General features: G+C 54.8%; 6 protein-coding genes across 22 annotated transcripts in view; 2 read left to right on the top strand and 4 right to left on the bottom strand.

Annotated features, from left to right (window-relative positions):
- The first annotated feature begins 50,897 nt into the window (after nt 1–50,897).
- Nucleotides 50,898–83,043, top strand: PDZD4 (PDZ domain containing 4). Of its 4 annotated transcripts, none has more exons than XM_058291242.2 (8): nt 50,898–51,231; nt 76,734–76,987; nt 77,939–78,029; nt 78,475–78,573; nt 79,391–79,453; nt 79,857–79,958; nt 80,224–80,319; nt 80,418–83,043. In XM_058291242.2, the coding sequence occupies exons 1-8, from the start codon at nt 51,172–51,174 to the stop codon at nt 81,957–81,959; spliced, it is 2,307 nt and encodes a 768-aa protein (XP_058147225.1). In that variant the 5' UTR covers nt 50,898–51,171; the 3' UTR covers nt 81,960–83,043. The 4 variants fall into 4 exon arrangements, with proteins under 4 accessions (XP_058147225.1, XP_058147226.1, XP_058147227.1 ...); XM_058291243.2 differs by having other exon boundaries at nt 76,734–76,969; XM_058291244.2 differs by lacking the exon at nt 79,391–79,453.
- A 2,787-nt stretch (nt 83,044–85,830) lies between these two features.
- On the bottom strand, nt 85,831–89,725 carry SSR4 (signal sequence receptor subunit 4). The gene is made up of 6 exons (XM_004457091.4): nt 89,533–89,725; nt 87,587–87,705; nt 86,626–86,700; nt 86,396–86,485; nt 86,176–86,241; nt 85,831–86,004 (listed from the first exon to the last, which is right to left on the bottom strand). The coding sequence occupies exons 1-6, from the start codon at nt 89,597–89,599 to the stop codon at nt 85,900–85,902; spliced, it is 522 nt and encodes a 173-aa protein (XP_004457148.1). The 5' UTR covers nt 89,600–89,725; the 3' UTR covers nt 85,831–85,899.
- Nucleotides 89,726–89,776: 51 nt separating this feature from the next.
- IDH3G (isocitrate dehydrogenase (NAD(+)) 3 non-catalytic subunit gamma) lies at nt 89,777–99,800 on the top strand. 2 transcript variants are annotated; one of them, XM_004457089.3, is made up of 13 exons: nt 89,777–90,040; nt 94,647–94,688; nt 94,928–94,939; nt 95,244–95,341; nt 95,762–95,874; nt 97,507–97,567; nt 97,669–97,801; nt 97,986–98,119; nt 98,426–98,528; nt 98,606–98,752; nt 99,120–99,214; nt 99,303–99,363; nt 99,598–99,800. In XM_004457089.3, the coding sequence occupies exons 1-13, from the start codon at nt 89,792–89,794 to the stop codon at nt 99,697–99,699; spliced, it is 1,350 nt and encodes a 449-aa protein (XP_004457146.3). In that variant the 5' UTR covers nt 89,777–89,791; the 3' UTR covers nt 99,700–99,800. The 2 variants fall into 2 exon arrangements, with proteins under 2 accessions (XP_004457146.3, XP_012380070.2); XM_012524616.3 differs by lacking the exon at nt 94,928–94,939.
- A 65-nt stretch (nt 99,801–99,865) lies between these two features.
- On the bottom strand, nt 99,866–104,192 carry SRPK3 (SRSF protein kinase 3). The gene is made up of 14 exons (XM_004457085.5): nt 104,079–104,192; nt 103,882–104,012; nt 103,628–103,736; nt 103,413–103,500; nt 103,030–103,117; nt 102,410–102,682; nt 102,297–102,322; nt 101,660–101,783; nt 101,325–101,564; nt 101,144–101,244; nt 100,689–100,796; nt 100,541–100,610; nt 100,377–100,469; nt 99,866–100,237 (listed from the first exon to the last, which is right to left on the bottom strand). Exons 1-14 carry the CDS (start codon nt 104,183–104,185, stop codon nt 100,053–100,055), a joined length of 1,743 nt encoding a protein of 580 aa, XP_004457142.2. The 5' UTR covers nt 104,186–104,192; the 3' UTR covers nt 99,866–100,052.
- Nucleotides 104,193–105,453: 1,261 nt separating this feature from the next.
- PLXNB3 (plexin B3) lies at nt 105,454–121,025 on the bottom strand. Of its 13 annotated transcripts, XM_058291752.2 has the most exons (37): nt 120,529–120,640; nt 119,059–119,134; nt 116,628–117,653; nt 116,028–116,207; nt 115,319–115,447; nt 115,142–115,242; nt 114,548–114,680; nt 114,243–114,399; nt 114,043–114,151; nt 113,835–113,949; nt 113,619–113,744; nt 113,435–113,551; nt 113,154–113,247; nt 112,900–113,069; nt 112,574–112,725; nt 112,258–112,363; nt 111,521–111,651; nt 111,132–111,308; nt 110,857–111,052; nt 110,529–110,768; nt 110,079–110,240; nt 109,844–109,995; nt 109,607–109,707; nt 109,301–109,524; nt 109,013–109,191; nt 108,865–108,931; nt 108,384–108,545; nt 108,218–108,296; nt 107,996–108,099; nt 107,807–107,900; nt 107,464–107,636; nt 107,064–107,224; nt 106,664–106,811; nt 106,442–106,506; nt 106,291–106,366; nt 106,105–106,166; nt 105,454–105,866 (listed from the first exon to the last, which is right to left on the bottom strand). In XM_058291752.2, exons 1-37 carry the CDS (start codon nt 120,621–120,623, stop codon nt 105,566–105,568), a joined length of 5,940 nt encoding a protein of 1,979 aa, XP_058147735.1. In that variant the 5' UTR covers nt 120,624–120,640; the 3' UTR covers nt 105,454–105,565. The 13 variants fall into 13 exon arrangements, with proteins under 13 accessions (XP_058147735.1, XP_058147739.1, XP_058147734.1 ...); XM_058291756.2 differs by lacking the exon at nt 120,529–120,640 and adding an exon at nt 120,942–121,025 and having other exon boundaries at nt 108,218–108,545; nt 119,059–119,180; XM_058291751.2 differs by having other exon boundaries at nt 107,064–107,188; nt 108,218–108,545.
- Nucleotides 121,026–131,879: 10,854 nt separating this feature from the next.
- Nucleotides 131,880–137,148, bottom strand: part of ABCD1 (ATP binding cassette subfamily D member 1) — a 19,667-nt gene continuing 14,398 nt past the window's right edge. The window contains 5 exon segments of the mRNA XM_004457094.4: nt 131,880–132,241; nt 132,385–132,510; nt 132,779–132,863; nt 135,398–135,543; nt 136,383–136,528. Coding sequence (XP_004457151.2) covers nt 132,022–132,241; nt 132,385–132,510; nt 132,779–132,863; nt 135,398–135,543; nt 136,383–136,528 — 723 coding nt within the window. The 3' untranslated portion in view covers nt 131,880–132,021.

The raw sequence follows: 137,148 nt of genomic DNA on the forward strand, positions 1-137,148 counted from the left end.
ATTTACCACTACCTTCTTCCACTACCCATTCTTTGTTCCCTTTACCCTCCAGCAAGCACCTCAGCTGGCCGTGGTTCTTTGCCTGGTGGGGTGACCCAAATCTTCATTCCTGAAGATTCTGGGCCATCGTTAGTCCTGCTTGGACTGGGTTGTTGAAGTTTTCCATTGACTCTAATCACAGGGCATGGCAGTACTAGGAGAGGCTGTAGATGAGCTCCTGTCTTCCAGGCAAACTCTTCTTTACCCTCATCATGTAGATGCAGTCCATAAATCTTTTTTTTTTAAAAAAAGAGGCCATTCTACCATTCTAACAGGCCAGCTGCTTCAGGATGATAGGGAACGTGGTAAGACCAGGGAATTCAGTGGGCGTGTTCTCATTCCTGCACATCATTTGCTCTGACGTGGACTGCTTGATCAGAAGCAATGCTGTGTGGAATGCCATGGCAGTGCATAAGGCATTCTATAAGCCCATGGATGGTAGTTTTGGCAGAAGCGTTGCATACAGGGAAAGCAAACTCATACCTGGAAGATGTGTCTGTTCAAGTGAGAACAAATCACTGCCCCTTCCATGATGGAAGTGGTCCACTGTAATCAACCTGCTACCCAGGTAACAGATCACCTCTGGGAATGGTGCCATATTGGGAGTTGAGTGTAGGGGTCTCTGCTGCAGGCAGATGGGGCACTCAGCAGAGGCTATAGCCAGGTCAGCGTTGGTGATGGGGAAGTGCGTGTTGCTGAGCCCATGCATAACCTCCGTCCCTATCTCCATGGCCACTTTGCTCATGAGCCCATTGGGCAATGACAGGAGTGGCTGGGGAAAGAGGCTGAGCATTAGCCACAGAGCAGGTCATCTTAGCCACTGGGATTATTAAAATCTTCCTCTGCTGAAGTCACCCTCTGGTGAGCATTCACATGGGACACAGATATTTTCATGGTTTTTTTGCCCACTCTGAAAGGTCTATCCACATGCCTTTTCCCCAAACCTCTTTGTCACCAGTTTTCCAAATTGCACTCTGTATTAGCTTGCCAAAGGGGTGCTGATGCAAAATACCAGAAATTGGTTGGTTCTTATAAAGGGTGTTCATTTGGGGTAGGAGCTTACAGATACCAGGCCATAAGCATAGTTCCTTCCCTCACCAAAGTCTATTTTCACGTGCTGGAGCAAGATGGCTGCCGATGTCTGTGAGGGTTCAGGCTTCCTGGGTTCCTCCCTTCCAGGGTCTTGCTTCTCTCGGGGTTCAGGGTTCCTCTCTTCCCAGGGCTTGCTTCTTCTTGGGATCAGGGTTCCTCTCTTCCTGGGGCTTGCTTCTCTTTTCTCTGTGAGCTAATATGCCCAGAGGAAAAGATCAGTTTACAAACATAATCCAATATTTTTTTTGGGAATTCATCAATAATATCAAACTGCTACGCACTCCTTCCAAGTCCCTGCCCATCCACCAAACCGTTAGTGACAAACCCATGAGTCAGTGTACAAACCCACTTCTGGTCATTTCTCCTTCCAAGCAAAACGAACAACCAGGTGCACTGCTCCAAGTTCTATCCACTGGGAGGACGTCTCCTCACCCCCACCCTTTAGGGATGTCCCATGGGCATGTGGGCCACTTCCACATGTAACATACTTGTGCCTTCAGGAACTGCTTGAGCCCTATCTCATATATGCCACTTCTACTTTGTTATGGAGTGCTTCTGTGCACACACAAATTTATGGTTTGGCAGGTCAGACAACACCCAGCTCATGACAGGCAACTCAGGTCTCATGGTAACCTGATGGCCCATGGTTAAGCATTCAGTCTCCACTAAGGCCTAGTGGCAGGTCAAAAGCTGTTTCTCAAAAGGAGAGTAGTTTTCTGCAGAGGATGGCAGGGCTTTGTTTCAAACTCCTAAGGGTCTGCGTTGTGGTTCTCCTATAGGAGCCTGCCAAAGACTCCAGACAACATCGCTATTTGCCACTAACACTTCCATCACCATTGAATCTGCTGGGTCATGTGGTCAAATTGGCAGTGTACCTTGCACAGCAGCCTGAACCTGTCGCAGCGCCTCCTCTTGGTCTCCTTGCAGGGTGCACTCCTCACGCGTGGGGCTCCCCTACGTGGGGACACCCCTGAGTGGCACAATACTCCTTGAATGTGGCAGCACTGCACATGGGCCAGCTCACCACACGGGCCAGGTGGCCCTGGGTACTGAACCCTGGACCTCCTATATGGTAGGCAGAGGTCTATCAGTTGAGCCACATCCGCTTCCTCAACTTGCAGAACGTTGATGTCAGTTGAATTCACAGCTTCATCAAATTTCTCATGTGAACATAGGGGCATTGATTGGGAAGGAATGGGATCGTGAAACATGGAATTTGGGACATCTGACTGGACTCAGAATCCCCCAGTGACTCTGCACCTCCCTTGCCAGTGGTAATGGCCTGTCTTCCCAGGTGAGGGGACTAGTGTTCTCTTGCTTGAAAACCCTCTAATAACTTCATCTTGGGGAGGTTCCTTGCAAAGGGACACTGGTTCTACTCAAGATCCACTACCACCATCCCTTATTGCCGAAAGATTCATTAGTAGGGTCAAATCTCAGTAGGCTCCAAGGGGACAGACACAAAGTCTGACCCAGGAGTAAATAGCTTATACACCAATATAATTGCAAGATTTTGCTAATATGTATTGGCAGAAACCTTCAAGAATATGTGTGGGAGTGATTTTAAGGGTATTATGGTAAGGAGGATGAATTGACCAACAGTTTTTGATCTGGATGCTATTTACCTGAGATTCTAGGTTTAATGTTAGCCCACGCAACTGGAAGTTACTCTAACAGTTTGCTTGATGAGTTGACTTAAACTTGAACTCAACCATAGCTTAAATTCATAGATATTGAGATGACAGCACAACCTTGGCATGATATGGAGGAAAGAACCTAAAAGTATAAGGAAATAAGACTTTGGTGGTGGACTGATTGGGTGAAACCTGCACCCCTGACCCCCACCCCAACTATATTCCATGAGAAGACCCATAAGACACTGCCTTCATCAAGACACTGAGAAATACTTCAGCGATGGGAGCTTTTCCTCTACAGGCCAGGTATGGAGATGCTGCCATTAACACAGACTCCCTGGTTTCAAGATAGGCACATTTACCATGAGGGGAACAGGGACAAGGTGGTCATCAGAACGTTTTGACCCGCAGGAACTTTGGCAGTGACTGACTAATCTCCAGTTCCCTAGGAATGAACCAGATGGGCAGCCTGGGAAAATGTCACTTGACCACTATAACAGGAAAAACCTCAGGTCTGGAGGCCAAACATCTGACTTAAGTTTCCACCCTGTCTTAGTCTGCCAAAGGGTGCCGATGCAAAGCACCAGAAATCTCTTGGCTTTTATAATGGGGATTTCTTTGGGGTTAAAGTTTAAAATCCCAAGGCCGTGCCAAGTCCAGCTCAAGGCACCGTAAGAGGGGCTTTCTCACCAACGCCAGCTGCCATGTGTTGAGGCAGGATGGTGGACAATCTCTGCCTGGTCTCTCCTTTCCCTCCAGGGCCCCTCTCTCAGACCCAGCTGCCCCGCTTTCTTCCTGATCTCTGCTGCAAGCTGGCCTAGGGCTGGTCTCTTAGGGCTTCCTGTGTCACTCTGGGCTGCTCCGCTCTCTTCCCAAGGTCAGCTGGAAGCTACCAGGCAAAAGGCGCCTCTCTCCTGTGGGGCCTCAGCTGTTTGCACCTTCTCCTTTCTGTCACATGGCAGGACCAAAATGACAGCGCTTCCTGTGTGTCTGAGTGAATGTCTGGTTTATGTCAGACCCAGCAAGAGGGTGGGGACTCAACCTGAATCACACCCACCAACGTAGTTGAATCAAAAAACCCTAAATCAGGGAAGCAGATGTGGCTCAAGGAGTTGGGTACCTGCCTACCACACGGGAGGTCCAGAGTTTGAGAAGATGAGCAAGTCAGTGAGCTGACACAACTGGTTAGCACGGCAAGCTGTCACAACAAGATGATGCAACGAGGAGACAAAAGGAAACACAAAGAGAGATACAGAAGCAGGGAGCAGAGGTGGCTCAAACGACTGGGTGCCTCCTTCTCATATGGGAGGTCCCAGGTTCGGTTCCAGATGCCTCCTAAAAAAAAAAAAAGACAAGCAGACAGAAAGCACACAATGAAAAGACACAGAGAGCAGACGGTAAGTGCAAACAACGAGGGGGAGATAAATTTTTCTAAAAGCCCTAAATGATGCTTAATAGGTAATCTAATCAAAGGTCCCTCAACTGAATTTAATGCAATCAAAGGGTATCACAGCCAGAGGAATAGATTAGTTTACAAACATAATCTTTCTCTTTTGGGGATTCATAAAACAATCTCAAACTGCCACACACTCTTAAGCTGGTTCACAGACCTAGAGCCCTTTGAGTAAAAGGGAAGCTGACTTTCCTTGAAGAGCCTTGCAACACTGCCACTAGAATATACTACAAATCTTCATCTGAGCCTTTCCCAAATGGGCGTGCAGCCATTTACTGGAATGACGGGCCTTGGGGGAAAGGAAAATCCCCAGATCTTTTGGGGATTACTACACTTGTTCTGAACTGACATTGCTTCCTAATAACCCAAAATGTCACTCTGGCCCACCAAAGTGGGAGCATATGGTGATCAGGTGATAGATGGGGTCCAGGTTTGAATTGCAGCAGGTCAGTAGCTTCCTGGGCCCACCTCTTGGCTGCTTAGCCGGTTCCTGAATGTGTAATTTGAATGGATATAGTTGATAACTCTCAAAATTCCCACATTGGCTCTGTGAGCCTGGAGTAAAAGCTTTTGTGGTAACAAGGGTCAAGTGGAAGCCTTTAGAATTTTCTCACCCTACAAAGCTAGTAAGCCAAAAGTAACACACTGTATTCCCAGGGGAGTTGCAATTGTGAGGATCTCTCTCACTTCCTCATTTAACTCATCTATTTGGCCCTGGGCAGAAGGTGGATGGATCTTGGAGAGTGACTGTGGGTTAAAATGATCTTAAAAAATAGTTAAAAATAAATAAATAAAAATCAGAATAATCTTAATCAGGTGGTGCCTACAACTGTAGCTGTTCTTCCGGATGTAGAATCTTCACGGGAGCAAATCATCCCAGCCCCTGGCACCTGGTGCACGCCTCTTGCCCTGTCAAATACTTTTACTCCAAAACAGTTGGCAAGGACGACCAGAATCGCTATTTTTTTTAACCTGGCAGAGCCAACAGTATGCCTTCATGGTCTTGCCTAAGGTCTATGTCATCTCTCCTCCTCTCTGACATAATATAGCACTTGGAGCTGTTGATTGTCTTGACATCCCACAAAACGGTCATACTGCTACCCTTACTGATGGCATCATCCGGGCTGGACAGCAGGAGCAGGAAGTGGAGAGCACTCTAGATGCCTTAGGAAGACACATGCCAAAGAGGGTGGGAGAAACACCCCATGAAAATTCAGGGGCCTGCAACCTCCCTGCAGTTTCTGGAAGTTCGGTGGTCTAAAGCATGAGAAGCTATCCTCTTCAAGGTGAAAGACAAAATGCTTGGGGCCCTTTGGGGATTTTGGAGTGCATATCCCCTACCGGTGTGGTACTGCCAGCCGTTTACTGCCTGGTTTTTAAAGCTGCCAGGGTCGAGTGGGGGGCCAGAGCTAGAGAAAGCCCTGCCCCGAGCCCAGGCTGCAGTGCAGGTCGCTCTTCCCACTGGGCCTTGCAACCCCAGCAGATTCAATAACACTCAAAGTGTCTATGGAAAGTGGTGGTGCTGGGTGGGGCCTTGGAAGCACCAACAGGAGACTCATTGTGCAGAGCACTAGAGCTTTGTAGAAAATCCATGCTCTTTTCTTCCAATAACTATTCTAATTTTGAGAAAACAAATCTAACACCGATGAACGAGGTTGTCGATGTGGGAGGAGTGGGGCAGAGTGAGTAGGGTATATGGAACCTCTTATATTTTTTTAATGTAACATTTTGTGTGATCTATGTATCTTTAAAAAAAGGATGAAAAAATGATTACTGTTAACCACAGGAAAAAAAAGAAAAAGAAAACAGATCTGAATAAAACATACCTTTCTCAAAATATATATATATATGTATAAATAATATAGCCTGTGCATAAATTCAAACTTATTTTATGCCTAGAAAGCCAATTGAGAAGTATAAACTCTATAGGCTTTGGATATTCAGGGAGGATGCCAGCCATATGTGTCAAGCCACCTGGAATGTGGGGGGTTCATGCTAAAAGCTTACCTGGAATGTGGGGGATATATGTTAAGTCAAGTTTACCTCGAGGAAATAACCCACCTAAACGCAGATAAAACACTTGAAGAAACTAACAAAAAGTCCTTTTGCTACAAGCACTGTTTGACTCCCCACTCTTATGTCCTCTGTATAAAAGGAACCCAAAAGTTCTATTTGGGGCTTGGTTTTTATTAGGACAGGAGTCCACCAAGTGTGGCCAGTCAAAACAAACCATCTTCCTTCTCAGAGTTCTTATGTCCTGGCCTTCGATACTGCATACATCCGACTTCTCTGCTACTACATAGCTACTTCCTTTTCTGCTGCCTTCTCCTTTCTCCTTATACTTCATATAATATTTGTTGTGTTTTTTAAAATTTTCAATTTTTTAAATTTCTCCCTACCCCCCCCCCAGTTGTCTGCTGTCTGTGTCCATTCGCTGTGTTCTTCTGTGACCACTTCTATCCTTATCAGCAGCACCGGGAATCTGTGTTTCTTTTTGTCTCGTTGTGTCAGCTCTCCGTGTGTGCGGCACCACTCCTGGGCAGGCTGCACTTTCTTTCGCACTGGGCGGCTCTCCTTACGGGGTGCACTCCTTGCGTGTGGGGCTCCCCTACACAGGGGACACCCTTGCGTGGCAGGGCACTCCTTGCGCACATCAGCACTGCGCATGGGCCAGCTCCACACGGGTCAGGAGGCCCTGGGTTTGAACCCTGGACCTCCCATGTGGTAGGCCGATGCCCTGTCCATTGGGCCAAGTCCACTTCCCATATAATATTTGTTTTGTTGGTTAACACCACAATTTAGTCTCCAGGTCACAGAAGAATCAAGTGGAACTGTGACTTATTTGGAGGAGAAAGTAGCGTCGTCAACACTGGACCATTCTGAGAATGATCCCGAAGATCGTGGGAGCTCTGCGTCTCCCCTCTTTGGAAAGAGGTGTGAGCATGTTTGTAGGAAGGATATTTACACCTCCTTGGGGGGAAACATAAAGGATCATCTTCCTAATGGAAGTTCAAATGTATGTAGAAGGCTTTGTACTGGTGCTGAGAAGCCCAAGGTGGGAGAGGGGTGGCGGGGGCGTCTATGCTTTGAAACCCTGGGGCTCGGACAGAAGAGCGAGAGTAGAAGGCTGCAGGAGAGAAGAGCTGTGCTGCTTCCTGTTTGCTTCCTGTTCCGGTCGCGGTTACCCGGCAGTGACCCTTCGCCTAAAGAGGTTTTTTCCATCTCCAGCTAATTTCAACACTCTCAGAACCAACCAAGTAACACCTCCTCCTCCTCAGAAGTCTGAGTCCCATTTCTTTGTGTGCCCCCCCCTCCAAGTTTCTGTAGTATGGGCAGCAGTCACTGACGTCCTCTCTGAGGAGGTCTCGTTTCCAACTCTGCAGGGCCCCTCCCCAGAGATTCTAAGTGCTGATAACAGAACCATTTCCTTCTTCTGCCCTAGCTTTCAAGGCCGTAGCTGCTTCCTCTCTGCTATCTCGGTTTCCCTTGCTTCTTTCCCTCGCCCAATGCTTGTCTGGCCAATTCTCTCTGTTAAATTCACACTGTTGAAATACTTTGTGTAGTTTCTATATTCCTGGCTGGACCCCAATTTACAGCATACTGTAACAGAAAAATGGGCAAAGCATATGAACATGGAAATTACTGGAGAAAAACTCCAAATGTTAAGAAGCAGAAAAAGAAGCTGCTCAAACCCATTGTTTATCAGAGAAATGCAAGTTGAAACAACAGTGAGGTATCACTTCATACCCATTCTACTGGCAAAACAAGATAAATCAAAACACACACCTAGAAATGCAGGGAAGAAATGCAGGCAGGGATTGAAGATATAGGACATAGGGACACGGGGAGATAGACTGACACAGCCATTCTGGAGAATAATATGTCAATCTAGCCTATGACTCTAAATTCTTTTCCTGCATTATACATCACCAGGACATTTTTCTTTACATGGGTTAATAGGTGCCACATGTAGAAGTTAGAGGCAATCTAGATATCCAGCATGGAGAAAGTAGATAGGACATCATGAAGTTTTATTCAGTATTTGCAAGCAACAAACTAAAAGTAGACACAGCAATAGAGACAGAACCTAAAAACAGTGCTTTATGACTTCTGTATCCAGTAATGGCAAAAGAAATCATTTGAAACAAAACTCCCACTGAGAACAACTTGACAAGCTCACCAAAATAAAGAAGACATCTCTTTTAAAGCATCCAAGTGATAATAGGCAGTAAGAATTATGGGGCCAAGATATGGAAGAAGGAAGAAAATGAGAGAGAAGCTTAGCATTTAAGATGGCTTATCCCCTAGGATAAGGCAGGGGTTCTTAACAAGGGGTCTGTGAGCTTGTATTGAAATTCAAAAAAACATTATTGTTGTGGGGACGTGTTGGTGCAGGTGTGATATATTTATTAAATAATTCACAGTATAGTGTGGACTTATAAGGGGTCCGTGGTTTTTACCTGACTGGCAAAAGGGTCTGGGGAACAAAAAAGGTTAAGAACCCCTGCCCTAGAGCTACTTGCTAATTCCAGAAGAGGCAGCTGAGAAGCTGAGCAGCTGAGCAGAGCTATTGACTAACTCATGAGGCAAAGGGTCAAATTATTGGAGTTCAGACCTCACCAAAAGCTGAGGAGTAAGTGTAAATGGGAAATAGACTGCCCTCTAAAGGACTGTAGCCCAGATTCAAACCATTTCAATCCCTGTAAATTGGATTAAGGTGATCCAGGACTTCTAGTGCCCCAGTTGCTGGCCAGAAGCAAACTGCAATTTTCTCTGGAGGAAGAGAACATCATCCTAGGCCTCAAATTATTTCAACAGTTTTCCAAATACCATGTCCAGCACTCAGTCCAAAATAACCAGGCCATAGGGAAGGGAAACAATGCAATTTTTAAAACTAGAAAAACAACATACCTGATGGAAACAGAACCAAAGGGATTCCAAATAAGGGACTTATCAGGCAGAGACTTTAAAATGATTATTATTAATTTTTTTTAACACAGTCAAGGAAATAAAAAAACAAGATTGAGAAATTCAGCTAACAATTTGAAACTACAAAAAGAATCAAATGGAAATTCCAGGCATAGAAAATACAATAATCAAATTAAGACTCCATTGGGTGGGTTTAGCAGGAGCTGAAATGAACTGGAAGACAGGTCATTATAGCCAGAAGGAACTTTGGAGAGGTAAAAGGATAGCAACAGACAAAGTAAAATGTAAAATGAGCTAAGAGACATAAGGGATACAGAGAGAAAGTCTAACATACATTTAATTGATGTCCCAAAAGGAAAAGAGAGAACAAATTGGGAACAAGTTTCTAGAAGTCATGTAAATCCAAAGCAGAATAAAAGAAAAGAAAACCACACCTAGGGGAGTGGATGTAGCTCAAGGAGTTAACCACCTGCTTCCCATGTACAATGTCCCCGTACCTCCTAAAAAAAACAAAACAAACAAAAAACACACCTAGGCACATGATAGTAAAACTGATGAAAAACAAAGACAAAAAGTAAATCTTCAAAGCAGCTGGCGGTAAGGACAAATCACGTTTAAGGTAACAATTGGACTGATCACCAACTGTTCTATTTCTCAATAGAAACAGTGGATACCAGAAAACAAGGTCTGGTGGTTTGAAGCTGTGTATACCCCAGAAAAACATATTCTTAAATCCAACCCATTCCTGTGGTGTGAACCCACTGTAAGTAGGACTTTTTGATGAGGTTACTTCAATTAAGGTGTGTGTGTGTGTGTGTGTGTGTGTGTGTGTGTGTGTGTGGCCCAGCCCAATCAGGATGGGTCCTAACCCTATTACTAGAGTCCTTTATTAATGGAATGAATTCAGACATGATAGAGAAAGTCACAGGAGCAAGAAGCCGAAATATAACCCGGAAGAGAAGAAAGAGACCAAGAGAGGCTGCCATGTGCCTTTCATATGGAATATGAGGAGTCAAGAATTGCCAACAGGCAGCCCCAGAACACCACAGCATTTGGTGAGAAAGCATCACCTTGATGATGCTTTGATTTGGATATTTGCCTGAAAACCATGAATGAATAAATCCCCAATGTTTAACACAGCCTGTTTCATGGTGTAGCCGTTTGATATGGTTATGAATTCCAAAAATAGATATTGGATTATATTTGCAATTTGGTCTGCGCCTGGGTGTGATTAAGTTATGATTAGGACTTTGATTGGGCCACGTCATTAGAGCGTTGAGCCCCCGCCCCTTGGTAGGTGGAGATTCACAGATAAAAGGCATGGCAAAGGACAGAGTTGGGGGGTTTTGATGTTGGAGTTTGATGCTGAAGCTTTACGCAAGAGCCCCTGGAAATAAGTCACAGAGGAAAAAGAAGCCAGCCCCAGGAAGAAAGGAACCCTGAGCCCAGGAAGAAGCAAGCCCTGGGAAGAAAGGAACCCTGAATGCAGAGAGAAGCAAGCCCTGGAAGGGAGGAACCCAGGAAGTCTGAATCCTTGCGGACGTTGACAGCCATCTTGTTCCAACACGTGAAAATAGACTTTGGGGAGGGAAGTAACTTATACTTTCTGGCCTGGTATTTGTAAGTTCCTACCCCAAATAAATACCCTTTATAAAAACCAACCAATTTCTGGTATTTTGCATACTAGAATTTTGGTATGCAAAAGGGGTATTTTGTACCTTTTCACTGACTAATACACATAGTATTTGCTTAAGCAGCCTAGGAAACTAAAGCACAAGGCAACGATCTATTCACTATGCTGACAATAACTGCTAGCCTCGAATTTTGTACCCAATGAAAATGCCTGTTAGAAATGACAAAAATGGCCATAAATCCTTCCCATCCCTGTACGTACACCATTTTGCCATGTGACTCTGCAGCTCTTCCAACAAAAGGTGGAGTCCATTTGTCACCTCTCAGATGTGGGCTTGGCCAATGTAACATGAAGAAACATTATGCAGAGGCTCAGAAATGTTTGTGCATGGCTGCTTTCTCTCTCGTTGTTCTTTGGAATCCTGTGACTACCAGCACACATGAATATACCTAGGTTGGTCTGCTGGGGTCACCCGCCCCAGTCACCCTTACCATTCCCACCAACCTACCAGTTGACTGCAATCACGTGAGTGAGCCGAGGCAAGACCAAGAGAAGAAGCACCCAGCTAAGCCCAGCCCAACTTGCTGGTCTACATCATTGCATGCTAATAACAATCAATGGGGATGATTAGTGTTTTCTGTGCAACTTTTCTGTAAACCTAAAGCCATTTTACAAGAAAATTTATTATTTAAAAAAAGCTAATTTAAAAAAAAGCTGATGGATAAAATATCCTTCAAGAATGAAGTGAAATAAAGACATTCTCAGGAAGTGGATGTGGCTCAAGTGACTGAGCTCCCATCTACCATATAGGAGGTCCAGGGTTCGATTTCCGGGGCCTCCTGGTGAAGGCAAGCTGGCCTCAGTAGAGAGCTGACCCACACGGAGTGCTGACCCCTGCAGGAGAGCTGACCCGCATGGAGACCTAGTGCAGCAAGATGATACAATAAAAAGAGACACAGAGGAGAGATAATAAGAGATGCAGCAGACCAGGGAGCTGAGGTGGCACAAGACTTTGAGCATTTCTCTCCTACTCTGGAAGGTCCCAGGATTGGTTCCCAGTGCCGCCTAAAGAGAAGACAATCAGACACAGAAGAACACACAGTGAATGGACACAGACCGTAGACAACGAGGGGTGTGTGTGTAAATAAATAAATAAATAAATCCTGAAAAATAAAAATAAAAAAATAAATAAAAACATTTTTGAAAGGGAAGTACTGGTTCAAACCTAGGACCTCATATATGGGAAGCAGGACCTCAACCAGCTGAGCTACTTCTGCTCCCTTCTAAAACATATTTTTTTAAAGATATATTTTTATTTATTTCTCTCCCCTCCCCCCCCCCCAGTTGTCTGCTTTCTTGTGTCCATTCGCTGTGTGTTCTTCTGTATCCACTTGCATTCTTGGCAGAACCAGGAATCTGTGCCTCTTTTTGTTGCGTCATCTTGCTGCATCAGCTCTGTGTGTACTGCGCCACTCCTGGGCAGGCTGTGCTTTTTTTGCATGGAGTGGTTCTCCTTGTGGGGCGCATTCCTTGCATGTGGTGCTCTCCTACACGAGGGACACCCCTGCGTGGCAGGGCACTCCTTGCGCACGGTACCATTGCGCATGCGCCAGCTCCACATGGGTCAGGAGCCCCTGGGTTTGAACGCTGGACCTCCTATATGGTTGGTGGATGCTCCATCAATTGAGCCACATCCACTTCCCTTCTAAAACATTTTGAACAGACCAATAATGATGGTATTACATATAAAAATTTAAGGGATGTAGCTAAAACCATGCTTAGAGAAATTTACAGGCTTAAATACATATATTAGGAAAGAAGAAAATCTATAATGATTTAAGCATCTATCTCAAGAAGTTAGAAAAAGAAATTGTAAATTAAAAAAGAAAGTGGAAAGCGGATATGGCTCAAGCAACTGGGCCCCCATCTACCATATCGGAGGTCCAGGGTTCGATACCAGGGCCTCTTGGTGAGGGCAAGTTGGCCCATGTGGTGAGCTGGCCCATGCAGGAATGCTACCCCCTGCAGGAGTGCTGGCCCGTGCGGAGAGCTGGAGCAGCAAGATGACTCAACAAAAAGAGACAGAGGAGAGATAATAAGAGATGCAGCAGAACATGGACCTGAGGTGTGCAACAGAATGATCGCCTCTGTCCCATTCTGGAAGGTCCCTGGATCAGTTCCCAGAGCCACCTAATGAGAAGACAAGCAGACACAGAAGAACACACAACAAATGGACACAGAGAACAGACAATGGAGGGAGGGGGAAATAAATAAAGTCTTAAAAAAAAAGAAAGAAAAAGGGAAGAAATGGTGACAAAAGCAGAAACTTATGAAATAGAAAATGAACATTCAGTAGAGGATTGGCAGAACCCCCCATTTTTTTAAGAGCAAATGCAATGAATGGTAGGACTACTCAATCCCTAGTACCTCCTATTTTTAAAATGTGTTTCTATATATGAGCACCAAACAGAAAATATAATTTTTAAAAAATTAAGCATATAATAGCATGAAAAATGAAAGAAAAATATTATAAAAATAACCCTAATCTAAATACCTAGACACAAATTTTTCAAAAGATGAATAGTTCCCCTTCAAAATCTGTATTCTTCAGAGAAATTAAAGATTTAAGTAAATGGAAGGGGGAAGCGGATGTGGCTCAAATGATAGAGCGTCCGCCTACCATATAGGAGGTCCAAGGTTCAAACCCTGGGCCTCCTTGACCCGTGTGGAGCTGGTCCATGCGCAGTGCTGATGTGCGCAAGGAGTGCCCTGCCACGCAGGGGTGTCCCTCGCGTAGGGGAGCCCCATGCGCAAGGAGTGTGCCCCATAAGGAGAGCTGCCCAGTGCAAAAGAAAGTGCAACGTGCCCAGGAATGGCGCCACACACACGGAGAGCTGACACACAAGATGACACAACAAAAAGAAACACAGATCCCCGTGCCACTGACAACAGAAGTGGACAAGAAAGAAGAACACGCAGCAAATGGACACAGAGAACAGACAACTGGGATGGGGTTGGTAGGGGAGAGAAATAAAATAAAATAAATCTAAAAATAAAATAAAATAAAGCATATGACTTGGGAAGCGGATATGGCCTATTGGATAGGGCATCTGCCTACCACATGAGAGCTCCAAGGTTCAAACCCTGGGCCTCCTGACCCATGTGATGAGCTGGCCCATGCGCAGTGCTGATGCGCACAAGGACTGCCGTGCCACGCAGGGGTGACCTCTGTGTAAGGGAGCCCCACGCGCAAGGAGTGCTCCCTGTAAGGAGAGCCGCCCAGCACGAAAGCAAGTTCAGCCTGCCCAGGAATGGCGCCGCACAAACAGAGAGCTGACACAACAAGGTGACACAACAAAAAGAGACACAGATTCCCGGTGCCGCTGACAAGAATGCAAGCAGACAGAGAAGAACACACAGAGAATGGACAGAGAGAGCAGACAACTGGTGGGGGGGGAGAAGGGGAGAGAAATAAATAAAACATAAATCTTTAAAGCACATGACTTAATGATTTTTAGTCATTTACAGAGTAGTGCAGTCATCACCACATTCAATTTTAGAATATTTTATGACTTTCAAATTATCCCTTCCACCCATTACAGAAGCTCTGTGTCCCGAATCCTAGCCTGGAGTAACCATTAATCTACTTTCCTATTTCTGAAGATTTGTCTTTTCAGGACATTTCATATGAATAGAACCATGCCATATGTGTTCTTTTTTTTAATTTAAGATTTTATTTATTTTCCCCCTTTCCCCTCCTCCTGCCCTGCTGTTTTTGCTGTCTGTCTTGTCTTCTCTTTTCATTTTCCCTCCTCAAGGATTCACTGGGACTCGATCCTGGAAGCCTCTGATGGGGACAGAGGTTCTCTTTCAATTGCACCACCTCAGTTCTTGGTTTCTGGTGAGCTTCACCTTGACTCTTCCCTTGTCTCTCTTTTGAGGTGTCATCATCTTGCTGCGTGACTCACTTGCATGGGTCACTAGCTCACCACGCAGATACTCGCGTGGTCACTTGCTCTGCACATGGCACTCGCAGGGGCACTGGCTTGCCACGTGAGCACGCTTTCCCTTCTCCTTTTTCCCCAGGAGGCCCCAGGGATCCAACCCAGGTCCTCCCATATGGTACGTGGAAACTCTATCACTTGAGCCCCATCAACTTCCCAATATGTGTTCTTTGCATCTGGCTTCTTTCCCTTAGAAAAGGGAGATTCATCCATGTTGACGAATGTATCAGTACTCCCACTATTCCATTTTTTAAAAAAGATTTATTTTTGATTATTTCTCTCCCCTTCCCTGCCCGCCCCACCAGTTGTCTGCTCTCTGTGTCCATTTGCTGTGTGTTCTTCTGTGTCCACTTGTATTCTTGTTAGTGGCACCCAGAATCTGTGTCTCTTTTTGTTGCGTCATCTTGCTGCATCAGCTCTCCATGTGTGGAGCGCCACTCCTGGGTGGGCTGCACATTTTTCACGCTGGGCGGCTCTCCTTATGGGGCACTCTCCTTGTGCTTGGGGCTCCCCTACACGGGGGACACCCCTGCGTGGCACAGCACTCCTCGCGCACATCAGCACTGCACATGGGCCAGCTCATCACATGAGTCAGGAGGCCCTGGGTATGAACCTTGGAGCTCCCATGTGGTAGGCAGTCGCCCTATCTGTTGGGCCAAATCTGCTTCCCTATTCCATTTCTTTTCATAGCTGGATCACGTTCCATCTCCATTTTGCTTATCCTTTCACCAGTGGATGGACATTTGGGTTGCTTCCAGTTTGGGGCTAAGATGAACGTTCACATAAAAGTCTTCTGTGGATATAAGTTTTTGTTTCTCCTCGGGATACACCTAGAAGTGGAATTGCTAGATCATATGGTGTGTTTGGTTTTTTTTTTAATATGGTAAATTTATGCTTAACCTTTTAAAGAAACTGCCAAACCGTTTTTCAAAGTGACTACATCACCAACAATGTATGAGGGTTCCAGTTTCTCCACATCCTCTCCAACACTTTTTTTATTGTTTTTGATTCCAGCCATCCTAATGGGTGTGAGGTGGCATCTCGTCAAGGTTTTTAATTGCGTTTCCCCAATGACTAATATGATGAACATCTGTTCACGTTCTTATCAGCCATACATGTATATTCTTTGGGGAGATGTCTATTGAAATCCTTTGTGTTTTTAAAAGTAAACTTTTAATTTTGAGATAAGTGTAGATTGACATGTAGTTGTAAGAAATATTACAGAGAGATGTCCCAAGCCAGCTTTCCCTTGTAGTTGTATCTTGCAAAACTGTAGGACAATACCACTCCCAGGATATTGATGCGGATACAACCAAGATCCAAAACTCAATCAAAATAAGCGACCCTCATGTTGCCCTTTCATGGCCCCACTGACCCCACTCTCTCAACGTCTGGCAGCCACTAATCCTTTCTCCGTTACTATAATTTTGTCATTGTAAGAATGTTACATTAATGGAATCATACAGTCAATAACCTCTTAGGACTGGCTTTTTTCAATCAGCACAATTCTCTGGAGATTTGTCTCTGCTATTGCGTGTATCGGTAGTTCATTCCTTTACATTCTTTTTTTAAAAAATTTATTAATTTATAAATACTGTCTTTTTAAAAAAGATATATAGATCACACAAAATGTTACATTAAACACCATAAGAGGTTCCCATATACCCCACTCCACCCTCTCACCGCCCCCACTCCTCCCACATCAACATCCCCTTTCATCAATAAGGCTCATTCATTGCATTTGGTGAATGTACCCTAGAGCACTGCCACATGGCATGGACCATAGTTTACATTGTAGTTCACATTCTCCCCCAGTCCATCCAGTGGGGTATGGCAGGATATACAATGTCCTGCATTTGTCCCTGAAATATCATTCAGGACAATTCCAAGTCCTGAAAATGCCCCATATCACACCTCTTCCTCCCTCTCCCTGTCCTCAGCAACTCCCGTGGCCACTGTCTCCACATCAATGATACAATCACTTCCATTGTTAGAGTCACAACAGTTCTATAGTAGAATACCAGCAAGTCCACTCCAATCCATATTATATTCCTCCATCTTGTGGACCCTGGGATGGTGATGTCCACTCCACCTCTACATCGAGAGGGTCTTAGATCCTACATGGCTGATGGATACAATTCTCCTGCTTTCAGTTGTGGACACTCTCAGTTTTCTGGTGTGGTGGCTGACAATTCTCACCTCCCTGTCAGCAGAACTGGGTATGTCCAATGAACCAGGGAGTAGGTGTTGCAACTCTGCTGAGGCTCAGGGCCCAGCTGGCCCATGGACAGTCCAGAGATTCAAGTCCCCTGAGCATACACCAACCCCAGCACCAACCACAGGTTCAGTAAAAGTGACAGAAGAAGCATGTGTAGAGAGGTCATAACTGAGTTCAACTCCATCACATTCAGGACACAAATTCAAAAGTAGGGCCCACTGACAAGGCACTGAACTGCAGAGCCATCTGTCATGACCATAAAACCTGTGTGTCTCCATAGATCTCAGAAGCAACACTACCTGGGGTTGTATCTACTTTGGTAGTCCCTGGGATCCTGCTGAGACATGCGAAAGCACGACCCCTCTGATGGTCATGCTTACACACAACTCATTTTGAAGTCTCTTAGCAATATAAACTAATTTGTCTTACCATTTCCCTCTTTTATTCAAGGTCTTTTTCTAGTTGCATTACCAGCTGGTGATGGTAGTAATCCCTTGGTGCCAAGGAGGCTTATCCCTGGGAGTCATGTCCCACACTGGGGGGAAGATAATGCATGTACATGCTGAGTTTGGCTTTGAGAATGGCCACATTTGAGCAACATGGAGGCTCTCAGGAGGTAACTCTTAGGCACCCTGCAGCTCTAGGCCTAGTTGAAATTTCAAGCACACAGGCTCATAAGCATAGTTATCAGTATCAAGGTCCCATCATTGGACCATCCTTCTTCACTGGTCTTTGTCCTTGCACTTGGGGGATTGTTGCTGTTCCATTGGGGAATATGACTGAGCTCCCCAGGATGGGAACTCAGCACTCCCTCAGTTGTCATGTGTAACTCTATCCAGTATGACAATACCCAATGAACATATGAACATACATATCTACATACCCTATATGAATGCCCTGGAGAACTCCCTCCCACCCATACATCCCCCCATCAAAGAAACCCCACACCAGTGTTCCTCCACTGCCATAGTTGAACCTCTCTGTGATCCAAAACTTCTTTAAAAATTAAGCCTAATATATTGCCAAATTCAATTAGTAGGCAAGTGAAATAGTATTGACAGGTTTAAAGATTAGAAATAGAATACATAATAACTTAGAAAAACTAAAATAAAGTAAAAAATAAATTGGGGTATTAAAAAATGAAAAAATATCATAAAACTTTGTTTTTGATGTTTTGTTTTTCATCACAGTAATAGGTGTTGCCCTGCATGTACAGAGGCAAGGCAATCTCCTCCATTCCTTCCTCAGTGTCTACATCCTTTTTTTTTAAATTTTGTTTTCTAAAAAGTTTTAGATCACAGTGAAGTCACATATACAAAATAGGGGACTCCCATATACCCGACATCAAACCCTTTTCCCACTTCCCCAGCAATGATCTTTTTACATGTGGATGTTATATTTGCTACAGCTGATGCAGAGATTTTGAAACATAGCTACCAACGCTGACTCCATTATGACTTACATTATGGTTTATATTTTAGACTGTACACTTTTCTAAATTTTTGGTGAAATTTAACATGGTTTATATCCATTGTTGCATGATCTTGTTGGACACTTCCATTGCCCTCCAGTTACTCCCACTTCAAGCTTCACTGCTTGAGGCACAAGATTCATAGATACTTACAATGCTGAGGGCTTGACACTCTAGTCTGTCCTTCCCCATTGGGAGCCACCCATGCTCTCAAGAGACACCCTCTCCTTTGAGAATATCAGTCCACCCTAGGATGGGGGTACAACATTTTCCCTCTCATTGTATGTGTCCCCGCTCACTGATATAATACAATATGACAAGATGAGCTATCATACACTCTCTAGAAACCTGCCCCAGGTGAATACTGTGCCAGATGTCCCTCATCAAACACCTTAAACAATTAATCCTTCCTTATTATATTTTCTAAAGAATTTTCTCAACATTATGGTTTCAACCACATACCTGACAATCTCCCATGTTCACCTGCTCACCTAAACCCTTCCCCCTATTCTATGGACCATCTGACCCATCCTCCCAACCCTAGCCCTCCTCAAGCCTGCAAAGCCCCACCCAATAGTATCCCTATGCCCACGTCTTATCCCTTCACCACACTACTACTTATCTCTACTTTATCATAGATTTCACCCGTATAGGCATCAGCTCACAACCTTACTCGTCCCCCTATTTCCTGTAAGCCTATCATCCAGTCTCTAGCTCTCTGAGACAGCTTGATTGGCTTAATTCATATCAGAGAGGTCACGTAGTATTTGTCCTTCAATGCCTGGCTTGCTTCACTCAACAAAAGGTCCTCAAGATTCATCCATGTTATCCCGTGTGTTAGAACTGTATTCCTTCTTACAGCTGAGTACTATTGTTTATCTACTCATCTGTTGATGGGCATTTGGGTTGATTCTAACTTTTGGCAATAGTGTATATGAACATTGATGTGCATGTATCAGTTCGTGTCCTTGTTTTCCAGCTCTTCTGGGTATATACCCAGTAACGGAATTGCTGGGTCATATGATAAATATACAGCTAGTATTTTTAGGAACTGCCAAACCGTCCTCCAGAATGACTGGATCCTTCTACCTTTCCACCAGCCATGGATGAAGATTCCCATTCCTCTGCATCCTCTCCAACACTTGTAGTCTTCTGGTTTTTAAATAGCTGCCAGTCTAATGGGTATAAGATGGTATCTCACTGTAGCTTTGATTTGCATTTCCCTAATAGCTAGTGATGTTGAGCATCTTTTCATGTGTTTTTTAACCATTTGTATTTCTTCTTTGGAGAAGCAGCTGTTCAAAAGTCCTGCCCATTTTTTGAATGGGTTGTTTGTCCTTTTATTTTCAAGATATAGGATTTCTTTATATATGTTGCATATTAGGTTCCTATCAGATACATGGTTACCAAATATTTTCTCCCATTGGGTAGGCTGTCTTTTCACTTTCTTGATAAACTCTTTTGAGGTGTAAAAGGCTTTAATTTTGAGGGGGTCCCATTTATCTATTTTTTCTTTCGCTGCTCATGCTTTGTGTGTGAAGTTCATGAAGCCATTTCCTATTACAAGTTCCTGTAGATGCTTTCCTACATTGTCTTTCCAAGGTCTTTATGGTCCTGGCTCTTATATTTAGATCTTTGATCCATCTTGAGTTGACTTTTATATAAGGTGTGAGATGGTAATCCTCTCTCATTTTTTTGGTTATGGGTATCCAGTTCTCCAAGCCCCATTTGTTGAAGAGGCCATTCTTTCCCAGTTGAGTGGGCTTTGTGGCCTTGTTGAGTATCAGATGACTGTATATGTGAGGATCTATATCCGAACTCTCATTTCGGTTCCATTGGTCCATGTGTCTATCCTTCTTCCAATATGATGCTGTTTTGACCACTATAGCTTTGTAGAATGTTTTAAAGCCAGGTTGTGTGATTCCTCTAATTTCATTTTTCTTTTTCAATATGTCTTTGGCTATCTGGGGCCTCTTATCATTCTAAATAAATTTCATAGTCAGTCTTTCCAGTTCAGTAAAAAATGCTGTGTTGATTTTTATTGGGATTGCATTAAAACTGCTGATCAGTTTCAGTAGGATAGACATCTTAATGATATTTAATCTTCTTATCCACGAACAGGGAGTATTCTTCCATTTATTTAAGTCTTCTTTGACTTCCTTGAACGGTGTGTAGTTTTCTGTGTATAAGTCTTTTACATCTTTAGTTAAAAATTTATTCCTAGGTATTTGATTTTTTTAAATTTACTATTGTGAATGGTATTTTTTCTTGATTTCCTCCTTAGATTGCTCATTATTGGTGTACAGAAATCCTACTGATCTTTGCACATTGATCTTATAACCTGAGACTTTACTGAACTCATTTGTAAGTTCTAGAAGCTTTGTTGTAGATTTCTCAGGTCTTTCTATGTACAGGATCATGTCATCTGCAAATAGTGAAATTTTGACTTCTTCCTTTCCAATTTGGATGCCTTTTATATCTGTTTCTAGCCTCAGTGCTTGATCAAGTACGTCTAACACAATGTTGAATAGGAGCAGTGATAGTGGGCACCCTTATTGATTGATTTTCTTATGTTGAACCATCCTTGCATACCAGGGATGGAACCCACTTGGTCATGGTCATTTAATGTGTTGTTGAATACAATTAGCAAGTATTTTGTTGAGGATTTTTAGCATCTAGGTTCATTAGAGAGATTGGTCTGTAATTTTCCTTTCTTGTGGTGTCTTTGTTTGGCTTTGGTATTAGGGTAATGTTGGCATCATAGAATGAGTGAGGCAATGTTTCATCTATTTTGAATTTTTGGAAGAGTTTAAGCAGGATTGATGTTAGCTCTTTCTGGAATGTTTTGAATTCACCTGTGAATCCGTCTGGCCTGGGGTTCTTCTTAATTGGGAGGGTTTTAATGACTGTTTCTATCTCTTAACTTGTGATTGGTTTGTTAAGATCCTCAATTTCTTCTTTCATCAAGGTAGGCTGCTTATGTGTTTCTAGGAATTTGTCCATTTCCTCTAAATTGTCCTTCTTGTTGGCATATAGTTTTTCAAAGTATGCTTTTATGATAGTCTTTATTTCTGTGGGGGCCAGTGGTGATATCCCTTTTCTCATTTCTTATTTTGTGTATTTGCATTGTCTCTCTTTTTCCTTTGTTAGTCTAGCTAAGGGTTTGTCAATTTTATTGATCTTTTCAAAGAACCAGCTCTTGGTTTTGTTTATTTTTTCTATTGCTTTCTTATTTTCTATTTCATTTAATTCTGCTCTGATCTTTGTTCTTTCTTCCTTTCTTCTTCCTTTGGGGTTAGTTTGTTCTTGTTTTTTTCACTAATTCCTCCAAGTGTGCAGTTAGGTCTTCAATTTTAGCTCTTTCTTCTTTTTTGATGTACAAATTTATGGCTACAAATTTCCCTCTCAGTACAGCTTTTGCTGCATCCCATAAGTTTTGATATGTTGTGTTGTAATTTCCATTAGTTTCAAGGTAATTACTGATTTCTTTTGAGATTTCCTCCTTGTCCCCATTTGTCTAAGAGTATGTTGCCTTTTTTAAAAGTTTTTTTTGTGCCTCCCTCCCCCCCCACTCCAGTTGTCTGTTCTCTGTGTCTATTTGCTGTGTGTTCTTCTTTGTCCGCTTCTGTTGTTGTCAGTGGCATGGGAATCTGCGTTTCTTTTTGTTACATCATCTTGTTATGTCAGCTCTCTGTGTGTGCAGCACCATTCCTGGGCAGGCTGAACTTTCTTTCGTGCTGGGCAGCTCTCCTTACAGGGCACACTCCTTGAGCGTGGGGCTCCCCTACGTGGGGACACCCCTGTGTGGCAGGGCACCCCTTGCGCACATCAGCACTGCGCATGGGCCAGCTCCACACGGGTCAAGTCGGCCCAGGGTTTGAACCGTGGACCTCCCATGTGGTAGACAGATGCTCTAAGCACTGGTCCAAGTCCGCTTCCTGAGTATGTTGCTTAACTTCCATATCTTGGTGTCTAATCTGGGTCTCTGGCCCATGCAGATTTCGAACTTCACTCCACTGTGGTCAGAGAAATTATTTTGTATGATCTCAATCCTTCTGAATTCATTGAGACTTTCTCTGTGGCCTAGCACGTCATCTATCTTGGACAATGATCCATGTGTACTTGAGAAAAATGTATATCCCGCTATATTTGGGTATAATGTTCTGTGTATGTCTATTAGGCCCAGATCCTCTAATATATTATTCAAAGTCTTTGTTTCTTTATTCATTCTCTGTTGAGATGTTTTAATGGTAATAATGGTGTATTAAAGTCCCCCACTGTAACTGTAGAGGCATCTATTCCTCCACTTAGTTTTTCCAGTGTTTGCCTCATGTATTTCGAGGCACCCTAAATAGGTGCATAAATGTTTATGATTGTTCTTTCTTCTTAGAAGATTACCCCTTTTACTAATATGTAGTGTCCATCTTTGTCTCTTAAAATGTTTTTGCATTTAAAGTCTATTTTGTCTGATATTAGTATAGCTACTCTGGCCCTTTTTTGGTTATTGTTTGCTTGCAAAATTGTTTTCCAGCTGTTCACTTTCATCGTCCTTGAATCCCTGGGTCTAAGGTGGGCTTCTTATAGACAGCATATATTTGCTGCATGTTTTTCTTTGTCCACTTCTGTTGTTGTCAGTGGCACGGGAATCTGTGTTTCTTTTTTTGTTGTGTCATCTTGTGTCAGCTCTGTGTGTGTGCGGCGCCATGCCTGGGCAGGCTGCACTTTCTTCTGTGCTGGGCGGCTCTTCTTACAGGGCGCACTCCTTGCGCGTGGGGCTTCCCTATGCGGGGGATGCCCCTGCATGGCACAGCAGTCCTTGCGCGCATCAGCACTGCTCATGGGCCAGCTGCACACGGGTCAAGGAGGCCCAGGGTTTGAACTGTGGACCTCCCATGTGGTAGACGGATGCCCTAACCACTGGGCCAAGTCTGCTTTCCTGTAGACAGCACATAGATGGGTCATATTTCCTTATCCATTCTGCCAATCTGCGTCTCTTGACAGGTGAGTTTAATCCATTGACATTCAGTGTTATTACTCTCAAGGAACTACTTACATTAGTCATTATATTTTCTTTGGATTTCTGTACGCTTATGTTGTTTTTATTTCTCTTTTTTCCTTTTTGGTTGTTCTCACACTCTCCTCTCCTCCAACTCTGTCTCTCCTGTTTTTTTCGTTCCTCCTACAGGACTCCCTTTAGTATTCCTTGAAGGGCAGGTTTCTTATTGGCATGGTCTCTTAGTTTCTGTTTATCTGTGAATATTTTGAACTCTCTGTCATTTTTGAATGCCAGCTTTGATGGATAGAGTATTCTTGGTTGGAAATTTTTTTCTTTTAGGACTGTGACTACGTCATACCACTGCCTTCTTGCCTCCATGGTTTCAGATGAGAAATCAGCACTTAACGTTATTGAGCTTCCCTTGTATGTGATGGTTCTCTTTTCCCTTGCAGCTTTCCATATTTTCTCTTTGTCTTGAGTGTTGGATAATTTGACAAGTATATGTCTTGTGGTAGGCCTGTTGGGATTTATACTGTTTGGGGTGTGCTGTGGTTCTTGGACATGTACATCTATCTCCTTCAATAGGTTTGGTAAGTTTTCAGCTATTATTTTCTCCAATACCCCTTCTGTCTCCTTTCCCTTCGCTTCTTCTGGGATGCCCATAATGCATATGTTTGTGCTTTTTGTGTTGTCATTCAAATCCCTAAGTCCCTACAGGATTTTTTCTATCTTTTTATCTATCAATTGTACAATCTGTTTGATTTCAGATGGACTGTCTTCCACATCACTAATTCTTTCCTCTGCTTCTTCACATCTGCTGTTATTTGCTGAGAGTGTATTTCTGATTTCTTGAATGGTGCCATTCATCACCATTATATCCATTATCTTTTTGTGTATGTTTATAATTTCCTCAGTATGCTCTCCAAGTGTTTTCTTAATATCCTTAATCTCTTCCTTCACTTCATTAAATTGGTCCATGATATTTGATTGGAGAGTTTTAACTAGTTGTTTGATGTTCTGTTCCTCTTCCTGGTTTTTAATTTGTTCCTTGGACTGGGCCATGTCTTCCTGATTATTGGTTTGGTTTGTGCCTTTTTGTTGTTGTCTGTTCATCATTTTATCTTGGTGGCTTCATTCAGTTGATTAGCCTCTCCCTCTAGTCTTGGAGGTTTTTTTAGGTGCTATTTTTGTGTGTGTGTTAATTTTTCTCTTTGACACTTTGTTCTTCTTATTCTATTACATTGTTGTTATCTAAGTTACTTTGAATGAAAAAGATTAGGGCCAGGGAAAGCAAAAGAGGTAAGAAAAGATAAAGCATAATAGTTGTAGTGGTGGTAAATGTTAGCAGAAGAACCATATAAGACTTAGAAGAATAAATACCGAATGCATGTAAGCAGTGTGGAGTACCTACGGTGAAATGGGAAACTGAATATGGAGAAGATATGGTATGAATTAAAAGGCTAGCATGATCAGGAGAAAGGAAAAGAGAAAAGAAAGGGCAATAAGATGAAGAGTTAATAAAAGATAGAAAACAGAATAGAAGTGTTAGAAATAAAAAGCCAGAAAAATTGAGGGCTAAACAAAGAGAGGGAATGTAAGAGCAACAACAGAAGGTGGAATATAAAAAGATGTAGGAAGGAGAAGAGATAGCATTGGTAGCCAAAATCAGTACACTCAGAAAAGGGAAGGTTGAGGATGAGGAAGCACAGCAAACAATAAACAAGCCGGCAGCACCTAACTGAAAAAAGGGAAAGAAAGAAAGAAAGAACAAAGATAACAAGAAAAACAAAACACACAAGCTATCAACCAAACAAAAAAAAACAGACTTCCTTCTTAAGCTGTTATTTAAGGAAAATAAAAGACCCAAGGGAAGGTAATACAAGAATATTATCTACGTTTTTCATGTCTCAAAGTAACAGCTAATATCCCCGTGGGTCACTACTCTAAGAGGAGCTGGGAACTAAAGCAGAGACCTTGCTCCACTGAGCCAAACCCTCTTTCTGGGTCAACCTGTTCTACAAAAAAAGTCCCCTTGGGGGCAGGACCGACTCTTTGCAATTGAATGAACTGATTAGGAATCTGCCCTTCCCCCTTTCTCCCTTTCTCCCTTTCTCCCTTCCCTCTCTCCCAGGGCAGCAGGAAGCCTGTGTGAGAGCTCCCCTCTGAACTTCAGACGGGACCCTGATGAACCAAATCACCATGGAGAATAATGACTCTCAGTCTCTTTGAGAGAGAGCACCCACACCTTGCCAGGAACCATAAATATGCTCTTGGAAGCCTACCCCAAGCCCCTCCTCCTGTCCCCCTCCCTAAGGTGTGTTGCACAGGACTAGTTAATTGCCTGGCTCCACCTTCTCCCAGATATAACCCACAGAGGTTAGGTAAATCAGGTTGCCTCTGCTGATTCACCTCTCCCCTCTTCCTGTTTCTCCTCAAGCCAGCTATGCTCCTCAAAGCTCAAAAAGGGGTGTCAGGACAATTGAACCTGTACTCTAGTAGGATCCCTCTCTACCTGTCACCAGATCCCTCCCACTCTTGTAGTTTTTCTCCTCCGGCTGTGTGATCTTCGAGGTTGGGGAACCAGCTTCTTGCCCTGGGGGAGGGCCAGAAACCCACGACTTTACCTTGAGCAATCACTCTTCTTGTCCTTCTCTCTCCAGATCGATGTCCAACAGCGTCCTGCTTTTTGGGTTCCCAAAACAGCTCACTCAGGCAGGATTTTGTCCCCACTCAGCCGCTTATTTTTGTAGAAGTGATGATTTGGGTGCTCTTACTCTAATGCCATCTTGCCCCGCCTTCCCCTTTACATTCTTGGGTTGGATTCCATGGTATGGATGGCCCACCAGTTTATTTAACCAGTTGCCCATTCGAGGACATCTGGACTGTTTCCAGTGTGGGGCTATTATGAATAGAGCTGCTATAAACATTTGTGTTGGGGATGGGATCACGTCCCCCACAAAAGGCATGTTCAGGTCCCCAGCCCTGGCCCTGTGGGTGTCAATAGGACCTTGCAAGATGTTAGGAGTGAAAGTGTGCCCAAACTGTTTCCAGTTTCTCTGCATCCACACCAGGGCTTGCTGTTGTCACTGTTTTTTTTTAAGATATTCTGTAGGTGTGTAGGGTTGTTTGTTTTTTTCAATTCCCCCCACCCTCGCCACCTGCGCTCTCGCTGTCTACTCTCTGTGTGCATTCACTGTGTGTTCTTCTGTGTCTGCTTGTCTACTCATCTTCTCTTTAGGAGGCACTGGGAACTGATCCTGGGACCTCTGACATGGAAGAGAGGCTCCCAATCACTTGAGCCATCTCAGCTCCCTGGTTTGTTGTGTCTCTCATTGTCTCTCCTCTTTTTTGTTGTTGTTGCATCATCTTGTTGCGTCAGTTCGTGGCATGGGCCAGCTCTCTGTGGCACAGGCCAGCTCTGCCTTCACCAGGATGCCCCGGGTAACTGAACCTGGGTCCCCGCATGTGGTGGATGGGAGCCTAATCGCTTGGGCTGCATCCACTTCCCATGTGTAGCGTTTTAATTTGCATTTCCCTCAAGGCTATTGATTTTGAACCTCTTCTTTGGTGAGATGTTTGTTCATCTTTTTTGCTTACTTTCTAATTGAATGGCTATTTTATTTATGATTGAGGTGTTTTGGGTTTTTTTTTGCAGTACCGGGGATTGAACCCAGGACCTCATACATGCAAAGCAGGATCTCAGCCACTGAGCTACACCTGCTCCCTATGATTGAATTTTTGAGAATTCTTTATGTATTGAAGATGCTAGTCCTTTGTAGGCTATGTGATTTGCAAATATTTTCTCAGTCTGTAGCTTGTCTTTCCATCCTCTTAACAAGGTCTTTTGGAGAGCAGAAGTTTTATATTTTTTTGGAGTCTGATTTATCAGTGTTTCCTTTTGTGAAGCAGGCTTTTAGTATCAAGTCTAAGAACTCTTTGCTTTGCCCTAAGGTCCCTAAAATTTTTTCCTATGATTGAAAAGAAAATGGTCTTATAATTTTACATTTTCTATTCAAGCCTATGATCCATTTTGAGTTAATTTTTGTATTTCCTTCCTTCTGCTTACTTTGGGCTTATTTAGCTCTATTTTTCCTAGGTTCTTGAATTGGGAGCTTAGATTATTGATCGTAGACTTTCTCCGTTTTCTGACGGATGCCTTTAGTCCTATAAATTTCTCTTTCAGCACAGTTTGGGCTGTGTCCCACGATTTTTGTTATGCTCCATTTTCATTTTCATCCAGTTCATTGTATTTTCTTTTTATTTCCCTTGAGACTTTCTATTTGACCCACAGCTTGTTTACAAGTGTGTTTGTTTCGTTTCCAAGTGTTTGGAGATTTTCCTGTTATCTTTCCATTATTGATTTCAGGTTGGAGTCCCTTGTGGTCGGAGAACACACTCGGTATGATTTCAATTATTTTAAATCTGTTGAGGTTTGTCTGCTGCCCTTATACCTCCGGGTGGTGGGGAAAGTCCTGAGTCCCCGTGAAGCTTCCTCTGACATCACCCTGGCGTGGAGGGGGAGGGGAGCCTTATTTTTGCAGGGGGCAGGTCCCAGCTTTCCCCGTGGCCTCCACCGTCACTGCAGGTAGGAGAGGTTTGTTACTGGTCAAAGGGGATGGAAGCGCCAGCTCCCTACTCAGCCTTCTCTGACACCACCCTGGTGGGGAAGTCGGGGTGCCTCGTTACAGCCTGCAGAAGGGTGAATCTAGGCCTTCATGGCTTGGGTGCGACTGGGGCCACAGTGTTTTCTGTGGCATTTGGTGGGCCTAGAACAGGTATTGTCTAGCCATGTTCTCTTGCCAGGCCGCCTCTTTCCTGGTCCTTTGTCCACAGAATGCCTAGAGGCTTTATTTTCAGCTGCCCGTGTGGCATTTCCAGGAAGCCTGCTTCTTGGGCTCCAAATCTCGGTGACCCAAGGCTAAAAGGAAACGAGGAGGGAGCTCAGCACAGCATTGTTTCCTGAATCTCTAGCCCGCCTGCCTTCTCTTCACCGGCTTGTTTTCTGTCTACTGTACAGAGTGCTGAGCTGTACTTAGCCGGAGGAATGTGAAGTTCAAATGCACTCCATCTCCCCGGAAGCCCTTCTGCCCACTTTCGGTTGGGTCATTTGTCTGCTCGTTATTCAAGTTTGGGGACCCTTCACCTATTCAGGATACAAGTCCTTGATCAGTATCCTCATGCCAGCCCTGCAGCCTGAATGGCTGTAACCTTGTAGGAAGTTTTGAAATTGAGAAGTGGGAGGCCTCCAACTTGCTTCTTTGGTTCTCGAGATGGTTTTGGCCAGTCTGGATCCCTTGCATTTCCAGCTGAATCTTAGGGTCCGCTTGTCGGTTTCTCCAAAGAAGCCAGCTAGGATTTTGAGAAGGATTATATTGGCTCTATAGGTCCATGTTGGGAGAATTGTCATCTTAATAATATTGAGTCTTCCAACCTATACATTCTTGAAAAGGAGAGACAAGGGGCAGCAGGTGTAGCTCAGTGGTTGAGCACTGGCTTTCCATGGACAAGATCCCGGGTTCAATTCCTGGCCCTATACCTCCAAAAAAAAAAACCCACAAAAAAACGAAACAGAAAGACAAGGTGGGGAGACTTATGCTAGTGGATATTGTCAAGACCCACTCTCAAGCCACTGTAAATCACACTGTGAATTATCAACACATGGGGAAGGGCAGATAAGCAGGCCAATGGATTAGAATAGGGAGTCCAGTAGAAGAAACATGCATATGGGGACACTTGATTTACAACTGAGGTAGCACTTCAGGGCCATGGAGAAAAGACATCTTGCCACTCAATGGAGCTGTGTTGATTGAATATGGATAGCCCTAGGGAGAAAACTCTTGACCACTACCTGACTCTAGAAAGAAAACGCCATTCGAGGTGTATCACAAATCTGAAAATGAAAGGCAGAACAATGAAAGCTTGCAGAAGACAAACCAGAGACTATCTTCCTGACTTGGAGTCGGGAAAGATTTCTTAAGCAGGACACAAAACACTAACCTTAAGGGGCAATATTGAGAAATTCGTGTTTTCTGAGCTTGGCCATCATGTGGCCAAGTGGCTCCTCTTCCCCTGTCCCCATCCCCTCCCCCACAACGTGGCTTCTGCTCAGTCTCCAGGTTCTCCCCAGCTCTCACAGTTCCTGGTGTGTACTTCGTTTCTGGGCTTTTCTGAGATCTGCTGCCCCCTGGCTATTTTGCTATTCTCCTTGCACTAATTGCACTTAATCCCAGGAAGCTTCTGTTCCAGCTCTTCCTGATCCTCCTTAGGATCAAAAAGATACTGGTTTAAGGAAGCGGATGTGGCTCAAACGCCTGGGCTCCCATCTACCATATGGAGGTCCAGGGTTCGATTCCCGGGGCCTCCTGGTGAAGGTGAGCTGGCCCACGCAGTGAGCTGGCCTGAGCAGAGAGCTGGCGCAGCAAGATGACGCAACAGAAAAAGACACAGGGGAGAGACAATAGGAGACGCAGCAGACCAGGGAGCTGAGGCGGCACAAGAGATTGAGCACCTCTCTCCCACTCCAGAAGGTCCCAGGATCAGTTCCCAGTGCCAGATTAAGAGAAGACAAGCAAACACAGAAAAATGCCCAGCGAATGGACACAGAGCAGACGATGGGTGGGGGGGGGGATAAATAAATAAACCTTTTTGAAAAAAGAGCATTGTCTTTGGTTTGGAAACACATTAAATTAAAAGACAAAAAAGATACTGGTTTATCACTTCAGAGTAAACCCTGTGCTTACAGGAAGTGGACTGGTGCTACCTGAGACTTGCCTACTTGGGAGCAGCTCCGCATCTGCCCCCCAGGCCCGTCCCCACTGCTGGGGATACCTCTGCACTCCGCTCGAGTGGCCACCAGGTGAACTGGAGCAGCCTTTGGGCAGCCCTTACACTTTGAGATGGAAGCTAGAGACATCTGTCTCCCCCTCCTGCTGAAAATGGCCTTGATGGGGGATTCCCGTGCCTTTGTGAGCTTTCCAGAAGAGAAAGTGCCATCTCCCAGCACCGTGTTGGCATTCCAAGCCTGCTTTTAGAAGAGGTGGGGTTTGGGTTTGTTTGTTTGTTTGTTTTTTAAGGACTGACTGTTGCACGGGAGGCAGTCAATTCTGCAGAGGTTTATCTCATACTGAACCACCCTTATGTTATTTCTGGAACAGACCCTACTTGTGGTCATGCATAAGTTATCGTTTTGGGGAGCTGGGGTCTATTTGTTTATCTTTTTTTTTTCATTAAAAATATCTTAATTAGAGAGGCTGTAGGTTTACAGAGAAGTCATGCAGAAAATACAGCATTCCGATACCCTCCCCCATTATTAACACTTTGGATTACTGTGGTACCTTTGTCAAAGCTGAGGAAAAAAATAAAAATTGTAGGTTGACTGAGTCCATAGTTCACAGTAGGGTGTATTTTTCCCCATATACCACCCTATTATTAAGACCTTGCATTTGTGCAGTGCATTTCTTATAATTCATGAAAGAACATTGTAATAATTGTACTATTAACTATAGTCCATTGTTTACAATAAGGTTGTACAATCCTATGTTTTATCTTTTAATTTATATTCTAGAAACATATATATGACCTAAAATTTCCTGTTTTGGCCACATTCACGTATATAATTCAGTGCTGTTAATTACACTCACAATGTTGTGCTACCATCACCACCACCCATTTTCCAAAAGTTTACAATCAACCCTAGAAATTCTGTACAATTTAAGCATTAATTTCTTATTCCTTACCCCTGCCCCATCCCCTGGTAACCTATATGCTAGCTCAGAACTCTGTGGGTTTGCTTATTGTAATTATTTCATGCCAGTGAAATCATATACTATTTGTCCTTCAGTGTCTGGCTTATTTCACTCAACATGATGTTCTCAAGTTTCATCCAAGTTTTGTTCCTTTTACATAGCTGAATAATATTCCATTGTATGTATAGACCACATTTGTTTCTCCATCCATTCGTTGATGGACGCTTGGGTTGCTTCCATCTTTTGCCAATTAGGAATAATGCTGCTATGAATATCGATGTGCAAATAACTGTTTGAGTCCCTGCTTTCAATTCTCTGGGGTTTATACTGAGTAGTGGGATTAGGGGGTCATATGGTAATTCTATACTTAGCTTCCTGAGGAACCATCAGTCTTCCACAGCGGCTGCCCCATTTGACATTCCTAGCAGCAATGAATAGGGCTTCCTATTTCTCCGCATCCTCTCCAGCAACTGTCATTTTCTGTTTATTTTTAATAAATTGCATTTATATTGAAAAGTGAGCGCCGTCTATAGTTTTCTTTCTGTACTCTCTTTAATAAAACTTAAGTATTATGTTTATTGTTGGCATTATGAAATGAATTGGGAAGCTTTCCACCTCTTCCTATAGATCAGAATAGGTTAAGATATTAGAATGATCTTTTGTTGAAACGTTACATGGAACTCAACTTTAGAACTAACTAGGGCTGGTATTTTTATGGAAAATCACCCTCAATTTTGAAAAATGGTATTCAAGTATTCTAGTTCCTTTTTGGAGTTTCAGAAAGTTATATTTTGATCGGCAATTACCAGTTTTCTTGGTTGTTAAAGAATCAGCTTTTGGATTTATTTACCATTTTTATTATTTTATTCCATTCATTCCAGTTTTTATTCTTTGTCTCCCTCCCTCCCATTTCCTTTGTTGTTCTTTTTCTAGTTTTTCTTGACTTTTACTCTTTCCTCTGTCCTCATGAAGGTATTTGCTTTTGTAAGAGTCTGCTGGGCAGAGCTGTAGTGGAGTTGAAGGGTTTGGTGTGAAGTACTCCTCTTGTCAGTGCTTTCTCAAAGCTTGCCATTTCCGTATGGTTTCCTCTGTGATCCAAGGATTGCTTAAGAGAGATTTCTCTTTTATATATATATATTTTAATTTCTCTCCCCTTCCCCACCACTCCCTATTGTCTGCTCTCTGTGCCCATTTGCTGTGTGTTCTTCTGTGCCCACTTGCATTCTTGTCAGCGGCACTGGGAATCTGTGTCTCTTTTTGTTGCATCACCTTGCTGTATCAGCTCTCCGTGTGTGCGGCGCCGCTTCTGGGCAGGCTGCTCTTTTGTCGTGCGGGGCAGCTCTCCTTGCGGGGCACACTCCTTGCACGTGGGGCTCCCCTACACAGGGGACACCCTGTGTGGCACGGCACTCCTTGCATGCATCAGCACTGCGTGTGGGCCAGCTCCACACAGGTCAGGAGGTCCTGGGTTTGAACCCTGGACCTCCCATATGGTAGGTGGATGCTCTATCAGTTGAGCCAAATCTGCTTCCCATCTCTTATATTTTTTCTTTTCAACTTTTTATCTTGAAAAATTAAAAAACTCACAGAAAAGTTGCAAGACTAGTACAATGATGTGGTGTATGCACACAATGGAATATTAGTCGTCCAGATAAAGGAGTGAAATTCAGATCCGTGTGACAACATGGGTGAACCTTGAAGACTTCACGCTGGGTAAAAGGAGCCAGACACAAAAGGACAACTATTTATGATTCCATTTATTTTTATTTTTATTTTTTATTTTTTTAAAGATTTATTTTATTTATTTCTCTCCCCTTCCCCACCCCACCCTACCCCAGCCCACCCCAGTTGTCTGTTTTCTATGTCCATTTGGTGCGTGTTCTTCTTTTTCTCCACTTCTGTTGTTGTCAGCAGCACGGGAATCTGCGTTTCTTTTTTGTTGAGTCATTTTGCTGCATTAGCTCTCCGTGCGTGCAGCACTATTCCTGGGCAGGCTGCACTTTCTTTCGCACTGGGCGGCTCTCCTTACGGGGTGCACTTCTTGCGCATGGGGCTCCCCAAGCGGGGGACACCCCTGCGTGGCAGGGCACTCCTTGCGCGCATCAGCACTGCGCATGAGCCAGCTCCACAAGGGTCAAGGAGGCCTAGGATTTGAACTGTGGACCTCCCATGCGGTAGACGGATGCCCTAACCACTGGGCCAAGTCCGCTTCCCTGTATGATTCCATTTATATGAAATATCCAGAACAGGCAAAACCATAGAGACAGCAGGTAGATTCATGGTTACCAGGGACTGGCAGGAGGGGGGATTGGGATTGAGTGTCAACAGGTTTCTTCTTGGGTTGATGAGAATGCTCTGGAATTAGATTGTGATGATGATTGCACAAGGTCGTGAATACATTAAAAAACCACTGAATTGTACAGCTTTAAAATGGTGAATGGTGAATTTTATGTTATGTGAATTTTCTCTCAATAAAAAAATAATTTACCGGAGTGGGTGGTGCGGGGCAGGGCTCTTAGGAACAAATGGTTTGTGCACAGACTGATGTCTGGGGACTGTGATTTGCCAGGTCCGCCACTGAGCCAGGTCAGATGCTGGAGGGACCAAGTAGGTTGCAGAAAATCTGCATTCTGAGTAGGGTCTCACAGACAATGTAGAGAGGATAGTAGAAAATGAGAAGATTAAAGTAATCAAAACAGAAGGTGGATGTCCAGTCTTTGCCAACTCATGCCTACTTGGGTCAGACATCCATGCCGATCTTATTACAGGGACCTGTAGCACTTGCCAGGGAGAGACCACCAAATCCCACTGAATTCATATCATCCTATCTTTTTTAAAAATAAGGCACAGTTTGAAAATTGAAACTGATTTATTGGGAAGAACAGAAAAATTAGGATGCTACTGTAGATTTACATGATTAAGAAGCAGCTTTAATTGCCATGATTCTCCCCCTTTTTTCTTTTTAAAAAAATTTATTGAAGTATATCCACTCATATGTAAACATACATAAGTAGTGAGTGCATTGTAATAGTTGTGAATTTACAAAACAAACATACATAACATGTTAGAGGTTCCCTCTCACTAGGTTTGCAATAATTAACGAGCTGTGACTCAGTTCCCCCTGACATGCCTTGAGGAAAGACAAGCCACCCCCCATAGCCTACCTGTCTGAAAGCACGGCACTTCCCCAAAGGTTGAACAAAGAAACCATGTGAAGATGAGAGTAAAGTGAGAGAGAGGGTTTCACCTCCTCCAGATCAAAGCACCTCCTGCGCCCCCAGCATTCCAAGAAAACATAACCCCCTAATCCACTACCCCCTAGCCATACAAGGGAAATTTTTCACTTCTAGGGCTTCCTATTGGCCCCTGCACCTCACTCAGACCTTCGGCTTCCTCCCATCAACTATCATTTCCCTGCCTAGGAAGGTACTGTGTAAACTCACATTCCCCCTTCCAGGGGCAGGCTGAGGTCTATTCTTCAGAACCCCACTGTTGGGAGAGCTTCCCAATAAACTTTCTGCCCGCAATCATCAGTCTCCACGTCCCAGTGAGCGCCTTTTCTCCAACATTTGGAGCCGAAAATGTTGGGACTACGTTGAGACTGATCGACTGGTGAGGACTCTCCCCTCTGCTGTGGCCAAATGCCCATCCAACACCGGACATCGAGTCTTGGCTGGGTGAGTTAAGGATTTCTCCACCGGAGGCTCCTGTTTGCTCTCTCTCTCTCCTTTTTCTGTTGTCCAGGGAAACCCGCCAAAAAAACCCGAGTGCTAGGTCAGTGATTCTCACTGTCCCTGAGGGCCATGGCGGACAGAAGGCCTGCAGCCTCATGGGAAGAAACCCCTTGGCTCTGGAGACGTCTGGCTCCAAGCACAGTTTCCTGTTTCTTTGGAGATTTCTGACTGAACAGGGACACCTATTTCACTCAGAATCTCCCCTATTCCCAGAGATCCTTAGTCTCACCCAAGCCACATAAAATGAGGAATTAAATTTTGGCCCCCCCTGCCAAAAAAACCATGCCCCTGGGCTGTCACCTTCATAATCTGAAAACTCTGTACCCAGAAGGAGACATCAGATCTAAAAAGCTCATTTTCTCTTCGACCTCTGTGTGGCCGCAATACGAATTGGACAAGGAAAGTCAATGGCCGATTTCCAAGTTCTCCGAGACTTAGAGAACTTTATCCAGGGCAACAGCAGATGGTCAGAGATCCCTTATGTTCAGGCGCTCCTTTTCTTTCCTCCCCTCCCTCTGCCAATCCTGTTCTTCCTACCAAATTCTTCTTTCACACCAGAAACGTCCTCAGAAACCTTCCTCCTCATCACTTCCACCCCCTAAAATTTCGGAACACCCTGATTTTGATCCCTCAGGTCACGCCCCCCCCCCGTACCTCCTCTTTATAATCCTCCAGTATTATCTCCAAACTCACCCTCCATCCCTTCTTCCTCCCCCCCTTCATCACCACTGCCTTCTACCCTTCCCTTCTCTCCTCATACTTGCTCACAGGGACCACCTCCCCCTCCTTCTGCGCCGCAGCCCTCCCCCTCCACCAGCACGCAGGCTCCTAACTCCACACAGACGCCGGCTCCTCTCTCAGCCCCCCCCCAGGAAGCAGCAGAGCTGAACGTCAAGTCCACGTTCCTTTCTCACTCTCAGATTTAAGCCAGAAATCTGCGACCTGTTAGGATGTTTCTCTGAAAACTCTGCTACGTACATCAAAGCATTGCAACACCTCACTCGGTCCTATGACCTCACCGATCAGGACACATATGTTCTCATCACCTCCTCCTCAACTCCGGAAGGAAAAAATCGCATTTGGGCTGCAGCTACTGCTTTCGCAGACTCCGTGCATACTCAGGATCCCAATAGGCATCCGGCGGGTCCCACTGCAGTTCCCACCACTAACCCCTCCTGGGATGACCAACCGGGCTCCACTGACCTTGCTCATATGGCCCATTTCTTAACATGCGTAATAGAAGGCTTGGAGACGGCTGCCCTTAAGGCAGTTAATTATGATGCAATTAAAGAGAGCTCACAGAAACCTGATGAAATCCAGCTGCCTTCATGAACAGATGGACAGAGTCTCTCCTTAAATATACTAATTTAAATCCTGGCTCGGATTCTGGTCAACTGTATTTACACACCCACTTCATTACCCAATCTTATCCCGATAGTAAAAAAACAACAACAAAAGTTACAAGACCGCCCTCCAACCCTTCAGAAAAGAACTAATTAAAGCCGCCTTCAAGGTCTTTAACAATGGAGAGGAGGAAGCCCAACTGGAAAAGCATAAGTGAGATCAGGTTAAAGCCTCCCTCCTTGCCACTGCCCTCAAGATCAGTTCTCGAAACCCCTTCCCTCTTCCTCCCCTCCGCCACCACCCCGACCCTGTTTCAAATGTGGAAAGGAAGGGCACTGGGCACGTTCCTGCCAGATCCAAGACCCTCGCCAGGGCTTTGCCCGATGTGTCTGTACTAAGGTCATTGGAAGTCAGACTGACCTGAAAACCCTGTTTCCAGGAAAGTTCCTCCAGTGTACCCTACAGATCCGGAGTTGAAATCTTCCTTTGCAGAACTTCTTGGACTGACAAATGAAGACTGACGGGTCCCGGGTTCAGAACGGCCCCACATCTCCAAAGTAAGTCAGAACCAAGTGTTACCATCAAGGTTAGAGGTAAGCCGATCTCCTTTTTAGTTGACACAGGGGCCACATATTCAGTCCTCCTAGAACATTCAGGACCTTTATCTACTTCTTCAATCTCTATTGTTGGTTTTATATTAACAGAACTGGATAGGTGAAAAAAAAAAACTGTCTGTCCATCCATCTGTCTATCATCTATTTTCTAAGCATTTGAGAGTAGTTTGTATACATCAGGCTCCTTGAACACACAAAACTTCCATGTACATTTTCCAAGAACAAGAATATTCATTTATGTAACCACCTTAAGTGCAGTTATCAAGTTCAAGAACTTTAATATTCCCAGAGACAGCCAAAGTAGATACAACCCCAGGTACTGGTGCTCCTGAAGGCTACGGAGACGCACAGGTCCTGTGGTCATGGCAGAGGGCTCTGGAGTTCATTGCCTTGTCACTGGGCCCTGCTTTGGAATTTGTGCTCCTGATTGTGATGTAACCTCTCTACACCTGCCTCTTCTGTCACTTTTACTGAACCTGTGGTTGGCACAGGCACAGGGGTTTGTGTATGCTCAGGAGACTTGAATCTCTGGACTGGCCATGTGCCAGCTGGGACCTGAGCCTCAGAAGAGTTGCAACTCCTACTCTCCAGTTCGTTGGATGTACTCAGTTTAGCTGATGGGGAGGTGAGAATGGTCAACCACCACACCAGGGAACCAAGAGTGCCTACAACTGCAAGCAGGAGAATCACATCCGTCAGCCATGTGGGATCTAAGCCCCTCTTGATTTAGAGGTGGAGTGGACATCACCATCCCAGGGTTCCCAGGATGGAGGAATATAATATGGATTGGAGCAGACTTGCTGGTATTCTACTATAGAACTCTTGTGACTCTAGCAATGGAAGAAATTGTATCACTGATGTGGAGACAGTGGCTACGGTAGTTGCTGAGGGCAGGGAAAGGGTGGAAGAGGTGTGATACGGGGCGTTTTCAGGACTTGGAGTTGTCCTGAATGATAATGCAGGGACAGATCAGGACATTGTTTATCCTGCCATAATCCGCTGGATGGACTGGGGGAGACTGAACTACAATGTAAGCTGTGGTCCATGCAGTGTGGCAGTGCTCCAGGCTGTATTTACCAAACGCAGTGAATGTGCCTCGCTGATGAAAGGGGATGTTGATGGAGGAGCAGCGTGGGGTAGGGAGTGGGGTATATGGGAACCTCTTATGTTTTTTTTTTTTTTTTTTTTGCCTCATGTATTTTTTTTTAATTGACTTTGTAATAATATTACATTAAAAATATATATGTGAGGTCCCATTCAACCCCACCCCCCCACCCCCCCTCTCCCCCCCCACCAACACTCGTTCCCATCATCATGACACATCCATTGGATTTGGTAAGTACATCTTTGGGCACCTCTGCACCTCATAGACAATGGTCCACATCATGGCCCCCACTCTCCCCCATTCCATCCAGTGGGCCCTGTGAGGATCCACGATGTCCGGTGATCACCCCCGAGGCGCCATCCAGGGCAGCTCCACGTCCCAAATACGCCCCCACCTCTCATCTCTTCCTGCCCTTCCCCATACCCATCGTCCACTTATGTTTTTTAATGTAACGCTTTGTGTGATCTATTTATCTTTAAAAAAAAAAAGACAATAAAATTTTTTTTAAAAAAGAACTTTAATATTGATAAAAAGGTTTCAGTCTATATTCCAATTTTTTCATAAGTTCCAGTAATGTCCTTTTGGGCCTTTTCTCCTCCATTACTAGATGCAGTACAGGATCATGAATTGCATTTAATTGCCATTTCCTCTTTAGTTGTGCTCTCCCTTGGCTCTCTTTTTAAATTGTGGAAACCTATCTACAACATCTCAACCCCTCCCATCTCTACCCCTCCCACACACACTATTCAATGGTGTTAATGACATTCACAATGTTATTCTCCCTCAAGGGCATCCATTACCAGAATTTTCCCATTACTCCAAACAGAAACCCTACACCCATTATGTTTTAACTCTTATCCCCTCCCAACCTGTACTCTACTTTTTGTCTCTGTACACTTGCATATTCTAGCTATTTCTTACATGTGGAATCATCCAATATGTGTCTCTTTGTGCCTGATTTATTTCACTCAACATGATGCTTTTAAAAAATATTTTTATTATTTTTCATTTTTTAATTGTATTTTTTGAAGATACATAGATCACAAAAAATATAAGAGATTTCCATATACCTATATACCCCCTACCCCTCCTCACCCCACTCCTCCCACATCAATAATCTCTTTCATCATTGTGACACATTCATTGCATTTATTGAATACGTTTTGAAGCACTGCTACACCGCATGGATAATAGTTTACATTGTACTTTACACTCTCCCACAGTCCATTTAGTGTGTTATGGCAGGATATATAATGTCCAGCATCTGTCCCTGCAATATCATTTAGGACAGCTCCAAGTCCCAAAAATGCCCCCACATCACATCCCTTCTTCCCTCTCCTTGCCCTCAGCAACTACCATGGCCACTTTCTCCACATCAATGCTACAGTTTCTTCTATTACTAGTCACAATAGTTCCATAGGAGAATATCAGTAAGTCTACTCTAATCCATATTTTTTCCTCCATCCTGTGGACCTTGGGATGGTGATGTCCACTCCACCTCTATATCAAGGGGGCTTAAATTCCACATGAATGATGGATGGAATTCTCTTGATTGCAGTTGTAGGCACTCTCGGTTCCCTGGTGTGGTGTTTGACCATCTTCGCCTCCCTCTTAGCTGACCTGGGTAAGTCCAATGAACCAGAGGGTAGGAATTGCAACTCTGCTGAGGCTCAGGGCTCAATCCAGATATTCAAGTCTCCTGAGTATATACCAACCCTAGTGCTAACCACAGGTTCAATAAAAGTGACAGAAAAGGCATGTGTAAAAGGTCACATCTGAGTCCAACTCCATTACACTCAGGAACACAAATTCCAAAGTAGGGCCCACTGACACAGCACTGAACTCCAGAGTCATCTGCCATGACCATCTGTGGGTCTCCATAGTCCTCAGGAGAACCAGTACCTGCGGTTGTATCCGCTTTGGCTGTCTCTGAGGTCCTGGTGAGGCATGCTTAAGCACGGCCCTTCTGGTGACCTCCCGACTCTTTTTGGAAGACTCTTAGCCATATAAACTCATTTTTCTTTGCCATTTCCCCCTTTTATTCAAGGTCAAAAAGCAGTTTTTAACACATGATACTACATGTAGGCTGAGATATTCTGCTGGTCTGAGTTGACCCTTTTATTCAAGGTCTTTTCTAGTTACATCATCAGCTGGTGCTTGGTAGTAATCCCTTGGCACTAGGGAGGCTCATTCCCGGGAGTCATGTCCCATGCTGTGGGAAAGGTAATGCATTTACATGCTGAGTTTGGCTTAGAGAGTGGCCACATTTGAGCAACATGGAGGCTCTCAGGAGGTAACTCTTAGGCACCCTGCAGCTCTAGGCCTAGTTCATATTTCAGGCACACAGGCTCATAAGCATAGTTATCAGTATCAAGGGCTCATTGTTGGACTATCCTTCTTCGTTGGTCTTTGCCGTTGCACTTGGGGGATTGTTTCAGTTCCCCTGGGGAATGTGACAGAGCTCCCCTGGGTAGGAACTCAGCACTCCCTCGGTTGTCATTTGTAACTGTAACTACTATGAAAATACCCAACATATGTCCAAACATTTTTATGTCCCCTATATACATGACCTGGGGAACTCCCTCCCAACCACGTACTCCCCATCAATAACACTCCATACCAGTATTCCTCCCCTGCCATAGTTGAACTTCTCTGTGGTCCAACACTTCTTCAAAAATGAAGCCTAATATAGTGCCAAATTCAAATAATAGGAAAATGAAATATATTGATGGGTTTATAGATTAGAAATAGAATACATACTAATTTAGAAAAACTAAAATAAAGTAAAAATAAACTGGGGTATTGAAACAATGAAAAATATTATAAACCTTTGTTTTTGACGTTTTGCCCTTCATCACTGCAACAGGTGTTGCCCTGTAACATGACGATCCTGTTGTAGCATTTATCAGAACTTCATTCCTTTTTAGGTAATACTCCATTGTATTATAGACTCCATTTTGGTTATCCATTTACTTTTTGATGGGCATTATTTTGTTTCCATCTCTGGGCTATTGTGAATATTGCTACTATGGCCATTGTGTACAAATATCTGTCAGATTCCTTGTTTTCCATTTTTTGGGGTATAAACCTAGAAGTGGAATTGGTCAGATGGTAGATCAATGTTTAAACTTTCGAGGGACCACCGAACTGTTTTCCAAATGCCAATCAAACCCATAATGAGGCACCACTTCACACCCACAAAAATGGTTATTAAGAAAAGGAAAGGAAAGTAACAAGTGTTGGAGAGGATGTGGAGAAACAGGAACCCTCGTGCATTGTTGGTGGGAATATAAAATGGGGCAAAGGAAAAGAGTTTGGTGGCTCCCTCCCTAGATGGATGGAGAGACAAAATGTGGTCCATACAAATAACGGCCCTTTCTGTCCCTTGAGCAGGACTCCCTGGCTTTTGTCGTTTGAGGGAGAAACTAGCGGATGGACATCATCTTCTTAGTGCTCTTTGTTGGGGACATTTGCTCCCTGACGCTGGTTGGAAATTCCTGGCTCGGCTGTGAAGCCTCGCTGAGATCCCCTTTGAAGGTCGCTCTTCTGGTTTGTGACCTGTGCCTTCCTTTACTCCGGGCCAGCTCCCACCGAGTCCCCGATGCTGCTAACCCCGTTATCTCTCTCCCTGGCACCCTTTCTCTAAAGATGCCCTGGAGCACCAGGGGCCACTCTGGGGCTCTGGGGATCTCCCCAAACTTGCCCGCCTTAAGTCAGCCTTAGAAAACAAGGCCTCTAAGCTTCCTGACTCTCAGTGGTCTGCGTCTTTTTCTTGGTATGAGGCTGCAAACGGAGAAAGGAAATCTAATTTAAACCTAACCATTGATGTTTTAACCACACAAGCCAAATCTCGCTCGCTCTGCCTCGAGGAGCCCGCATCAAATCTTGGGGCATATTTCCGTCCTTCTCTCCCATTTCTCAGCAAACTGTTCTTTTCCCCCGTTTTCCAATAAACGATTTTACTGGCCTAAAAGAAAACCACTACTCGGGAAATCTGCAGAACCTTCCCTTCTGCCACCTAAACTCCCTTCTTCATTCCCTTCGGACCCACCCCTCTACCACACTCTCCATATTCTGCACCTGCCCCCACCCCACCCCTCACGCTCTCCTCCCTGAGCCTCCCTCAGTTTGCCCATCTGGTCCGATTCTCTGGAGGGCCTCCATCCTGGACCTCCTTCACCCCCCACTGGATGAACCATTACAAATGAGGGAACGACTCAGTCACTCTGGACCCATTTTTCCCACGATTGCCTTTTTTTTTTTTTTTTTCAGGAGGTACCAGGTATGGGACCCAGGACCTTGTACATGGCAAACAGGTGTTTAACCACTGAGCTACATCCGCTCCGCCCATGATTTTCTTTTAAGAAGAGTGACTCTGCTCCGAAGAAGCCGCTCTCTCGCGTGTCGCCGGTTCCCTCTAAATCCTAGGGGAGAAGTGATTCTGCGCGTGGGAGGACAGCCAGCCACCGCTTCCACCTGACGTAGCAGCAACCCACTCCAAGATCAGCACCCACCTGCCTGCCTGCCTCGGAGTCAAAAGACCTTGCTCCTGTCATTTACACCTCGCAGAGCCCCTCGCCATTTCCCTAAAAGCCCTGGAGTAGAATTTTGTCCTCAGTTCTCCTACCCCCAGGAGACTTGTTAGAAGGTGATTTGCTTATGAATGGGATGACAGCCTGAAGCCTGGGAATTCCCACTTGCCAATTTCACTGACTAATCTGAAATTTTCTGTCCCCTCATTCTTGTCTAGGCCCAAGTCAACTTTCTTTGTGACCTATTCACAAGGATTCTAATTTCACTTTGGGAAGATTCCACCCAGGTAAGACTATTTGAAACCCCAATGGCCTCTGGGAAATTTGAGATCTCCCCAAACTGCCTCTTTGAAGAGCCTGTCCTTCCCATCACCCCTGGCTCCTCCTTCGTTTCTGTTTGGTTGTTTGTTTACCACCTAAGACCTTTCCTTCAGCGAACGGAATCTTTTGCTTTGCCGCCACCCCCCCATACCCCTGCCTCCTCCACCTCTCTGTCCACCCCTGCCAGACCTTTCCCTCCCCCCACCCCACCCCCCGCCAACTCCGGGCTCTTGACGAGCTCAGGGACACTGACAGCAAACTCCTGAGGCTGAAAAAGGTCCATCCAGATGTCACTTGGTCTCTTCTCAGTTCCTTGCCCAAAAGTTAGCCCACCACCTCCGCGAGATTACGCATCAGGGCAAAGCAACTCTCAAAAGCCTTCTCCACCAATGTGGGTGGGCAAGCTTTGAACCCTCGTTCTCGGGCCGGTCACCTCACCTTTCCCTATCTGACAAAAATACGGTCCTGGTCAAATGTCTGAGCAGGCGTGATGGTGAAGTTCATGAGTCAACGTGGCTGGGTTATGGAGTCCAGTTATTTGGGCAAGCAAGCGCTGGCCTGATTGTTACTGGGAGGAGATTTCGTAGATAAAAAGCCAACGCTTTTACATAAGCCAGTGCATTTTGTATTTCTGTCTTTATATCTGACTCACAGTTGAAAATTTTCAAATGAGAGCTAGAAGCCCTCTAGTTGTGCCTGCTGGTATGTTTACGTAGTTATATATATTATGTGTGTGCGATATTTTCCAACGTTGGATGGCATTACCAAAAAACCTTATACAACCCTTCCCCCCCAAAAAAGTTCTACTATATGTAATTAGCGTAGAGATAAATGGGCACTTATAAAAATTAAATATTCTTAATATTTCTGAAATGAAGGAAACTGAACTTCTAATCCTTCCAGTATATATCTTTTTAAAATTTGTTTGTCTTTTATTTAAAAGATAAATAGATCACATAAAATGTTACATTAAAAAGCATTAAAGAGGCTCCCACATACGCCACTCCCCACCCTGCCTTCTATCCCTGCTCCTCCCACATCAACATCCGCTTTCATCAGTAAGGCACAGTCAGTGCATTTGGCTTCCAATAGATTTTTAAAAATATTCTTATAGAAACCAACTTAAATGCTTTAAAATTCAAGTTCATGGAATTTAGGTAAATCTTTGGCAAACAGGATAAATTTAGTATCGTTGTTTAACGGAAACAGCTATGTCCTCTGAGTTACCAGTGCTAAGTACAATACAAGCAAATATTATTATTCCTACTTGAGTATGTTCTTCCTAAACGTATACAGTTTTACTGATCAAATAAGCTCACATTACAGCTACTAGGTGTTTAAGATGATGGAAAACGTAAATTTCTTTCACCATATTGAGTCATTATTCCGACAAACTTTATTTCAGTATTAATTACATTTTATATTATAAAATTTTTAAAAAATTTGTTATGCCAGCTTAAAGACACTTTCCAAGATCTTTTGGGTAACTTAAAACCTTAAACTTATGCTAAATTAAGCATGTAAGGTATGCAAGATTTTTTTTTTTTTTAAGGAAAAAGAGTGATCCGTCCTAAAGTACAATGACTGGTTGCTCCAGAATGAGAAAGAGGAAAATTTAGGACAAAATGTGAATGGCTATGGAAAGTTGTAGAAGATTCACAGAAAGGAATTTCATTTTTCATGGTCAAAGCTGACTAAGATTTGATGGGCCTATTTATAAGATTTTTTTAAAAGAGGAGCTTCAGTATCAAATAATAGATGGATGCCAAACTCAAATTTAGTTTTCTGTTAAAATGACAAAATTTTCTTCAATTATTGGTCTGCTCTTTTTTTAAAAATAAGATTTATTTTGTTTATTGAATTCTCCCCACCCTTGTTGTTTGAACTCGCTGTCTGCTGTGTCTGTTCGTTGTGTGCTCTCTGTGTCTGCTTGCCTTTTTTTTTTAGGAGGCACCAGGAACTGAACCCGGGACCTCATCTGCTCCCTGCTCATTGTGTTTCCTCGTTACTGCTTGAGCCATATCCACTTCCCTATTGGTCTGCTCTTAAGAAGAGGTTGAAAAAGATTTTTCTTTTTCCTCTAGAACGCAGAGATTTGGTGTCCTAAAATAATTTCCTGTGCTTTATGTTGTTTATCGTGTCTGTGATTATTTAAAAGAGCGAAGTCTTCTTAGTTTTAAAAGAACTAATTTTATATCTATAATAATGTTACCTCCTATACTTACTTGCAAAATCTTTTCTTGTTACTTCGGTTAAACAGGGAGCCAGGTATTTTTACAGTGACCCGTGATCCTATTTAACCAAGCACACAAACCTGTTGACAACTTTTGACCTCTTGCCTTCCCCAAATCAAATCCTAAATGATTTTTTCTTGATCTAAAACTTTGAGATTTCCCAGAGTGCCCCTGGAAAATGACAAAGGATCCTTCACCTTGTCAAAAGGGAGATGCTAGAAATTAGGTTTATTGGCTATGTTACGAGTCGCATGCGAAACATGGTCAAAGCAAGAGACGCTTAAACTTTCCTAACTAAAATTTGTATGGGCAAAATGATATTAATACAAATATTTCCGAAACTGTATCAAGTTCCTAGACGTTTGTCAATGTTCTCACTGTCCAGGAGACGTCGTGTTGGGGGGCTGCTCTGCCTGATGTTAGACAGCAACGTATTGTCATCGGTCATCATTTCAGTTATACTTTTAAAACGTTACAAGCTATAGAAATGATACAATTTTCTCATCAATCATGTCATTATTATTATTATTATTTTTTGCCACCAATTCCCATTGGCTCTTTCACTTTTGTGAGACGGTCATAAGTGAACCAGGGCCATGTTAGGTCTTTTGTCATCCATGGGTAGTTTTTCTGTTTCACTCTGATGCTGTCCTGAAAACACTTGCCATCAGCTGCAGGCCGGCATACTTGTCCCCAACACAAAGGGGACTGTCTCAGAGCCCCGTGGAAAGGACATTGCTTAAATAACCTTGAGACTATCCCATTGGCCTGAGTCTGGATTTCCAGAACTCTGCAGGAGAAGCTGATGGCTCATGAGAGCCAGAACCTAGCGGAACAAGGATTAATCACACAGGACGGAATGAACGGCTCCAGGTCGTTAGTGGGCCTTGTTTGGAATATTGCTGATGCTTTTATTTGCTGACCATAAGGACCCCCTTTCTCTTTTCACTTAAACAATGCACAACCCATAGAACAGTTGTTTTCTTCTCAGCCTGCCTGCTGACTCCAGAATTCGGAAACTCTTCTTGAGTATTCTGATTTTCAAACCAGTATCATTATTTGCTTGGTTCGTTAAGAATCTGTCCTCCTTGTTAACAGGACATAATCAGAGACATAGGTTATAGTACCAGGACTTTGACTGGTATGTCATACTTGAAATGATACTCATTTCATCAGACATGAGCGGGTACTTTTTTTTTTTCATGAAAAAATTAGCCCAGGTTTATTTTTTTAAAGATTTATTTTTTATTTACCCTCCTCCCCTCCCAGTTGTCTGCCCTCTGTGTCCATTCACTGTGTGTTCTTCTTTGTCTGCTTCTATCCTTATCAGCAGCACCCAGAATCTGTCTCTTTTTGTTGCGTCATGTTGTTGTGTCAGCTCTCTGTGTGTGCAGCACCATTCCTGAGCAGGCTGCACTTTCTTTCGCACTGGGCGGCTCTCCTTATGGGGTGCACTCCTTGCGCGTGGGGCTCCCCTACGCGGGGGACACCCCTGCGTGGCACGGCACTCCTTGCACGCATCAGCACTGCGCATGGGCCAGCTGCACACGGGTCAAGGAGGCCCGGGGTTTGAACTGCGGACCTCCCATGTGGTAGACGGACGCCCTAACCACTGGGCCAAGTCTGCTTCCCCCAGGTTTATTTTTAAACACACACACATACCCCAAATGACTAGAGTTATGGAACATAACGTTAACGGTGGTTCTCAGGGCATGCCGATTCGAGGGCCGACTGAAGCCCAGCCAACGCCTCTGCCTAGAAATCCCACTCAGTCAGGATAGAGCTTTTCCTGACCCCACCCCCACCCCCACTCAGAGCTAGAGACCTGTCCTCGGAGCTCCCAAAGCGCTTTGACTAGGCACTTTTAAGGAACCGAGGCTGACCTGATGGAGCCAAGGTTTACAAAGGCCTCTTGGAAAAACTGGCCTGGTACCTGGTTCCCAGCGGTCCTGGGAGGCTGGCAGCCTCTAAAACTTGTTGACTGCAAGGATTAGAGCAACGTGAACGTTTTTGAACTTGATAACTGCACTTAAGATGGTTACATGAGTGGATATCTTTGTTCTTAGGAAATGGACATGGAAGTATTAGGAGCTCAAAGGAGCCTGATGTATGCCAATGACACTCAAACTTTTAGAAAACAGAGAGACGGATGGGTGGATTATAGAGCGATAGGTGGATAGAGAGATAGAATGAGATGGCAAATGTGCCAAAATGTTAACATTGGTGGATCTGGGTATCTGGACAGGGTCGGGGGTGGGGGGGGGGGGGGTGGGAGGAGAGGAATACGTTGGCGTTCTCTGTTTGAGTTTTAGGTTATTTTTGAACTGATCTGTAAGTTTGAAATGATTTCAAAATAAAAAGATTTTTTAAAAAGAAAATTCAAAGAAAAAATACAAAAGAAAGGAAGAGAAAGGAAAGAAAGAAGAAAGAAAGAAAGAAGGAAAGAAGGAAAGAAAAGAAAAGAGACTCAAGGAGCAGTGTTGCATAATCAGAAGATTTTACCCTAAAACAACTGACATGTGGCCACCCCCTTTCCACAGATGGATCAACTGAATTTGCAGGAGCCACGCCAGTCAGTCTTTCAGCGACTTCTGAGCACCTGCTTCCCTTCCCTCTTGAGTAGAAGGGGGGGAACTGGCAACGTTCTGTTTGACCTGAACCCCGTGATCCCAGAAAGACAGCGGAGTCTAAGAAATTCTACCCCCCCCATCATGTTCCTGCCCACGGCAGATGGCCTGCACCGCCCTTGAGCTTGACAGCTTCCACAGGCTTCTCCCTGACTCTAGGCCCCTGCCCCTCAGCGTGCTGGCCCTGGTGGAATCTCGGAGGGAACATGTTCCTGGCGATCGACTCACCCATTGCTTGTCCTTCCCCTACCGTCCTCCAGAACTTTCCCACGAGCTCACCCCAGTCCTTCAGAACCCGCCTGGCCCCTGCTTAGGCGGGCGGTGGGCAGATTTGGTTCTGGTCTCTCGCATAGCCATCGTCTGGTCTCATTCGCCCTCTTCTCTCCCATAGAGCTTTAAATCAAGTCGCCCTGGCCTGTTTCACCTTGTCCAGTGCCTTTTTTCTTTGACAGTACCACCGAGAGTCTCCACTGACGAAGATTTTGAGGAAGGAGAAGGGCCATGACTTCAAGTTACGAGACGTAGAAAAGGCTTCATAGTTTTGAGTTGTATTCCTACCGAACACGCATTGCTTTATGTGTGTGGTTCCTACTTCCCTACCAGTTCTTAACATTACGTTAGAAAAAATAGGATCTTTTTCTATTTGTAGTCTATTTCGCCATGCAAGTCTAAATATATTTTTGTGTCTGATCGGTTTTAAATGTCAATTTCTTCCTAAGTTTTCTTCTGCCTTTGATTTTCAGAGGCCAATACCAAGAATCAGATCGACTACCAGAAAAGGCTTTACAAGAGAGTAAATCTTGGTAATCACCACATTTGAATAGCTATTTTCTTTGCCTCCTGAGGAAGTGTTTTTAGACAATAGAGAGAAAGCCTCAAGTTGCATCAGAATAAGAGAATTCAAGTTGGTGGTAAAAATCCATCTCAATACCCCAGGGAAGTGGGGGACAGGAGGGCCTGGAGGGCGAGTAAATCAGCATGTGAAAGGAAAGTCCATTTCCTCTCTTGCCCTAAACTTTCCTGGACTTGAGTACTTTTAAGTGGGGATCCTGCATTCTCACAACTTCCAGACTTGGAATCCTATTTGATTCCTACCGACAATCACGACCCCATACATGGAAGCGAGTTGGGTGCTTTCAAAAGTGCTCCCACTTCCACGTGCATTTCATTCCTTTCCTTCTCTCACCCAAGCCCTTTCCATGAGTCCCCGGCGAGGGGTCTTTTAGATTCGACGACTCCTTCCCATAGCTGCCGGCAGAAACAGCACAGCCTGGAGGGGCTGAAGGCCCTTCAGCGATCCTTTCATTCAAACCCCCTCATTTGTTAAATGCAAAATCTGGTGAGCTGAAATTATGGGTTCCCCCACCTCCCAAGGCCTTGAGGCAAGGACTGACTGTTCAGCTCCTGCGCAGCCCACCCTCCCGCTCCAATTCCAGGTCATTCCGCGGAAAACTGGGAGGGCAATCTTTTTCCAATCCCATTTTCTTCAAGTTGGGCTCCCTCCTCTAGACCTAATGGATTCGTTTTCAAGCAAAAGCGCTTCGGGCGGGTTTGTGATGTATCCCTTCTTCGTCCAACTTCCTTTTAAAAATCTGGAACACATATTTTCCTTATAGCGCATTAATTACATTTGAATGTATGTTGCTTATGTAAATAGCCCGATATTTCCGGTGTAACCTATGTTTCATTTACCGAATATGCTGGAAATATCTCGAGCTGTGCCATTTCTATGCCTCCCCGGAGTCTCTAATATTACACAGTGTTCTGAAGTGGTGCTCAATAAGTAAAAATAAAGCTCCCTTCCAAGTTGAGAGCAAAAATAAAGAGGCAGAGATTGGCGGAATAGATAAAAAAGCAGGATCCAACTAGCTGCTGTTTGCAAGACTCAGGTTAGATCCAAAGGCCCAAATAGGTGGCAAGGGAAAGGATGGAAAAAAGAGCCCAGGCGAACGGTAACCAAGACAGAAGGGGAGGCTATGCTCCTACCAGACCAGAGAGACTTGAAGTCAACAGCTGTTCTGAGAGAGGGACCACCGACTCGGGATTGCACCCCGCTGTCCCAGTCTCCCAGGCCTGTCCCTTGAGACCACTTCTCCACCTGCCCGGCCTGCCCACCAGGCCTCGTCTCAAGTGAATGAGTCCCGCACCCGCCAAAGCCTGGGAATGGAGCGCGCAGCTTTTTAACCCAGTGGTCTGCATCCCCGGCGCTCGGGCTCGGCGGCTCCCACGGGCACCCCCTGGGAACCCAGTCCTCAATCCGCAGCTGCTTTTAGGCCAAGGCCTTCTTTCTCCAGGCTTGTCCAAGGAGAGGGGACAGGAGCCGGGGGAGGCTGGAGGAGGTGGAGGGGACGCTCTGGAGGTGGGCCCGAGCGCGGGGCTGGGGCGGAGAGAAACGCGGGGAGGCCGCGCGTGCCGGCGTGCCGGCCCGAAGCCGCTCGGTGGGCTCTCCCCACGCCCCGCGCGGCCCCGCGCTTGGATTGACGGAGTTCATCTATTTATTTATTTGCTGGGTGGGAACAAAGGTGCCCGTTTCGGTGACAGGGAGGGGACGGCTGAGTGGCAGGAGGAAAGAAGTCCTGCCTGGGGAACCTCCGGGCCGCTCCCCGGAGGCCTGGGGCCGGGGCGGAAATCGCGGCCCCCTCCCGAGCCCGCGAGTTCTCTGGGGGCTCCGGGGGCGGCGACCCGCACCGCGCCGCGGGTCTGGCGCCAGGGGGTCGCCAGCGGGCCGGCGACTCCCTCCCCGCGCCCCGGCCGAGGCCCCGCCTCCGGCCCCCCGGCTCCCCGCGCGCGGCCCCCGCGCCCACCCGGCCCGCTCCCCGCCCCGCGCGCGTGCGCCCCGTGCCCGCGCCCCTCCCCCGTCCCCGCCGCGGGCGCGCGCGCGTGCCCGTCCTCCCGGGCGGGAGCTGGAGACGGCCGGGCGGCGACGGGCCAGCCAGCGGGCGCCGGGGCGCGTCCGGGCGGGCGGGCGAGGGCCGGAGCGCGGGCGGGGCCTGGCCGCGGGCGGGGGTCGCCGCCGCCCCCCACTCGGCGGGCCGGGCTCCGGGGCCGGCGGCCATGGGCGCGAGCCGGAGGCGGCAGCGGCGGGCCCCGCGGGCGGGGAGGCGCGCGGCCCCCGGCCCCTGACGGCCCTGACGGCCCCGCGCGCCCCCGCGCTCCTGGGGGGCCGTCGCCAGGCAACGCCCGGCGTGCCCGCCCCTCGCCCGCTGCCCTTTTCTCCTGGCCGGGTGCGAGGGAGCATGCCCGCGCCTGGCCTCGGGCAGCTAAGAGTTAACCCGAGGGGCCTGGCGCTGCCCCCTCCTGGGGGGCACGCCCCCCTCCCTCGCTAGGCCCCCGCCCCCCTGCCTAGGCTATGGCTCCCGGCCCCGGCCCGGGCCCCGAGGGTCCGCGCCGGGCCCACTGAAAGGCGTCTTCCCGTCCGCGCCCTCCTCCCCTCGCCCGCCAGCACCATGGGATGTAATATGTGCGTGGTCCAGAAACCGGAGGAGCAGTACAAAGTGATGCTGCAGGTAGGGAGCAGCGCCGCGTGCGGCGGGCCCTCCGCAGGGCCAGGGGCAGGTGGGGGCCGCCGGGCGGGGGCGCGAAAGGGGGCCGAGCGGGGAGAGGCCGGGGCCATCCTCGCCCGCAGTTCGGGGGGCCGCTGGGTGTTGGCGCTCCTGGAGGAGCGGCCGCGCACGGGGGGGGGGGGGGGGGGAAGCGGGGCGCGCTGCGGGGGACAGTGGCGGACGGTCCTGGGCGCTGTGCGCCGGCGGCGGCTGGCGCGCGCGCCCCGCGTCCGGATCGGCCCGGGTCGGGAAGTTGGGCTCGGTCCGGGGGCGGCGCGCGGAGCTGGAGGCGCGGAGATGCCGGTGCCGGGGCGGGATGGGAGGTTGCGTAGCAACAGCCTCCGTTCCCCGCACACGGTCGCCCCGCTGGGCGCTGGCGGCGTGGGGGGCTGCCCGGTACAGGTCCCCGCGGGCCTGGGGCACTGGCGCGCGCCGGCTGCCCGAGGCCCTGCGACGCCGGGCTGGGGGCGGGGCGCCCATCGCAGCACCTATTCCCGGTGCGGCCCGGTTCGGGGCCCCGTGGGCTCCTCGGGGCTCGGCGTGGAGGCGGCCTGCGGGCGGCAGTGCCCGGCCCCTCCCTCTGCTCCGCCGCGCCTCGGGCACCGGGCAGCCCGGAGCGTGGCCGGGGAGCTGCACCGCGGGGGCGCGGGGGCGCGGGGACGCCGGGCCCGCGCGCTGGGACCTGGACCCCAGACCGGTGACACAGAGCCGGTCTTCCTTACCTGTGCGTGGCGTGACTACGTGAGTGCGTGCCTGTGCCCCGTCTGTGTGTGCGCGGAGGCCCCTTTGGCCCCGCGTGTGTGTACTTTCTGTGTGGACACTGCGACCTGTCTGGAGAAATGTCGGGAATGGTGGGAGCGGAGGGTTCCCCCCCGCCAGGGCTAAATGGAGGGAGGTCAATGTCGGAGAGAGGGAGCCCAGGGGCAGACGGCACAGACAGGTAGGGCTCAGGTTTTAACCCCCGAGTTGGATTTATCGATCGGGATCAAGTGCGGGATGTCTGGCGCGGGAAAAGAAGAGGGCTCCTCAGACCAATAGAGGAAATCCCTGCAGGCGTCGCGGCTGGGGCTGGATAATTTATGTGAACTGGGGGTTGGAAGCCGAGGGAGCCCCGGCATTCCCCACTCTGAGCCCAGTGCCTCTGGCCACCAGCAGAGCCAACCCTTGGCGGGAAATAGCGGGCTTGTGGTCACCCGCCCCTGCCCCTGGCGGCTCCCGCCAGAGCTAGGGCGCTTCTCACCTGCCCTCCCTGTCCCTTGACTCGGGGCGCACGTCCTCTCTGCTTTTCCCGCCCGCCGCCCTCCCCCCTCCGGCACCCATTCTCTTCTCCCGCTGCTTTCTCTCGTTCCCGCTGTTGGAAAACCTTGCATTGACAATTGCCATTCCCCCCTGGCCACATAGGGCTTCTGGAATTGCCCAGCCTAGGTCAGAATCCCCGGGGCTGGGGCTGGGGTGCTGGCAGTAGGTGGGCCGGCCCTCTCTCATTGACGGGGACGCGGCTCCCCTCTTGGTGTTTCTGCTTCTGGAATCATCCTGTCACATGGCAAGCGGTTCCTCCAGACCTCCGCCGTGAGGCTTTTAATTTCTTGGAGAAGGATTTGGTGCATTGCTTCGTTTCACACCAGAGGGCAACGTGACGGAAGTGATACTGTGGCCCTGCTTGGGGCTCTCCACCCACGGCAGCCAGGAGGCTGCCCCAAGAGGGTACCGGCTGCCTTCAGGGAGGCTTGATTTGGGAGGAAGCCTTGAGGTGACCCTGGCCTGGACAGTGTTGCATGTGTTGGCAAGGGTAGGCTTCCCTGCTTACAAGAGAGCTCCAGTCCCTCCCCCACTGAATTGCCTTGCCCTGGGGCAAGAGGTCCCCACCAGAGGGGCTTTGCAGGGCAGCCACCCTCATTGCTCTTTCCTGATGGGTGGGGACCTGCTCCCAGGGTGACACTGCCCCCCTTTCCAAGCTCCTGTTGAAGTTTGGGCACAAATCTTCGCTTTCCTTGTTGCCCCTTGGCACAAGCCGAGGTGGGGTGGAGTTGTAAAAGAGGGATTAGGGGCGTGATGTGGCCAAGATGGCAGTGTAAGACATGCTGATGTATGTCCCCCTTAGAAACAGCAAAGAAAGAAAAGGGCAGTCAACTTTCTCAAAACTGTGGAAGACAACTGAGACTAGAGAACAACTCAATGGAATGCTGAGTCAGAAAAAAAACATCTAAAAACAGTGTGAGAGCAAAGTGACAAATTTACCCATACAGGTTCCTCCTCCTTGCCCAGTCCACAGGGCAGGTTGTGTGACTCCCAGCAGTGCCTCAGCAGACCAGGCACATTCAAGCGTGGGTCCCTGGTACCTGACTGCCTGTGGTAGTGGCTGGTGGCCTGACTGCGCTCAAGCGCAGGTCCCTGAGGCCTGAGCTACCCACGGTGGCAGTTTGGCAGCCAGGAGCATTTCCAGTGCAGATTTCCATTGGGTCTGATTATTGGTGCACTTAAAGTATCAGGTGTCTCTGTACGTTTACCCCAGCTGCTTCCGTGGAAGACAGACACAGGGCACAGGTCTGGGTCCCGTAACCCAGAAGTTACCAGAGGTAGGAATAGCAGCACGGGAAGGGGGGACTGAACCACAGGCCTGCAGTGCGGACCCAGTGCTGAAAGTGGGAGTGAAAAGGCAGCCCAGAGTGTGGGAGGGGAGCTGAGCTGATAGAGCTGCCAGGGAGAAAAAACTGCAATAAAAAAGCACACAGCTCAGGGCCCCACCCAGGAAGAGAAGCTGAGAGAGGAACTCCTTTCCTGGAAGGGAAATAGTCGCACATACCCAGGAGTTCTTGAAAGTTACTGTGTATATCCAGGACAAGCCACCCAGGACAAGCCACAAGTCAGAGAGAACTGAGAAAAACTCAAATGTTAATCATGGGAATCATGGGCTGTTCTATAGGTTCAGTATAAACTAGACTAAGTGTTGAAGAGAGCAAGCATGGCTACACTAATAGTGGACAAAATACACTTTAAGTCAAAAGCTGTTACAAGAGACAAAGGACACTATATATTAATAAAAGGACCAATTCACCAAGAAGATATAACAATTATGAACATATATGCACCTAATCACAGAGCCCAGAAATACATGACACAAACTTTGACAAAACTGAAGGAGGAGGGGAACGGATGTGACTCAAGCAGTTGTGTGCCTGCTTCCCACATGGGAGGTCCTGGGTTTGGTTCTGGGCTGTCTCCTAAAAACAAACAAACAAGCAAACAAACAAAAACCAACTCAGGGGAGCCAATGTGGCTCAGTGATTGAGCTCTAGCTTCCCATTTACTAGGTCCCAAGTAAAATCCCCAGCCCTGGTACCTTAAAAAAAAAAAAAAGCTGACGGGGGAATAACAGTTCTACAGTAAGAGTTCAGTCCACCACCACTTTCAATCCTGGGTAGAACATCTAGACAGAAGGTCCTTAAGGAAAGAGGACATGGACAATACTATAAATGAACTAGACTTACAGACATGCAGAGCACTACTACATCCGACAAGAGCAGGGTCTTCCTAAGTGCACATGGATCATTCTCTAGGGTGGACCATGTGTTAGGTCACAAAACAATTCTCAGTACATTTAAAGAGACTGAAATTATACAAAGCATCTTTGATCACAGTGGAATGAAGCTAGAAGGTAATAACAGAAGGAAGATTGGAAGATTCACAAATTTATGGAAGTTAAACAGTACACTCAAACAATGGGTCAAAAAAGTCAAAAGGGAAATCATGAAATGTCTTGAGATGATTGGAAACAAAAACACAACATGCAAAACTTAATGGGACGCAGCAAAGGCAGTGCTTAGAGGGAACTTTTTACCTCTGAATGCCTATATTTAAAAAGCTGAAAGATCGCAAACCAGTAACTTAATTCCGCTTCTGGAGGAACTAAAAACAAGTAACTTAAGTGTAAAGTTAGTAGAAGGAAAGAAATAATAAAGAACAGCATGAAGATAAATGAAACAGAAAATAGAAAAACAATTGAGAATGAACAAAACCAAAAGTGGGATTTTAAAAAGTTCAGTAAAATTCTCAATTCTTTTAGCTAGCCTGACCCCCAAAAAACTCAAAACAAACAAAAAAAACAGAAGACACAAATAACTGAAATCTATAAAGGGTGACATTACCACTGATCTTGTAGATTACAGGAGAATACTATGAATAATTGTATGCTAACAAATTAGATAATTGAGAGGAAATGGGCAAATTCCTAGAAACATGCAACTTAACTAAACTGACTCAAGTATAAATAGAAGATCACAACAGACCTACAACAAGTAAAGAAATTGAGTCAGAAATCAAAAACCTCCCAACCAAAAAGTGCAGGACCAGGCAGCTTCACTTGTGAATTCTACCAAACATTCAAAGAAGAAATAACACAAAGCCTTCCCAAACTCTTCAAAAGATTGAAGAGGAGGGAACGCTTCCTAACTCATTATATGACAACACCAGCATTACCCTGATAAAACTACAGACTAAGTACCCTTATGAATATAGACGCAAAAATCCTCAGTGAAATACTAGCAAGCCAAATCCAATAGCACATTAAAAGGATTATAAATCAAGACCAAGTGGGATTTATCTCAGGAATTCAAGGGTGCTTTGATACCTATCAAAATCTCAACAGCCTTTATTGCAGAAGTGGAAAAGCCAACCCTCAAATTCATATTGTATCACCCTAAATAGCTAAAGCACTATTGCAAAGAACAGCAAAGTTCGAGAGCTCATACTTCTGATTTCAGAAGTTACTATAAAGCCACAGATGACTGTGGTTAATGTTACAAATATAAGTATGTTCTTTGATGAATTATAACAAATGTATGTCACTATTACAAGGTGTTAATAATGTGGTGTATGGGAAAAATACAGCCAATGCAAAATATGGACTATAGTTAACGGTAATATTGTAATATTCTTTAACCAGTTAAAACAGAGGTACCATACCAATGCTAAGTGTCAATGATCGGGGCAGGGGTATATGGGAATGTTACATTTTTCACATGACTACTATGTAAACCCACAACTTCTCTCACCTAAAAAAATTACAATAATTAAAAAGAAACATTATACTTAATGAAAGAAACCAGACACAAAATACTACATCTGGTATGATTCCATTTGTATAAAATGTAAGGAGAAATACATCTTTAGAGATAGCTTTAGATTAGTGGTCATGGTAGGGCTGGGGAAGATTAGAGGAATTGAGAGGTGACTGCTACGGGGTATGAGGTTTTTCCTTTTGGAGTAATGAAAATGTTTTCAAATTGCTTGCAGTGATGAATGCACAACTCGGTGATTCTACTCAGAGCCATTGATTGTACGCTATGGATGGATTGTGAGCTGTGTGAATATATCTCTATAAAATTTTTAAAAACTGAAAACAAAACAGTATGGTACCTGCATAAAGATCAACTTAAAGACCAATGGGATCCAGCTGAGAGTGTGGAAATAAACTCATATATGACCAACTGGCTTTTGAAAAGGGTGCCTAGTACATTGATTGGGGAAAGAATGGTCTCTTCAACAAATGGTGCTGGGAGAACTGGATATCTGCTGCAACAGAATGAATTTGGACTCCTACCTCACACCATGTACAAAAATTACCTCTAAAAAGTCAAAGATCTAAACCTAATAGCTAAAATCATTGAAGTCCTCTAAGAAAACATAGGTAGGACCAGGTAGGACCTTCATAACCTTGGATTTGGTAGTGATTTCTTAGATATGACACCAAAGGCAGAGAGAACAAAAGAAAAAATAGATGAGTTAGACTTCATCAAATTTTAAAACTTTCGTACATCACAGGACACTATCAAGAAAGTGATGGCTGCAGAATGGGAGATAATAATTGCTAACCATTTATCTGGTAAGGGTTTAATATCCAGAATATATAAGGAATGGCTACAAAACAACAACAAAAGGCAAATAACCCAATTAAAAAATGGGCAAATGACTTGAATAGATATTTCTCTAATTGAGTTGTTGAGTTTGTAGGAGTTCTTTTTTTTTTTAATGTTACATTAAAAAAAAATGAGGTCCCCATATATCCCCCACCCCCTTCACCCCACTCCTCCCCCCATAACAACAACCTCCTCCATCATCATGAGACATTCATTGCATTTGGTGACTACATCTCTGAGCACCGCTGCACCTCATGGTCAATGGTCCACATCATAGCCCACACTCTCCCACAGTCCACCCAGTGGGCCATGGGAGGACATACAATGTCCGGTAACTGTCCCTGCAGCACCACCCAGGACAACTCCAAGTCCCGAAAACGCCCCCACATCACATCTCTTCCTCCCACTCCCTAGCCCCAGCAGCCGCCATGGCCACTTTCTCCACACCAATGCTACATTTTCTTCAATTACTAATCACAATAGTTCATGAATAGAATATCAGTAAGTCCACTCTAATCCACACTCTATTCCTCCATCCTGTGGACCTTAGAATGGTTGTGTCCACTTGTAGGAGTTCTTTATATATTCTGCATATATCTCCTTTTCACATAAATGGTTTCCAAATATTTTCTCCCATCCTACAGTTTGTTTTACTTTCTTGTTAATATCCTTAGCTGCACAAATGTTTTTAATTTTGAATCAGGTCCAATTCATCTATTTTTCCTTTTATTGCTTGTGCTTTTTTTTTTTTTTTAATAAATCTTTTTTTTTTTCCTTAAGATTTATTTATTTATTTAATTTCCCCCCCTCCCCTGGTTGTCTGTTCTTGGTGTCTATTTGCTGCGTCTTGTTTCTTTGTCCGCTTCTGTTGTCGTCAGCGGCACGGGAAGTGTGGGCGGCGCCATTCCTGGGCAGGCTGCTCTTTCTTTTCACGCTGGGCGGCTTTTCCTCACGGGCGCACTCCTTGCGCGTGGGGCTCCCCCACGCGGGGGACACCCTTGCGTGGCACGGCACTCCTTGCGCGCATCAGCACTGCGCATGGCCAGCTCCACACGGGTCAAGGAGGCCCCGGGTTTGAACCGCGGACCTCCCATATGGTAGACGGACGCCCTAACCACTGGGCCAAAGTCCGTTTCCCTATTGCTTGTGCTTTTGATATAAAGTCTAAGAATCAATTGTCTAATACAGGGTCCTCAAGATAGTCCCCTATGTTTTCTTCTAAGTACTTTATAATTTTAGCTCTTATATTTAAGTCATCGATCCAAACAAAGGAGAGAGGTGTAATTGTAAAGATAACCTTGCATCCATTGCAGTTCTTTTCAAGAAGCAAACATTTTTTTTTTGCAGACTTTGATGCTTTAACTATTCTTAGGAACCTCACAGATTAATAGTGACCTGTGGTGCTTTGCTCATTTAAGGGCCTGATGGGCTAACTTAATTGACTTGGTGACTGGATGGAGAAGGTCTGTAAGTGAGGGGACTGTTGGAATTTGGACTGGCATTGGGGTGTGATGTCATGTAGTGGAATGCCCAACTAAGGCATGGTGAGGACTTTTGTTTGGTAGCCAGTAGGGATTCTTCTGCAGTTGGGATGGCAAATAGATTTCACCTCTTAAGGATTAGCACTGCATGGAGAAGGCTTAAGAGACTACATCTAATCAGCTGCAAAGAGGGTAATGATTGATTAGTGATGTCTGCCCCAGCACAGGACCACTGAGTGGGAGAAGGTATGTCATGCATTTGCCATGCGTGTGCTGAAGGTTCCTGAATGGGGTAAGTTATGAGAGCCCAGGTAGGGAAGTTGGGAGAGGTGTCACTAACTTGGGACACAGGATACCTAGGTCCTGGTCCCAGTTGTGTCACCGTCCAGCTGTATGACGTCGGTCAAGCACTTTCCCTCCTTGAGCCTGAGGTTTTCTTTTTGTTGTTTTTTTTTTAATTAGAGTAATTAGAGGTTCACAAAATCATGGAGAAAGTACAGAGTTCACTTATACCCCACCTCTCACACACACCGTTTTCTCTTTTATTGGCAGTTTGCATTAGTGTGGTAGCTTTGTTACAATTCATGAAACACTATTATCACAATTACACTATTAACTATAGTACATAGTTTATGTTAGGGTTCACCCATTGTGTTGTACGGTTCTTTTTTTTTTTTTTTTAATTCTGGTAACTTATATGCAACCCCAAATTTCCCATTTTATTCACTTTCAAATACACTATTCAGTGGTGTTAATTTCATTCCCAAAGTTGTGCCTCCATCGACACCATCTGTTGCCAAAACTTCCATCATTCCAAACAGAAACTCCATACCAATTAAGCCCTAACTTGCCATTCTCCATCCTCACTGGGCCTTAGCAACCTGTATTCTAGTTTCTGACTTTGAATTTGCATGTTCTACTTATTTCATCTGAGTGAGATCAGATAATAATTGTCCTTTTGTGTCTAGTTTCTTTTGCTGAACGTGATGTCTTCAAGGTTCATCCATGTTGCTGCATGTATCAAAATGTCATTCCCTTTTATGTATAGACCACATTATGTTCAGCCATTCACCTGTTGAAGGGAACAGGTGGCTCAAGCCATTAGGCACCTCCCTCCCACCTGAGAGGCCCTGGGTTCGGTACCTAGTGCCTCCTAAAAGATGAGCAGACAGCGAGCACAAACGAGGGAGGAGAAATAAATAAAAATGAATCACCTGTTAATGGACTCTAGGGTTGCTTCCACCTTTTGGCAATTGTGAATAATGCTGCTGTGAACATCAGTTTGCTATTATCTGTTCCATAATAGCTTTCAATTTTTTTTGGTATATACCTAGAAATGGGATTGCTGAGTCAAATAGTAATTCTATACTTTCTGAGGAACTGCCAAACTGTCTTCTACAGTGGCTGCACCATTTTACAGTCCCACCTACAATGTACGAGGGTTCCTGTTTCTCCACATCCTCTGCAACTTATTTTCTGTTTTATTTTTTTTATACAGCAGCCATTCTAGTGGGTGTGAAATGGTATCTCATTGTGATTTTCATTTAGTTTTGTGATTTTAGCTCTTATGTTTGGTTTCTTGATCCATTTTTGAGTTAATTTTGTGGTTGAGGTACAGGTTCATCCTCGTTCTTTGGCATGTAGACAGCCAGTTTTCCCACCACCATTTGTTGAACAGGCTATTCTTTCCCTGTTGCGTGGACCTGGCACCCTTATCGAAATCAATTGGCCATAGATGAATGGGTTTCTTTCTGAGCTCTTGATTTTGTAGTAGGTTCCGAAATCGTAAAGTGTGAGTCCTTCAACTTTTTTTCAAGATTGTTTCTCTGTTTTGCAGCCCATGCAATTACATGTGCGTTTGAGGAGTGACTTTTCCTTTTCTGCAAAAAAGGCTGTTGGGATTTTGGTGGCCTCTGTAGATCACTTAGGGTAATATTGCCACCTTATCGATACTAAGTCTTCCAATCCATAAACATGGGATGTCTTTCTATTGATTTACATTTTCTTTAATTTCTTTCAGCAGAGTTTTGTAGTTTGTGTACATATTTTTCTCATCTTTGGAAAAATTTATCCCTAGATATAATTCTTCTTGATTCTGTTGTAAATGAAATTGTTTCCTTAATTTCCATTTTGGATTGTTCATTGTTGGTGTATAGAAACATGACTGATTTGTGCGTCTTGATCTTGTATTCTTCCTCTCTATGACTTTTCTTATGGATTCTTTGGGATTCTCTCTATATAGGTTGATGTCATGAGCAAATAGAGATATTTTTACTTCCTTTTCAGTTTCGATTTCCTTTTCTTGCCTGATTGCTCTAGCTAGCACTTCCAGTACAGTATTGAATAACAGCGGTGAAAGCAAACATCCTTGTCCTGATCTTAGGGGGAAAGCCTTCAGTCTTTCACTCTTGCGTATGAGGTTGGCTGTGGATTTTTCATATGCCCTTTATTATGTGGAGAAATTTCCCTTCTATTGTGCATCAATTGAGATGATCATGTGGTTCTTTTCCATCATTCTATGAAGGACAAGAACCTTTAGTATTACACTGATTGGCTTTCTTATGTTGCCCAACCCTTACATTCCTGGATAAAACCCCTTTGGTCTTGGTGTATAGCCCTTTTATTTATTTATTCTCTTTATTTTTTGTCTTTTGTGTATTCTTTTTCTTTGCGTAGTCCTTTTAAAGTGCCATAGCATTTGGTTTGCTAATATTTCATTGCGGATTTTTGCACCTATATTCATGAGGGGTATTGGTCTGTAATCTTTTCTTCTGCTGTCTTATCTGGCTTTGGTATCAGGGTCATGCTGGCCTCATAGAATGAGTTAGGAAGTGTTCCCTTCTCTTGAATTTTCTGGAAGGGTTAGAGAAAGTTTGTTGTTAATTCAATGAATGTTTGGTAGACTTCATGCATGAAGCCATCTGGTCCTCAGTAAATATTTGATCAATGAAACAGACTTCCAGCCCACTCAACCCATTCCTTCCAGGCCTGGCAGGGCCTGTGCTCCTCCTCCAACCTCAACGAGAGAGTCTGGCCATCCATCTCTTCCCCTCTCTCCACATTAAGAGAGGCCAAATGACATCTCTCCCCGCCCTGCTTGGAATCACCGAGGCAGTCATTCCTTCAGCACCTGTTGCTGAGCACACTGTGCCTGTCACCATCCTGGGAGGTCTACTGGCCAGACCTCTGCCCTCCCCCTGGGGCCTTTCTTAACAGGGGAGACCGACCACTGTGTGGTAGCGAAGGGTGGATGGGTGGCTGAGGGCAGGGCAGCAGGGTATGGGCAGAGGGTGCACTCCCTCCACTCTTGGTGGGTCCTCCACAGTGATTCTCCCCACCTGACATGCAGCAGCAACGAGTCAGTGCCTGGCACACAGTAGGCCCATGGGAAAGAGTTTTGGGATGCAGTGAGTGGAAGGGCCCTAAAAACTCTAGCAGCTGCTCATCTGGACAGGGTCACCGCATGCTGTGTACCATTGTCCCTGGAGTTTAAAATGCCCTTCCTGACGACTGTATGACCCATTGGTATAGAACCCTAGAAAGTGCTGGCTAATCTATAGTGCCAGAAAGCGGGCCAGTGGTTTACCGTGGAGGTGAGGGGCCGGGGCGGGGCAGAAAGCCTAGAAGAATGTCAAAAGGGTAGGAGGAAGCATCCGGGAGGGTGAAACTGGTAGGGATCTTGGTGGTGGTGTGTCACAGCGGATGACACAATATATCAACGTGATCAATCAGCACTCTTTATAAACAGGCGCCCATTGGTGTGATGCCTTAATAAAGCTTCAAAACCAAGAAATTCACATGCCCACACACCAAAAAAGGGGAGAAGCCAAGGCATGTGCAAGCACTAAGCCCAGCACTGGTCCCTAGGTGGGCTGGAGCCAGTGTTCTTTCCTGCCTTGTCTAGCTTCAGGGGCCCTTGCAGGGAGAGCAGTGTGGGGCTGCGATTAAGTGCAGGGGCAGCTGGGTTCCAGTTCCAGCTCTGTCACTGACCGTCCATGTGACCTGGGCCAGCTCGCTTGATGGTGCAGTTTCCCCATCTCTTAAATGGGGATAAATGGAGCATCTTCCTCCAAGGAAATTGGATGGTTTGTGCTCAGCAATGTTCACTGAGCCTAACAGGCACCTGGGCTTGCCCTGGGGGCCAGCAGGGCAATCGCTGTCCCCAAGCCATTCCATGGATTGTTAGAGGGGTGGAAATGGACATCCAGTGATGAAAAAAGGTTCAGTATTATTCTGAGGGTTTCTCTAATATTAAAGAGAAAGGGAGGAAAGCACAAGAAAAGGGTCCCTGTATTAGTCAGCCAACGGGGTACTGATGCAAACAAAGTACCAGACTCTACTGGCTTTTATGAAGGGTGTTTATTTGGGGTAGAAGCTTACAGTCACAAGGCCCTAAAGAGTCCTGCCCCAGGTGAGCAGCTCAAGGTTGCTTTCTCACCCAAGTCAGTGGCCACGTGTTGAGGCAAGATGGCGGGCGGTCTCTTGCCTGGTCTCTCCTTCCTTCTTCCTCCTCAGGCTCCGTGGGCCCAGCTTCTGATCTCAGCGGTAGGCTGGCGTAGGGCTTGTTTCTTCGCTTGCCTTGTCCACCGCTCTGTTCTCTTCAGCTGCAAAGTATCAGCTCATCTCTCCCCAGGCTTTAGCGGTTTGAGCCTCCTCTCCTCCGGCATCTCTGGAGCTCTCTCCCCGCGTGTCTTCTGGAGCGAGTGTCCCTTTATATCAGCCCACCAGGGGCCCTGAGTCAGGCCCTACTGACAGTGGTTGAATCTCGACAGGTAATTTCATCAAGACATGCCAGCAGACTCTAATGCGGTCAAACGGTATCACACCCAGAGGAATAGATTAGCTTACAAACATAATTTTTCTCTTTTTCGGGGATTCATAAATAATCTCACACTGCCACAACCCCCGAGTTGGGGGGGGGGGTTGCAACAGGTAGGATCCTTTGGGCGATGATGGGCAGGGACAAAAGTGAAGGTGTATTTGGTGCTTTGGCACACGCGCTGAGCCACAGGAGGGAGGGTGGGAGCAATCGGGCAGGTGCCGGCTTTGGGATGGAACGAGGCAGCCCCCCTCCCTTCGGGGTGCGCCCTGCCTTTCCCTGCTGCCTGCCTGGGTTTCTGGTTGGTGGGACACAGTGCCTGGGAAGTCGGCAGCACGGAGGGAAAATTGACCCCGATCATTCCAGGAACTGATTTGCTGGAGTGCGTGGGGGTGGGGGGCACGGCGCCCCTTGTTCCCGGCTACTCCAGGCACGCCCAAGAGGCCAGCTCTTGAAGTGTGGGCCTATGGGGTGGTGGAAGCCCTCCCTGGTCCCCCAAGGGGTGCCTTCCGGGACAGCGCTGGTTAAAATGCCGCCTTTGCTTGCGAGACGTGGTGTGGGGCCTGCGTGCGAGTCTGCGTTTCTGACAGCTCCCAGGTGATGTCGCAGCTGCTGGTCCCGGGAACTTGAGAGAAATGGACGCAAGCCCCAAGGCTCCCCCACGCCACTGGGGAGCTGCGTTTGTTCCAGACTGGGGTGAGGCCTCCCCTCCGGCCTGTGCAAGCACGAATATCCAGGAGTCTTTGTGCAAGTGGGGCTCCAGGGGACGGAATCCCTCCTTCTAGGCCACGTGCAGCGACCTCACCCTCCTTTGCCCACCCCCGGCCCCACGGAAGTAACCCAAAGCCCTGGGTGGTGAAGCGCTTCCGGGCACTGCCGCTGGCTCCTGCCCCTGGACTGAAAGGGGTGAGGCTCAGCGTTATGGGCATGCGCGATGTGGCTCCCCGAGCCTGAGTGGGCGTGTCATTCTCTGGGCCAATCAGAAGATGGTGGAGCTGGAATTCCTACTTCATTAAGGCCACCACCAACGCAGTAATTGATTCAGCCAAGGGTCATCAGTGGAGACTAAAACCATTTGACAAAAGATTGTTAGGTGCCAGGACAGTCACTCAGCCGGAAAGCATCACCCCCAAATGACTTGTTAATTTAGGAAGGGGAAAATGTTCCTCCACAATGGAGAGGTTTGGCCTGACACCGCCTTTACCACGGGGTCCAACCGAGCCTCCGCGACTGTGGGACAACCTGAGCTCACAAGCCTCCTGGTGCGATGATGGGGGGAAGCGGGCAGAACACAGCATCACCCCGGCACTGCTCTTGGCCAGAAACGCTTAGCCTGAATTGAACAACAAGGAAATAACCAGGCCAGGCCAGCCTCTGGGACTTTATACAAAACAGCTGCCCTGGACTCCTCCAAAAGGTTAATGTCACAAAAGGTGGGGGAAAAAAAGGTTGCTAGATTAAAGGAGACGAGAGACTTAATAACCAAACGTAATGTGTTGATTGGACCCTGGACCAAAAACCAGAACCAAAAGCTGTAAAGGGCATCATTGGTGCAATTGGAGAGATCCGAAGATGGGGGGATCCCAGGAAAGTGTAGTGCGTCAGTGCTAAGCCCCACGAATGCATTGGCTTGCGGGGTATGGCGCTGTGCTTTCCTGGAGAGCACGGGTGATGGTGTTGGCTTTTTGCTTTCAGCTGTCACTGCAAATGTGCTTGGGAGGAAAGCCAGGAGGCAGGTGTAAACACGTGCGCTAGGGGGGATAGCCCAGTGAAGGGAATGCAGATGTTGCAGCGCTTCTGGGGGTGGGGGGTGGCACTTTTCAAAATCCAGAGTGGGGACTCAGATTTCTGCTGGGCGACTGAAAAAGGGCAGCGCTGGAGGCTGCAGAGAGCCTGGAACGTGGGTCCCGCGGCTCAACCCTGCTTTCCTCCGAGGCTCTGCTGGGTCTGCAGGGCACCCTAGCACCCAGGACGAGGCTGGGGACACAGCTCCTTCCGAGGTTGCTGCTGGAGCGGGCACTCGGGAAACCTCCCAAGGCCTAGACGTTTCCAACCAAAGCCACCAGGAGAGGCCAGGAGCCAGGACAAACTAAGGCCCCGGTGTTCTGTGCATCGGTCCCTCCTGTCCCTGCCGCCTTGGCTCGCGCTGCCTGCTGTCCATCTTGTGCACGGTCTCCTCCCCGCCCTGGGGTGGAAGATGCTGGAGGCCCAGCTCGCCTCACTGGCCCTCGGCCGCTCCGACTGTCCTGGACGGCCCAGCCTGACAGCCAGCCGGGAGATCTGAACCCGGGGCCCTGGGACAAAGGGTAACTCCCGGCGTCTGTTCTCCCCAGCCTCAGTTACCTAATCTGTAGAGTGGGGGTAAGGAGAGTCCGAGGTGGCAGCCGTGGGGGCCCGGAGAGATTGTATAGTTTAAGCCCCTTCCTCTCTGGTTAACAAATGAGTGACGGGGACCCTCCCCAGGCCACAAGTCCCCAGGCCACACCAGGAGCGAAGGCCCCGCGGGACTGAGACCAGGGTCCCCCAGGCCCCCCAGGCCAGGGCGCCTTCTCAGCCTCCCTCACCCCTTCCTCGTCCCAGGGGTTCAGCGTCGGTACATTTGGGAAGTGTGACGAGGGCTCCCGGCCTCCCACCCTGCGCGTATTTCGGGAGGGTGGGCTGCCTCAGAACCTGGGGCGGCCGGGCACCCGCGCGCAGGCGCGGAGCCGTCCCGGCGGGCCCCGCCCCCGCCGCCTCTGCGCGCTCTTTGTCTGCGGCTCCCGGGCGGGGGCGGGGCGAGCACCGCTGGGGCCCCGCCCTTCGCGGCCATTCCCTCCGCCCTGCTGTCCCCGGGCCTCCCCTGTCTCCGGCGCTATCGCCACCCGGCGGCCAGCTGGGCCTGCCTCGCTCCCGCGTCCCAGCCCAGCCCTCGCCTGTCCTCAATGTCCCTTGGCGCGTGGCGTTGCCCCCCACCCTTTGGCCTTAGGCATTTTCTTCTTTGCATGGACCTTCCCCATCAGCATCCACACACACTCTGGGGTCTCCCATGGCAAAGCGCAAACGGAGCGCTCTCTCACGTGCCCCAGCCGCACCCCTGCCCCGCCTTCGCACCCCCTGTCCAGTCAACTGGCTGTCCACCATTGCCCTCCAGCCACCAGCGCTGCTCTGCAGGTCCCTGCCGCTTGCACCTTCAATCCAGGGGGCCATTTCCATCCTCCCGTGCCTTTGATGCCCTTAGGACGCACCTTTCAGGCTTGCTCCATCGCCGCTTCCTCCTCTCCTCCCCACCCTTCCTTTAATGTCGGGGCGCACATCAAGCTCTATCTCCACTCATTGTCGGGTCATCCCCAGCTTATGACTAAATCAATAACAATTCCTGGTTGAACTCAACAACCCCTGGTTATAAAAGATGTGCCAGTTGGGTAGCTTGGCTTTGGAAACCCGGAGGTCAAGTGGAGCCTTGGGAATGTCTGCAGGTGGGGCGTTCAAGTTGTAGCTAAAAATTTGTATTGAATAAAGCACTCCGATTTCCTGCGCTGCCCTCCCCCCCACCGTCCTCCCCCAGTTTCCTCCCCCTACTTCCTGTACACCTGGGAGTCATTTTCATTGTTGTCTTAAATTGTGGTAAAATACACATAACAAAGTATTTACCAGTAGTGACTTTTAGTGTATTCCGCAGCGTTCTGCAACCATTACAGCCATCTCATTCCACAACTTTTTCATCACCCCAAAAGGAAACCCTGTATGCGCTAGCAGTCACTCCCATTTTCCCCTGCCCCAGTCCTTGGCAACCGCGGATCTGTTGTGGATTTGCTTTTCTGTCCATTTCATGGAAAGAGAGTCAGACAGTACGTGGCCCTTTGTGCCTGCGCCTTTCGCTTCACACAGTGTCTTCAGGGTCCATCCGCGTTGTAGCGTGTGTCCACACTTCATTAGATGATGGGCACCGGAGTGGGACTGCCAGGCCTGTGAGTGTGAAGTGCTCTGGGTGCCAAATTCTTAGCTGCAGTCAAGAGAAGCCTGACTCCAATGTGACCCTGGACTTGTGCACTTGTGTCCCCCTCCCGCCTCGGTCGGCCAGGGCCTCCTGTCCTCTCCCTGCAGTCCCTGGACGGGGGGAGATCAGGGCCCACCCTTGGCCACCCACAGAAGCCCTCCTGCCACCTTAGAGGAGCCAGTGAAGGCCACACAGAAGGGCCTGCACTGGGGGCGGGGGCAGGTGGTGGGGAGGGGGCGTCTGCTCCATCCTGCTCAGTCCTGCCCCGGCCCCCAGCCGTGGCCCGGCCCTTCCTCAGCCTTCCAGAACCAGCTTCCAGGTGTTGCCCCGGGCGAGTGCTGGGCCAGCTCAGCTGTCCCTTCCAGGGCCCGGGGGCTGTGACTCGGCGCCTCCTTCCAGGTGGGCGGCTTGTGGCCAGATCCTGGGGGTGGAAGCCTTGCCCCCACCCCGCAGCCCACAGCCAGGCCCCCACAGCCCCTCCCGGCATCCTTCAGCACCTCTGCGACTCCAGACTCGCGGGGGCCACTCATTCCTCTTTTGAAAGCCAGTCCACTTGGGAAGTTGAAGGCTATGGAGGAAGAAAGAGTCTCCTCCAGGTTCTTCAGATCAGGTCTGATGTGACTTTGGTGCTGCTCCTTCACCAAGGGGCCCGAGCCTAGAGGCTGCCGAGCTGGCCACACACCCGGGCTGGGGAGGCCCAGGAGCACAAACCAACTGATTGCCACCAACTCTCGGGGCCCTGGAGAAACCGAGAAAACCTCCAAACATCTGGTGGGCTAGATGGTCTTCATATGTGTTCTTTCTCATTATAAAAGTCTTGTTCGTTGTAGAAAATTTCAGAAAATGCTGTAAAGAATAGAAAAGGACACATAACTCATATCTCCCAGAGAGAAGACTGCTAACATTTTTACATGCTCATGTATTTCCTTCCAGTCTTGAAAGAAACGACGGTGTCATAATTGATACTCACGTACCAATGACTACACATAATATGTTGTCAAGGAACAGTGATTTTAAAAATTGCTGAGCGGAGTGGGTGTAGCACAGTAGTTGAGCGTCTGCTTCCCGTGTAGGAGGTCCCAAGTTTAATCCCCAGTACCTCCTAAGGTAAATAAATCAAGAAGAAAAATAAACAACTGCCGAGCACCTGTCCACCCTGAGCTAGTGTGTTTCCGGAATCGTGAATCTCTGGCGTGCTTTGCCCCATCCTCCCCGGCTTCCACGTGCCCCAGGCTGCTCCACGGAAGGACGGGGCCAGCGGGTGCACAAAACTGGGATCGCATTGGACAAAAGCAAATATTTTGCCTTCTATTTGATCGTGAGACTTTTCCCGTGATGTTATTCTATTTTGAAGGTTGGTAATTATTTCTTTATTGTCCCCCACAAAACAATGAAACCATATTACCTAAAGTTTGGAATATAGGGGCAACAAATCTCCTGGGTTTCTACCCCCCTCATCCAATATTTTTATACTTTTTCCCAGCATTTTTCCACGTACACAGCTATTTATATAGTACAGGTGCCGTACATGTGTAGTTTTATATCCTTTTTGAGAAATAGGCTTGTTACTTAAGGAAGCTATGGTAAAGCAGTCGTATAGCTCATTTAGGCAATTACGGTTAAGATTATTGCAAGGTTTTTGGCATTAAAAATAATGCTGGTTTAGTTGAGAAATGTATGTTTTTATTCAGCCATGTTTTTCTGTTTTGTTTCCATCGTCAATTATTAAATGTACAAAGTAAAGTTAAAAAAAAATAATGCTGACTTCTCAAAAATGTAAACATCGAGTTACCACATGACCCAGCAAATCCCCTCCTAGGTATATGCCCAAGAGAATTGGACACAGGTGTTGAAATAGAAGCTTGTACACGCAGCATCCACTGCGGCACTTTTCCTAATAGCCAAAAGGTGGAAGCAGCCCACCTGTCCGTCAGCGGAGGAATGGACGAGCAAATTGTGGTCTAGCCCCACAATGGGGTCATCTTCACCCCACAAAAGGAAGTTCCGAGCCATACAACGTGCATGAACTTGGAAACGTTGTGCCGAGTGGCAGGAGCCAGACCCAGCTGGACAAACCCTTGTTCTGTGACGTGCCCAGACTAGGTTAACCCGTAGAGACAGAAAGCAGGTTAGTGGTTGTCTAGGGCTCTGGGGGAGTGGGAGGGAAAGTGGGAGTGACAGCTAAGGGGCACAGGGCTTCTTACTGGGGAGGCAAAAAGGTTCTAGAAGTGATAGTGGTGGTGGTTACACGCTGCCACTGAATTGTACAGTTTAAAATGTTTAAAAGGGGTCAGGTTTTTGTATTTTACCTGATTAAAAAAGAGTGCTGGGGGAAGCAGATGTGGCACTATGGGACCTCATTTTTTTAAATGTAATTAAAAAAAATAATAATAATAAATAATTTTTTAAAAAAAAGCACATAACCTAGCAAAAATACCTAACAAGTCACTCCTGCTCCCACTTCTGTGGATTGGCCTGTGAGGGCATGGCCTTGCAGGAGAATATCAAGTGAATAACTCCTACCCCCTGTTTCTGTAAATCAGCCTGTGAAAACATGGCCCTACCAGTAAGATATCAAACAAGTGACTCCCCCCGCCCCCACTTCTGTAAATCAGCCTGCAACCTTGCACCTGCATTCTGCTTCTGTAACCCTGCTCGGAAAATTTCACCTAGCAACACGTTAGCCAATGAGCAAAAGTCATGCTGATCCCACATAAAATCCTATAGAAACCTATGAAAACTGAAAAACGGGGCTCAGAATTTGAAGATTGACTCTCCTCTGGGCCCACACATAATAAATCTGAGAGCTGGCTTTGGGTTTTTCTGTGGTCCAGAACTCCTGACTTCGCTGCAATCAGCTCAAGCAGTTGGGCGCCAGCCTACCACATGGGAGGTCCTGGGTTTGGTTCCCCTTGCCTCCCAAAGAAGACAAGCAAGACAGCGAGCTGACACGATGGACTGGCATGGTGAGCTGGCACAACAAGATAATGCAATGAGAAAACATAATGAGAGACACAAGAAGCAGGGAACAGAGGTGGCTCAAGCAATTGTGCGCCTCCCTCCCACGTGGGAGGGCCCAAGTTTGGTTCCCAGTGCCTCCTGAAAAGAAGATGAGCGGACAGAGAGCACACAACAAACAGACATAGAGAACAGACAGGAGGCACAAAGAACAAAGGTGGGAGAAATAAATAAAATAAATCTTTAAAAAAAAAAAGTGCGGCTGTGACTATCCTGGTCATTTAAGGCATGTGCATATCTAAGATTATGTTTTAGGCTAAAGTAGAGCAAATTCACTGGATCAAAGAGTATGAACATTTTCAAGATTCTTTCTAATTATTGACAAATGTCCTCCAGAGAGGCCTTACCGGTTGACACTCCGGAGGTAAGGCTCAGACTGAATGGGTCTACAAAGGGTGATGGGGTCTGCCAGGGGGCCCGGGGGTGGCCACTGCTCTTGAGACTAGCAGGGCTGGGGGCACATCTTTCGGAAGCATCCAGTGGACGCAGCCTGTGCTTGGGGCCCAGGGCCGTGAAGGCTTCTGTAGTGCAAATGGGCACTTAGTCTTCCCCAGGTGCAGTGTGAGGGACGCTTGGGCCATCCCCCAGAGGGGCCCCACCAAGGCTTGCCTCCTCTCGGGGGGGCAGGGCGAGGGCTCTTTCTGTCAGCACCTACAGTGGACAGGGTGCTTGAGCCTTGCTTCAGGTGGAAGTCCACTCAGCTCCAAGAGGGGTTCGGGGTCAGCCGGCTTGGCCCCATCTCAGCTGTAAATCAGAAAGCGCTCCAGGCGCACACGGGACGCTTAGGGGAGACCGTAAAGTCACAGGCCAGAGGAAGGCGACGTGCTAGCTGGCTGTTGTGTTGTCCTCGGACACATTTGTTTTTGTCTCTGTGCCTTTCTGTTTTGTCACTGTGGTGCTTTGAGCATGTGTTGCTTTTCCGATTAGAAAGGCAGAGCGGGACGTTTTAACCAAGTCAGTTGTGCCGGGACTGGATGGAGTTGCAGGCTGCCCGAGCGAGCTTTGGGGGTCTCCCTTGATGGCGCACTCACTGGGGCTTGTCCAGGGCTGGCTGCAGAGAGGTAGTTTCGCCCTGGCGGTGAAGAGCGCCCTGCTCACCTTCAGCCCAGCACCGCCCCACCCGTGGAGTGCTGGAGAAGAAGAGGGGTGGACGTGGGACACAGCCAAGGGCCTTCAGCTGTGGGAAGCATGGGAGACCAAGTGGATTTCTTCTGGAATGTTCCAAAGGAGGCGGGCTGGCACTAGGGGAAGGAAAGATGGTTTAATCGAGTTTTCTAGCAGAGAGCTTGAGCAGCTCATTCCAGGGGAAGCTGCCGGCCACAGAGCCATGGGGAACCGCCGAAGTCACTTTGGAGTCCCCCTGGGTCCCAAGTAGCCCCTGGCTGCTGGGGGAGAGAGACGGGGAGGCAGAGCCTGGCGGTCCCGTGGGGCCCCTTGGGTGCTGATTTCCCTCCGTGGGCAATACCCTCTTTAGCCCTTTGACCTTTGGGGCCCTCACAGGTCAGAAAGCTTGGTGGCTGTGAATGCCCCGGAGCGGGGCTTGCAAGCAGCCTGCGGTAATGGGGCGGCCAGAACAGGAGGGCGTGGCGGAAGTCAAATTTCCGTGGCCTTTGAACCTTGTCAACGCGTGAAGTATGGGCCAGGTCCCCATTTGCACCACGCACACAACCTTCTCCTGGGACCTGGGCAGTGGCGTGGAAGGCGGCTCTGTTGGCGGGCACGGCGTGGGCAGGGCCTCGATCCGCCTGCGCTTGCGCGCTTGTAGGCGAGTGCGTGTCCCTCGGTACCTGGCCAGGAGTGGGTGTAGCTGCTGTTTGCAGAGACCTGACTTCCTTGGGGTAGCTTTGTCCCCGGAGGCCTCCTGCGTGCTGAGGCCTGGTGACTGTGTGAGCACAGAAGGGGCAGGAAGTGATGGGCAGGTGGCGATGAAGGCTGCCTCGAGAAAGGGCATGCGGAAGGTTTTCCCCATGGGAGAGTGTGCCAGGTGGGGAGAAGGAGAGAGAAGGCTGAGGCAGGGGACAAAGGAAGAGAGGTGAGGTGGCAGGGGAGGTGAGGCCCTGGGCAGGAAAGAGAAGCAGGCTCACCCCCTCCACCCACCCCCAACACACTTTTAGACCCCCGGATGCCACTCACACCCACGGCCCACTGACCCCCAGACCCCACCTGCACCCACCCCCCACTGATTCCACCCCCGAACTGTTCGCCTGGGTGACAGCAAGAGCTGCCCTGTCCCCACTGCCCCGCCTGCCCATGGGATTCCTTCTGAAACAGTTCCAGGATGCAGAAGAGTAGAGGGTCCAATTTTAGCATCACAGGTGGACCTGCCACCCAAGCGTGACTTGGGCCTCGTTGGTCCCGGCATTGCCACAAAGTGCGCGGATGAATGTACCACAACCGCTTTATTCCTTTTCCCGTTGGCAGACACTGGGCTGTCGCCAGGGTCTGTTCCAAACAGCAATGCTATGCGCAGCCGTATCTTCATTCTTCCGGGCCATTGCCTGGTGGCAGCTGTGGTCATTTGCTCGCATCCCAGGATCCTGAAGTGGTGGCTCGCGGCAGCTTCTGGTGCCCGCTCATTGCTCAGTTTGGCCTCCTTTTTCCACAAGGGCCTGCTGATACCCTTTGCCTGTTTTCCTATCGTTCGTGTCTTCTTAAGGCTCTGTAGGAGTTCTTTGTGAATTCTGGATAATTCTTTATCAGTTCTGGGCATGGTAGGGATCTTCTCTTTGCGTGGCTTATCTTTCCACAGTGTTTATGACGTCCCTTGTGGCATCCTGGAGGTTTTACTTGTTCACCTAGTCAGTTTTGTCTATCTTTTCCATTATGGTTTGCCCATTTTTTTTTCTTAACTTGTAAGAAATTCTTCTCTCTGCCAACATCATCGATATATTGTGCCCCCTTCTCTAAGTCAGGCGGGTTGGCTTTGTCCCTTTTGGAATTGCTTGCCAGGGCCTCAGAGCCCGGTGGCAGCAGGTGGCAGCATGGCATTGGCCGGCAGGGTAGCAGGCCTGGCCGGGAACACGTTGAGTTCCATGTGCCTTTTGGACATCAGAGTAGGCCCCTGACGATCGGGGACCTGCCGCTGGCAGGTTGGCAGTATGTCGTTCTCCTCGTGACAGCAGGGGGGGGGGGGGCGGGCAAGGCTGGAGGCGTTCAGAGGAGAGCTGCTACCTGGCGTAGCTGAAAGATCACAGTTGCAGTTCCTCACCGAGGGCCTTCCCGCCTGCTCGCCCATCTGCCTCCCAGAGGGCCCTGCGGCACCGCGGGGGTGAAGGGGCTGCTGGGCGGTGGCAGGCAATCGCTTGGGTGGCCCCTGGCTTGAGGAGCTGAGTCTGGGCCCTGTTCCCCCGCTCCATTCCCAGCCCTCCGCAGCCAGCCCTGTGCAGCCCTTCCCACTGCCTGGGGCCAGTTTCCATAGCAACGCTGCTGCTGGGTAACGAGTCCTGGGAGAAAAGACATTCCTACGCTTGCTTCTCAGTATCACCTGCGAGTCCCACTGGGTGCTTGTCCCCTGCCTCGGGGCGCTGCCTCCCCCACGGAAACCCTGAGGACAGCCCGGAGCCCTTTCCTTCCGGGCAGCGGTGGGCTGGTAACAGTTCCCAAACCCAGAGCCCTGGTTTTGCCGATTTCTGTGGCGTAAATAGTCCCACCGTGGCAGGCTGAAGGCAGAGCAGCCGCACCCCATTATATAGTATTTCCATCTCAAGGGCAAAAGAACCCCAAAATGTCAGCAAATCAGTACTTTGGGATTGCTTTTCTTTTCTTTTCAAAGACTTATTGTTTTTTAATTTATTTCTCTCCCCCTCCCCCCCCCCCCATTGTCTGCTCTCTGTCCATTCTCTGTGTGTTCTTCTGTGACTGCTTCTATCCTTATCAGCGGCACTGGAAATCTGTGTTTCTTTTTGTTGCATCATCTTGCTGCATCAGCTCTCCGTGTGTGCGGCGCCATTCCTGGGCAGGCTGCACTTTCTTTCGCGCTGGGCGGCTCTCCTTGTGGGGCATACTCCTTGTGCGTGGGGCTCCCCTATGTGGGGGACACCCCAGCGTGGCAGGGCACTCCTTGTGCACATCAGCACTGCACATGGGCCAGCTCCACACGGGTCAAGGAGGCCCAGAATTTGAACCTTGGACCTCCCATGTGGTAGGCGGACGCCCCATCCATTGGACCAAGTCCACTTCCCGCGATTGCTTTTCTTTCTCACCTTTGTGTCTGATGCGGTTCGTGGCACGGTTTTGGCAAAGCCGGCTGCAGTGCCCACCGCTCAGGCCCTGGGGCCCGTCCCTCCTGCCCCCTCGGTCAGCTCCAGAGCGATATTCTTACTCGTGTCCGACCAACACCTTCTTGACCGCAAAGCTCTGTCATCGTCATACTCTTTGATCTGCTCATTCCACTTCTAGAAGTTTTCTGAGACAACCGTTTGCTCTAGGGCCCAAAAGTTGTCTTTGCACCCTTCTTGATAAAAGCCAAGAATGGAAACCAACTTCAGCGACGTGCCAAGCATGCACTGGTGGCTTCAGGCCTTCCCGGACCTGCAGGTGCAAGATGATAGACATAGAAAAAAGACTGGAAGGAAGCAGGCCCATGCGCCCCCGGCGGTCACATCCCTGAGCTCTCCCGTGATTTTTGTTCTCTTCCCTACGGCTTTTTGTATTATCCTTATGGTTCTACAAGGAACCTTTTACAGTCAGACAAAATTGATGGCAAAATAATAACAAAGTTCCTTTCCTCTCACGAAAAGCATGGGGGACAGTGAGGTCCCAGCCAGGTCATGGTTCGCGTTACAGGGGCTGAGAGAAGTGGGGTGGCCAGGAGTCCCTAGCACTTTCTTTGCTCTTCCTTAGACAGTTTGTCTTCCCAGAAAAAGAAAAATTGGCAGGGCTCCCCTGTTACGTTGCAGCTGTGACAACACGACTTTGCCCGAGAAAGCAGGCCCCTGTCCCAGGAGCTGGCATCTCTGAGGCATCCCATTCCCCTGAGAAGGGGGACACGGAGCAGCGGCTGTGAGTGTGTGTGGCAAGGAACCTCAAAACTTGCCAGTGCTGGGACAGTTACCAGGTGCGGACCCAGCAACCTCAGCCGTGGCGTTGACATATAGCATATAGCCACAGCGGCTTGTGCCTGTGCCCGTGCCTAAGTGGGGCCTTCTCCCCTCTTGTCCCACAGAAGCTCCTACCTGCCAGGGCCTCTGCTTTCATCCTTGCACTCCCGGGCCCAGAAGAGGCCTTCTGGAAGCTGCTGGGCAGATATAGATACCGGCAAGCCCCCTCGAATGCCACCTCCTCCAGGCAGCGTTTCCTGATTAGCCTTGGCTGGTCCTCTCTTGGGGTTCCCACGACTTACCCCTGGAATTCTGGACGCGTTTGCTCCAGCCGCCTTATCTGGAGTTCATAGCTAGACCTGCCCTCCTCCATCCTCCCAGGAGCAACTGGAAGCTTCAGGCTGGCTTTGCTAGCCTGTCCCAGGGCCCAGCCTTCCACCCATGGTGGCCTTGGGCAGCCCTTGCTCCACTCTGGGGTCCCCACCCGACGCAGACTCTTCCCCTTCCCCACCCGGAATCTCCCAGCCTCTGCGCGGAAGGGCCGCACCCCCCTGCTTGTGTCATCCTGCCCTTCCCGCGCGGCTGCTCAGGCCCGCCTGCGCGGGGCTCCTCCAGCCGCTGGCTCCTGAGCCTCAGTTTCCTCACTTGTAAGCTGGAGGTCTTTGCGGTATCCTCTTCGCGGTATCTCCGTCGCGGCTGCTGGGGGTGAAGATCCAGGGGAGCCTCACGTCCAGGTGGCCCGCCCGGAGCCCGGGCCGCGGCAGGCACAGAAAGGGTGGTAGTTTTCATCCAGGCCGCTGCCTCGGCACGGCTCTTTGGCAATTCCAGGGCTCTTGGGTGTCTTGAGGGCAGAGACTGCGTGCTGTCTTCTCCCCACCCCTAGCGGGGTCCGGCGAATACCTGTTGGCCAAGACTGCCTATGGGGAGGGTGCTCCCGCCAGCCTCCCCCCTTGACGGTGGACGAGCGCGCCTCGCCGCGCACAGAGGGCTTGCTGGCCTCGGCCTTGCTAGAGGCAGAGTCCGCAGGTGGGCGCCCGCCAGCCCCCGGGTGGCATGTCTCAGGTGGGAACGAGGGCGCACGGGACGGCTGTGGCCGTGGCGAGAAGGCCTGGGGCCCTGGTCGGCAGGCTCGGGGGCCTACCGGGCCTCTGCCGTGGCCCCTCGAGGGGCGCAAAGCCGGCCCGCGGGGGTCCTCACGGGGCCGTGTCTCTGCCGCAGGTGAACGGGAAGGAGCTCTCCAAGCTGTCTCAGGAGCAAACCCTAGAGGCCCTGCGCTCCTCCAAGGAGCCCCTGGTGATCCAGGTGCTGAGGCGCAGCCCCCGCCTCCGGGGCGATGGCTCCTGCCACGACCTGCAGCTGGTGGACAGTGGCACTCAGACCGATATCACCTTCGAGCACATCATGGCGCTGGGCAAGCTGCGGCCGCCCACCCCGCCCATGGTCGTCCTGGAGCCGTACGTCCTTTCCGAGCTGTGAGTCGCCCTCAGGAGGGCCCCGGGCCCTGCCTTGGAGGGGCACCCAGGGGCCACCTGGACGCTGCACCGAAGCAGCGCCGGGCCTGGCAGGGAGACGCCGACCCAGCTTGCCCTGGGGCCTCCTGCCGCCGCCCCTCAGCACTCTTGCCATTGGCTTCCAGAACCTTCCAGGCCTCTAGCCTCGGGCCGGCCGAGGGGGCTGAGCAGAGCCTGCCACACAGGCTCCCCCTTCCATCTGCCCCATGGTCGAGGGAGGACCGTCCTGGGCTTTCGCTGCTGGCAACGCGGCTCCTCCTGCCGCCTGGCCGGCCAGGGTCAAGGCCACCAGCCCTTCTTCCATCCTTTCTCCTCCATTGTCTCCTGCATCTCAGGCATCCCTCCTTTGAATCTTCTCGCATCCTTTCTCTGTCCCATGCTTCCACCCCGCTCTGAATCTCCTCCATCTCTTGGGCTCCTTTCTTTGGCTCACTCAGAACAAGGGACTTTCTCCAGGACGGGGGGTCCTGGCCGTGAGTGCTGGGCCAGAGGGCAGCGGCCCCAGCCTCCCCCTTCCTCGGTGTGGAGATAGGTGGCAGGGCAGGGGGCAGCCAGCCTCAGCCTCGGGCCAAGGAGAGGGAGGCTCTGCTCAGGCGGAAGTCCTCTGGGGCCTGGATAACTCCTGGGGGCGTTGCATGGGGGTCTCTTCCGGGGTGGGAGGGGTGGCAGGAGCTGGCCGCCTGGGCCGGCTCTCGTGGCTTGCGAACCTTCCCACCTGAGAAGCGTTCCCGGCCTTCGCATGGATGGGCGGGTGTAGGTCAGGAGGACGCAGCTTCCCGGGGAGGCCGCCAGGCTGCCTCGCCCCCCAGGGGGGAGCCCCAGGCCGGAGGCCGGCGGCGGGCCAGTCCGGGAGCTGGGGCTAGCGTGCGACAGGAGGAGTTGGGCAGGCTGACCCCACCTTCTCCCGGGCAGCCCCCCGATCAGCCATGAGTATTATGACCCGGCGGAGTTCATGGAGGGCAGCCAGCAGGAGGCAGACCGTATGGACGAGCTGGAGTACGAGGTGAGCGGGGCCGCCCACGCGGGGCCGGCAGCAGCCCTGCTCCAGCCTGCGCCCCCGCTGCCCCCCTGGCAGCGGGGCCCCCGGGCCCTTGCCAGCACTCAGCTGGCTACTCGGGCGCGTAGCCCTGCGGGCGCCGGTGAGGTCCCCGCGTTGCGTTTGTCAGTGAGTCGCGTCCACGCATGTCTGTGTCTTGTACGTCTCGTGTGTGTCTTGGGCATTTCACGGTCGGGGAGACCATTGCACCCATGCGCCCACTGGGATGGTAAGACGATCGCTGAAAGCTGGGGGGCCGGAAACGCTGCTCGGGTGCTGTGCAGGGAAAGGGGAGGTGGAAAGGCAAGGTACTACGGCGGCAGAGGGGGACTGGTGAGGGGCTGGCCGCGGCCACCCTGCTGCAGGGCGGGGCTTCCTTGCTCACCTGCTTCTTACCATCCCCTCGCGGCAGGAGGTGGAACTGTACAAAACCAGCCACCGAGACAAGCTGGGCCTGATGGTTTGCTACCGCACGGATGACGAGGAGGACCTGGGCATCTACGTTGGAGAGGTACGGGGGCCGGGCAGCCCCGTGCTGCCTTCCTGCCGGCCAGGATGTCGAAGCTGGCCTTCGATGCCCACCTGTATAGTGCCAGGATGTGGCACGAGGCGAGCCCCACGCTGCCCGCCCGGGACTGCCAGGCCCCAAGGCCCGGGCCAACGGCTCCAGTCTGGGTGCAGCAAGACGATCCTCTACACAGAGAGACCCGTGCCCGGGGTGTGAAGCAGGCAGGGCCGAGGATGGGACAGGACGAGATGCCTGAGCCCTGCCTGCTGCCAGCTACCCTGGAATTTAATAGGGTGCCGCCTCCTCCCCCCACTGTCGTGGCAGACACCCGTGTGGCCAGGGGAGGAAGGACGGCTCCTCTCCACGCTCTAGCAGGAGCAGACCTTCCCAAGGTGGAGTCTGCTCCCACCACAAGTCCCCCAGCACCGGGCTTTAAGTGTCCAGCCCCCCCGTATGTCCCGCTGCCCCCTGCAGCCCCCTGAGGCCCCAGCACAGGAAAGAACAGGCTTCCGAGTGAATGGGTGTAGGGCTGATGGCTGCGGCATGGGCTAGAGGGTGGCGGGGAGGGACCAGGGAGCTTTGCACCAGTGCGTTGGGAGGCCGGCGCGCTTGTCTCCCAAGCTGGGGTGAGGGCACGGGCGCCCACGGCCTGCTTTCTGCCCCTGCTTCTTGCTGCTGTTCTGAGCTGAGCACGGAGCGAGAAAGAGCCTTCTGCTTGCTTCCGGAGCCCCCGAAGCTGGGCTGCGCCCCTCCCCCATTTAAAAGAGCTCCTCCGTGCTACAGCCGGAGGGCGCAGTCCCACGATGCACGTGTCCTGCAGGTAAATCCCAACAGCATCGCGGCCAAAGATGGCCGGATCCGTGAGGGAGACCGCATCATCCAGGTGAGTGAGCCCGTGGTGGCCCCTGCCACCGCTTCTTCGACCGCCAAGAGCCCAGCCTGCTGCTGGGTCTTGCCGTGCTGACGGCTCAGCTGTGGCTCACCTCTCTTGTTCAACCACCCTGAGTGGCTCCCATGTGCCCACAGGATAAAGCCCAGCTACTGCGGGCCCCTGCACGGCCTCCTCCCCCGCCGTCCCCCAGGCATGAGTGCGGCTGCTTCGGCTGCTTGGCCCTTCTCTCCTCTCGCACCTTAGGCTCACCTCCTTCCTGTTCAGAGCTCCAGATCCGGTCCTAGCCCCGTCTGCTTGGGACCCCGAGGCCCCTGAGCACGGGGGGTGGGGTGGAGCAGACTGCTGGGAAAGCGTCCCAGGCCGCCTCGCTCACTGTCCCCTTGGCCTGCCCCAGATCAACGGTGTGGACGTGCAGAACCGGGAGGAGGCGGTGGCCATCCTGAGCCAGGAGGAGAACACCAACATCTCCCTGCTGGTGGCCCGGCCCGAGAGCGAGGTGCGTCCCCCCCCTGCTGGGAGACTTTGTGACCGGGAAGCAGCTGATCTCAGACAAGGGGGCAGACACCCACAAAGCTAGGTGCCCCGGGGCCCAGCTCCCCTTCCGGGTTCCGAGGGCCCAGGGGGCTGTGACCACCCAACCCCTTGGGTGGTTTGGTGTCATGCTGAGGTCAGGCCGTGCTCGGGTCCCCAAGAGGACCAGATGGGGGGTGTCAGGGGAGGCCCTGGCAGCTATGGGGACGACACCGAGCCTGTCCCTGCAGCTGACGAAGCGGTGGAAGGACAGCGACCGGGATGACTTCTTAGATGACTTTGGCCCCGAGACTGAGGGGAAGCTGAAATCCCCTCCTGCCCAGCAGGTGAGTTTGGTGGGGTGGGCGGGGGGCAGCGGGGGGCACGCGCCGGGCTGGGAGGCTCCCGGGCTGCCCCGCTGACGCCGCTTGTCTCTCTGCCCCAGCTTGGCAATGAGGAGGAGAAGGGGGCCCCCGAGGGGGGCCCGGGGCTGAGCAACAGCCAGGAGCTGGACAGCGGGGTGGGCCGGACGGATGAGAGCACACGCAACGAGGAGAGCTCTGAGCACGACCTCCTGGGTGACGAGCCCCCGAGCACCATCAACACCCCCCGGAGCCTGCGCAAGTTTGGCCTCCCCGGGGACGCCCTGCAGAGCCGTGACTTCCACTTCAGCATGGACTCGCTGCTGGCCGAGGGCGCGGGGCTGGGCGGCGACGTCCCGGGCCTCACCGACGAGGAGTACGAGCGCTACCGGGAGCTGCTGGAGATCAAGTGCCACCTGGAGAACGGCAACCAGCCGGGCCTCCTGTTCCCCCGGGCCGCGGGCGGCAACGGCGCCCTGGACGTCAACCGCAACGAGAGCCTGGGCCACGAGATGGCCATGCTGGAGGAGGAGCTGCGGCACCTGGAGTTCAAGTGCCGCAACATCCTGCGGGCCCAGAAGATGCAGCAGCTGCGGGAGCGCTGCATGAAGGCCTGGCTGCTGGAGGAGGAGGGCCTCTACCACCTGGCCGCCGGCGAGCCCCAGAAGCGCGAGCTGTCCGACATCTCCGAGCTGCCCGAGAAGTCCGACAGGGACAGCACCAGTGCCTACAACACGGGCGAGAGCTGCCGCAGCACCCCTTTGCTGACCGAGCCCCTGCCCGAGAGCCCCCTGCGGCGCGCCGCTGCCGCCGGCAACTCCAACTTGAACCGGACCACCCCCGGGCCCCCGGGTCCCCAGGCGGCACCCCCGCCGGGCGGCCCAGCCAAGTTCCGATCCCTCTCCCGGGATCCCGAGGTGGCCCGGAGACAGCGTGCGGAGGACCGCGGCCGCCGCGGCCCCAAGCCGGGCACGGCCCTGGAGCGCGCAGGCCCCGAGGGCAGCCCTTACCTGGCGCGGCGCCCCCGCGGGCCGGGCCCCGAGGCGGAGCACTACCACAGCTGCGTGCAGCTGACCCCGCCGCACCCCCTGGACGAGCTGGGCCCCGGGCCCTTGGGCCTGGTGGGCGGCCCCCGGGCGGGAGGCGTGGTGGCGGCCCCGGGCGCCGAGGCGCCGCGCATGGAGTGGAAGGTGAAGGTGCGCAGCGACGGCACCCGCTATGTGGCCAAGCGGCCCGTGCGTGACCGGCTGCTGAAGGCCCGCGCCCTGAAGATCCGCGAGGAGCGCAGCGGCATGACCACGGATGACGACGCGGTGAGTGAGATGAAGATGGGCCGCTACTGGAGCAAGGAGGAGCGCAAGCAGCACCTGATCCGCGCGCGCGAGCAGCGGAAGCGGCGCGAGTTCATGATGCAGAGCCGGCTCGAGTGCCTGCGCGAGCAGCAGGGCGGCGACAGCAAGGCCGAGCTCAACATCATCGCCCTGAGCCACCGCAAGACCATGAAGAAGCGGAACAAGAAGATCCTGGACAACTGGATCACCATCCAGGAGATGCTGGCCCACGGCACGCGCTCCGCCGACGGCAAGCGGGTCTACAACCCGCTGCTGTCCGTCACCACCGTCTGAGCCGCCCCGGGGGGAGCGCCTCCCGGGACCCCACCCCCTGCCCTCCCTGCCCCTAGAGTCTAGTGAGTGTCTGTGTGCGCGTGCCCGCCCGCGAGTGCGCGCATCTTTGGTGACAGAGACGCCCCGGAAGCGGAGGGAGACTTCTCTCCCCTGGCTTCCTTCCCCCTTCTCCGAGGGAAGCAGTCAGGGTGCTGGGCCGCACCGGTGCAGAGCCGAAGCGGGTGCTCCCTTGGGCTCTGAGCGCGCGCGTGCGAGGGACTCACAGGCCGGGCTCGGCTCCCTTGGCCCCTGGGTGCCTGGGAGACAGGGAAGTCCCAGTGAAACGGAGAGGCGAGGAGGAGGAGGATGGCCCCGGGCTCCCAGATGCAGCCTCTCCAGCTCTGGCCTGAGGCTGCCGGGAGCGCCAGGTGGCCTGGGCTCTCTGTGGACAAAAGCACCCCCGATTTCTGTGGTTCTCCCTTTTTGTGCTTGCTGGTAGTTGTTTTGTTCCGTGGCCCTGCTCTGGGGGCTGGCAGCTCCTTCGGGCAGCCTGACAAAGGCCGAGCGCCCCCAAGTGATGGCTGCGAAGGAAGTGGGGAGGGGAGGGAAGGAAGAGTGGGAGGGCTGGGGGGTGGGAGGGAAGTGGGGGGAGAGGTGGGGAGAAGGGAAGCGGCTTTCCTGGCGGCCCCCATTGAGGGGAGGGGATAGAGGGCCCCCGAGGAGGGACGCAGCCTGCTGCAGTGGCCAAGGGAGAGCTGAGGCTGCAGGGATGACGGGGCGCCTGAGGACCTGGGTCCATGCCCGCTGCCGCCAGAGTGGGATGTCACTTCTGAGCGGCCGAGAAGGGTGCTTAGATAGCGAGGACATCGAGAGGCCAGGTCCTGGGAGCGAGAGGAGAGGGCGGTGGGGAGAGGCAGGCGGGCCAACGAGGAGGGAGGCTGCCCCGAGCCTCAGGCCTGGCTTGGCCCTCTGAACCCCTCTGCAGGCAGCCCGGTGACAGCTGGCAGAGCAGCCCTGGGGCCTGTCCAGCCACGAGGGTCTACACCCCACCCCTGCCCGCCCCCTGCATTGTGACAATAAAGCCCGCTGCCTTTTTACGCTTGGATTTTAGCCTTTGTGTTCATTCCCAGCCACGGGGTTGAGTGGGGTAAAGATGGGGCAGAGGGCATGCTCTGCCCTCCCTCGTTCTCACGAGAGCCTCCGAAGCCATTGTCTTATGGTCAGTGCTCAGGGGGAGATGTTACGCCAGTGTACAGTGGTGGGTCATGGGCACGTCCACAATGACTGGCCTCCACCGGGAACGAAGGCCCAGGAGCCGCCTGAGGTGGCTCTGGTGAGTCACCTGTATCAGTTCAGAGGTGTGACAGCCACAGGGGTCATGTAGTAGGAGAGTTGGACTCCATCTCCAGCCCCACCCAGGTAACCCGGAACAGGCCTACTGGGGGCATGGGGCTGGAGGCTGCTGGAAGCACCCGCCCCATCTGGGGAGCCTAGCAGTGCCTGGCAAGATGCTGAGTTTCAACTAGTGGCTGACTAGGTGACAGGGTACTCTCCAGGGGCTAGGCAAAGGCACCGGATTCCCTGCGGTGCAGCCAGCTAGCCACCCGGCCTGTCCTAGAACCGAGCTGTACCACATGCTGGGGGTGGGCGAGGGCCACAAAGGCAGACCCCAGGGCCTGCCACATAACAGCATCCTCTGGAGTGGGCAGTGCCACCACCCAGGCGCTCCCAGTCACCTGGGAAGGGGATGGAAGGGCTCGTGGACAGACATGCACCACCGTGGGCGCACAGCTGAGCCAGCCTGTGGGCAGGTCCAGCCCTCGTTGATTTGAAAGTAAGTGTGTACAGCGAAGGCTGAGCTGCTGGTGGGCGTGGGCAAAAGGTTGGAGCGCCAGCGGCCACAAGGGGAGGCCGGGCTGGAAAGGGCGTGGGCCGCTGGCTGGCAGCCTGAAGCACCGGCCGCTTGGGAAGGCTGGGACTGAGATCACGACCAGGCACGCGGGGCCCCCAGCAGGCCAGCCAATGTCCGTGAGCAAGGCAGGGGAAGAGGTGGCGCGATGCCAGCAGCAGGGCTGGGGTGCCTGATGGTCTTGAGGGGACACTCAGGCCCCCCATTGATCCCCATGGGGCAGGTCTCACCCTGGCCACAGAAACGGCTGGAGTTGAGTGGAGGCTTCTAGAGACAAGTGGGTCTTAGGGCATGCACCAGCTGCTGGGGGCTCCCTCTGCTGGCTCCAGAGGCACCCCACTATTCATGTAGTGGATGCCCAAGGCCCGGTGCTGGCAGGACAGGGGCCAGGGCAGGCCTGGAACCTGGAACCCCCAGGCCAGCTCCAGCAGCGCTGGGCCAGTGGTGCGTGGGTGGGCAGCTGCACCTGGGGACCACCGCCACTGGCCCCGACCCAGAGGGCTGTGCTGTAGCCTGAGGCCTGGCCTCCCCTCCCCCCAGGGCTTTCTCTGTACTCTAGGGGCCCACCGGCCTGGCCCTGGGGGCTCTCAGTCCCCAGGTCCCATAGTATCCCCCGACTCAGCTCTTCCTGAGCCTCTCCAAGGTCACCCCCAGCCCCACCCAGAGCCCCAGGATGTGGAGAGGCCACCAGCCACCCTCCATACCTCCCAGCCCTTCCAGAGGCCAAAGCTCCCTGGACAAGGCTGAACGAGCCCAGGTAAAGAGGAGCCTGCCCCCCCCCCCCGGCATGTCAGGGGCTCTCTGGAAGGGTGCTAGTGGGCCACTTGCCCAGCCCTGCACCTTTCCCAGTAACAGGAGTCACTGGGCACTGGGTGCTTGGCCAGCTGACCCCCGTGACCCCCTCGCTGCCACCATGTCCATCTGACAAACTTTGAGTCACACAGCTGAGAGGTTCTACTGGGCCTGGCAGCCAATGTCCTTGGCTCTCAAAGCCCTCATAGCCTCCCCAGCTGCCGGCTGGGTTAGGGTTAGGGTCTGCTGGCTAGGGACCCCGAGGCATGGCGAAGCCATGTGGGACACCCAGCTGGTGTCGTGAGGATGCTGGGTCTCAGGGGAGAGGGTCCCCGGGACAAAGCAGGTGTAGGCCAAATTGGGAAGGGTTAGCTATGGGCTCCTCAGAACCGTGGGATTCTGGGTAGCTCCTTCTTTCCTGGGGTTTCTAAGTGTCCCAGGTGAGACCCGACACCATGAAATGCAGATGTGCTAAGAAGCCCCAGGAGAGGCCAGGAAGGTGGAGTCTGGAGTGGGACAGACCGGGGGCCGAGCTTGAGCTGAGACCACAGCCTCAGAGAGCCCTGGACGGAATGGCCATACCGGCCCCAGGCGGCTGGGTGGAGTCATTGCCTTTACTACAGAGGACGACTGGGATGTGACCCAGGGCTCCGAACACAGGAGCCACCCCAAAGGCAGTGGGTAGTTCAGGGGAGCTGGAGAAGGGCTCCCCTCCTTCCCTAGCCAGGCCCCACCAGGGGCCATCCCAGATGGCAGGTGTGGTGCAAGCAGGCCTCCTCTCCACCTGCCTCCCCCTGCCGGGGGCCCCGGCTCGGCTCACCACAGGGAGCCACCCGGGTTCCTGTTCACCCCGGAGGAGGTCAGAGAGACACGGCAGAGAAGCTGGTGAGGGCAGGGGAGAGAACGAGGCCGGGGCCTCTGTCAGAAGTGGTCACACACACAGATGACAACAACCCCCAGGCCCGCCCCCAAAGCCATGCAGGCCATTTGGGAGAATGAAACAGAGGTGGGCGCTCGGGGGCAGAGGAAGGAAGGCACCACTGAAAGTAGAGGAAGGCGCCACTGACGGTGAGCTGAGTGCATGAAACTGAGGCCTGGCTCCTGTAAGGGTAGCCCGTCAGCCCTCTCCCCCTGTGGAGCCTCCCAGTGTGGGGGGTGGTCCGCCACGGCAAAGCAGACGAGGAGCCCGTGTCCCCACTGTGCTCGCAGCGGCCCACGGCTGTTTATTGAAAGCAGGAAGGAGGTGGGGGGGACACCGCCTCAGGCCTGGATGTGGCTCTTGGCGCTGAAGGCCAGGTAGTAGATGACCAGGCCGATGACGGCCGCCAGCACCTCGGTGGAGACCCAGGGTCCATTCCACGTGCCCTGCGAGGAAAGGGACCGGTGGTGGTTCAGGGCAGCAAGGGCAAGCCACGCTGGGCGCCCATGGCCCAGGGGCTGAGCAGGTCCCAGAGGAGGGCGGGAGCCTCTGCTCGGCCCCCACACCCCAAAAAGGACGAGGAGTGCTGTATCCCCCGCTCCCCGCAGCCCACTCACCCGATGGTCCACGCTGACTGTGAACAGGGGAGGGATGACGGAGACGTCCTCGTTATTTCTCTGAGCCTGGAAGGGACACACCGGGGTCAGGGGCGGCAGTGGGCTGCTGGGGTGGGGGGGCTAGCAGGGGCAGGAACAACAGGCCTGGGTCACGGGAGAGGGGAGAGACGGGCAGGGGCGGCAGGGCGGGGATGGGTGCAGGGCTCCAGGCGCCACTCGCCTTCCGCAGGAGGCTGTAGGATTCCTCGTCGAAGAAGCGCACCTCGTAGGTGCCCGCGTGGGCGCTCTTATGGTCCAGGCTCCAGGACACCTGGGGTGCGTGGGACAGGCATGGGCGTCAGAGCCGGCACATGGCAACAACCCGAACGGCCCGAGGCCCCTGGTCCGTGCCCGGGAGCTGTACGGCCACCTCCGCCTCCCCCAGCGACTGCCAGGGCAGCCACTCCGTACCTGATAGCGCCCGACATCCTGGCCCCGGGTGACAGGAAACTGTTTCCCACTGACGTCAGCATAAAGAGCCATATTCTGGGAGGAGACACAGGGAGTCACCTTCTTCCCCTCTGGGCGGGGCAGAGGCACCACTGGGCCACCTACCACGGTGCCAAGGTCCACGGCCAGGGGGCAGGGAGGCTGGCCTGAGGGAGGGCAGCAGTGTGCTCTGGAGGGGGCACACCCCGAGCCACGCTGGGAGATGGTCACCCACTGACGGTGTTGCTGTCCTGCCTCCGTCTCCTAGGTGGCCTGGCCTAACCTGACCCACTGCCAGCCTGGGCCTCTGGGAACACAGAGCTCCTTGATCTTGAGCTTCACTAACACCCATCACCGACATAGCATGGCAACTAACCAATCAGAGAGTGGAGGAAAGAGGCCTGGGGAACATCCTCCAGACCGGTCCTCGTTTTCTACCTGTCTTCACTCAAGAAATACCAGGATGTCTACGTGAGGTTATAACATGTAATCCAATCACACAAGGCAAGGCAGGAAAACGTCCTCTTTAAAAACTTGCTAAGGTGGGAGTGGACGTGGCTCAGGCTATTGAACGCCGGTCTCCCACATGGGAGGTCCCGGGTTTGGTTCCCGGTGCCTCCTGAAAAAAAAACGAGCAAAACAAACAAAAAAGCCAACTCAGGGAAGCTGACGTGGCTCAGCGGTTGAGCGCAAGCTTCCCACACGAGGTCCCGGGTTCAGTCCCTGGCCCTGGTACCCAAGCAAACCAACCAACCAACCAACCCGCAAAATCTGCTAAGCTTTCTGATTTCTCCTGCATCCGCTTTTCTTTGGACTCCTTCTCCCTCTCTCGGCACAAGTCTTCTGGTCTACCCCTGCCGGGTGCCAGGGAGGGATTGACGCCCATGGCCGCCCTCGCCCCACCTCCCGCCGGCACCCTCCTCCCTGGTTGCCGCTGCCTCACCTGGACCCTGTTCTTGCACGTCAGGGAGATCTCCACAATAAAGACAGTCTCGGTGGAGATGACGGCATCTGAGGTGGTGTAATAGGAAGGGGTGATCTGGGGCTCCATGCAGGCCTCAGCTGTGGGAGCAGGCAGAGGAGACCACGTTCCTGGGTGAGGCCTGGCTGGCCTGCACTGGGCCGCGGGGCAGGGCGAATGGCCCCGGCCCGGCCTCTCAGGCCCTGTCAGCCGAGGACACAAAGGGGCCTTCTGCCCCCACTAGGGGAATCTGGGAGCCAGATCCAAGTGCTCAGTCTTAAGTACAGCGGCGGGGGTGACGGGATGCCTGTGCAGGAAGGCTGGGGAGGGGCTGGGGGAGGCGGTGTGGAGGTGGAATTGTGAGGCCACTGGGCAGAAAGGGCGACCGGGTGCGTGTGGAGGGAGGAGTGACTGGTTCCACTTCAGCTCCCGTCAGTGCCGGGACCGATGGATGGGGAGGCCAAGCCTGGTGCAGGGCAGCAGCCTGCCCTGGCGTGGAGCACACCAGAAGCTGCGGGGGCCAGGCCTGCCTCCACGCAGGCATGCCCGTCCCCTCGTTTACTGAAGGTCTTCTCAGCAGACACCGAGTGTGGTGCTGGCCACACCTGGGGACTTCGAGATGAGGGGACATGTCTGCCCCGAGCTCCAGCATTTCTTGAGGGTAAGAAATAGGGCAGGTTCTGGATTAAGAAACATCACCTGTTCCTGGAGTGAAAGGACTCCCTGCCTTAGCTATGACCACCGTCCCCAAAGGCCACGGGAAAGGGTGCCACCCAAGTGAAGGGATGCTAAGCAAGTGCCACCACAGCGTAAAAGTTCTTAGCCAGTTCTACAAAAGTGATGTCCTGGCAAAGCAGTGCAGGTAAGCTGGGGTAGGAGGAGGAAGCCACCTGGGAATGCCAGTCGGTGGGGGATGGACCTGGCCAGGCAGGGCCTCCTGTGCCCTGCTCCTCAGCCTGGACTTTTCCCTGGGGGCACCGTGGAGCCCCTGCAGGGTGTAACACACAGGTCTGACCTTTAGAGACAGCACTAGCTACAGTGTGAGAATTACTGAGAGAGTGATTAGAGGGTGGGGTGGGCAGGGAAGCCAGTTAGGCTGCTGAAACATCCCAGGGAGCCAGGGGGCTGGCCTGAAGCAAGGCAGGGAAGTGAATGTGTGGCCAAACAGTCCCCAGACCTCTCGCCAGCTTCTGCAATGAACTCCTCACCACACTTTGGGATTTCAGTCCGAGCTCTACACTCAAACATTTCAACTGTAGCTCAGCTCAGCTCAAGCAGTTGAGGGTCCCTTGCCCCAGGGAAAAAAGGCAATAGGTAGCCTTTGGCCTGGTACTCAAGGCCCCTGCTTACCTCTCCGACCCTCAGCTGCGGCTCCACGTTTCTGCCCCCTCTAACTTGCCCCACGCACTTGCTCTCTTCCCTGCCTGTGGTACGACCCTTCCCCAGGGATCACTCGCCCCTATCCTGACTTTCGTCAAGGGCTGCACTGAGCTCCCACTTCCTGGGCCAGCCTGACCCAGCCCGCACGGGTGAGGGGGCGCCTCCCCGCCAGCCCTGTGGCTCCCCGATCGCTCGGCGCCGTGGCGGTTGGCTCCTCTCCGAGCCCCTTTGGGAGCTCGGGCGGGTCGGCCGGCCGCACGGCGGGGGCGCTCGGACTCGTCTTCACGAGCAAAGGGACGAAGGCTTGGGCGGGTTCTGCCAGCAGCCGGGCTCAATGCGTGTGCGCTGTGGGGGCTGTGGGGTTGTGGGGCTGTGGGGACGCCGGGACGCGGGGACGCGGGGCCCCTGGCCTCTCGGAGGGAAGCCATGGCCGCCGCTACGGGCCCCGAGGAGGGCCAGAAGCCCCTGAGCCCGCCCTCCTCGCCCCCCACGCACAGCCTGCCGGGACAGAGAGGCTCGCTAGAAGCCAGCTCCGGCCACGCCGCTACCTGAGCAGCAGGAAAGGCTGGACAGCAGGAGCAGTGCCAGGGCCCCGAGCGACGCCACCGCCGCCATCGCCTCTTCTCTGCCGAGGCGCCAAGAGAACGAGCTCTCGTGAGCATGAGGAGCCGACGAGGAAGCGCGACGCGTAAGCGGCCGGGGGAGCCAATCTTGCGCCGGCGAGCTGGCTCGGCCCACGTGACGTCGCAGGCGGCACTGACGTGGCCCCCCTCCCGGGGCTAGGGGCCCAGTGGCCCGCCCCCCAAGATGGCGGCGGCGGCGTTCTCAGCGCCGGAAGGGGGCGTGGGAACCGGGTGGGCCGCGCGCGTGCGCAGTGCCGCGCCGGCGGCCTCTCCGGGTCTTCGCACCCGCGCGCCACTCTCGCGAGAACCGTGGCAACGCACGGAGGTCGTGCCGCGGTTCTCACTTTCTGCCATGGCGCTGAAGGTGGCGACGGCCGCTGGCGGCGTTGCAAAGGCAGTTTTCAGGCCGGCCCTCCTCTCTCGTCCGTGGGAGGTGAGAAGGGGGAGCGAGCCCCGGGGAAAGCCGCCACGGTCGCTGCGGGACCTTGGCACCAAAGGATCCGGGGCGGGCGGGGGCGCCTCTCCCGGAGCGGCCTGGAACCCGATTGGGCTGCGGGCCCGAGCAGGGGCGGGGAGAGGGCTGGGCGCTGGCGTCGATTGGCCACCCCCGCTGTCAATGAGGGGCTGGGCCGAAGTCAGCTCGCTCCCGGCTTCCCTGTGACTCTTCATCCCACAGTAGGGGGCTCCGGGGCGGCTGCCACCTCCTCAGTGACCGAAGCGGTCACGTGCCCGGGCGCCGTTCCTCCTCGATTGGCCCTCTCGGCCATCGCTTTGCCACCTGCCCCGGGGGAGGTGGAGAATGGGACTTGGCGCCTGTGTTGGGAGGGAGCTAGGGTTTCTGAGGCTGGACGAGGGTGGGCAGGCGGCGGGGGCCTTGCTTCCGGGTCTCCCTAGGGGCTGGCTCGTTCATTCCTCCTTGCTTGCACGCGAGAATACCTTAGGTGAGTTGGAAAGCATCGCAAGCAGCCGTTGAAGCAGCAGCGAGCCCACACTGCCCCTGGGGGCCAGGAGACACGATCTGCAGGTGCGGCTCCCCCACTGACCCACTGTGGGGCCTGGAGCCAGTTACCTCCTCTCTCTGGGCTCCCATCGCCCTTTTGTCTAGTGAGGGGAGGGGGCTTCATGTCCTCAGTGGATCTGGCCAACTCTGACCTTCCAGAACTCTGTGACTGCTGGCCCTCCCATGGTCATCTCTGCTCACAGCGTATAGAGACTGTGTGCTGGCCTGTGTCGGGGCGAGAGTAGGGGACAGTGAACGGTTGGCATCGCCCGGCACTACCCTGCCCTGAGACTGGCTGCCCAGTTATGGGGACCCATGGAGATGAACCCCAGCTCTTTGGTCCCACTGATTGGGACCTTACGGGAGAACATTCACCCACCACAGACACTCAGTAGTCCACCAGATCAATGTGGCAGCGAGAGACGTCTCAGCAAGATGTGGGGGTGTGGGGAGAAGCACATGCCACGCTGGACCCCCTTCTTTCTGGCTCACCGACCGCTCACTCTTCCCCATCCTGCTTGCTGCCAGGCTGCTGTGATGGGCAGCCTCCCAGGACCGGCTGCCTGGGGAAGAGTCAGGGTCTTTGTGAGCCCCTGAGGGAAGGTACTTCTGTCTAAAGCAAGTTTTGGGAATTCTTCTGAGAGCTCTCTCTGGGTTTTTGGTCAAAACCCAAAGGACCGTCTATCCTAGGGGCCAGGTGAGGGAGGGTCGGCCCCGATGGTGAGGGTGTGATTCACGGTGGCTGCAGGGGTGCACAGATGGGGAGCCAGGCCTGACACAGGCCCCGAGGGGGACTGCTCACCTCCGACTTGTTTCAGAGCCAGTGCTCAGTACCAGTGGACATCGAAGGCCAAAGCCAAGAAGAAATTATTGCTGGGAGTGGAAGGGGCCAGCCCACTGTCCCCCCATTTGCCACCAGCCTTGAGCTCTGTTTGACCCCAGGGAACTGGTGAGGGGGCGGGGCAGGCGTGCTTCGGCGTAGCCCCTTCTGCCCTCCTAGGGACTGAAGAGCCCGCGTACCTTCTCTCACTTACCCTTCCAGCAGGCGTACATCTGGGGCATTTCAGAGGGGGGCGGCAGGCTTGGCGAGGCTGAGCTTTTTGCTGAAGTCTCACGAGTGGCAAGTGGTAGGTTTGGGCCAAGGTTTTCCTAACCCCATGCCCACGAGCTTGTCAGTCTCTGATCGGCTCGTTCATTGAGGAATTATTCCTGGTGTCCCAGCTTCGGGCCAGGCGGTGTGCTGGGTCTTGGGGTGATAGTGGGGGACCAGATGGACGTGGCCTCGCGCATTGCATCAGGGAAGGAGCCAGGCAGTGCCAGTGGAGGGAGATGACAGTCGGGAGTCAGTAAGGCCTTAGGAGCTGCGAGGGTGTAGCCAGCTGGCACCAGGGAAGGCTCCCCGGAGGCAGGGCATCTGTGCGCCTTCCACGAGCATCGATTGAGGGCCCGTAAATAAGAGAACCCAGGTCCTGTCAATGCTGGAGAGGAGGCAGAAAAGTCTCTAAATGTGTCTGTAGGGCTGCCTCTTGGGCCAGGTGGCAGTCACACCGGCAGAGCTACCCCTGGGGCTCTTGTCCTAGGAGAGCCAGAGCTTGTGCCGATGAGCGCCTTGTGAAGACCTGCCAGGCAGGCCCAGGCAGGGAGCACTCAGACTCCTCTGAGCTGGCCTTTCATAGCAGAAAGTCACAGCTCAGCGACACATGGCCACGGTGCCTTTGCTGTTGGCCAGAATTCCCTGCTGCTGTCTGGGTAGGCAAGTGACAGGGCCTCCCCAGGTGACAAGGAGGACCTTGACTCTGCCCATCCCTTTTTTGTTTTGTTTTTTTGTTTGTTTGTTTGTTTTTTAACAAGTCTGAAGGCATCTTTTTTTATTTTTTTATCCCCCCCCCCCCCCGTCCCAGTTGTCTGTTCTCTGTGTCTATTTGCTGTGTGTTCTTCTTTGTCCGCTTCTGTTGTTGTCAGCAGCATGGGAATCTGTATCTCTTTTTGTTGCATCATCTTGTGTCAGCTCTCCGTGTGTGCGGCACCATTCCTGGGCAGGCTGCACTTTCTTTTGCGCTGGGCGGCTCTCCTTACGGGGTGCACTCCTTGCACGTGGGGCTCCCCTACGCGGGGACACCCCTGCGTGGCACGGCACTCCTTGCGCACATCAGTACTGCACATGGGCCAGCTCCACACGGGTCAAGGAGGCCCGGGGTTTGAACCACGGACCTCCCGTGTGGTAGACGGTTGCCCTGACCACTGGGCCAAGTCCGCTTCCCTGCCCATCCCTTTTTGGATGGCAGGAACACCCTGGGGTGGCCTAGGTTGGCTCAGTGGGGAGGAAAGTGGGCCTGGCAAGCTGTGCAGGTCTGTCCCCTCAGCCTTCCTGCACTGGAGCCTGGGACACCGGCCTCTCCCTTTCTCCTTCCACTCCACAACGACATGGGGACTCCAGATGGGTCACTTCTCAGCCCCTGTCAGGCATGGCATCAGCAGGTTCGAATGTGGCCCTTGCCCAGAGTTTTGGCCATGAAGCAACTTTGCTGTCCTTTATGATTGGTGCCTCTGTTATTTTTACTCTAAAATTGTTGTGTTTTTCCCTGTATTATTTTGTAATATATTTTTTAAACCAGTGTATTATTAACATATGATAAAACACACAGATCTCAGGTGCTCTTAGATCTTAGGTGGTGATGAATCTTAACATCATCCACCCATTGTAACCCATACCCCAAACAAGGCACCAAAGATTTCCGTGCCCCTTTGTCACCAATTCCCCCACGCCCGCCACTTTCCCCCAGCAGCTTTTTGAATCCCATCGCCATAGTTTCACCTCTTCCTGGATTTCAAGTAAGTAGAGTGGTACAGTACCACGCCTTTTGCATCTGGCCCCGTTAGCTTAGTAAAGTTCTTGAGCTCTGTCCACGTCTGCCAGCCCGCTCCCTTCTATTGCTGAGTAGTAGTCCCTCGCGTGACTCTATCACAGTTTGTTTATCCATTCCCCAGTTGATCAGTATCCGGGTGTCTCCAGTTTTGGTTGTTACAAACGAGGCGGCTGTATACACTCTTGTGCAAGTCTTGTGAATGTGTGTATGTCGGTTTTCTGGCTGCTGAACCAAATACCATGTGACAGGCTGGCTTACACAGTGACAAGATAGTGGCTCACGGTTTTGAGGCGAGAGAAGCCCAAAATTGAGGCGTCAGCAAGGCGATGCTTCCTCTCTGCCAAACTGGCCCTCTGGGGCTGGCTGCCAGCCATCGTTGGTCCTTGGCTTTTCCGTCACGTGGCAGGGCATGTGGCGGCGTCTTCTTTTGGCTGCTCCCCGTGGCTCCTTCGGTGGCCTCTTTCCTCTGCTAAGGACCTTAGCCCTGTGGGATGAAGGCCCACCCTCGTTAGTTTGGACAGGGCTCCACTGCTCACATCTTCACAGGCCCAGTCAACGAACATGAGGATGTTCTCGTTTCTCTTTCTCCCCTGGCTTCTTCCTGCCTTGGCTTCTGAGCCTGGGTACCAGGGAGCTGACAGTGCTTGTCGCAGGGTAGACGGGTGCCAGGCGCAAGCTTTTACCTCTTATCTCCGTGTCCCAGCTGCTCTGTAGTGAGCAGATGTGGCTTTTGTAAAGAGCTAGGATGATAACAGAAATTATAAAACTATCATCGCCGTGGACTTGTGGCTTGTTCTAATGATTTCCTTTTGTACCATGTTCAGTTTGCCAACTTTTAGCGTTACAAACATCACTGAGCAGGAATAATTGGCTGAAAAAGAATCAGGAGCAAAAAGGAAGGGAAACATGTAAAATCTGGCCAAAGAGCCTAATGAGGCATAAAGGGCTGCAAAAGCCCTCTGTGGTGCCTCCGAAGGACCAATCCTTGGAAAACAGAGGCTTAGGAGCTCTTTATGGGGGCGCGTCACGTGCTCTCGTTTGGCGGGTCTGTGGTGTGTGGGTGAGGCGGGCCTGTGGCCTTCTGGAGAAGCCCCCTTCCCTGCCCAGAGCTCGGCCGCAAAGGCTGCTGGGGGCTGCAACACACAAGCTGGCGTTTGGGTTTTATTTGCCAGGTTTTAGGCGCCCTTGAGACCCCACGGCGGAGCTTCTCCTCGGTAAGTTCTACCCTCTGCCCCTTGCTTCCATGTGTCCTTCTCTCCAAGTTACCGTCTCCAGAGGTCATGCTTGCCCACACTCCTTATTTCAGTTTTGCTAGACCGGGTCCCTAAAGAAAAGGTCCCAGCTCCCCACACAGGACCCCTTGCTCCCAGGACCAGTGCTCCCAAGTCCCACCCTCAGCCTTCTAACCTTGGCTCACTCGTGCCTCTTTCTTTCTTTCCTGTCCCTTCTCTAGCAACAAACAATTGTGAGTACCCTTCTTTTTATCTGCCTGTTGGAAATGGGAGACTCTTAGTGGTGTTTGAAGGGACCCAAGTCCAGGCTGGGGGGTGGGGGCTGCTGCTGCTGCGGTCCTCCTGGCGGCAGAGTCCCCGTAAGCAGCCCCGTCCATGGCGGGGCGCGGGGTCCTGAGCTGATGCCTTTGGATGGCTGGGCCAGCGGGGTCGGTGCTGGCGGGAAGAAGGGAGCTGGCTCGAGCCCCCAGGACCTGAGGTGGGGAGCATTCAGGGGCCACCCGAAGGCCAGCCTTCACCCTTCCCCGCTCCTTCCAGCCCCCGTCAGCTAAGTATGGGGGACGGCACACGGTGACGATGATTCCCGGGGACGGCATCGGCCCGGAGCTCATGCTGCACGTCAAGTCCGTGTTCAGGTATGGAGCCTTCGTGCCCACCACCCTCCCCCACTTTGCCCAGCCCCCAGGGAGGGCCCTCCCTAGACGGGAGGTGAGCCCAGAAGCACGCTGGCCGGGGCTGTGCCCGAGGGCCCCCCACGTGCCAGCCGCAGGATGGGGCTTGAGCCCAGGCCTTCCGTGCCAGTGCCTCTGGTCCATGGGGCTGGTCTGGGCCTGGGCAGGGTGGCAGCGGGCCTGCTACCCGTGTGTGGTAGCCTCCAAGTGCTTCCCTGTCACCTGGCACGCTAGACCCACTCCCCTGTCTGCAGAGGGACGGCCTTCCAGTGGGAAGTAGCAGGGGAGGGGCTCCCGCCGCCCCGGCGTCTGGACGGGCTTTGTGGGAGTGGGGCAGGGCGAGCCGGGCCTGCCCGCCAGCAGCCCCGATGGGCCCTGCCCTAGGCATGCCTGCGTGCCAGTGGACTTCGAGGAGGTGCACGTGAGCTCCAACGCCGATGAAGAGGACATCCGCAACGCCATCATGGCCATCCGTCGAAACCGCGTGGCCCTGAAGGGTGAGCTCGGGGGCCAGGCGTGAGCACGGTGCCACAAGCAGTTGCTTTTGGCTCTAAGCCGGCCCTTGTCCCAGGGGCCCATGACTCCAATTTCTAGGCTCTGCCAGCCAGGAAGGACCTCCGAGCCCTCTGCCTCCCGGGGCCTTTCCTCGACCCGGTTCTGCCATCTGGGCGGCCCCGGGCTGTGTGTGGGCCTGTCTGGTGATGCGCTCCCCCCGCTCCCCCGTGAGGCAGCCCTCTGCTGGGGGTCAGCTCTGACCAGCAGAGTCGTCCTTCACAGACTAGCTGTCACAGGGCCAGAGCTCCACAAAGGATTTTCAGGCCCTCCTGAGAAGGCTTTGTGATGTCCCGCCAGGGTTCTATTTAGCTGTGCCACATTTTTCAGGCTCCCTCATCTGTCCCTGCAACACCCACCGTGAGCCCTGGCTCTGGGGCCTCGGGCTGCTCAGACCCTCTGCTTGCCGCCCCCGGCTCCAGCCGGCACAGCCCAGAGCTGTCTACACACAGCGGCCCTTGCCCCAGCCATTTGCTTTGCCTTGGTTTGCTTTGGTCCAGGTACTTAAAGTGCTTCCACTACTCAGTCAGCAGACACCAGCCGACTGCCTGCTCCACGTGCAATATAGTGTGTAGGGATGGACACAGTTTGAGCCCTAAGCCCCTGGCCATCTGGTGACAAGCAGACCTGCCCCCTCCCCCGGGTGCCCCAGGGGCTCTAGACATAGCTGGTCAGGGCAGGATGCTGCACAGAGGGCCGGGCACCCCTGGCGGCTGCTGAGAAAGCGCCCAGCTCTCTTCTGCGTGGCCCCCTCTGGCCACCTGGCCCCAGCAGCCCCTGGCCCCCTGGCCTGTAGCTTCACTCAGCCCCTGCTGTCCTTGACCTGGGGGCCTTGAGTTACAGGGCAGGGCCCGGACAAGCCTCTCCCGCCTGCCCCGAGCGGGGGCCAGTGGGAGCCTGGGTGCAGGGCCCTGCAGCCCCCCTGACCAAGGTCACCTTGCCGGCCGGCCGGGCCTGCCAGTCTGTCAGCAAGCAGGAGCGCTGCTTTCTATACAGCCAGGCCCTGCGCCTGGGCCAGGGACGGCGGGGAAAGGCAGGACCTGCCGGCCAGCTTCAGCCATCGGCATCAGCCATTCAGCGTAGTTGTTGAGCACCTACTATGTTCCAGATACTCTCCTACACTGAATATGTCAGTGAGGAAAACAGAAGGGCAGGGAGCAGATGTGGCTCGAGTGGTTGAGCACCTGCTTCCCACACGGGAGGTCCTGGGTTCGGTTCCCGGTGCTCCTAGAAACAAACGCAAACAGGTGAAGGAACCAACTCATGGAAGCCGATGTGGGTCAGTGGTTGAGAGCCAGTTTCCGTATACAAGGTCCCGAGTCCTATCCTGGGTTCCTACCTGACAAAAACACAGAAAAACAGGCGATACACCCGCGGCTCCACTCTCACGGAGCTGACCTTCGAAGTGACATTTTAGTGTTGCGTGTGGACCGTTGCCGCGGCCGAAAGTTTTCTCCCCTGCTGGCGGCGACGTGCTTGCTTGGGAGCAGGCTCCCTGGGGCAGCGAGGGGAAGACGGCAGCGTGGGCGAGCCTGGGGCCCCCTTGCCAGCCCGCCTCTCTTGTTTCGGTTCTGCAGGCAACATCGAAACGAACCATAACCTGCCGCCATCCCACAAGTCCCGAAACAACATCCTCCGGTGAGAGCCAGGTGTCCGGGGGGTTGGCGCGGGGGGGGGGGGGGGCGGCCGCTCAGCCCGTCGAACCCGGGCGGCCTCTCCCTCTCTCTCCCCACCCCCAGCACCAGCCTGGACCTGTACGCCAATGTCATCCACTGCAAGAGCCTGCCGGGTGTGGTGACCCGGCACAAGGACATCGACATCCTCATCGTCCGCGAGAACACTGAGGGCGAGTACAGCAGCCTGGAGCATGAGGTGGGCGTGGTGGGGGGAGGCGGGCCGAGGCGACCCTTTGGGGTCAGGGTTGAGGGGAGCCCTTAAGACCCGAGGAAGAGGGCGGTCCCCCAAGGGGTGGGAGGCTGCACCCCAGGGAGGAACCTGAAGTGCTCCTAGACTGGGCCGGGGGCAGGCCGGTCAGGGCAGAGCCTCTTCTCCTCAGAGCGTGGCCGGAGTGGTGGAGAGCCTGAAGATCATCACCAAGGCCAAGTCTCTCCGCATTGCCGAGTATGCCTTCAAGCTGGCCCAGGAGACCGGGCGCAAGAAAGTGACCGCCGTGCACAAGGCCAACATCATGTACGCCCGCCCCCATCCTGCCCCGAGCCCCTGGGAACGCGGGTCCAGGGCCCCCCAGCCCCCACCAAGGCCCCACGCACCGGGGCACGGGGACTCTTGGCCCGAAGTGCCCGGTCCTTCCCGCCGTGGCCTCGGGGCTGTCCATGCGGAAGGGAGCTAGGACAGGGTCGCGCCCGTTTTGCCGACGAGGGGCAGGTTAGAGGCCACCCTGAGTGACACCAGAGCCTTCCGCGGCCCTCTGTGCCCTCCCCTCCCTCCAGCTCGCTGCTGGGACGGGTCGAGCCGGTGTCCTGCGTCTGTCCGCAGGAAACTGGGCGATGGGCTCTTCCTCCAGTGCTGCAGGGAGGTGGCGGCCCACTACCCCCAGATCACCTTCGAGAACATGATTGTGGACAACACCACCATGCAGGTAGCTGGCCGGCCCCCCGGGGCCCCGGGCCTCTGCGCCGGCCCGGGCCCCTCCTCAGCCTCTTCCTTGCCCTGCAGCTGGTGTCCCGCCCCCAGCAGTTCGACGTCATGGTGATGCCTAACCTCTACGGCAACATCGTCAACAACGTCTGTGCCGGCCTGGTCGGTGGCCCGGGGCTGGTGGCTGGTGCCAACTATGGCCACGTGTATGCGGTGTTTGAGACGGTGAGTGGCCTTGGCCCGCGCAGCCGGTGCCCGGGGTCCCCAGCTGCCTCACCCCCTGTGGCCCCGTGTGCTTTGTGTTCAAATTATCGTGTTTCCTTAAACCACGGCAGGACTTGTGTAACGTGAAGTCGCCATTTCAAAGCGAACGACTCGTGGCACCTAGCGTGTGCGCGGCGGGGCGCGCCCGTCGCCTCTGTCTTGTTGCAGCCCGTGTTCCTTGCCCCACGAGGAAACCGCGCGCCCGCGGAGCCTTCACTCCCGTTCTCCTTCCCTTGGGCCCCGGCACCGCAGGCTGCTTGCTGCGCCCGGGTGTCTCACGCGTGGCTGCCTGAGCCCGGCATCCTCACCCCTGTCCCCTGTCCCCCAGGCCACCAGGAACACAGGCAAGAGTATTGCCAATAAGAACATCGCCAACCCCACCGCGACGCTGCTGGCCAGCTGCATGATGCTGGACCACCTCAAGTAAGTGGCCCCCCGCCGCCTGGCCCTGCGCCAGCCCCGCCCTGCCCCCCGCGCCCCGAGCACCCAAGGCTGGCCTCTCCCCTCCCAGGCTCCACTCCTACGCCACCTCCATCCGCAAGGCCGTCCTGGCGTCCATGGACAATGAAAACGTGAGGCTTCTCTTCCCTCCCTCCCGCTTACCCCTCGGCACCTGCCGCTGTCCCCGAGGGGAGGGCGTCCCAGGGCGAGGAGGGCTTCTGGGCCTTAGCTGGTACCACCGCCCTCCTGGTGGCAGTTTGGGCTCTACAAGCCACAGGAGATACTCCCCCCCAGGCACCTGTGGGGTAGGGCTTGGGCCTTCGGGGGCGCCTCAACCCACGCCCCAGCATGCCCCCCTCCCGCAGATGCACACCCCGGACATTGGGGGCCAGGGCACCACGTCCGAAGCCATCCAAGACATCATCCGCCACATCCGTATCATAAACAGCCGGGCCGTGGAGGCCTAGGCCGCCCCGGGACCTGTCCTCAGCCCGCCCTCTGGATGCCCCTCCCCAGCCACCCCAGCCATCTGGGTGGGCAGCCTCAATAAACCAGCTCTTGCCCTGGTTCCCAGCTGCTCTGTCTCCCTAGCCCCCAGCGGGCCACAGCCGGCACACTTCCAGGATGCGGGCCTTTCCGTTCAGACTTTATTAAGAAAAAAATACACCGCTTCCCGTGCAGGCGCCCCTGCCGGGCTCGGGGACCCAAACCACCATCCGAGGCGGGCTGGCCCCGGCCCGTTGGCCCTGCCATGGAGGGTAGGAAGCGCACACGTGGCAGGGTGGCAGGGCACAGCCGTGGCGAGCCAGGCCCGGGAGCCCTAGGGGTTGAGCCACGGGTGCCGCAGGCAGTCGGCGGCGCTGGCCCGCTTCTCGGGGATGTACTCCATCATGGGCAGCAGGAAGGCGCTGAACTGCGTGGCCTGCTCCAGGGGCCACTCGTACTTCTCTATGAGCACCTCGTACAGGCCCCAGTGCTTCAGGTTGTGGATGTGCCGCAGCTCCCCTGTGGTGGGCGGGGCCAGGGCCTCAGGCTCCGCCCCCAGGCTGCCCCCCTTCAGTATCTCAGGGCCCCGGCCCCCCCAGCCCCGCCCCCCGCCTTCACACCCCGTGGCCAGAGCTCCGCCTGCCCTCGCGGACCCCACCTCTCCGGTTGAAGAACTCCCGGGAATAGCGGCCGGAGAGGGCGAACGCCGGGGGGATGGCTCCCAGGAGCTCCACGATGTGGGCGATGTGGTCTGCGGGCAGAGGGCGGGTTGGGGGCCCAGCCAGCACCCCGCCTCCGGGCACGGGGCCTGCCTCCACCCACCCTCGTCACGGCTGTAGTCCTCTCCGGAGTGAGGCTCGAACAGGTAGTCGCCAGTGGCCAACTCGAAGGCCTGGAGGAGGAAGGCAGGGGAGAAGTGGAGGGCAGGGCAAGGGGGGCGGTGAGGGGGAGCCCGCACGGCCCCTCCTACCATGCACGCAGTGCTCCAGATGTCCGCCGGGGGGCCGTACTCGGCGCCGATCAGGACCTCCACGGCCCGGTACTGCCGCGTCTGGATGTCCTCCGTGAAGTGCTTGTGCTGCAGGCAAGGGAGGTCTGGGGACAGGGCCGGGGGCCAGGCCTGCCCCCGCTGCCCCGGGCCTGTGCCCGGCCCTCGCGGACTGCGCAGGGCTCGCTTTCTGGCTCAGGAGTCCCGGTGTCCCGTGTCCCGGGTGGGACCCTCTTTGGCGCCCATGGCTGCCCCTGTCCCCCCGTGGGTCTCTTGGCTTAGGGCCAAGGCGCCAGGGCCTGGCGGGTTTCTGTGGCCCAGGCAGCGTCGCTGGCGACGTTCTGACAGCCCTGCATCAGCACCGGGGAGGGGGTTGAAGCCCCGGCCCCCCACTAAGCAAGCGGTGGGTGTGTGGGCTCCCTGAGCCCCGCTCGTACCACCCAGCAGGCGTTGCCCAGGTCTGCGATCTTGACCTTGATCTTGTCTGCATTCTGGGGCTCCAGGGGGTTCACCAGTAGGTTTGAGGCACCGAATGGGGCTGGGGAAGGAAGAGGAGGGGCAGGGCCTGAGCCAGGAGCGCCCCCGCCTGGCCCTGCCTGCTGCCCACACCCCACTTACTGCTGGGGGAGAGGAGGCCCCCGGTTTCCCGCTGGTTGGAGGATCCGGAGAGGACGGAGCACGAGGCCGCGGAGAAAAGGGAGCCCGAGAAGCCCGAGGTCTGCGAGCCGGGGCTGAGGCTGCGCTCACCCCCCGGGGCTGGCGACGACGAGGCCGGGGAGGGGCCCGCACCGGCGCCCCCGGCGTGGCAGCCAGAAGAGGAGGTGGAGCCGCTGCCCCCCTCCAGTTTCGGGCTGGCGTCTGCGGAGAGGGGCCGGAGGTGGGTGACAGCGTTGCCCCACCCCACGGCCCGGTGCACCCCACAGCCCGGCGCCCTCCCTGGCCCTCGCCCCCACCTTCGGCCGCGGCCTCCATGGCCTCCAGCCTCTGCAGGTCGCGCAGCCGCTCCTCCAGCAGCCGTTTCTGCTGTTTCTGTTTGCGCCTCAGCTTCTTCCTCTTGTTTTTGGACAGCCTACCAGTCTGCCATCAGAGCCAGGGGCACCCAGACAGTTCCCAGCGCCCCTCCCCTGCCAGGGAGGCCTCCGGGCCCCGAGGCTGCCCCCCTTCTGTCTCCTGCTCCCCGCAGCCCCTTCCCTCCTCAGGAGGCGGGGCAGCCCTTTTGAGACGGCCCCGCGCCTCCCTCAGAACGCGCCAGCGGAGGGTCCTGGTGCCTGGTCTCGGGGGCACCTGCTGCCCTCCAGCGCCGGGGCCTTCCGTCCTCTCCCCCTCCACGCCCAGCCCCACACCTGCCCCGGAGGAGGGGCGCTCCATGGGGGGAAGGAGGAAGCGTGTGGCCCGGGGGCCGGTGGAGCTTGCCGTCCAAGTGGAGGCAGGCCGGTGGGGAGCCCTGGGTGAGGTGGTAGGGAGCCCAGCAGCCACGGAGAGCAGCAGAGCCTGGGACTCCGCCCCGTGGACCCACTTCCCAAGAACCCACTGTGGGCGGCAAGGGGGCCTCCAGCTGACTTAGAGAGAAGACAGGTGTCCCCAACTTACCCAGACCTCCTGGGGGGCAGTGCTGACTGGGGAGGGGGCCGCCAGAGAAAGAGAGAACCAGGGTCAGGGAGCGGCTCAGGCCCGAGACCCGCGCCCGCCGCAGTGCCCAGTACCTGTGGCCCGTGAGGGCGGCGGGACCCCCGCCTGCTGCCACGCCGTGGCCTCGGCGGCCAGGCGCCTGATGTAGGCATCGCCCACGCACAGCAGGATGTTTTCGGGCTTGATGTCGGTGTGGATGACCTTGCACTTGGTGTGGAGGTAGTCCAGGCCGTGCAGCACCTGCCGCACGATGCTCTTTACGCAGGGCACGGGCAGGCCCTGGTAGTTGGACTTGATGATCCACTTGAGCAGCTGGTGGCCCAGGACCTCCAGCACCATGCACACATCTGGGGCCGGCGAGTGAAGGCGCGGGGGCAGGCAGCCAGTGGTCCCCTCCGCCCGGCGCGGTTATCTAGAGCAGCCCTTGTCACTCTCAGGGGCGTGCCCGTTTGGACAGCGCCACGTTTGGCGGTCACCCTAGAGAGAGGGCAGCCCTGCACCCCTGCTGCAAGGAAGGCGCTGCCGCAGAGGCGGCCCCTCCCGAAGGGGTGGGGCATCTCCTAGGCCAGACGCCCAGGAGGGGGTGCGCCCCTGCTGTGCAACCAGCCCGCCGGGCCCCCTGGAGCCGGGAAGCCCCTGTGCCCTTGCACTGCCCGTCGAGAGAGGCCCCAGCAGCTGGGGCTGCCAAGGATACGGACGCCGTTAACCCCCGAGATCCTGAAGTCATCGATAAGCTGCACAATGGTCTCTCTTTTGGGGTCGTTGGGGTCGCTGTCTCGGACCTGGAGCAGAAGTCAAGGCCCACGGCCAGCTCCAAACCCCTCCTCGCCCGCTGCTCCCCTCGGCGGTGCCCACTGCCCCCCAACCCCGCCCTCCCCCCCCCCCCCCCCCCCCGGTGGGCCCAGGCTGGAAGAAAAGTCCTCCCGGCCTTCCAAATCCTCCCAGTTCCGCAGAGCCAGCTGGAGCCCTGCTCCTCCGGGAGGCACCACGCCCGGGGGCCCCAGCAGGCCCTGTCCCCGCACTGCCAGGCCCCGGGCAGCTCCGTGGGGCTGCGCGCGGGGAGGGGAGGCGCCTCACACATTTCAGGAGCTTGATCTCATCCACAGCTGTCTCCGTGTAGTGCCCGGCGCTCTTCACCACTTTCAGGGCCACAAATCGCTTGCGCCTGCAACGCCGAGCCCCACGTCGGCCGGGGGCGCCGCGGCGGCCTCACCCAAGGCCGGAGCGTGACGGGGCCGCTGGCCACGCCCCCCCCGGGGACCGAGGGGCAGGGAGGCCCCCGGCCCACTCACTGGATATCCCAGCAGAGCCAGACGGTGGAGAAGTGGCCCCAGCCCAGCTTGCGCACCACGTGGTACCGCCCGTTGAACAGGTCGCCGATCTTGACCGGGTAGTAGCCGCCTGGCGAGGGGAGGTGACACCACGGCGGGCTGCCTCGGGCCTCTGCCCCAGCCGGCCGCCCGCCCACCTGCCTCTGGGCCTCCCGATCTCTGCCGAGCGTGGAGCCCCTCCTCCTCCCCGGGCTGGGCCCTGGTCCCGGCCTCACCCTTGCAGTAGTCCTTGGGGTCCTCCTGCTCCTCGTCATCGGAGCCCAGGAGCCCCGGCAGCGTCTGCGGGGCCGGCGCGGCCAGGGCCAGCTCGGAGCCCGAGGACTCGGGCCCGCACGAGGCCTGCGAGCTGCGGGGGGTGCAGGGGTAAGGTCGGGGAGGCGCCCGGGGCCCCGCGGCGCCGGGCCCAGCCTACCTGCTACTGCTGCCACTGTCACCGCCCGCGTTGGCGCTCATCCCCGCCCGCCGCTCCGGCGCCCCCGGGCCGGCTGCTCCTGTGGGGCCCGGCCGCGGCCCCAGCATTTATAGCCTCGGCCGCTGATCTCACCCGCCTTTATAAATAGCCTCCCAGCTGCTCGGCTGTGGGCAAGGTATGCGGGCACGGGGAGGGGGCGGCGGCAGCGCCCCGGCCCCAGGGCCGCCGAAGGGCCAACCCCGCGGGGCTCAGGCTGAGCCCCGGTGCCCCAGGGCCAGCCGATAGGGCCCAACCTTGTGAGGACCCAGCAGCGACCCTGCCACCAGGCCGAGTCCCCGTGGGTGGTCCTTGTGGAACATTCTCCGGCTTCCTGCTTGGCCCCTGGGGAGGCCCCTCCTGGGGGTGACCCTTCCCAGAACCTCATTCCTGTCCCCCCCCCCGGCCTGGTTCCTGCTTTTCCTGTGGCTCAGTGACCCCTGAAATGGGCAGGAGCCCAGCACCTGCTCCTTGCCACCTGCAAATTGGAGTTCTTGTGGGGCATGAATTGAAGGCACCTCGTCTGTTCGGCCAGAAGTGTCGGGGCCCACCCAGTGGTGCCTTGGGGCCGCACCAGTGTCCCACATGGTCTCCCCAGGTGGACCCCACGGGTATGTCTCCATCAGCTTCTGCCACATGCCACTGCAGGCTCCACACACTGGGGTGGCAGCAGGGACTCCCCCCACCGGCCCTGCCTGCTCCTGCGCTCAGGAGCCACGAGGCCTCGGCCCCAGCCCAGCCCTGTGTGTGCCACGGTGACAGAGGGAAGCCCCAGGACTTCGGATCGGTTGAAATGGGGTTCCAGCAAGGTGGGTGGAAGCCCCCGGGCAGGGCTGGGCCTGCTGACAGAAAGACAGGCAGGCCTGGGCACCTCCACGTGAACTGCACCCACAGTGGTAGGGGGGAGGGCAGGCCTCTGGGTGGCCACGGGGCATCAGCTGGGGTGGGGGGCCAGTAGCCTGGACTGCCAGCAGAGGCTGACAGACACTTTTGCTCTTCCTACCATTCTAGATGCTTCCGGGAGAAATGCATGGTGGTGGGAGGTAGGAGTGGAGGCAGGAGGCCAGTTTCAGGGGGCTGCTGGGGCACTCAGAGGAAAGCAGGGGGGCCAAGGACTGGCCTGCCTGTCCCAAGACCGCAGTGATGTGGTCCCACGTTCCTGCACCCCGAAAGCCCCGGAAGGGGGCAGGGCAGGGAGGGCAGCTTCCCCGCAGGGCCAGAGGGTGAGCAAGGCGCCTAAGGAGTCCCAGCCGAAAGTGGGGCTGTGGGGGCTCCCAGCCAGCCAGATTAGGGAGGGCAGTTCCGCTGAGGGGTCTCCCAGGGGAGGCAGGGGCTGCGCTTTTTCTAAAAAGGCATATTTCGATTTTATTTCCAGATGTGATTTTCCAGCAAGCAAATAAATACAGTGGTGGTGGGCAGAAAGGCAGAGAAGGGGTGGGGACCACTATAATTTAGAAGTGAGCCAAGGGAGGGGCATGCAGGGCGGACTGGAGGGCGGCGGTGGCTCCGGGGAGCCCACTGCTGGGCACCGCGCCTGGCTGCGCCCCCTGCCCCCCGCTCTGCCAGCCCCTCAGTCCTGGGCTCCATCCGGGGCTCGTCAGGCACGACATCGGGGGGTCCTGCCGCTGCTCCTGAGCTGGCCGGAGCTCACAGGTCGGTGACTTTGTTCTCCACCAGGGCGGCAAGCTGCTGCAGGCGGCAGGCCAGCTGCATCTTCTGACTGACGGGGTCACTCTCCAGGGCACTGATGATCTGCCCGGGCACAGCAGGGGCCCACCTTAGGCCCCAGTCCACCTCCCGCTGGCCCAGGGCCTATCTCCCCCCTACCCCCCACCCCCAAGCACCCACTTCATGTCACGAATGTCTGGATTGGGCCTCACCTCCCTCCTCCCACCCCCAGGGCTGGTTCATGGGGTTCCCTCTGCTCCCGGAAGCCCAGGTGGGGGCCCCCCCCCCAGAGTGGTGACCGGGCCTCACCTGGTCGTAGTACCTGTGGATGTGGGTGTAGAGCTCCTGCAGGGCCTCCAGGCAGTGGGGGGCAGAAGTGTAGTTCTGGGGGCAGCACGCGGAGTGGGTAAGGCTCCCCTCCTCCCTGTAGCCAGCCCCGGGCTCCCGCCCCTGCCCCATCCTTCTCTCTCCAAATGGGCAGGGGTGCACCCCCCGGGCCGTGCCTCACCCCAGACAGCTCGGCCAGGGCCGAGTTCATCTCCTGGTAGCTGGTGGGGGAGCTCTGGCGAATGTCGGCGTAGTATCTGGAGCAGGCGTGGGGACAGGCTCAGGGACCCGCCAGGCCCCGGGCCCCTGCCCTCGACCTGCCCGACACCTACTTCTCCACCATCTGCTTGTAGCGAGGGATCTCGCGGGCGTAGAGCAGTTTGTTCACGGGGGAGTCCTGTCCGGTGGGGGGGGGGAACCAGACCTGAGCTGGGTGGTGAAGGCGCTACCTCCCGGCCCCTCCCCCCACCGGCTCTTGGGCGGCGCCCAGGGCTCGGCACTTGGCCTGGGGCCTTCGCCGGCGAGGCCGCCCCTTGCCAGCTGCCCGCCCTCACCCGGCCCACTTTGTGCTCGGAGATGGTGCAGGAGTCGATGAAGGTCTGCGCGATGACGGCGAGGATGGCGTCCACGTTGTCTGACAGCCGCACGTCGAAGATGAACTGGGGGTTCTTCAGGGTGTTCACCCAGAACCGCAGCAGCAGGCTGGGGACACGGGCCGGGCCCGGGGGCTGCCATCCCAGCTCCCGCGGGCCCCCCAGCCGCCCTGGCCCCCACCCCCCCGCCCCGCGTGTTTGGACGTCAGGCGGCCCTGGGAGCTGTCCCCGTGACCCAGCTGCCGGAAGTCAAGGGTGGGCAACGCCGGGCCCGGGTGCCGGTCGCGGCCCAGACGCCCCCTGCCCTCTCTGGGCCTCGAGGTGCCCACGTGCACGGTGTGGGGGCACACGGGGTTGGCACCTGTTGGTCTTCCAGATGTGCAGGGTCTCCGCATCCTCGATGCCGTGCTTCAGCGCCAGCTCATCCAGGAAGTCGAACAGGTACTTGACCGCGATGGGCACCGGGCGGTTCACGCTCAGGATGGCCTGGAACGTGTCGTCCACGAACTTCTGCAGCGTGCCCTGCCAAGTGGGAGGGGGCCCGCCCGCCGGTTTGGGGGGCGGCCGTGGGGGGTTTGGGGAGCAGGCTCCTGGGAGGCAGGGCGCGTGCGGGAGAGGGCCGTGGGGCGGGGCAGGGCCGGCTGCCCCCCAGAGGCCCTCGTCCCTTCCCCCCCCGCCCATCCCCCGCCACCCCGCGGCGGCCCCCCCCACCTCCGGCTGTGCCTTCCACCTGCCCCCACCTCCCCCAGGGCCGCCCGGACCTTCATGGAGAGCAGGCGGGTGAGGTAGATTTCCGGGATGGCCTTGGCCCGTGCCCGCTCCCGCTCCCGCAGGCTGCTGCGCCGTGGCTTGGCCCCTTCTGGCTCCTCGGTGGCCTTCACCAGATGCCAGAGGCGCACCCCGCCCTCGTCGCCGTCCTCGAGCATGGGGATATCTGAGGGCCCAGAAGCCCTGGCCTCGTTCCCAGGGCCTGGCCCCTCCGGCCCGAGGACCCCCACCTCCCACTCACCCAGCGGGGGAAGGCCGGGTGGGAGGAGAGGGGAGGGCAAGTGGGGGGTGGGGAGGGGCAAGCCGAGGAGAGGAGGGCGCGGCCCAGGGACTCACTCTCCCCGGAGGGGCAGCTCTGGGCCCGACTCTGGGAGACGGCGCCCCCGTTGTGCAGCTGGGGGATGAGCCCCACTGTCGCGCCATCTGGGACCTGCGGGAGGGGAGCGGAGGGCCAGGCTCCTTTGTAGGCGGTCCGAGACCAGGGCCAGACCCACTGCCACCTTGCGGGACCCCCCGCCCCCGCACCTTGTAGTGCTGCAGGGTGTTAAGCCTCTTCCAGTGGCTCTGCGTCACCGAGGTCAGATCCTCATCCGACAGGGTCAGGTGACCGGCCAGGCCCGAGCGCCACTCTGGAGGGACACGGGGAAGCCACTTTGGGCAGGCAGAGCTGAGGCCCCTGCAGGAGAGGGCCCAGGAGGGGCAGGGCAGGGTGGGCGTGCAGGGAAGGAGGGGGGCGGGCTGGCTCACCCAGATCTAGGGCCTGCACCGAGGGCCTCTGGGAGAAGGGCGTGCCCTTGTAGACCTGGTCCAACACCTTCTCCTTGACCTGAGTGATGGTGTCCGTGTCGAGCACGCGGGCCGGCACGCGCTGCTCCCCGCTGCCCCCCGCGGCCCCGCCCGGGCCAGGGCCCACCAGCACCATCAGCGTCAGCGGCCGGAACTCCACGTCCTCCCGCAGCAGGCGGCTGTCGTTCAGGGTCCGCTTGGCCTTGCCCGTCACCGCGTCCACAGGGCCCTTGTCCACCTGGTACTTGATGGCCCGGAAGAGCATGTACAGCGGCTCCCCAGCCACTTCCTACGGCCATCAGGACAGGCAGGGGTCGGCCGGGCGGCCGGGGGACAGCCGGCCCTCCCGAGGGGCTGAGGCAGGGGCGGTCCCCGAGGGTAGATGATAGCAGGCCTGGGGCGGGAGACCTGGGCCGTGGCAGGTCCTTCTCGGCCTCCACCTCCCATCCCACCTGACAAAGGGCTCGGAGCCCTGGTCCCTTCTGGGTGCCCCACCGGGACCCCTTAGCCACCCTCCTCTCATAGGCCCCTGGGGCAGATGTCAGGCCACGGGCTAAGTCCCCAAGGCGGGGAGAAGGGTGCCGTCCAGGCTGGGCAGGGCCCCTCACCCTCAGGAACGTGTAGAGACAGATGGCTAGCCAGTTGGTGAGCAGCTTCTCCGCCATGGTCTCGGTCCTGGAGAGAAGAGGCCCCAGGTGACGGGGGCGTGCCGTGTGGCCCCCCTGCCCGCTGTGTCTGCGACCTGCGGCGGCCCACCTGCGCAGCATGAGCTTGGGGTTCTTGTCCACACAGTGGGCGGCCAGGTCGCTGAGCAGCGTCTGCAGGATGTCCGTCAGGTACTCAAGCTTGCCGTGTAGCGCCAGGGACAGCAGCGAGGCCACGTGGCAGCGGTCCCGCTGTGAGAAGCTGGGCTGCCCCTCCAGGGTACGGATGAGCTAGGCGAGCGGGGGAAGGGGACGTTCACTCCCAGGCAGCCCCTGCCCACACCTCCACGCGCACCTCGCCCCGCACACCCCAACTTCCTCCGCAGCCCGAGGCGCACACCGTGAGGAGGAAGAGCTTGCTGTTGAGAAGGTTGGAGAGCTGCGTGAGGCCCTGGCGCACGGTGGCGCGGCGGCCCTCCTCCTCGGGGCCATCGGGAGGCGGCTGCAGCGGGCGCCCGCGGTGGCCCGGGAAGAAGACACGCTCCGCGTACGTGCGGTAGTCCAGGAAGGGGATCCCGCTGGCCTCCAGATCACTGCTGAGGTCCGTCATCTCCGTCATCAGGTCTGCACACAGTGGTGTGGGCTCCAGCCAGGGGGAACCCTCTGCCACCATCCTGTCCCTGTCCCCACCTGGTCCCCGCCCCACCTGTGAACTCCTTGCGGCACTGGTCGCCCACGCCGACCTCCAGGTTCTCCAGCTGCACCAGAACCTTCTGGTAGTCGCGTAGGGCTTGCTTGCTCTTGTGCCTGGAGCCCAAGGGCCAGGGGTCAGCCGCAGGCGCCCCCTGGCCAGGTGGTGGGTGGGGAGACTGCGTGGGCTCGGGAGGGAGACTCCCACGAGGGGCGGAGGCAGGGGCGGGTCGCCGGCCCCCACCCCTCTCACCTGTACATGAGCGTGAGGAGGAGCACGGCGGCGATCAGCACAGCGGCGCCGATGCCCAGGCCCACCTGAGCGCCCACGGGGAAGGCGGCCAGCGCGGGCTCCGCCTCGTACTGCACGGGGCCCAGGGCCAGGCGCACGTTGCCCATCTGCACCTGGGGGCGGAGGGCTCCTGAGCGCCCTGGCCCCCGCGCCCTGGCGCCCCCCTCCCGGCCCCGCCTCGGGGGCCCGGCCTCACCACGAACTGCGGCAGGGTGCTGGAGCCGTTGGCCGGGCGCGGGGCCCGCGGGGGCGGCTCGCAGTACAGGTGGGTGAGCGTGAGCGTCTTCACCAGGCACTCCCCGGCCCCGATGCGCACGCGCACCTCCTCCTTGCTGATGCCCAGGTTGAGGCCCTCGCCCTGGGAGCGGCCGGGCGAGTCTGAGCCGGGCGCGGCCCCGCCCCGGGCCCCGCCCCGGGCCCCGCCCCCGGGCCCCGCCCCCGGGCCCCGCCCCGCGCCGCCACCCCGCCTCCAGAGCCGCCGCGCCCCGCCCCTGGTCCCGCCCCTCCCCGCCTCCAGCGCTGCCTGCCCCGCCCCCAGCACCGCCCTGGCCCCGCCCCACCCCCAGCACCGCCCCCCAGCACCACCCCGCTCCGCCCCCAGCACCGCCCTGGCCCCGCCCCGCCTCGCCCCACCGTGGCCGCTCACCTCCACGTCCAGCACGTGGCCCGGCTTGAGGCGGTAGGGCCCGGCCGCCCCGTCGCGGCTGAGCGGGGCCAGGCGGGGGTTGGGCTGGTAGCGGAAGTCCTGGCCGCCGCTGGCGCGGGCGAAGTCCACCCGCACGTTGTCCAGGTGGAAGAAGACCTGGTGCGGGCGCGCCCCGTCGGGCACGGCGGGGCTCAGGCACAGCAGGAGGCTGGACGAGTTCACGGCGCAGACGGTGGAGCACTGTGGGGCGGCCGGGCAGGGTGAGCCAGGCTCCCCCGCGCGCTCCCAAGGGGCGGGGCGGCCCCGCAGCCCACGGGTGGGGGCTCACCTGCAGCCAGCCCTCCGCAAGCTGGATGCAAGCCTGGGGGGCTGCAGCGGCGACCCCACAGCTCAGCGGCCTCGGGTCCGGGGGCCGGGCCAGCGGCCCCCCAGCCTGCCCTGCCGCCGCCTCCAGCTTCACCGACAGCAGGGGCCGCTGCACCACGTCCAGGCCCGTCCCTCGGACACGGATCAGCCGCCCACCCCTGTGCAGGGACAGCAGTCAGAGGACGGGGCGGGCGGGCCCCAGTGCCCCCTGCCCCCTGGGTGCACGGCGCTCCTCACCCCCAGAAGCTGGTGCTGGGCTCTGCCGCCAGGAGCTGGGGGTCAGGGGTATAGAGGAAGGGGCTGCCGGGCAGCGTGCGCTGGGCGTGGCCAAAGACCACGCGAACGACGACCTCTCCTGGGGCTGCCTGGGGCATGGTGTGGCACACGATGGCATTGGGGCACACGGGCTCCTGGCTACGGGGGCAGTGGGGAGAGAGGAGAGGCGTCACCTGGGCCCTGCCAAGCTGCCCTTCGTCCTGGAGCCAGGGCCCTTCCTCAAGGAGGGCAGTGCCAGTGGGGGGGGGAGCACAAGGTCTTTGAGGGGTGAGCCTGCAGCCCACCAGCCCCCATGGTCCAGAAGGGGACGCCGACGCCCCCAGGGAGTGCCCTGCCTGCCGCCTACTCACATGGGACAGGGCTGGCCCCCCACGAAGGCACTGACGTTGCCTCCTGTCTGCAGGTGCTGCCCATGGATGGTGAGCTGGGTGCCCCCCGCCTGGGGGCCGCGCCGGGGACTCAGGCTCAGAAGGACGGGATCCTGGAGGACAGGGTGGGCTGGGGCAGGCACGCAGGCCGACCCGGCACTTCCCCACCTGGCCCGGTCCCCAAGGCCCTTGGGCTGCCCGGCGCAGCCATGATTCTCAGCTTTATCCCGGGGGCCACCGCTAACCATACTTTCCTTCCGGAAGCACCCTGGCTTCTGCAGTCCACGGCCCATGATGGGTCCTCTTCTCTCTTCCCTGTCCATCTCTCCCCTCGGGATGGCCTCCTCCTCTGCCACAGCTTGCACCCCCCAGGCCCCCAAGCTCCACAGCCCAGAGTCCAATTGCCTCCTTGCTGCCCGTCCTTGGGGTGCCTCACACGGCAAACGGACTCCCTGATGCTACCCCAGCCCCGCTCCCCACTGTTCCTGCCCCGGGCTCCCCGCCCTGGAAGGGCCCTAGCAGGACTTAGGAGGGTGCTGGAGGCAGCCCGAGTCCTCTCTCCCAGGAGGCAGATGCCTGACAGCTCCCCCTCCTGTCTCCGCTGGCACCCCAGCCCACTCTCTGCTCTGCTGCTCCCCTCAGGTCAAGTTCAGAGCCCTCACCTTGGTGCCCAACCCCTCTTGCCCGCCCTTCCTGCCGTCCCCAGGCTGGGCACTGACCTGGTAGGTGAAGCGCTGGCTGGAGATGCCTGGTGGCCGACTCCTAATGGCCACCTGGACCGGCCCAGCGGTGCCATTGGGGGCGGGCGACGTCACACACACAATCCTAGGGAGCCCGGCCAGAGTCGGCGCCAGCCATGGCCTGGACCCCGCGCCCCGTGGCCCCAGCCCCCGCCGGCTGCTCTCCCTCTTTTGCCCTCCCCGCTCCCCTGGCTTGTGTCCTTCTTCTGACCCCGGCTGCCAGCCTTTCTCTGGGGGGGTGCCCCTCTCTGCCGCTGCCTGCCTCGAGGGGCGGGCTCCCCCCCTGGAGTCTCACCGAGCCGAGATCTGGTAGAGAGCTGGGTCGGGGCGGCAGGGCCGGCCGGCCACGCGCACGGCGTCCTCTACGTCGGCAAAGTCCCGGCCGAGATTGGAGCCCAGGATGGTGAGGGCCAGGCCCCCCTCGGGGGGGCCGGTCAGGGGCTCAATCTGTCACGGGGAAGGAGGGCAGATGGGATCCCCCAAACCCACAGGCCTCGGGGACCAGAGGCCATGGGGGCTGGCTCAGATCCCTTGGGGCTGGCCCGGGAAAGGGATGGGACAGGGCAGGCTGGGTGGGAGCCCCGAGTTCCGCCCTGGAGTTGGGGGTGGGTGGGCGCTCACCGAGTGGATGCTGGGCGTGGGGCACACGGGCTCGGCAGCCCCAGGCGGGCACAGGGGCCCGTAGCGGCAGGCCGGCTGGCCATGGCTGCACCACACACAGCCCAGGCTCCCGTTGGCTGCCTGACAGTGGCTGCAGTCGGGGTGGCCCACTGCGCAGTCGTACAGGGTCACTGGAGAGGGGCAGGCGACACGCTGAGGCCCTGGCCCTGGGCCACGGGCCCGTACCCGCCCTGCCTCTGCCGCCCCCGGCTCACCGCGGAGAGGGGCCGCATTGTCCAGCCGCTGGACCTCGCCCCGGGTGACGTAGATGGGCACGGGGAGCTCCCGCTGGGACGTGGAGGGGCGGAACTGTGGCAGGAGGGCTGCGTCAGGCCCTGACCCCCCCCCCAGGGCACCCCTGGCTCCTCCAAGGCATCCCCCCACTAACGGGCACCACAGTCTGGTGCCCGGACTCCCCAGGACCCCGCGCTCACGGCTCTGGTGAGTGTGGGGGGCCGAGGAGGGCGGGCGCCGGGGGCCGGGGGCGGCCATCCACCTGCCGGGCCTCGCAGTGGATGAGGCCCGCGTCCCCAGCGCTCTCCTCCAGGACGGCGGGCAGCTTTTGCGGCTTTCCCGGCAGCTCCAGCCAGCAGTGGTAGGGGGCAGGCCGGCCCTGAGGGGAGTACACTGTCAGCGCCCCGGCCCCGCGCCAACCCCCCGCCCCGGCCCCGCACACTCACCAGGAAGTGCTGCAGGTTCTGCACGCGCAGGGCCAGCCGGCTCTCCCAGCCCACGGGCACCAGGGCGGGACCCGCCAGGCCCTCGACCCGCGGGCAAGCCTCTGGGCCACGCAGCTGGGTGTCCACCTGGGGAATAGAGACCCTTAGCCCACCTGGGCGGTGGCGGCGGAAGCGACAGGGCGAGAGGAGGCGGCCCCGCCCGTCAGCCCCACCCACCTCCTGGGTGCTGTAGACGGTCCTCTCGCCCTCTGGACAGTGTCCCCCATGCACGCACTGACTGCTTTGGGGGCACCAGTGGCACCGCCAGAGGCTGCCCACACAAGCGCGGCACCTGGAGGGGCAGGGCAGGGGGCTGCTCAGGCCAGGCACAGTCTGGGGTCCCTCTGCTCCGCCCCCCCACTAGGAGCCAGGCCCAGGGACTCACGGGGCCGCCACGTCCAAAGCCTGGACGGCGCCGCAGTCGTAGAAGGAGAAGTTGGCCGTCGCCACGGCCACGTCCTCGAACATCAGGGTCAGGGGCACGGTGACGTGATCTGGAAGGGATGGCGGGGGCAGGGCGGGTCACTGGCTCCACCCTCTCCGGCTCCTGACCTGGTCCCCCTGCCCTCCTCCGGGCCCCCTCACCTGTGCCTGGAGGGTTGGGTGGCACTTGGTCATGGGGAGGGGTGACACAGGCCACTTGGGGCCCTTCCACTTGAGCCAAGCTCTCGTAGTCCCCAAAGGCACAGTGGAAGTACTCATCCAGGGCCAGGGAAGGCAGCCGAGGGACAGACAGGGTGACCTGGGGACACGTGGGAGGGACACAGGGCAGGCAGCTGCTCTGCAGGACCCCCATCGCCCAGGGCAGAGTAGAGCTCAGGAGGGCCGGGCGGGGCGAGGCTGCGTCTTCCTGGGTGGCGACCCCCCCCACGCCCCGCGGGGCACCTCACCTCGCCCTGCTCCTGGCGGGGGTGGTGGGCCGGCTGCAGGGTCTGGATGTGCAGGCAGCGGCTGTCCCCCCCATAGCTCCACAGCCACTGGGCTGGCTGGGCCGCCCGCTCGCACTGGCCCTTCCGGGTACACCTGCCGGACAGGGCCGCCTGCTCACCCGGAGGCATGGGGGATTTGGAGATCCCCGGGTGACCAGCGCCAGGGCTGGGGAGGGTGGCCCGGCTGGAGGCCCGAGACCGGGGGGAGAGTGCCGGGGCCCCGTGGTCAGAGGAATTCAACGCCAGGGTACTTGACTGGGGGCCTGGCTTTGAGCGGGTGGGAGCTGCCAGGCACTGGGTGGCAAGGAGGACATGGACCTGATGTGGGAGCAGTGAGCCCCTGCAGGCTGCTGTGGGGAACATGGGCTGGAGAGGACCCGGGTGGCTGGGCAGGTGGCTGGGGAGAGGGGACGGAGGCCGGGCCCCAAAACAAGCGGGTTGGGGGAGGGTCAGGAGGGAACGCCAAGGACACGCGCGGGCTCACGGGCCAGGGCAGGCCGGGCGGGGCGGTCTGGGTCATGTCTCTGCCCGCCACGGGTGCCGGCCCATGCTCACCGGCCCTGGAGGACACACCAGCCACACAGCGGGTCCCGGGCCTGCAGGCAGCTGGCGCAGTCGGGGAACTGGGGGCAGGCCGCCACGGGCACCCGGGCCACCTGGGCAGGTGCGGGAGAGAGGCTGTGGGCACGGTGCCCGGGCCGCGCTCGCCCAGCCCCTCAGCCCCGCACTCACCTGCTGGGCCGTGAGGACGTAGAGGTGGCCGCCGCCGCCGTCCACCAGCAGGTCGGCGCTGATGGCCGAGCCTGCGGGCCCCACTTGCTGCGAGTGGTACACCTGGCCCCGCGAGCCGTTGAGAAAGACCTGGCAGGGTCGGAGGGGAGGGCTGGGCCGGCCTGCTGAGATACCGCCCCCCACCTGTCCCAACTCACGAGCACTCCCGGGGAGCCCCTGTCCCCATGGAGCCTGCTGCCCTGCCCACCCACCCAAGTGGCCCTTCGTGCCATTAAGAATGGGCCGGGCCCGCTGGCACCCAGCCCACCCACACCCCCTCAGCCTCACCAGGGCTGGGAACCCCCCGGGACCCAGGACACCAGGGTGGAGAGGCCCTTGGCCAAGCAGGGGCTCTTCTGTTGGGTGGGAGGGCCACTGTGGGGGACTACCAGGCCACAGAGGGGTAGGAGTTTGCCTCAGAGAATCTTCTGGGGCCAGGCTGGCTCTGAGGATAGGCACTGCCCACCCCACGCCTCACGCCCACCATGGACCGGGGGAGGTGGGGCTGCCACGGGGGGCTCCTGGGACCCCAGTGGGAGGTGGCACCAGCCAGCCGTGCCTGCGTGGTACAGCCTTCGGACACACCAGCCGGCCCCAGAGCAGGGGCCGGGGGCTGGGGGTGGGGCGCCTGTGGGACAGTGGGGGAGGACCCGGGCCGGGGGCCCCTTACCTTATGCAGCTGGCCCTGGGTGTCCCCCAGGAAGGCCAGCGTGTGCCCGTCCGCCTGGAGGGCCGCCACCGCGCTGATGGGCTGCCGGAGCCACAGCAGGGGCTCGGCCTCCAGGGGCCGGCGGCCAGCTATGGGGCTGGGTGTGTGCTCGTCACCGCAGGGGTACGACTCTGGGGAGTCCTGGGGGGGGGCAGGGAGGGGAGAGTTGGGGACCCCCAAAGTGGGAGGAGATGCCCCCCCACTCGGGGCCAGAGGACAAATCACCAGAGAAAGCAGCCGAAGTTTGAAGGGCAGAGCTGGGAATCCTGGGAAGACTCGATGGAGCAGGCCAGGGCCTGGGGGGGGACACTGCGCCAGAGAGCCCGTCCCGGGCCATTGGCCCCCCACCGAGTCGTGGGTGCACCGCAGAGGGGACCATGGTCTCCCCGACTGCCCCGAGAGCACAGGCCAGCGAGTGGCTCTCCCAAGCAAGCATCCGTCCCCACCCCCGGCGCCGAGCATGGGGACAGAAGGGGACAGAGGCTAAGGCCCTGAGAGAGAAGGAGATGGCGCCCTAGAGGCCAAGGGCAGACGTGGGGGCCTGGGGCCCCGGCCACTCACAGGGGGCAGGGTGACGCAGCGGGATGTGACGCCGTACTCCACGGTGGCTTCCTCCGCGCCGCTGGGGCCCCGGCCACCAGCCGTGTAGCAGAGCCGCCGGGCCTGCTCCATGCTGCCGTCCAGCTCTGCCAGCGGAAAGGCGCACAGGGCCGCCCGCGCCTCCCCGGGGCCCGCGGCAAACGCCCCCAGCAGGGCGCCCGGCCCGAGGAAGGCAGCCTGGATGAGGCCCTGTCCCCGGCAAGCCAGGGGCACCTCCACGTAGGAGTACAGGTTGGCATCGCCCAGACAGACGCGGGCCACGTAGGAGCGGTACTCGGTCTGCGCCCGGGCCCCGCGGCGGCGGAAGACGAAGTAGGCGGAGCGGGCCGTGGCAAAGGCGCCCACGTAGCTGTTGTTGTAGTCGGCGAAGTCGCCCACCACGAGGCGGCCCAGGCCCTCGCTGGAGAAGGGCTGCGGGCCGGCCAGCTGGCGCACGGCCAGGGGAGGGACCCCTCCCGACAGTTTGCCCGCCAGGCCCCGGGCCACCAGCAGGAGGTCTCGCCCGGGCCCGGGCACCACCAGGCCCACCGTGGCCACTCCCGGGACGTTGGCGGCCACGAACTGCCCGTCGCCGGGGTCCTCGGCCTGGTACAGCACCTCGGCCACGTCCTCCAGGCGCCGCTTCTCGCACACCCCCTGCCGCACCTGCCCGCAGGCCACCAGCTCGCGGGTGCCGCCGCTCACCAGCAGCAGCTGGTTGGCGTTGTCCATGAGCCGGGCGTGCGGGCACTCGGCCGGGTCGCGGAAAGGCACGCAGTCGGGGCTGTCGAGCACGGGGCCGGTGACGGCCACGGCCTGCAGCTGCAGCTCGGGGCTGAGCTGGAAGAGGCGGTTCACGGCGCCCACGTAGAGCGAGCCGGGGCCTGGCGCCAGCGCCAGGCGGTTGAAGGTGGTGTTGGGTGCGGAGAAGCGGCGGGCCAGGGCTGGGGGCGGCGGTGGCAGCAGGGACAGCAGCAGCAGCGGGAGGCGGGCAGCCATCACGGGGCGCTGGGGGAGAGCCGAGCTGGGTGAGGCTCGGGCGGGGCGGTGAAGGGCCCAGAGAGAAGGACGGGAGCAGAGGTACGGCAGGATGGGAGCCGGGGAGGGGGGTGGGGAGAGAAGACAGAGGGACAGACATCAGGAGGGACAGACAGGATGGGGGGACAGAGAAAGAGAGGGATGGCAAGAGAGAAGGGCGCTTTAAATGTGCAAAATAGAGTTGATTAAAAAACAAGAGAAGGGCAGAGGGAGAAGAAAGAGGGATCACCGAAGACAGAGAAACTGGGGCGAGGCCAGCTAGAGGGAGATGGGGAGAGCACGGGGACAGGCGCGGAAAGCAAACGGGATCTTCCATCCTTGACCGCTCATGTGCCTGCGCCACAGAGGAGCAGGTCCCGCAAAGGCCTGAGAACAAGGACAGAGGGCCAGAGAGGAGGCCGGGAGGAGGGGACGGGAGGTGGCCAGAGGCCAAGGCGGGGGGGGGGGGGGCGGGAGGCAGGAGAGAGCCCGGCGTCAGCCAGGCTGGGAGCCCCAAGTTGGGGGGGGAGGCAGGAGAGACGGCGGGCCGCGGGGACACCCTTCGGGGGCGCCCTGGGCAAGCTGTGAGGAGGCAGCCAGGGAGAAACTGAGGCAGCCAGGAAGCGGGAGGCCCAAAGCTGGCCAGGCGCAAGGGGCGAGGGTCAGGGCAGCTGAGGACAGCGGAGGGGGAGGGGGGGAGGCCCCTCAGTGGGGGAGCAAGACCCGAGGTGGGGCTGTGAGAAGAAGAGAGAGCCGGAAAGAGAGTGACACAGCCGAGTCAGGGGGAGAAAGGCTCAGGTGGCAAGTGGGGCGCGCGCGCCTGGGGCCCACCCCCCTCCCCTCCCCTCCGCCTCACCCCAGAAGCGCCCCGAGAGGCAGGATGGGCGTTCTGGCCTTGAGCTAGCCGCCCAGGACAAGTGTGCCTGGGTGACCAGGCTGGGCAGGAGACGCCAGCGTGTCCCCAGGCTGTGGGAGTCCCGCACGCCCCCTTCTCCTGACCCGGGACACAGGGCAGGGGGCAGAAGCTGGCGCGGGGCCTGAGTAGAAGTGGGGTCTCGTGCGGTCCCGCCGCCACTCAGTGCTCCCTGGCTGCCAGGAGCAGAGTCCAGTTCCCAGGGGCACGCGGCCATCGCCCTCCCTTGGGCAGGCGCCCTGGAGCCACTTATCAGAGGGACCCAGGCAGGAAGGCCCGACCTCCAGGGGCATGGGCACTTCCTCTCGACCCTGGGGCCATCTCCTGCGGCGGCTCTTGGCGCAGGCGGGTGCCGGTGGTGGGGGGAGGTGCAGAGGGGGTGGCACACCCCTCCCGGTGGGCCCCCGGGCCCTGCTCTGTCCCTTTGACCTTTCCCTGCCCCTTCCCAGGGACACCCCTGGGGACCAGGTGGCAGGCACTTACCGCCACGAAGGGATGCGACAAAAGGGGTCCCGGGCGGCGTGGGGCCGAGCAAGTGCGTCTCTTCAGTTCAGCTGCCCTGGGGCAGTGGCAACGGGCACAAGATGGCTGTGGGGGGCATTGTCCTGAGTGGGAGGGAGACGGTAGTGTCTCGGCCCTGTTCCCGCCGGCTGCCCTTCACCACAGCTGGCAGCCCTGCCTCTGCCCAACAATGTCCCCTCTGTCCCAAGTCCCAGGCACAGGGACCCGTTATCTGGTGCTCTTACCCCCACCAGGCCACTTCTGGACAGGGGGCTCCCTACCACTCCCCACTCCTGGGGAGACCTACCCCCCCCAGGATCTAGGGACAAAGGGACCAGGGTTTCCTCCAGCCAGAGAAATGTGACCCACGCAGCAAGTGGTGGCCACACCCCCCGGCCTGGGCCAGCACCCTCTGTGCCCGCTCTGCATGCTACGCCCTCGCCTCCTGGGCCAGGAGGCCAGCCTGCCCCCTCCAGGGTCGCTGCGAAGGGCCGCATGGACCACGGTGCCCCCACAGGAGGGCCAGAGGTGCCAAGCCCTCGAAATGCCAGCCTCAGCCTTGGGAGCCCTGGTGGCTGGCCGCGGGGCCCGGCCTGGGCCTCAATGCCTGCCTTTGTCCAGGCTGGGGGCAGGGGAGATGTGACAAAGGCAGCACATCCCAGGGACCGTCTCCCTCCACTGCCCCCCGCCCCCACTGAATGAGACCGGCCAGAGAGCCAGCGGCGGGCAGTCCCTGCCCAGCCCTGCCCCCGGGGCCTGGCAGAGTTGTGCCAGGTACAGCTTGGTGACGGTGCCAGCAGAGGATGCTCCAGAGAGGGGTCTGAGGCTCACGATCCACGGCGTGGGGGGTGGGTACTGGGACCCAGTTCTTAGCTTTGGGAGTGGCACCTGGTTGCTGCCCACTTACGCCCCCCCAAAAAAAAAACCCCCACCATCCTGGACGGGCCTGGGCAGGCGACCCCAAAGCCCGGGAAGTTGTGCTTTGGGGAGGGAGTGGCGGCTGGCAGCTGGCTCCCCGCCCACCCTCATAGGGCACCATCTGCACACCAAGCTGGCAGGGAAAGGGCCGCCAGCCGCGGGGCTCGTGGCGCCGGGTGTGCTCGGGTCGGGGCTCGGCAGCAGCGGTGCTCTCTGCCACCCGGCCGGGCCGGTTGGGTGGCTGTGGGGGCTGGGAGCCGGGCTGGCCTCCACCCCGTCCTGAGCCCCGCTCCGGGCTGGCACCAGCGTTCCCATTTGGGGGCAGAAGCCCCAGCTCCATGCCCCCCACCAGCTCCAGGGCCCCCCCACCCCGGACCCCAGGCCCCGGGCACCGGGAGGTGCCAGTGCCGGGTGGGGGCCTTTGCCTGACCTCGGCCAGCCTGCCCGGCAGCCCCCTGGCTTCTCCCTGGTCCGCACGGTCCCAAGGCAGCGCCCCTCAGCCTGGCACCCCGCGCGCCCCCCGCTCCTGCCTACCTGGGGGGCCGAGGAGCAGCTGGCGGCGCCAGGAGCGCGTCCCGGCGGAGCCCCGGTCTCCCTCCCCACAATGCAATCGCGCCCGCCCGGCCCATCCCGCGGGCCCAGCCTGGCAGGCCGGCCCCTCCCCGCCCGCCTCTTTGCCCGCCGGGGCAGGGCAGGGCGCTGCTGCCCTCTGCTGGCCACGGCGGGCACCGCAGAGGGCCTGGCCGCGGGCACCTGGCCGGGGCAGGTGAGAACGGGCCGCGCCCTCCCAGACGCTGGGCAGGTGGGCTCCCCGTCGCCTTCCAGGTACTGCCTCCTGGGCGCCAGGCTGAGGGCTTGGGGCTGGCTCCATTCCAGAGGTGATGCCTACCACCACCTGACCCCAGGATCTCACAAGCAGAACCACCTGCCAAGAGCCGAGACCCCACCTGGGGCCCCGCAGCCAGGAGAGAGCCTCTCTGGGTGGGCGCTGAAGGTCGCCGAGGAAGGCAGAGTCGATTCCAAGGGCGGCGAGAGCTTCCTACAGGAAAGGAAGTTTCACCTGACCTTGAACCACATGGTAGGGCCAGGTCTGACGTCTTCCTGGCCTCAGCGGCTGGCATGTGCTGACTCAGCTAGTCTTCCTGCCAGCCCAAGGAACACAGCTCTTTCCACTGCTTCACCAATGGGGAGACTGAGGCACAGAGGGGTTAGGAAACAGGCAGAGAGCCGCAGAGCTGGGAAGTGGCAAATACGGTGCCCGTGTTGTGTTGAGGATCTTTGCACCTCTATTCACCAGGACAATGGTAGATCTGTAGTTCTCTTTTCTTGTGAGGTTTTGCCTGGCTTTGGGATCAGGGTAACACCGGCCTCACGGAATGAGCTAGCAAGTGCTCCCTCCTCTTTGATATTCTTGCTGGGCTTTTAATGGACATTTCCCTGATTATTAGTAATATTTAGCCTCTTTCCATGTTTCCTATTCTGTGAAATACCTGTTCAAGCCTTGCCAGTGTTTCCATTTAGGTTGTGTCCTCATTATTTTGTAGGCATTCTTTATATATTCTAGATACCAGTCCTTCTGCTGTGTCTTCCCTCACTCTATTGCTTGTCTTCTCAGTTGGCCCCTGGTTTCCTTTGGTGACCAAAAGCTCTTCCTTTTAACACAATCACTTTTATTGATCTTGTCCTTTCTGGTTTGTAATTTTTGTCTGGTTTAAGAAATTCTCCCCACGTGATCATGACGATATTCTCCTGAGTCTTTTTTCTAAATCTTTTATGGTTTGTTTTTCATACTCAGGACTTCAATCAGTCTCAAATGAACTCGTTTGTAGATGGTGTGAGGTAGGGACCTAGTTTTGTTTTCCAAATGGATGTTTGTTTATTGTACCCACACCATTGCTTTCGTTGTCACCCCATTTTCTTTACTAAATCTTTCAAGGAAATCCTGTACTTGGGAGCTGCTTCTTTTTCTCCTCCTCACTCTCCCCTTCCCTCTCACTTTTCAAAACTATCTTGTCTATTCGAGGCCCTTTTATTTTCCATAGAAGTTTGAAAAGCAACTTGACAAGTTCCATGCAAAACTCGGTTTGAAATTTTTTTGGGGTGGGGGCAGATTTAGTTGAGTTTTGGATCACTTTGGGGACTATCCATCTCTAAATATTCCCTATCTATGAACATAGTGTGTTTCTATTTATTATGACACTTTAGGTCCTTTTGATAACTTTCCACAAAGGATTTGCCCATCCTTTGTTAGATATATTGCTAGGGACTTGATTATTTTATGCTATTGCAAATGGAATCTTATATATATTATATATATATAAAGCAGTTTTATTGAGAAATATTCACATGCCATACAATCCATCCAAAGTGTATAGTCAATGACTTTCAGTATCAGAGTTGTGCATTCATCACCACAATCAATTTGAGAACATTTTCATCCCTCCAAAACCGAAAAACCCCTTCCTCCTTAGCAGTCACCTCTCAAGCCCTCTTTCTTCCCCAACCCTACATAACCACTAGTGTAATTCCGGCTCTATAACTTTATGTACATTTTCTATAAATAAAATCCTACAATATGTAATACTTAATGTCTGATTTCTTTCACTTAGCATAGTTTTTTTAAAAAATTATAACTTTTTGAATCTTCTTTTAAATTCACTTTCTAACTGTGTGTGGCTGGTATATAGAAAAACAATTACTTTTTCGTATATTGATTTTGTTTGAAGAGATCTTGCAAAACTCTTGTTCGAAGTCTTGTTTTCTGTGGGTTCTTTTTGCTCTTCTACTTATGCAATCTCCTCATTGGCAAGTAATGCTTTCTTGTCTTATCACGTCCGATTCTTTAAACTTGGATTTCTTTTTCTTGCCTTATGCCCTTGAACTGCACACCATGGACTGGAAGCTGTGACTGTGGGCCGCCTGGTCCTGTTTCCAACACATCATTGACTGATGTTTGTAGCATGCGTTTAAGGATGTTCTCTTCCCTTTCTGTTTTGCTAGATGTTGAATTTTATCAAATGCCTCTTCTGAATTTATTCAGAAGGGTCATGTGACTTTTCTTTCCTCATCCGTTAATGTGGTAAAATATGTTGATTTTCTGAGGGTAAACCACCCTCGTATTTTCTGGGATAAACTCGATGTCATCATGATGTATTTGTTTAATATACTGTTCTGGCTTGGCTTACGTTTTGTCCTCATATTATCCTTGTCTAGTTTTGGTGTCAAGACATCATAAGGGGGAAACGGACTTGGCCCAGTGGTTAGGGCGTCCGTCTACCACATGGGAGGTCCGCAGTTCAAACCCCGGGCCTCCTTGACATGTGTGGAGCTGTCCCATGCGCAGTGCTGATGTGCGCAAGGAGTGCCCTGCCACTCAGGGGTGTCCCCCGCGTAGGGGAGCCCCACGTGCAAGGAGTGCACCCGTAAGGAGAGCCGCCCAGCATGAAAGAAAGTGCAGCCTGCCCAGGAATGGCGCCGCTCACACTTCCCGTGCCGCTGATGACAACAGAAGTGGACAAAGAAACAAGACGCGGCAAATAGACACAGAGAACAGACAACCGGGGGAGGGGGGGAATTAAATAAAATAAAAATAAATAAATAAATAAATAAACTGCTTCGTTTAAAAAAAAAAAAGACATCATAAGGGGAAGCAGATGTGGCTCAAGTGATGAGGCTTCCACCTACCATACGGGGAGGACTGGGGCTCGATCCGTGGGACCTCCTGGTGAAAAAGAAGAGACAGCGTGCCTGCGCGGCAAGCCAGTGCCCATGTGGTGAGCCGAGTGCCTGTGCAGTGAGCCCAGTGCCCGTGTGAGTGCCCTGTGGTGAGCTGAGTGCCCCTGTGGGGAGCTGAATGCCTGCATGGCGAGCCAAGTGCCTGCACAAGTGCCCATGCAGCAAGCTGAGTGCCCACATGGTGAGCCAGAACCCACACAAGTGAGCCGCACAGCAAGATGATGACGCAACAAAAGAGAGACAAGGGGGAGAGTCAAGGTGAGGCACAGCAGAGACCGGGGACTGAGGTGGTGCAATTGACAGGGAACCTCTCTCTACATCAGAGGTCCCCAGGATCAAATCCTGGTGAATCCTAGAGGAGAAAGATGAGAAGAGAAGACAAAAAAGAGAAATAGATACAGAAGATCACATAGTGAACAGACACAGAGAGCAAAAATAGCAGGGCAGGGGAAGTGGAGGGAGAGGAAAAAAGAGACATCACCATAAGATGAGCCGGGAACATCTCCTCTCTCTCTCTCTAGGGATTATCTCTTCCTTGAAGGCTTGATGCATTCCTCTGGAAAACCCCCTGCCCCTCTCCGCATAGATTTTATACTATTCTACAATTTCCATAATAATCCCAGAGCCATTAAGGGTTTCCGTTTCTTTGTGTGTCAATGTTTGATCAATACCATTTTCCTTGGAAAATGTCCATTTCGCCAGACTTTCCAAATTGATTAGCACCAAATTCTTTTGTTTTCTCTTATTATTCATGTATTTTATTACTAGGAAATATGGCAGTTCAACACCAGATGAAATTACTTAATATCCAACTATTTTCAACCTACCAAAAAATGGCATTTTCATCTCGTTCAACCAAACACTTACACAAGAATACCTACAACGTACATGGATTGTCTAGAGAACGATGACAAGGTGCTACTCGTGTGTAGCAAGTGTGAGTGTGTGAGTAGGACTTCCTAATGCCTCTGAAGCCACCAGGTGTCCTTCTTTCTCCTTCGACAGAGGCCACCATGACCCTTTCCTTGCTTCTCTTGATAGTTGTCCCCTGTGTGAATGATCCCAAGACAATATCTTATTTAGTCTGGCATGCTTTTCAACTTTACCTAAATGCAATCCTACTGCACGTACTTTTCAGTAGCATGCTTTTCTCGATCCACATTCTATTTGTGACCTCCATCCAAGCTGGTGCCTCTAGCCATAGACTGTCCTTTATCATTGCAGTGTAGTATTCCACAGCATGATGAACACAGCTCTTTCACCTGTTCTGTTCTGGATGTTTGGGTTGTTTCTGGCCTCTGACTGAGATAAAAACAAAGCTTCTGAGAACATTTCCGAATGTGTGGCCTGGTGTACTTGCACAAGACCCTCTCTAGCGTGTGCCTAGGTGTGGAAGTCTTAGGCCATAGATTTGCCCAGTGCCGACTCTACTAGATAAGGCCACATTGTTTTCCAAAGCAGCCCTACTGCTTTACACATCCCAGCAGTATACGAGTTTCTGTTGCACCATGGCACCGCCAACACTTAGTATTGTCAGACTTTTTAATTTCGGCCAATCAGAGGGAATAATAGGACATTTCTTTTTTTTTTTTTTTAAAAGATTTATTTATTTATTTATTTAATTTCCCCCCCTCCCCTGGTTGTCTGTTCTCGGTGTCTATTTGCTGCGTCTTGTTTCTTTGTCCGCTTCTGTTGTCGTCAGCGGCACGGGAAGTGTGGGCGGCGCCATTCCTGGGCAGGCTGCTCTTTCTTTTCACGCTGGGCGGCTCTCCTCACGGGCGCACTCCTTGCGTGTGGGGCTCCCCCACGCGGGGACACCCTTGCGTGGCAGGGCACTCCTTGCGCGCATCAGCGCTGCGCATGGCCAGCTCCACACGGGTCAAGGAGGCCCGGGGCTTGAACCGCGGACCTCCCATGTGGTAGACGGACGCCCTAACCACTGGGCCAAAGTCCGTTTCCCTAGGACATTTCATTGTGGCTTTAATTGGCATTTCCCTGGCTCTAATAAAATTGCACATTTCTTTGTATATGTATTGGCCCATGGTGTTACCTCTTCTGTATAAGTGTCTGTTCACATTTTTTATGTCTTTCCATAAAAAGTTCTTAATTTTAACGAACCAAATTTATAAAGGTTTTCCCTTTATAGTTTGTGTTTAAGAAATCTTTCCCTATTTCCAGGTCATAGTCTTCTAAAAGTGTTACAGGTTTGTCTTTCATATTTTTAAGCCTATTATTATATCATCTGTTTTGTTTCATTAGGAAGTATTCTTGAATGAGTTCTTTGATAATGTCCTCCCCTTGGTTTTTCTAGTTCTTTCTTTCTGGAAATACACTTGTTGGCTGTTGGAATGTCTAGCCTTCTTTCCTTAACTTCTTGTCTTTCCTATTTGCCATCTCTTTTTTGCATAGTTCTTTTTTTCTGAGATTTCCTCAACATCACCTTCCAACCTAACTTTTGATTTCTTTCCCATTTCTGCTATCAGATTTTTAAAATTTCGAGTTCTTTATTTTTAATCTTTTCTTTAAATTCTTATTTTCTATTAGAGAAGTTGTGAGCTTATACAACGATCACACATAACGTGCAGAATTCCCGTACATCACCCACCAGCACTTGACGTTGTTGTGAAACATTTGTTACAAATCATGAAAGCCCATCATCCAACTGCTATGAAGGCTACTACGGTCCACAGCGTACATGTGGTATATTTTCCCCCGCACCCCCTATTATTAACGCTATGTCAAGAGTTCTTTTTTTAAAGATTTATTTTTATTTCTCTCCTCTCCCCACCATTGTCTGCTCTCTGTGTCCATTCGCTGTGTGCTCTTCTGTGACGCGTCTGTCCTTATCAGCAGCACGGGAATCTGTGTCTCTTTTTGTTGTGTCATCTTGTGTCAGCTCTCCGTGTGTGCGACACCATTCCTGGGCAGGCTACACTCTCTTTCGCGCTGGGTGGCTCTCCTTATGGGGCACACTCCTTGCGCGTGGGGCTCCCCTATGCAGGGGACACCCCTGTGTGGCAGGGCATTCCTTGCGTGCATCAGCACTGCGCATGGGCCAGCTCCACACGGGTCAAGGAGGCCGGGGGTTTGAACCTTGGACCTCCCATGTGATAGGCAGACGCCCTATCCATTGGGCCAAGTCCACTTCCCCAAGAGTTCTTTTTGATTCTCACATTTTACTGTTCCCGCCCCCCCTTCCTCCAGATGCAGTACAGTAGATTACAGATGCAGTAGATTCTCGCCTCTCCAAAGAGGTCAGCTATCGTTCTCGGGGAATTTTCGTCGTCCCTGTGTATTGTACATTTCTTTCGGGTTCTCTTGTCCCGCGTTTGTACGCGGTGCTCACTCTCCTGTCGGGGGCTTTTTGCCAATATCCTGCGCTGTGCGTTCCTGTTTAAGAGAGGGGCACTGAAGGCTGACTGCAGGCTCTGCGGGCCCAGTGGGGTTGGCTGGTTGGTGGGTGGCTCCACTCCAGGCAAGTCCCGTGTGTAGCGAAGCTCCAAGTCTTCTACTGCTCTTCAGAAGCTAGATTTCCCCGTCATGCCTGACTTTCAGTATGGTGACACTCAGCCGTGCCTGGCGTCCCCAGACCCACATGCCTTCAGTGTCAGCCTCTCCAGACAGTAAAGGCTGGTCTTCTCTGTGAAGTAGGGCAGCTTCTTCTGCCTTGCTCCCATCTGTTGTTTGTTTTTTAAGCTGGCTCTGGTCTCCCAAGCCAGTTATTACTTCTCCTGTCTTCCAGATTCCAGAATTTTTTGGTAGGTACTCTTCTCGTTTTTCTATCGGAACTTTATTACTTCAAAAATCTTTCACCCCTTGTTATTTTAGTTGTATTTTGAGAGCAATCTAGACTCAACCTGAGCTCAATCTACCATGTTTAACCCAAAGTCCCTCATTAGGTTGTTTTTTTTAGGATTTATTTACTTATTCCTCCCCCCATTGTTTGCGCTCATTGCTCTCTGTCTTTCTTTTCAGGAGGCACTGGGAACTGAACCTGGGACCTCGCATGTGGGATGGAGGCACCCGGTCACTTGAGCCACCTCTACTCCCTGCTTGTTGTGTCTCTCATTGTGTTTCCTCTCTGTGTCTCTTTGTTGTATCATCTCGCTGCCTCATCTCATCATGTCATCCTGCCATCCCACCCTGTCATGTCAGCTCGCTGTCTTGCTCTTCTTTTTCAGGATACACTGGGAACTGAACCCAGGACCTCCCATGTGGAAGGTGAGTGCCCAACTGCTTGAGCCACATCCACTTCCCTCTCATTAGATTTTAAATTGTTGGCCATATCTGCACTACTCTCCCTTTTCCCCTTTCTAATATTATTTGTATTTCTTTGAGAATCCTTTCGTTCTGGCCAGAGGCTTGTGTAGCTCATTGTTGGCCTTGTGGATCTTTCAGTAATTTCTGCTGTCTTTATGGTTTCCTCAGTTCTACTTTCTTTGGGTTTATTCTGTTGTGGTTTTTCTCACTTCCTGAGTTGACACTCGTTCATTTTAAGGCCATAAATTTCCTTATAAGTACAGCCTGAGCTCCATCCCATACGTTTTCGTATGCAGTACCTTGAAAGATTTTGTATTTAGGAGGTACCGGGGCTTGAGCCCAGAACTTCATACATGGGGAGGAGGCACTCAGCCACTCAGCTACACCTGCTCCCCAGTGAGAGTTGGTTTTGTTGTTTATTTTGTTAGGAGGTACTGGGGATCAGACCCAGGGCCTCATACATGGGAAGCAGGCGCTCCGTAAGTTACATCCACTCCCCTGCAGTGTGTGTGTAAACTCCCAAATGTATAGGAGGGGTTATTTTTAGTTTTGTTTTTTGTTCTCCATTTATTATTTCATTCGATCTGCACAAGGCCGATTCTTTATCTGCTGAGACTTGTTTTGTGGCCAAGAACACGGTGAGCTTTAGCAAACACACAATGTGAACGCGCAAAGAATGTGTGGCCTCTAGTTTTAGCATGTCCATTAAATCAAGCTTGTGCAAATTTTCTCTGTTCTTACTGACCCTGTCTGCTTGAGCTATCAATTCCTGTGGGAGGTGTGGCCAAATCGCCCACTCTGGGGGTGGATTTGTTCATGTTTTCCTTTTACGGCTCCTTTTTGACTTTATATCTGCCTGAGGTTCTGTTATTACGTAGGTACACACAATTTCAGAATGGTTAATGCTTCTGACGGAGGATTTCTTTCTATCCCTAGGAATGCTTTCAGCCCCAAAGTCTACTTTGTCTGATATCAAGTTCTTTCTGCTAGCTTTCTTTTGGGCAGTATATGCCCATGTATCTCTTTCCATCTGTATCAATTAGGGTTTGGTGGCAGACCACAGAATCCTTCCAGCTCTTTCCATTTCAGAAAGGGATTTCTGATTAGGCATAGGCGATACACATAATCTTCGGAGGAAAAACTCACAGCCCTCTGAATCCACCACCTCCTCTGGGGTGAGCAAAGAAGACTGACTTCAAAGGGTGGATTAAACAGTTCATCCCTACCTCCTCAAGTGAGAACCCTGATGCCTCCTCCCCCAGTGGTCTACGCCGTTAACTTCCACCCTGGCGATGTCCAGCCCAGAGGCCACACCCCAGCTCCCCGCTGCTGTCGCCAATGGCCTGCACCCCATTCGGCCACCATCACCTCTATTTACTCCCAAGCGCATCCCTACTCAGCAGTCGCTCCCTCCTGGCCACCATGGATCCACGTTCCATCTGTGTGGATTTACAGAGCATGGGACTTCTCACGGGAGCGGAATCCTACAGTAGCGGTCCTTGTGTACCCCGCTCTTTCATCAGGCCAGGTGTGCAGGCTGGCTGTCCTGCTCGTTTTCCATGTTGTGACACGGATCAGTGCTTCCTTCCTTCTTACGGCCAAACAACATTCCACATGTGCACGGGCCGCGTTTTGGGCATCTGTCCACCCGACTGCCGATGGACATCTGGGCTGTGGCCACCTTCTGGCTGTCATGCTTCCGAACGTGCGTGTCCTCCTTACGGAAGGGCTGTGCTGTTCTTCCCCATATCGTTCCGATTTTGGTATACGCGCTGCCAAAGCGAGCATCTGGCTCTAGGGGATGCTGTAGCTAGGAAAATGGGTGGGCACGTTTTTGCGTGCACGCCTGCTTCCAGGCCTCTGGGCCGTCGGCCCGGGAGTGGAATTGCTGGGTCTGGCGTGACTCTGTTTAGCTGGTCGAGGAGCTGCCTTGCCAGTTTCCCCAGCGGCTGCGCCCTTCCCCGTGCCCCACAGCGGCACACGGGGGCTGAGGGGTGCCCTGGCCTCTGCCAAATGACAGCAGTCGCAGAACCTGGTTTGAATATAAATTGGACGTCATCTTCCATGGGGCTGCAGACTGCGCAGTGGCTCCCAGGATGGAGTCCAGGCTCCTCAGCGGAGCCCACCTGGCTCCTATGCCCCTTGACCTTGGCCCGAGCTGCCCTTCTCCCTAGCAGGTCTAGAGTGGCTTCCCTCCCCCCATCTCTTCCGGGGTACAGGTCCCTGTGCAGGCAACACTTCCTCCCTTCTGCCCTTTGCCTGCTGTCCCACCTGATGTGTAGCTTGCTGTTTGTTATCTTGAGGTACCGGTGGGGGACTGAACCCAGGGCCTCGTGTGTGGGAGGCCGGTGCTCAACCACCGAGCCACATCGGTCCCCCTGAGTTGGTTTTTTCGTTTGTTTGCTTGTTGGTTTTTGTGTTTAGGAGGCAACGAGAACTGAACCCGGGACCTCCCATGTGGGAGGTGGGCACCCAACTGCTTGAGCCACATCCGCTCCCCAGCTTGCTGCTTTCCACCGGCATCGCTCGAGTCCAGGGGCTCCCCCTGCAGGGACCGGGCATGGGCCCCTTTCTCTGCCCCAGCACCCAGTTTGGGCCCCCACTCCTACCTGTGCTCAGCTGCGTCGGGGGAAGGGTTGTCGCCGAATCCACCTCCGTTGCCACGCAAGACCCCAGAGCACGGGGCTTTGGGAGCCCCCCCGGGCCGAGGCTGCTTCTCGTCCCCGAGGGTCTTGGGAGCTTAGGTCCACTCCTCTCCCCTCAAGGCCACCCACGTGCCCCCCCCCCCCGTGCCCCTGAGAGATGAAGAGGCGTGATGGGCAGAGTGAATTTTCCACTGGAGGTTTTTACTGAGGGAACAAGAGGGGCTCCCCGGCCCAGGGCTGAGGGGCCCAGGAAAGGCACGCAGCGGCAGTGGGGTCTCCCTCATCCGTGAGGGCTGCCTGGGCGCAGGCGGCTGCCCCCCGGCACACCCCTCTTTGGCACTGAGCTGGGAACGCTGGTGCCCTCTCTCCTGGCAGCTCCAGCGTCCATCTCCCGGGCACCTGCCTGGGCTGGAGGGGCTGGCGAGCAGAGGCCTGTGTCCCCCTGGCAGGCAGTAGGCAGTGCAGGCTGGCGGTGCCAGGTTGGCCCGGGGCTGGTTTGGCAGAGGGTGGGAGCCGGGGCCAGGGGACTCGGCGGTCGGGCGTCCCCGGGGAGAACCGCCGCCCGGCCCTGCCTCCCCCCGGACAGGGGACTCACGGTGGCCATCAGGATGGAAACAAAGAAGAAATCCAATAAATTAGATTTTGAGAGGGAAGGCTGGGGACCATGAGGGGCAGGGTCTACCTTCTTCTCGTGGCTCGCTGGGAATGGCTGCGCAGTTCTTGCCTGGAAGGGCTCTTGGGAATGGCGGGTGGGAGGAAGGGCCCAGTGGCCGGGCGGGCTCTCGGCCAGGCTTGGGTCCCACCTGGTTGCTTCCACAGCAGGAAGGGTGTCCCACGGGACGGGGGCCTCGGGGGGCCGCCCCACTGGGTGGCGATAAAGTGAGGGGGCGTGGGCACTTCGTGGGGACGAAGAGGTAGGGACAGGGGGCCTTGAGTCTTGGGAAGGCGGCGGCCCGCCAACACCAAGGCCGTGCCAACTCCGCTGGCAGTGGTGAGCTGGTGCTGGGGGCAGCGGTCCCCACTGGCCCCCACCGCTGCCCTGCACCGGCCCTGCCTGCGCTCCCCAAGGGTAAGGGAGGGACTCAGTTACTCGGAACAGGTCCCAGGCGTCATGAGGCAGCTCGCCAGCTCAGCCCTGGCCAGAGAGGGGCCGGGGTGGTGCCGGAGCCCCGCGGTGACCTGCTACTTGCTGAGAGCGGGAGCGCTGGGGGTAGGGGCACGTGATTTGGCTGGCAGGCAGTGGTGGGGTGGCCCTGGGACCAGGAGGCCTGGGGGAAGGGCGAAAAGCATGCTGGGGTGGGCTGGGGTGGCGGGGAGGGGAGGGGGCTGCTGCTGTTCCTTCATGTGATCGGAGAGCTCGGGGAGGGACAGGGGCCGGGGCCCTCTCTCAGGTGGCGACCTCAGGTGCCAGGGGCTGCTGGGGAGCCGCGGCCTCGCCCAGGATCTGGCAGAGCTCCTGGAGGCGCTGCTGCATCTTGGGGATGCCGGCCAGCTGCTGCTCCAGCCGCTGCTTCTCCTCGGTCAGGCTCAGGCGAGCCACTGAGTCCAGCTTCTCGAACTTCCAGCCGCCCTCCCCGTCGAACTGGAGCAAGTGCGTGTGGTACTTCCTGGGCCGGGAGGAGGAGAGGGACGGGCGACCCTTGACGTGCCTGCCCAGCCGCCCTGGGGTGGCAGCGCTGTCCCCCCAGCTCCTGCCAGCTGGGAGGTTGGCGGGTGCCCCAGGCCACTCGCTCCCCTCCACAGCACCTACCACAGGGATGGCCGGTGGGTGATGGAGAGCAGGGCGATGCCCGCGTCCTTGGCCGCCTGGAAGATCTTGCCCTCGACGTCGATGCTCACGGCGCTGGTGCACTCATCCAGGAGGGCGTACTTGGGCCTGGAGGGCCGGGGCCCAGGGGAGAGGCTGTGAGCCCCCAGCAGTCCCAGCCCTGGCCCCCAACCCCCCGTGGGATTGAGCCAGGAACCCCTGCAGCCTGGCCCTGGTGGCTTCAAGTCGCTGCCGCCTCCCGGGGGCACGGCCTCGAGTCCCCGGTCTGGACCGTCGTCCTTGGGGCTCGCCGGGGCCCACCGGGCCAGCAGGGCCCTTGCCCGCCCTCCACCTGCTGAGGCCCCCGAGCTGCCTGTCTGCTCGGCCTCGGGCTCACCTGTGGTAGAACATGCGGGCCATGCCGATCCGCTGCTTCTCGCCCCCCGACAGGACGTCCTTCCAGTCACACACGGCCTCCCAGCCTGGGGAGAGGGGCCGGGGCTCTCTGTCACCGCAGCCCAGCGGCCTCACACGCATGGCACCGGGCAAGCAGGGCAGTCAGGCCGAAAGGTTGGGGGTCGTTGGGCTTGGTCAAAGCCCACCCAGCCGGGTGCTCTGTCGTATCTTTCATTTTGTTTTGTTTTTAAATTTTTTGTTGTTGTTCTCTGTCCTATCTTAATATTCACAGTAGAAAGAGGCAGGGACTGAAGGAGATGGGCAGCCCTCATGGAGGCCCCTTACAGGGCAGGCCAGGTCTTGGGTCGCAGCCCACATCCAGCCCTGAGGCCAGGCTCGGGTAGGCCAGCAGGCCGAGCCAGACGACCTGTCAGGGATGGGGTGGCAGAGACGGCCCGGTGCCTCCTCCTGGCCACCCTCCCTTCCACGGGAAGAGGAGTCGTGGCGGGGCGCGTGGCCACCAGGGCGACGAAGGTACCTCCCAGCTCCCCTGTGGCTGGGGGCGACCGTGTGACTTAAATTTTGGCCAATGGGGGATCAGTGTGTTACACAAGTGGCTGCTTCTGGAACCTTCCTTAAAAGACAGATGGAGGAAGCTGACTTGGCCCAGTGGTTAGGGCATCCGCCTACCACATGGGAGGTCCAAGGTTCAAACCCCGGGCCTCCCTGACCCGTGTGAAGCTGGCCCACGCGCAGTGCTGATGCGCGCAAGGAGTGCCGCCCCACGCAGGGGTGTCCCCGAGTAGGGGAGCCCCACGCACAAGGAGTGCGCCCCGGAAGGAGAGCTGCCCAGCGTGAAAGAAAGTGCAGCCTGCCCAGGAATGGCGCTGCAAACATGGAAAGCTGACACAACAAGATGACACAACAAAAAGAAACAGATTCCCATGCCGCTGATAAGAATAGAAGTGGTCACAGAAGAACACACAGCGAATGGAGAGAGAGAGCAGACAAGTGGGGTGGGGGTGGGGGGAAGGGGAGAGAAATAAATAAAAAATAGGGCGGTGGACTTGGCCCAGTGGTTAGGGCGTCCGCCTACCACATGGGAGGTCCGCGGTTCAAACCCTGGGCCTCCTTGACCCGTGTGGAGCTGGCCCATGCGCAGTGCTGATGCGCGCAAGGAGTGTCCTGCCACGCAGGAGTGTCCCAGTGTAGGGGAGCCCCATGTGCAAGGACTGCACCCCGTAAGGAGAGCCGCGCCCAGCGCAAAAGAAAGTGCAGCCTGCCCAGGAATGGCACCGCACACGTGGAGAGTTGACACACAAGATGACACAACAAAAAGAAACACAGATTCCCTGTGCCACTGGCAACAACAGAAGCAAACAAAGAAGACACAGCAAATAGACACAGAGAACAGACAACCGGGGTGGGGGAGGAAGGGGAGAGAAATAAATAAATTAAATAAATAAATCTTTAAAGACAAAAAAAGACAGATGGCATGTGTGCTGTGCCGCTATGGCCTGTACTTCCTTCACCCAACTGCCTGGAGCACAGGAGTGACTGACAGCTGGAGCGGCCATCTCAGGCCAGGAGGTGGCTGGGAGCAGCCCGCATCCCTGAGAACCTCCCAGGCAGGGCCACCCCCACCACCCGTGGCCTGCTTCCCTCGGGACCTTGATGTCACAGTGTGATAAGCTTGTTTATGATTTCAGCCACCTCGGGGCAGTGGGGCCTTACTCACAGAGGGCCCAAATTCTAAAGGGCCTTTGGGGGCGCCTGTGGGGACAGGAGGAGGATGACCACAGCGGGGAAAGCTGGGGAGGGGGTTTTGGAGGAACCACGGCAATGTAGGCAGGCCCCCCAACCCTCGGCACCCCCTCTGACCACAGATGTGTCCCGAAAGCCTGAGTGTTGACACTGACAGAGGCGTCATACCACCTGGCACTCACAGGTGAAGGAAGAGCCTCAAAGAGGCAAAGCCTTCCCGAGGTCTCACTGCGACCAAGCGGACAGAGGCGGGCGTGGGGACCCTCCCGGCAGCTCTCCCGCCCTCTCTCCTCCTTCCCAACAAACACCGCCGGCAAAGCCTCCTCTTGTCCCCAGCCTGCGCCGCCCTCCCGTGGGACCGTCCAGGGAGCAGTGCCGGGCCAGCTCTGGGGAAGGCGAGGCTGACGGTCCCCTTCCCTGCCTGAGCCCTGCTGAGGGTTTCCCGCGTCCCTCCCCAGCCTGCGGGCCCTCTGCCACCCCTGCCTGCCCTGGGCCCTCTCGGGGCTCAGCTGCAGGGGACGCCGGCCCGTGGGGGCACACACCTCCCCACTCTTTACGGGCGGGGGTGGGGGGCTGCATCAGCCCGTGGGCTCGGCTCTGACCTCGCTTCTCTGGGAGGCTGTGCCCCGGGCGCCCCAGTCTCCCGCCCACAGGCCCCGTCTGCTGCCCGCCCTCCCTGGGAGCCGGGGACTCTCGGGGGCAGGCCCCTCTGCCCCACCCTGGCGCCTCCTCAGCCCTTTGCACCCTGGGACTCTGGGGTAATCTTCCCGCCGGCTGCGGTGAGGGTGGCGGCGGGCTCCCTGCCCGAGTCTTGGGACAAAGGGTGCCCGGCGGCTCCCCGAAGCTGCGCTCCGACCTCCTTCGCGCTGCAGGATGTGGTGCAGGTGCACGATGCCCAGGATGGCTTCCAGGTGCTGCTCCGAGTAGCCCTTCCTGCGCATGTCCTCCGCCGTGTCTGGGTAGATGACCTGGTCGCGCAAGGAGCCCACGGGCATGTAGGGCCTGCGCAAGAGCTGCGTGTCCACAGCCAGGCCCGCTGCTGGGCGCCGGAGGCAGTGTGTGCCCACGCGGGCCACACACGCCACAGGTTCACAGCCTGCGCGCACGCAAACATGGAGCAGCCCTGCGCGCGCCACACGCTCGCAGGCCACACGCACGTGCCCCCATTGCCTACGCTCGCACATACCCATGTGCACACATGCGCACAGAGCACCCACGCACACGCCACACACTCACAGGCCACACACGCACGTGCCCCCATTGCCTACGCGCGCACATACCCATGTGCACACATGCGCACAGAGCACCCATGCACACGCCACACGCTCGCAGGCCACACACGCACGTGCCCCCATTGCCTACGCTCGCACATACCCACGTGCACATACACAGAGCACCCACGCAAGCACACACACACCACTCATGCCCAAATTGCACATGGTGCTCACACACACCAGACAGGCATGTGTGCACGCACCCCACACACTCACATGTGCACACACCGCACACTCACACATGCAGCCCCCATGCCTCTTCGCACGCGCAAGGCCCCCAGATCTGAACTTGGCAGGCGGGCAGGCCAGGGTGGGGAGGGGGCGGGCGGCCCCACAGCCTGGCTGAGTGTGGGGGCCTCCCATCCTGCCCGGCCAGTTGCCGGGGGCCACCTCAGCCTCTGCCAGGGGCGACCTCAGCCTCCGCCAGGGAGGAGGGGGTGGCAGGGAGGGGCTCCGCGGAGGACCTGCGCCTGCCCCCTTCCTCCCTCCCTCCTGCCCCACCCCCCGCCCACAGCCTCCGAGACTCTTCCACGGGCCCTCACGGCGGCCGCCCCCCCTCCCGCTCACCTCTGGGGGATATAGAACATGCGCTGGGGTGGGGGCTTGTACAGTACCCCACTGTAGGCCGGCCACAGCCCGCCCAGGATCCGGAACAGGGAGCTTTTGCCGCAGCCGTTGGGGCCGGTGATGAGCAGATGCATGCCCTCTTCCACCTGCGGGGCGGGGGTGTTGGCACCCGGGAGGAACGGGGCTCTCCTTCCTCTCCCCATTTGGCCACCTCAGTAGGCTCCCTGGATCTTGGCCGTCGCAGGCCAAGGTCTGGAGCAATGGGTGGCCCCTTCTTGATCTCTGGGAGCTTGGAGGCTGGCAGTGGCCCAGGAGGCCAGCCCAGGAGACGGGAAACAGTCAAGGCTGGGTCCTGGCCTCTAGGACCCCAAAGTGCCAGGGAGTGTGCCCGGGGGCGGGGGGAGCAGCTGTCAGCGGGGAACCCACGGTGGGAGGCGGGCCCTGGCCGAGGACACTCAGCTGCTTCGGGAGCGAGGTGAGGCCAGACGGGGAAGGGCTGGGCCGTAAGAGCAGGGCTGGGGCTCTGGGGGGCTAAGAGGCTGGCGGGGCGCCATCAGGTCCGGCGTAGGATGAGAGGGAGCTGGGAGAGTCGAAGGCGAGGGGGGTGGCTAGGGGAAGCTGCTGGGAGGCCGGGCACGCCGAGCCTTAGGACCTGACTGGCACCCCCAAGGGCCCTGCCCTCGGGACACCCCATCAGAGGCCGAGGTCAGCCTCCGGTGGGCCCTGGGGGCTCCTCTGTCACCTCCCCTTTTCTTCAGCCTTGGGG

The sequence above is a fragment of the Dasypus novemcinctus genome, chromosome X (genome assembly GCF_030445035.2).
Source record: "Dasypus novemcinctus isolate mDasNov1 chromosome X, mDasNov1.1.hap2, whole genome shotgun sequence".
NCBI lineage: Eukaryota > Metazoa > Chordata > Mammalia > Cingulata > Dasypodidae > Dasypus > Dasypus novemcinctus.

What these genes read in the sequence shown, in the direction of transcription:
- PDZD4 (XM_058291242.2), top strand. Translation starts at nt 51,172, where the DNA reads ATGGGATGTAATATGTGCGTGGTCCAGAAACCGGAGGAGCAGTACAAA. An exon ending in AGTACAAAGTGATGCTGCAG is followed by an intron (nt 51,232 to 76,733) that starts GTAGGGAGCAGC and finishes TCTCTGCCGCAG; the next exon opens with GTGAACGGGAAGGAGCTCTC. An exon ending in AGGGAGACCGCATCATCCAG is followed by an intron (nt 79,454 to 79,856) that starts GTGAGTGAGCCC and finishes GGCCTGCCCCAG; the next exon opens with ATCAACGGTGTGGACGTGCA.
- SSR4 (XM_004457091.4), bottom strand. Translation starts at nt 89,599, where the DNA reads ATGGCGGCGGTGGCGTCGCTCGGGGCCCTGGCACTGCTCCTGCTGTCC. An exon ending in CAGCCTTTCCTGCTGCTCAG is followed by an intron (nt 87,706 to 89,532) that starts GTAGCGGCGTGG and finishes CTGCTCCCACAG; the next exon opens with CTGAGGCCTGCATGGAGCCC. An exon ending in CCTACAGCCTCCTGCGGAAG is followed by an intron (nt 86,242 to 86,395) that starts GCGAGTGGCGCC and finishes TGTCCCTTCCAG; the next exon opens with GCTCAGAGAAATAACGAGGA.
- IDH3G (XM_004457089.3), top strand. Translation starts at nt 89,792, where the DNA reads ATGGCGGCGGCGGCGTTCTCAGCGCCGGAAGGGGGCGTGGGAACCGGG. An exon ending in TGTATGCGGTGTTTGAGACG is followed by an intron (nt 98,753 to 99,119) that starts GTGAGTGGCCTT and finishes CCTGTCCCCCAG; the next exon opens with GCCACCAGGAACACAGGCAA. An exon ending in CGTCCATGGACAATGAAAAC is followed by an intron (nt 99,364 to 99,597) that starts GTGAGGCTTCTC and finishes CCCCTCCCGCAG; the next exon opens with ATGCACACCCCGGACATTGG.
- SRPK3 (XM_004457085.5), bottom strand. Translation starts at nt 104,185, where the DNA reads ATGCTGGGGCCGCGGCCGGGCCCCACAGGAGCAGCCGGCCCGGGGGCG. An exon ending in TGGCTCTGCTGGGATATCCA is followed by an intron (nt 103,501 to 103,627) that starts GTGAGTGGGCCG and finishes TCGGCGTTGCAG; the next exon opens with GCGCAAGCGATTTGTGGCCC. An exon ending in CTCGGGGGTTAACGGCGTCC is followed by an intron (nt 102,683 to 103,029) that starts GTATCCTTGGCA and finishes CGCCGGCCCCAG; the next exon opens with ATGTGTGCATGGTGCTGGAG.
- PLXNB3 (XM_058291750.2), bottom strand. Translation starts at nt 120,623, where the DNA reads ATGGGCCGGGCGGGCGCGATTGCATTGTGGGGAGGGAGACCGGGGCTC. An exon ending in CCACGCCCAGCATCCACTCG is followed by an intron (nt 112,726 to 112,899) that starts GTGAGCGCCCAC and finishes TCCCCGTGACAG; the next exon opens with ATTGAGCCCCTGACCGGCCC. An exon ending in CTCTACCAGATCTCGGCTCG is followed by an intron (nt 112,364 to 112,573) that starts GTGAGACTCCAG and finishes CGGGCTCCCTAG; the next exon opens with GATTGTGTGTGTGACGTCGC.